Below are 144,179 nucleotides of genomic sequence, written 5' to 3' on the forward strand. Positions count from 1 at the left end.
TTATCAGTCTTTTCCTTTTTACATATCTATAAAAGTTCCTACTACTGATGTCAGTCTCACCAGCCTATATTTTCTGTCTTATTCTTAGAGCCTTTCTTAAACAACAGAACAACATTAGCCATCTTCCAATCCTCTAACACCTCACCCTTGGCAAAGGATGATTTATGTATCTCTGCTAGGGCCGCTATTTCTGCACTAGCCTGCCACAGAACACATTGTCAGTTCCTGGGGATTTATCCACCCTAATTTGCCTCAAGGCAGCAATCCCCTCCTCCTCTGTAACCTCACTATTATTTTACCTCACTCCTAATGGGAAAATGCAATGGCATTGTTCAGTCAGAACAGACTGAAGAGCTCATTTAGTGAAGCTTTATGGGTAGAACTGAAGAATAAGAAAGGTATGACTGCGTTAAAGTTGTTAGACCCTTGGGGTGTATGGAGTGTCAGGGAGGGGTAGCACCTCTGGTGGGAAACATGTTGCATCCTTTTCAAGGCAGTTTGTCCACCTTTGGAAACCCACCTGGCACTCAGCTCTCACCTGTGGCTCCCCGTAGCTGTCTGCATGCGACAGCGGCCACACCCTGGGCAACGGCTTCGACAAGCCGGCTAAACCAGGTGAGAGTGGTCGACGGGCCTCAAACGCTCGGTGAGATAGGGAGTTGTCTATCCCAGCATGTGAAGACAGACTCCAGCGGATTGAGCGGACGAGACCTATGGAAGGTCCAACGGTCAAGAAGGCGGTCTCTGCATGCGTCTGTCATGGGCCGGTCCGTGAAGTCTGCATTTCGGTTCACGGTCCGGTCCGTGACTCAGGACTCGTGTCTTCCAGCTGTCCTTTGTTTTGGTTGGATTAATCATAAGCACCTGATTCCCATCTTGCAGCTTGGAATATAAGTGGCCTTGGGGTCGTGTGTGGGCTGCTGGTTTGTCTTTTCAAGATCCCCTGGGAGCAACCTGCTGGTGGAAGGTTAGAGCGGCCACTTGCTATCTGTAGGCCAAGTTGGAATACCATCGCTTCATGGAGACTTGTTGTCGGTAGTCGGAGCTGTCTTTGCAGTATGGATTCGGCTGTTTCCCGAGCCAGCTGAGTGGCCGTCAGCCACTCCGAGCTAGGTAGGGATCTGGCTGTTTCTGTAGCCAGCTGAGGTTGCTGGCCGTAACTGTGACTCAGAGCAACCCCGATGCAGAGGTGGACCAGTCTATCGTTCTTCGGTGTTGGTCTCTTCTTGTCCTTGCCTCTGTGGGGTAAGTCAGGCCGTTCTACCATTACCCGACGGATGGTCCTGTCCCTCCTTGGTGTGGAGATGAAGTTGAGTCCTGGCTTGTCTAAGGATAAGTCCTGGCTCTAAGTCTATGTACTGTCCAGTCACATGTTAGTGTCGTGTTAAAGATGAGTCCTGGCTTTTCGAAGGATAAGTCCCGACTCTATGTTGATGTACAGTTCCCAGTCTGTCTCCAAGCTCCAGCCTCCAAGTTACCAGCCTGCAGCCTCAAGCCTCAAGACCCCAGCCTGTCTCCAAGCTCGAGCCTCAAGACCCCAGCCTGTCTCCAAGCTCAAGCCTCAAGACCCCAGCCTGTCTCCAAGCTCAAGCCTCAAGACCCCAGCCTCCAGTCCTGTAGTCATGTCATGTCCTTGCCTGGTTCTGGGGCCTGAGCCCAAGGCAAGACCCAGGTTCTGGGTCCTTGTCCAGTCTCTGGCCCGGAGCCCAAGCCCAGGCTCCTAGTTCATAGTTCCTTGTCTGGTTTCCCTGCTTCTTGACCTATCACAGGTCCTGCATCCTAGTCCTGTTCCTAGTAGTTCAGTGTCTGTGTCTTGCATTTGGGCCCACCACCAACGCCCCCATTATGACAGCGTCGTGGAACGTGTAGAGCAGGACAAGACACAGAAGACGTCCTGGTCATCCACTGCGCCTAGTCCCATGTCCAGCCATTTAGACTCTGTCTTGCCACTGGATCCAGATGGAAATTGGGAAGAGAGAGTGAGGCTGATGCTGCGCAACTCTCCCTCACTTTCATCCAAATCAAGCACTAGTCTCGAGACCATCATGATGGTGTGGAAGTCCTCATCGACATCAACGATGGATGAACAACAGACCTGGCTATGGTTAAAGTGCAGGTCGATGGGACTAGACAGATTAATAGTGTGGTAAGACTAGATAGGCTGGAGGGCATGTTCTATGACTCTATGACTTCTAAATCTTCTCTGCATATATTGTTATCAATGGACAATGCAGCTAAGAAATGGAAGTGGGCTAAAATGCTCTGAAGACACCAGAATTAATGGCACAGATGCAAGGAAAAGAAACATTTGAGGTGATCCTCTAACTGGATCAGGATAGGTAAGGATGAAAGCACACAACAGTGTTCCTGTCCAAAATGATAGCTGGCAGAAGTGTGTTTAATGTGGATGGCATGGCCAAAGGTTATAAACAGGCTCAGAGGATCTTTGTCACTGACAAATGCAATATCATTCATTAATTTTATCTGTGTCATGTTGGTGCTTTGCTGGGATTCAATCGAGATGTTCTGAGAAAGAAAAAAAAGTTAATTTAGAAGGTTTTTACACGTTCAAAGAGAAAAAAAGGAAATGGAATACAGGAAGACAATTTTCTACAACTGCAATTCAAATGTACGTTGGGTTTGTCATTGAGCAAACAAAATCTGAAGCCAAGAACAGACTTCCAGTTACAAGTATAGCTGCTTCCTAAGATCATTTGGCATTAATTATTTATGAGTAAAATTTAAGCTTAAAAACAACACTTAATTAATTCTAATAATCTAGTTGTCTAAATGAAGTTAGCACAGATAATACTCCAAGAAGTTAAATCACATTCAAATTCATTCACAGGGAAATATTTCTAAGCACAATCAATTTCTGCAAAAGCACATACAGGTGTCCCCCGCTTTTCAAATGTTCGCTTTACGAAACCTCACTGTTACGAAAGACCGACATTAGTACCCTGTTTTCGCTTTCAGAGGGTGTTTTCACTGTTACGAAAAAAAAGCAGCGTGCGGGGAAAATCAGCGCGCAAAAAATTAGTGTGCGATAAAAGGCAACGCGCCACATGCCCCGAGCAGCTGCTCTCCCCCAGATTCGGAACTGCATTCTCACCAGCGTTGCTTAAACATGTGCCTGTGAGCAGCTGTTTGCAAGATGAGTTCTAAGGTATTGGAAAAGCCTAAAAGAGCTCATAAGGGTGTTACACTTACTGTAAAACTAGACATAATTAAGCGTTTTGATCGTGGTGAACGAAGTAAGGACTAAGTGAGTTTGGCTTGTGGAAGCTGACGAACACGATATTGAAGAGGTTTTGGCATCCCAGACCAAGAACTGATAGATGAAGAGTTGATGCAGTTGGAAGGGGAAAGGATAACAATCGAAACCGAATGCAGTAGCGAACGGACTGAAAGTGACTGCGTGAGATTTTTGCTGCAATGATAAAGTACGACTTTAATTTTGAAAGGGTATGTAGGGGATATTTGCAGGATGATTTGAGTCTTTATAAAGAACTATATGATAGAAAAATGCGCGAGGCTCAGCAGTCAAGCAAGCCTTCCATATCAGCCACAGCAGACGACGAACCTCGATCTACGACATCGAGGCGGGCAGTCATAGGAGAAGATGAGCTGCCTGCCCTGATTGACGATGAGATGACACCCCCTTGTCCCACCACCCCACACCCGGGCCCCGGACAAATACTATACCGATTCGCGGAGAATGCAGCAGTAGCCGGGAGGCACACAGCACATCTTTAAGAAAAATGCCAAAATAAACATGCTAATTAATTAGGTGTCACCTGACACGTAATTAAATAGCATGTTTATTTCGGCTTTTTTCTTAAAGATGTGCTGGATGCCTCCGGGCTACCGCTGCACCCCTGCATGCTTCGCTGTTCGGTATCTGTTGGCGGCCTGGAGGGTGGGGGCCACTGCACCACCAAACCTGCAATGACACAGTCTAACACACCATCATCAGTGTGCTCGGCACTGAACCAATTCCGGTAAGTGATACTACACTGTACATACATTATTTCTGTTTTATATCGGTTGTGTATCTTTACATGTTATTTGGTATGATTTGGCAGCTTCATAGCTTAAAGGTCACTGGAGAGCGCCTGCCCCGTGTTTCTGCCAAGAGTGCTTGCGCGAGATTTTCTGCCAATGGCGCTTGCGCGAAATTTTCGCCACGGAGAACAGTTCAGTAATGATTGTGGAAAAGTATTTCTACTTTATATAGGCTGTGTATTTATCATATCATTCCTGCTTTTACTAAATGTTACTGTTATTTTAGGTTTTATGTGTTATTTGGCATGATTTGGTAGGTTATTTTTGGGTCTGCGAACGCTCACAAATTTTTCCCATATAAATAAATGGTAATTGCTTCTTCGCTTTACGACATTTCAGCTTACGAACCATTTCACAGGAACGCTCTACCTTCGGATGGCGGGGGAAACCTGTATATATATTTCAATTGCCTTATGACATTAAAAATGGTCAGCTCATGGTATAAATTGCCACAGCAGCTATTCAGTTCCATTGTCGAGCTTTTACTTGAAAGACATGCTTGACAGAGCATATCCCTACTCACCCTTTCACAAAGCTGCTCCTGAACTTTTAGACTGAAGCTAATCTAAGGATAATTTCTCAGGTATGTTCAAATAACATCCTCTAGTGACATAATATCTGCCCAGGCTTCAGTTGCCTTACTAACACTGTTTCTCAACTTTCTTACCATTGTTTTGCTGCAGAATCTTCCAGGGTAGGTACTATTAAAAGAAGAATCCTCGGTGGGAATCTTATAATACAGGCTGACAACATATTTCAGGAAAATATCCAAGATACAAAGATGCATTGAACGCATCAGGAGCCTTAAAAGAAAAGCTGAAGAAAACCCACAAAATACTTAACAAATTAAAATCAGAAGTCTTCATGTAACAGTACAAGAAGACTACTCAGACACTAGGCAAGCTTGAAGAACTAAGGTATTACGGAACTTTAAAAGAGATTACTAAATCTATCATGCTTTGCTTTTAAAGAACTTTCCAGGCAGTCTCTGCCTTCTTCCCAAAGAACATTAACTTTTCCTTTTCCCTTTGTAAACTCCTAATGTGCCTATAACTGGCTATACTAGCAGAATTCCGTCAAATAAATTAACACATTGGGCAAACAGAGAAACCTTTTGTCTGGCAGCTTCTTCATCCAATTAGCTCAATGATGTATCCTTAACTTCAGCAGTTGATTTGATCACTTCTTTCAAAAGAAACACTCAATAAATACCTAAGTAATTAAACTATTTTATGTCGCTGGCTTCAGATTGGGCCTAAACAAACAATACTTCATTACCACTTTCTGATCCATCTGTTCGGTAGTAACAGTCAAGCCACCTTTTAGTACACATGGAAGATGGTACCAGAGAACAACGCTACCAAGGATGACATCCTTAAGACAGAACATAAAGCAATTCCTTTTATTTCTTTTACATCTTTTTACTTCAGATGTGGTTCTGCTACTGTTAGAGCCTGCTATCTATCTTCTGGCAGTGTGATTCCGGGCCAATCAGGCGATCTGGCACTTTGCTGCCACCGGGAGTGTTCCACAAGGTTGTGACCAAAGCATGTAACATAGAGACCAGGAAGTCAGAAAGATGGGATCGAATCCATCTCTCGCCAATCTTGCCAAGGAAGACTGAAATCATCGAGGTGGTCAGCACCACCCATCAGCCAGAGAAGGTGCCTGCATGTGACAATCTCTTCCTCCCTCTCGCTCTCTGTTCCCAAGAGAAGGTCCTTGCATTCGAGTGATCTCTCTCTCTTTCTCTCTCTCTCTCTCTCTCCCTTGATGCTATTGGTGGATGGTACTGGAGCAAGGTCTAATTGGCAGAGATTGTAGATTTGACTCCAGTTCAGGTTTATCAAGTGTTCTTGTGCTGTTTGCTCTCTTTTGTTACTACTTTTGGGGCAATTTTTGAGTCGGGCAGCCTGCAGATAATGAACACTGAGCTGAACTGCTCTGAAATATGTCTTTTGATTTTGTGCATCATGTTCAGTGTTTTGGCTTGTATTTTTGTTGTCATTTGCATGACTTTTCTTGTGCATGGGGGGGAAGGTGCGGGTGGGTGGGGTTTGATGTGTAATGTTTTTCTTTGAACAGGTTGGTTCCATGGTTCTTTGTGTCATGACTGTCTGTGGGGAAAACAAATTTCAGGGTTGTATACTTTGATAATGTATTTTGAATCTTTGAATCTCTAAAAGGTGAAAGTTCTTCTAAAATTCTGAGAATGGATTGAGAGCTAAAATAAAGTTAACTATTCTGTAGTCATTAGCCATAGAGGAGAAAACTGAAAACAGATTCAGGCTTGGGCCATTGCTTCTACATATTTGTAGTTGACTTACAGCAGCATATTGAAAATAAACATCAAAACAGCTTTTCTTTGTAGCTGCTGTATAATTTAGTTTTTGAACCCATTCACCTCATGGACTATTGATATTTATATCCTGGAATCATGAGCCTCATGTGAATTCTGGAGCTTAACCATTGGATCAGATCCAATAATTGCCTTTCTTTGAGTTACAGCACAGCAAAAGGCCCTTCAGTCCCTCTAGTCCATTCTGAACCATTAATCTGCCGTCCCATCATCCAATACCTGAAGCATAGCCCTCCACAACTTTCCCATCCATGTACCTATGCAAATTTATCTTCAATGCTGAAATCGAACTTGTACTGGTGGCTCTTTCCACACTCTCATCACCCTCTGAGTGAAGAAGTTCCCCTTATGTTCCCCTTAACCCATGCTCTCCAGTTGTAGTTTTACCCAACCTCAGTGAAAAAAGCCTGCTTGCATTTACCTTATCTATACCCCTCATAATTTTGTATATCTCTATCACATCTCCCCTCGATCTTCTATACTCTAGGGAGTAAAGTCCAAACCTGTCAAACCTTTCCCTATAACTCAGTTCCCCAGTTCCTCAACAGTTTCTCTACACACTTTTAATCTTAATTTCACCTGTCCTGTAGGTAGGTGACCAAAACTGAAGACAATACTCCAAATTAAGCCTCATCAAAGTATTTTACAATTTCAGCATGGCATCTGAACTCCTATATTCAATACACTGATTTACAAAGGCCAGTGTTCCAAAAGCTTTCTTTATGACCATAAATAAAAAATTAAATTAAAATAGTTATCTACCTGTAGTGCCACTTTTAAGGAGTTATGGATCTGTATTCCCAGATCTCCCTGTTGTACTGCACTAGGCAGTGTCCTACTGTTCACTGTGTAAGACCAAAAATCTAACACTTACTTGCATTAAATTCCATCTGCTATTTTTCATCCTAATTTTCCGGCTGGTTTAAATACTGCTACAAGCTTTGATTGTCTTCCTCACTGCCTACTACACCCCCAATCTTGGTGTCATCTGCATTCAGCCAGAGACTCATTCCACCGAGATGCAACACTGAGCATCATAGGAAGTCATTCCTGCTTGTGGCCATCAAACTTTACAACTCCTCCCTTGGAGGGTCAGACACCCTGAGCCAATAGGCTGGTCCTGGACTTATTTCCATCTGGCATAATTTACATATTATTGTTTAATATTATGGTTTTATATTGCTATATTTATACTCTATTCTTGGTTGGTGCAACTGTAACTAAATCCAGTTTCCCTCGGGATCAATAAAGTATGTCTATCTATCTATCTAAAATTGCTGATCCAGTTTACCCCATTATCATCTAGATCATGGATATAGATGACAAGCAACAACACAACCATCACCAATCCCTGTGGCACACCACTAGTCACAGTTCTCTAGTCAGAGAGGTAACCTTTTACTACCACTCTCTGGCTTCTCCTGCAAAGCCAATGTCCAATCCATTTTACTACTGCATCTTGACTGCCAAGTGATTGACACTTCTTGATCAACCTCCTATGCAGGACCTTGTCAAAGGCCTTGCTAAAGTCCATGTACTTTAGACCACATCATCTGTCTTGCCTTCATCAACTTTCCTGACAACTTCCTCAAAAAACTCGATAAGATTGGTTAGACGCAACCTATCACACACAAAGCCTTATTCACTATTTTTAACCTGTCCCAATCTATCCAAATGCCTATATATCCAATGTTTAGAATAAATTCCAATAACTTTCCTGCTACTGGTGTCAGGCTCGCCAACCTATAATTTCCTGGCATTCTCAGAGACTTTCTTCACTAGCCAATCTCTCCAGTTTATCCTGTCTGACCACTGCCATGACATTTTCCCTGACTAGTAACACCACCTCTCCCCCTTTAACACTTTGTGCTCTATCATGTCCAAGGCAATGGAACCCCAAAATACTGAGCTGCTGGACCTGTTCCTCCTGAAACCAAGAATCATTCATGGTTATAATGTCATAATCCTACATGTTGATCCATGCCCTAAGCTCATCCTACAATTTTCTTTGCCTTGAAATATACACAGCTCAGAACATTAGGCTTACCATATTCAAAGTTTTGGTTGGTTTTAGAGACTATGGGAAATCAAGCCTTCTTGCAGTTTTTGACAGCAATAACTATGAGGACTTCTCTATCTGTTGTGCTTCTCTTCTGAGTACTGTTCCTTGGAGAGAGAGGGCAGCAGTTAGTGAGAAGGAGATTGGGTGCACATAGAATTTAGTATTTTGTTATGGAACATTAACTCTCTTTCTAGATTGTATCCAAGTGTTGGGGGCTGCAATTTAAATATGAACTTTTGACTCATCTTTTGGCAAACGTGCCTGAAGAGAGGCTTTATTGTTCTGGGAAAGGACCTTTCTACACAGATCTCCATCTGGAGGCATTGAGGGAGCTAGTAGTAGACCTTTGCAGTGAATCCTCCTCGCACTTACACTCAGAAGCCACTTCATTGGGTACTTCCTGTACCTAATAAAGTGAAGTGGCCAGTCAATATATGTTCATGGTCTTCTACTGCTGTGGCCTATCAGTTCAAGGTTCGACATTCAGAGATGCTTTTATGCACACCAATAATGTAACACATGGTTATTTAAGGTACTGTCACCTTCCTGTCAGCTTGGACCAGTCTGGCCATTCTCATCTGACCTCTTTCATTAACAAGGGATTTTCTTCCATAGAACTGCCACCCACTGGATGCTTTTTTTTGTTTTTTGCACCATTCTCGGTAATCTCTAGAGACTGTTGTATGTGAAAATCCCAGAAGATCAGCAGTTTCTAAGATATTCAAACAAACTTGTCTGGCACCAACGATCATTGCACGGTCAAAGTCAATATAGAACACATTTCTTCCCTATTCTGATCCTTGGTACCTGAACAGCAGCTGAACCTCTTGACCAAGTCGACATGCTTTTATACATTGTTGCTGCCACATGATTGGCTAATTAGATATTTGCATTAATGAGCAAGTATACGGGTGTACCTAATAAAGTGGCCACCGAGTGGAGACTCCTTTCTCCACCTCAGGTACAGCTAAATGAAGCATGGGAAAAAAGGCAAACAATATGGACGCATTTGTCCAGTTTTGAGGAACGATAGGAGAGTAGCCTTTCTAGCAAGCATAATGTAGAACAAAAGCTAATCAAGTAGAGGCTTTATGTAATGGAGTTTTGCAGTTATCTTATTTTCAGCTTGCATAAAATCAGTGCATATGATCCAACATTTTTTCTTATTTGATCACCAGACTTACAACATTTCTTTGTCCTGCCGATGAAAACTCCAGGGGACGAGGTTCGAAGTCATTAATTTAATCAAAAAATAATAATAAATCCTATGAATTTGCAATATCCCTTTACACAGTGAATAACACATTGGCTCTGATAACAGTGCAAATAGATGCAGAGTCTTTTTTTTTGCTGTGAGGTCAGCCTATCAGCCGTTCTGTTTTGTCTGCAAATGCAAATAAAACTGCTGAGCTATCAGTCAACTGAGTAATCCACATTCTGGGACATAACGGTTCTCTTTCTGAGCATGCTCGGAATGAGTCATATTGGCGAGGGGAGCAGATGATCAGAGAACCCTGTGAATGGAATCTGTCATTTCAGCACAACCAAAGTGCATGGCATGAAAAGTGCTAAGGTACATAGATGCACTGAAACTTGGTGTAGCCAACGCAAATGTTCTGTGGGGAAAGACCATAATCTCGAGTCCTTCCGCTACTGGAATTGCAGGGAGCTGCCTTGCATGGAGAAGATCTTTAAGTTATCAAAGAGTGTATCACCCTAGAGGGCCACTAGCATAACAACAGAATTTTAAAAAAGTTAAGTGTTAAAACTACTGAATGTATTGGCCACATAATAATAAGAATGTAAAAATTTTGCACTGTTTTTGTTTATATATGTTTATTGTGAATAAAGTTCATTTTCTGAAGGTCCACAGAGAAAGTCTATTAGGGATGGATCCCAAATCTTCTTTCACAAATAGCCATTGTGATTCAGTCAAAATTTCAAAACAGGCATTTTTTGATGTAGGTTATGGATCTGCAATCAGTGATTAGTCCTCTGTGATCCAGCTAAGAGGTCCTCTCACTCCTAAGTCAAAAAGTTGTAGATGCAAGGTCACCTTCAGGTATTTAAGCACCTAAATCAAGGCTGATTCTTTTTAGCATATAATTTTGGGGTCCTTCAATTTTCATTTATTCTATCACAAGACATGGATGCTTCTGACAATACCATCATTTATTGTCCAAGCACGATTTCCCTTGAACTGAGGACGCTGATAGGTACAAAGTCACATAAGGTTAGATCAATTTCAAGTTCAAGTTTAATTGTCAATCAGTTGTACACATATACACAGCTTTCAGGTCCAATTTGCAAAACAGTGCATAGTCACAAATAGCACATAGCACATATCGTTATGGTTACACACAGTCATAAACAGCACACAGCACATATCGTTACGGTTACACACACAGTCACAAACAGCACATATCATTACGGTTACACACAGTCATAAACAGCACACAGCACATATCGTTACGGTTACACACAGTCATAAACAGCACTCAGTACTTATCGTTACAGTTAAACACAGTCACAAACAGCACACAGCACATATCGTTACAGTTACACACAGTCACAAACAGCACACAGCACATGTTGTTACGATTACATACAGTCACAAACAGCACAGAACACATAACGTTACGATTATACACACAGTCAGAAACAGCATAGAGCACATATCATTACAATTACACAAGTCCCAAACAGCACACAGCACATATCGTTACGATTACACACACAGTCACAAAATAATATGAGCACAAATTCCTAAGTGACATGGCCTGCAGATTGATCCATGGTGTGCTGTCCTGAAGCCATGTTTCTGTAAGAACAAGCACGTAGCTGTTCCTCATTGTGTTGGGTCAGCTGCAGATGAAGGCAATCCGGCCTACATCCAAGGAATGAATACTGGAGAACAGCATGAAGAGGAGAACCGGCCTACAAAGGTCAGCCCCCAATCCAGCACAGATTCCAGTGCACCTGCCAGGCCTCTGTTCCTTCTCATACTGCCTCCAGCACCTCCCGCCCTCCCCCCCTCCAGACACGGCATTATGTGGGCCTGGTCCACACAACGACCTGGTCTTGCCATTCAACTAATGGAATGGCTCATGGAATTTTTGGATTACTAATGTCCGACAGAATCTTAAAGACACAAGAAATATATTTAAAACAAGTACTTGCACCATTTGTTGGACCCGAAAACGCTGCTGTGACTAAGTGCACTGCCATCTTACAGGAAGTCATGTTAAGGATAGCAGGTAGAAAAAAGCTGCAGGTGCTGGAAATCCGAAATAAAAACTGGAAGTGCTCAGCAGGTCAGGCAGCATCTTTAAACAGAGAAGCAGGGTTATTGAGGAAACTTTAACACAACTGGGAAAGGGATAGAAACATAGAAAATAGGTGCAGGAGTAGGCCATTCGGCCCTTTGAGCCTGCACCGCCATTCAGTATGATCATGGCTGATCATCCAACTCAGAACCCTGTACCAGCCTTCCCTCCATACCCCCGATCCCTTTAGCCACAAGGGCCATATCTAACTCCCTCTTAAATATAGCCAATGAACTGGCCTCAACTGTTTCCTGTGGCAGAGAATTCCACAGATTCACCACTCTTCGTGTGAAGAAGTTTTTCCTAATCTCGGTCCTGCCATCCCAGGAATCAATCTGGTGAACCTTCTTTGTACTCCCTCTATGGCAAGAATGTCTTTCCTCAGATTAGGGGACCAAAACTCCAGGTGTGGTCTCACCAAGGCCTTGTACAACTGCAGTAGTACCTCCCTGCTCCTGTACTCGAATCCTCTTGCTATAAATGCCAGCATACCATTCGCCTTTTTCACTGCCTGCTGTACCTGCATGCCCACTTTCAATGACTGGTGTATAATGACACCCAGGTCTCGTTGCACCTCCCCTTTTCCTAATCGGCCACCATTCAGATAATAATCTTTTTTCCTGTTTTTGCCACCAAAGTGGATGACCTCACCTTTAGCCACATTAAATTGCATCTGCCATGAATTTGGCCACTCACCTAACCTATCCAAGTCACCCTGCATCCTCTTAGCATCCTCCTCACAGCTAACACTGCCGCCCAGCTTCGTGTCATCCGCAAACTTGGAGATGCTGCATTTAATTCCTTCATCTAAGTCATTAATATATATTGTAAACAACTGGGGTCCCAGCACTGAGCCTTGCAGTACCCCACTAGTCACTGCCTGCCATTCTGAAAAGGTCCCGTTCATTCCCACTCTTTGCTTCCTGTCTGCCAACCAATTCTCTATCCACATCAATACCTTACCCCTAATACCATGTGTTCTAAGTTTTCACACTAATCTGTGTGGGACCTTGTCAAAAGCCTTTTGAAAATCCAAATATACCACATCCACTGGTTCTCCCCTATCCACTCTACTAGTTACATCTTCAAAAAATTCTATGAGATTCGTCAGACATGATTTTCCTTTCATAAATCCATGCTGACTTTGTCCGATAATTTCACCGCTTTCCAAATGTGCTGTTATCACATCTTTGATAACTGACTCTAGCATTTCCCCACCACTGATGTTAGGCTAACCGGTCTATAATTCCCCGGTTTCTCTCTCCCTCCTTTTTTAAAAAGTGGGGTTACATTAGCCACCCTCCAATCCTCAGGGACTAGTCCAGAATCTAAAGAGTTTTGAAAAATTATTACTAATGCATCCACTATTTCTTGGGCTACTTCCTTAAACACTCTGGGATGCAGACCATCTGGCCCTGGGGATTTATCTGCCTTTAATCCCTTCAATTCACCTAATACCACTTCCCTACTAATATGTATTTCCCTCAGTTCCTCCATCTCACTGGACCCTCTGTCCCCTACTATTTCCGGAAGATTATTTATGTCCTCCTTAGTGAAGACAGAACCAAAGTAGTTATTCAGTTCGTCTGCCATGTCCTTGTTCCCCATGATCAATTCACCTGTTTCTGACTGTAAGGGACCTACATTTGTCTTAACCAATCTTTTTCTTTTCACATATCTATAAAAGCTTTTACAGTCAGTTTTTATGTTCCCTGCCAGTTTTCTCTGATAATCTTTTTACCCCTTCCTAATTAAGCCCTTTGTCCTCCTCTGCTGAACTCTGAATTTCTCCCAGTCCTCAGGTGAGCCACTTTTTCTGGCTAATTTGTATGCTTCTTCTTTGGAATTGATACTATCCTTAATTTCTCTTGTCAGCCACGGGTGCACTACCTTCCTTGATTTATTCTTTTGCCAAACTGGGATGAACAATTGTTGTAGTTCTTCCATGCGATCTTTAAATGCTTGCCATTGCATATCCACCTTCAACCCTTTAAATGTCATTTGCCAGTCTATCTTAGCTAATTCACGTCTCATACCTTCAAAGTTACCCTTCTTTAAGTTCAGAACCTTTGTTTTGATCTGTGAAAATATCCAGATATTTTATTGTTGCCATTGCTGAGACATGATTTTATTTTCCTTAATTCGGATTTGCTTTTCATATTCCCCTTCTGCCATAGTGAGTGAGAAATCCAGTCTCTGGTTCATAGGTTCCGAACTCTACCAGACCAGTAGTTTAATCACTAAACTACCACACCTTGTGAGAGGTTCTAGCTTGTTAGATGACATGGTGAATCAGGTTGACAAAAGATCCCAATGCGATATTTTGAAAAATATCAGAGAATTTGTTCCTATTGCTCTGGCAGATTCTCTTCTTTCAGGCAACATTTTTGTAACTGATTACCAACTGTTTGTGGGAACTCACTATGGGAAAACTGGATGCTGCTTATCTATGTTTTAATGTTGGATTACACTTCCGAAGTATTTCATTATAAAATATCAGGGACCCATGAAAGATAGTACATGTCTTTCTTGGTTTTCTTTCTAATGTACATGAGTTCTCAACAAACCGCCTGGCAGTCAGGGCTTGAAGCCAAGTCCTATTAATGTGAAATATGACAAGTACACGGATCGGAAAGGTTTAGAGAGACGTGAATCGAGTACCGGCAAATAGGATTAGCTCAGACAGGCATCTAGGTTGGGACGGTCTTGTTGAAGGGCTTGTTTCCATGCTGTATTAGTTCCTGAGGATTGGAGGGTGGCTAATGTAACCCCACTTTTTAAAAAAGGAGGGAGAGAGAAACCGGGGAATTATAGGCCGGTTAGCCTAACGTCGGTGGTGGGGAAACTGCTGGAGTCAGTTATCAAGGATGTGATAACAGCACATTTGGAAAGCGGTGAAATGATTGGACAAAGTCAGCATGGATTTGTGAAAGGAAAATCATGTCTGACGAATCTCATAGAATTTTTTGAGGATGTAACTAGTAGAGTGGATAGGGGAGAACCAGTGGATGTGGTATATTTGGATTTTCAAAAGGCTTTTGACAAGGTCCCACACAGGAGATTAGTGTGCAAACTTAAAGCACACGGTATTGGGGGTAAGGTATTGGTGTGGGTGGAGAATTGGTTAGCAGACAGGAAGCAAAGAGTGGGAATAAACGGGACCTTTTCAGAATGGCAGGCGGTGACTAGTGGGGTACCGCAAGGCTCAGTGCTGGGACCCCAGTTGTTTACAATATATATTAATGACTTGGATGAGGGAATTAAATGCAGCATCTCCAAGTTTGCGGATGACACGAAGCTGGGTGGCAGTGTTAGCAGTGAGGAGGATGCTAAGAGGATGCAGGGTGACTTGGATAGGTTGAGTGAGTGGGCAAACTCATGGCAGATGCAATTTAATGTGGATAAATGTGAAGTTGTCCACTTTGGTGGCAAAAATAGGAAAACAGATTATTATCTGAATGGTGGCCGATTAGGAAAAGGGGAGGTGCAACGAGACCTGGGTGTCATTATACACCAGTCATTGAAAGTGGGCATGCAGGTACAGCAGGCGGTGAAAAAGGTGAACGGTATGCTGGCATTTATAGCGAGAAGATTCGAGTACAGGAGCAGGGAGGTACTACTGCAGTTGTACAAGGCCTTGGTGAGACCACACCTGGAGTATTGTGTGCAGTTTTGGTCCCCTAATCTGAGGAAAGACATCTTTGCCATAGAGGGAGTACAAAGAAGGTTCACCAGATTGATTCCTGGGATGGCAGGTCTTTCATATGAAGAAAGACTGGATGAACTGGGCTTGTACTCATTGGAATTTAGAAGATTGAGGGGGGATCTGATTGAAACGTATAAGATCCTAAAGGGATTGGACAGGCTAGATGCGGGAAGATTGTTCCCGATGTTGGGGAGGTCTAGAACGAGGGGTCACAGTTTGAGGATAGAGGGGAAGCCTTTTAGGACCGAGGTTAGGAAAAACTTCTTCACACAGAGAGTGGTGAATCTGTGGAATTCTCTGCCACAGCAAACTGTTGAGGCCAGTTCATTAGCTATGTTTAAAAGGAAGTTAGATATGGCCCTTGTGGCTACAGGGGTCAGGGGGTATGGAGGGAAGGCTGGGTTCTGAGTTGGATGATCAGCCATGATCATAATAAATGGCGGTGCAGGCTCGAAGGGCCGAATGGCCTACTCCTGCACCTATTTTCTATGTTTCTATGTTTCTATGTTTATCTTCCATTGCCTTTTAATACAGTATAGTGGCTATAGACAAGAAGCTCCATCTAATTCAACAGCCATTTCAGAAGTTTCTTTTCATTTAAGAAAATAATAGCCTAAAATTATTATGCTTTGATTGGCCAGTTTTTATTTATTCACTTTTGTGTTGTTAGCAGGGCTGGCAGCACTCCTGCCCTTATAACTCCTGAACATTGCAGCCTGGCAGGCTACTTCAGAGGATTTTTGTAACTCAATCACATTATTGTGGGTCTGAAATCGCATATAGGCAAACTGGCATGGTTTGCCTTATGCTAGTAGTATCATGGACTTCTAACTAAATCATCACAGGGAAATAGTGGGAGGGGAAGGTTCAAATCTCTAGTGGCAGTTTGCAGTACATCTGCTGAAATTACAAACACAGGAAATTCTGCAGATGCTGAAAATCCAGAGCAGCACAAAAAATTTTATTTTTTTCTAGTTTAATTCTAGTCACTCTCTGTAAGGAGTTTGCATGTTCTCCCCATGACTGTGTATGTTTTCTCCAAGACTCTGGTTTCCTCCCACCTTCCAAAGATGTACAGGTTAGTTGGTTAATTGGTCACATGGGTGTAATTGGGCAGCATGCGTTCACTGTGCTGTATCTCTAAATAAAACAAATTGTCACGGTCCCGAACGGTTATTCCCTGGTTCCCTTTAAATTTCCTTTGTGCCATGATCAGGGCCGTTGATTCCTTGTTTTCCTTTAATTCATTTTTTCCCTGTGTTTCTTGGGCTCTGTAATTAAAGGCACTTGATTCTCAGCTGAACAGTCAGTATATAGTATCGGGCTTATAGCTGCTCGGCGCTAGTTACCCTCACCTGACGTCACCGAAGCAAGTGCGAGCAAGTCACCTTGCTGGAGCCAACCTGTCACTTTACCGCGCCTGCTAGAGCCTGCTAAGCTACCCTGCTGGAGAGGGTCCTTCAAGTTAACCGGCCAGAATGAGTTTAGAGCCACTGCCTGTAGTTCCGGGGCCGAGTCGAGAGCTTGCCACGACTTGGAGCCCCTTTGCGCCAAGATAAAAGAACTGTCTATTGTTGTGTGGTTTTGCCTCTTCATGTCCTCGTCTCCGCTGGGTAGGTCTGGCCGTTTGCCACAACCTTGAGTTGGGAACTGCTTCTTTTGTGTCCTCGCCTCCGCTGGGTAGGTCCGGCTGTTTGCCGCTACCCTGAGTGGGGAACTGTTTCTTCGTGTTCTGTGTTCTGTGTCCTGTATCCAAGAAAGAGTCCCGGCTCTGTATCCTGTGTCCAAGGAAGAGTCCCGGCTCTGTGTCCTGCGTCCAAGAAGGGTCCCAGCTCTGTGTCCTGTATCCAAGGAAGAATCCCGGCTCTTTGTCCTGTATCCAAGAAAGAGTCCCAGCTCTGTGTCCTGTGTCCCCAAAGGGTCCCGGCTCTGTGTTTTAATGTTCCGAGTTCCAAGTCCAGTGTCCGAATTCCAAGTCCAGGCTCCAATGTTCTGAGTTTCGAATCCAGGCTCCAATGTTCTGAGTTCTAATTCCAAGTCCGGGTCCCAATTTCCAAGTCCCTGTCCAATTCCAAGTCTGGGTTTTGAGTCCCATGCCATGCCCAGGCCCTGAGTCACAGTCTAAGTCCAGGATCCGAGCCCAACCCCAGCCATGCATATTCCCACTTCTGCTTCATTCACTCCTTGATGTCTCTCTGTACAATCCTTGCTTCCCTGCTTTCCTAGTAACTATTAATAAACTTTGTAGTTGTTAACACTATAAAACATATTTGTGACCTGTATTTGGGTCCACCCATGCTCCGCACTTGTGACGGAATGATCTTGCCAAATATGGACACAGCAGACACAACCACTGTTTTCCAATCTCTTGTTAGCTGGAATCCCTTACTGGAAGCCTGCCCATAGTGCAACTTGTAGAATTCAAGAAAGTGACTCGAAGTTCCCAGGTATCACTTTAGAAAAAATTCTGCAATTACAACGACAGTTACAAAAGATTGATGTGTTGTTAGCCTGTTTTTCTCACTGTCCAAAACTCCCTCCACCTGCCCGGGTCATCGATAATGCGGGCAAATCTGTTAGCTCACCTGGAGGCTCCCATGGGGTGTGGGGTGTTGTCGGTACTGTCCCGGTCCCGATTGGTTATTCCCTGGTTCTCTTTAAATTTCCTTTGTGTTATGATCAGGACCATTGACTCCTTGTTTTCCTTTAATTCATTGTTTTCTCGTGTTTCTTGGGGACTGTAACTAAAGGCACTTGATTCTCAGCTGAACAGTCAGTATATAGTGTCAGGCTTACAGCTGCTTGGGGCTAGACCGTCACCTGACGTCACCAAAGCAAGTGCGAACAAGTCACCTTGCCGGAATGAACCAAGTCACATCGCCGGAGCGAGTCAAGTCACATCGCCGAAGCGAGTGCCAGTAAGTCCCCTCTCCTCACCGGAGCCAGTCTGTCAATTTACCGTGCCTGAGCGAGCCTGATAAGCTACCCCGCCAGAGAGGATCCGTCAAGTTAACCTGCTGGAGTGAGTTTAGAGCCGCTGTCTGTAGTTTCGGGGCCGAGTCGAGAGTTCGCCGCTACTTGGAGCCACTTTGCGTCAAGATAAAAGAGCTATCTATCATTGTGTGGTTTTGTCTCTTTGTGTCCTTGTCTCCACTGGGTAGGTCCGTCCGTTTGCCCCTACCTTGAGTTAGGATCTGTCTCTGTGTCCTTGCCTCTGCTGGGTATGTTGGGCCATTTGCCACTACCTTGAGTGGGGAACTGTCTCTTTGTGTTCTGTGTTCTGTGTCCTGTATCCAAGGAAGAATCCCGGCTCTGTGTCCTGTGTCCCCAAAGAGTCCCGGTTCTGTGTCATCTATCCAAGGAAGAATCCCCGCTCTGTGTCCTGTATCCAAGGAAGAGTCCCAGCTCTGCGTTTCAATGTTCTAAGTTCTAAGTCCAAGTCTGGGTCCCAAGTTCCAAGTCCCAGTCCAAGTCTAACTCTGGGTGCCGAGTTCCAAGTGCCTGTCCAAGTCCGGGTTTTGAGTCCCAGGCCAAGTCCAAGTCCACGACCTGAGTCGCAGTCTAAGTCCAGGATCCGAGCCCAGCTTCAGCCATGCATATTCCCACTTCCACTTCATTCATTCCTTGATATCCCTCTGTACAATCCTTGCTTCCCTGCTTTACTAGTAATTATCAATAAACTCTATTTTTATTAACGCTACAAAACATGTTTGTGTCCTGCATTTGGGTCCACCTGTGCTCCGCACTTGTGACACAAATAACAATAACTAAACACTTTCCTTGTGTATCATGGAAATTAAGTGATTTACATTTCCACTAAACATCCCTTTGTATTCCACATTTCACTCTAGCATCCTATTTCTAAAATGTCAGTTTTGCCAAATTGTTTCTTTCCATGACTTCTTTTTCTTAATCCCATCACCGCCACAGGGGCATAGGCTGCCAACAGCAGCTCACCAGAGACCTCTGTCTTGTGCCAGTCTTTCAAGTTTTGCCCATTTTCTTGGTGTATTCTCCCTTTCACAGGAATGAGGTCTTTGGAGCTCTGTTGCCATTTCTGTACCACTGGGATTTTATAGGATGGGGTTGCTAGCCCCATGCCCAACCCTCCTGCTTTCGCAGCTGGATTCGGACCATCCATGGCAAAGGGTTTCCGTGACAAGTCATGATTTTGATTCTGTCTCAACTATTTCACTTTCAGTATTCCCACAAGGATCTAAGCGCAATTATATATGTCAGAAACTCAGCAGAAATATAACCCATTGTTGGCTGTAGAATCTTCTTGCTGTTTAGAAGGAAATTGGTAATCAATGCCACATTGTGAAGCTTGAACACACTTGTAATTAATGTTTTTAGTGCTTATTTGGCAGTTCTTACGAATTTGAAAGCTATATTGTTTGATGTGGTGATATAAATGAGTGTTTATCATTATTTTATTTCATAAACAACTCCCTTAAAAAAGAATAAAATAGAAGACAGTTATACAAGACAATATCTTTTGATGAACCATGATATACAGATAAAAACTGGCCATCAGATCTTTATCAACTGCTCTGTTGAAGTAAAGGACCCATTGGCCCAAAATTTCATCTGTGCAATTCCAGAAAATAAAGCGTCATGCAAGAGAAGATCAAGTTAATTCAACATTAGGTGCTGGTATGCATGATTCTGATAGAATTAATAAGACAATTAGATGTAAGAGTAGAATTAGGCCATTCAGCCCATTGAGTCTTCTACACCATCCCACAATTTATTACCTCTCTCAACACTATTCTCTTGCTTATTTCCTTAACTTTCAATATCCTGATTAATCACGAACCTTTCAACCATTGTTTTAAATATTCCCAATAACTTGGCCTGTACAGTTGTCTGTGGCAATGAATTCCACAGATTCAACATCCTCTGGCTAAAGAAATTTTTCCTCAGCTCTGTTCTGGATGGATGACCCTCAATTCAGAGGCTGTACCCTCTGGTCATAGACTCCCTCAATATAGGAAACATCCTCTCCACATCCACCTTATCCGGACCTTTCAATACTCAATAGGATGGAATGAGATCCTCTCTCATTTTTCTAAACTACACCAAGTACAGGCCCAGAGCTATCAAAAACTTCTCATACATTAAATCTTTAATTCCTGGGATCATTCTCATAAACCTCCTCTGGAACTTCTCCAATTTCATCCTCTCTTGGATAAGGGGCCCAAAACTGCTCACAATACTCTGCGGTCTGACCAATGCCTTATAAAGCCTTAATATTTGACCCTTGCTTTTGTATTCTAGTCCTCTCAAAATGAATGCTAACATTGCATTTGTCTTCCTTACCACCGACTCAACCTACAAGTTAACCTTTAGAGAAACCTGTACAAGGACACCCAAGTCCATTTGTGTCTCTAATTTTTGAATTTTCTCTCCATTTAGAAAATAGTCCATGCCTTTATTTCTTCCGACAATGTATATGGCCATGTACTTCCCTACATTATATTCCATTTGCCACTTCTTTGCCTATTCCCCCAATCTTAAAAGTATTTCTGCAGACACTCTGCTTCCTCAACACTACCTTCCCCTCCAACTATCTTCATATTGTCTGCAAACTTGGCCACAAAGCCATCCATTCCTTAAGCAAAATCATTGGCATACAATGTCCCAACAATGACCCCTGCAGCACATCAATAGTCACCCAGCAGCCCACCATAAAAGACCCCCTTTATTCCCACTGTTTGCTTTCTGCCAGTCAGCCAATCTTCCGTCCATGCTAGTAATATCATAGGTTCTTATCATGTTCAGCAGCCTCATGTGCGCACCTTTTTAAAGTCCTTCTGAAAATCAAAATAAACAATATTCATTGATTCTCCTTTGTCTATCCCACCTGTTATTTCCTGAAAGAATTCGAACAGATTTGTCAGGCAAGACTTCCCTTTGTGACAACAATGCTCACTTTGGCCGTATCCCAATATCTCATCCTTAGTAATATTTCCCAACATCTTTCCAACCACTGAAGTCAGACTAACTGGCCTTTTATTTTCTTTCTGCTGCCTTCCACCCTTCTTAAAGCTTGGAGAAACATGTGCAGTATTTCATTCCTCCGGAAGCATTCCAGAATCTAATAATTCTTGAAAGATCATTGCTAATTATTCCACAATCATTTCAGCTACCACTGTTTCAGAACACAAGGTGTAGTCTATCCAATCCAGGAGATATCTACCTTCAGATTTTGCAGCTTCCCAAGCACCTTCTCCTTAGTAATAGCAAAAGGCACTCACTTCTGGCCCCTGACACTCCTGCATTTCTGACATTCTGCAGGTGTCTTTCACAGTTAAGACAGATGTAAAGTACATTATGCTCCTCCACAATTTTTTGTTCCCCCATTACTACCTCTCCATCGTCATTTTCCAACAGTCCAATATCCACCCTCATCTCTCTTTTACTCTTGATATATCTGAAAAAATGTTTTGTATCCTCTTTTATATTATTGGCTAGCTTACCTTCATATTTCATCTTTGCACTTTTCATGGCTTCTTTAGTTGCCTTCTGTTGATTTTTAAAAGCTTCCCAATCCCCTACATTCCCCCTCATTTTTGCTATCCTATATGCCCTCTCTTTTGCTTTTATACTGCGTTTGACTTCTCTTGTCAGTCATCCTCCTTTTTCATGCATCATCCTCCCTTTAGAATGTTTCTTCATCTTTGGGATATATCTTTCCTGAACCTTCCAAACATCCCCCATGAACGCCAGATGTCAGTTTTAAGAGAATTTGGACATCTTGGTGCTTGAATTTTTTATACCTTAACGCTGTTTTCCTAACATTCAGTTCAACTCAATGACATCAAATGATGCAATGTACAGAATTTATTTCTGGTGATATTTTTAACCACACTGGTCTGTATCACAAATGGCATGGTTGACATCCAGAAGAACCATTTTTTAGTAAAACTGAAAGATCGCACTGGATGTTACTTGAAAGGACAGCTACATTTCTGCAATCATCAGCAGAATGCTAAACAACCCTCTGCAAAACAAATCTCAACTCAACTGACCCAGTCTGGGATTCCAGTTATCACAGCATGGGTTGGTTTCACTAGACGATCCCACAAAATTAATTGATTGGAGATGCCAGAAGAAATCCTGAAAAATAAGATGGAGTTTGCTGTTAGGAGAAATATGAGTAAAAACCATTAACAAAATATGTGACAAAAGCTTCTCTGAATGGGTTTTATAGGATACAAGCCATTATCAGCACTTCCTGTGAGAGCAAGGTTTATGTGGGCCACTGGTCCTTAGACATATTTGTGACTTCAGAAAACCTTAATTACATTGAACTCAGACTCAAAGACGGGGGAAACTTCACGTGTATCAGAATCCTTGTAGGATGTCTCAGATAATGACACTTTGTGTTTTCAATAAAGGAGGAAGGTGGAATATGCTGAGAAGTTCAAAAGGGAGTCAATAAGATGCTACATCAAAAGATATTGTGAAAACTAAAAGAAAACTGATGGTGTAGAAAGTGGACTAAGGCTGTCTGGCTAACAGGACATAAAGTAGGAGTATTTGGATCTTTATATGGTGGGTAAGATAAATTGTGTGATATGCCACAGGGTTATGTGAGGGTGCCTACGTTTCTTTCAATTTATATGAAGGACTTGGAGGAAATTACTGAATATATAGTCATAGAATCATGGGATCACAGACTGGCAACAGCACTGTTGGATGGAATCATGTCTCTGCTATTTTAGCAGAGCAACTCACTCGTTCCATTCTCCATAGCCTGGCAAACTTTTCTTCAAACTTTGATCCAACTACACTTGATGCCCAAAGTTGAACCCTCCTCCCCTACATCTGCAGTTTATTGCAGCCAAATGCTTGTTGTAAAGTTTTTCCTCATGTTTCTTTTAATTTTATTCCTCTTGATATCACTCCTGTCATTTAAAGCACTGAACCCCTCCACCAAAAGAATAGCCTGCTACTGCCTACACAACATTTTATATTCAACAATCAAATCTCCACTAAGCCTTAGAGTCACAATCACAGGGTTGTGGAGCAATACAACATAGGAACAACTCCAAGGAATTCTTCATCCCATGATCCATTGCTGTACATTTCTGGACCTTTTGTAAAGCCTCCAAATCCTTCTTATAGTGTAGTGACACCATAAACCATAAGACCATAAGACCATAAGACAAAGGAGCAGAAGTCGGCCATTCGGCCCATCGAGTCTGCTCTGCCACTTTATCATGAGCTGATCCATTCTCCCATTTAGTCCCACTCCCCCGCCTTCTCACCATAACCTTTGATGCCCTAGCTACTCAGATACCTATCAATCAATGCCTTAAATACACCCAATGACTTGGTCTCCACTGCTGCCCGTGGCAACAAATTCCATAGATTCACCACCCTAAAAAAATGTCTTCGTATTTCTGTTCTGAATGGGCGCCCTTCAATCCTTAAGTGAGGTCCTCTTGTAATAGACTCCACCATCATGAGAAACAACTTTTCCACATCCACTCTGTCCATGACTTTCGACATTCAAAATGTTTCTGTGAGGTCTCCCCTCATTCTTCTAAACTCCAAGGAATACAGTCGAAGAGCGGACAAACGTTCCTCATATGTTAACCTTCTCATTCCCAGAATCATTCTAGTGAGTCTTCTCTGTACCCTCTCCAATGTCAGCACACCCTTTCTTAAATAAGGAGACCAAAACTGCCCACAGTACGCCAAGTGAGGTCTCACCAGCACCTTATAGAGCCTCAACATCACATCCCTGCTCCTATACTCTATTCCTCTAGAAATGAATGCCAACATTGCATTCGCCTTCTTCATTACCAACTCAACCTGGAGGTTAACCTTAAGAGTATCCTGTAGGAGGACTCCCAAGTCCCGCTGCATCTCAGAACTTTGAATTCTTTCCCCATTTAAATAATAGTCTGCCCATTTATTTCTTCTGCCAAAGTGCATAACCATACACTTTCCAACATTGTATTTCATTTGCCACTTCTTTGCCCATTCTGCCAATCTATCCAAGTCTCTCTGCAGACTCTCTATTTCCTCAGCACTACCGGCCCCTCCACCTATCTTCGTATCGTCAACAAACTTAGCCACAAAGCCATCTATTCCATAATCCAAATCGTTGATGTACAATGTAAAAAGAAGCGGCCCCAACACGGACCTCTGTGGAAGACCACTGGTAACCGCAGCCAACCAGAATAGGATCCCTTTATTCCCACTCTCTGTTTCCTGCCAATCAGCCAACGCTCTATCCACGTATGTAACTTTCCCATAATTCCATGGACTCTTATCTTGTTAAGTAGCTTCATATGTGGCACCTTGTCAAAGGCCTTCTGAAAATCCAAATATACAACATACACTGCATCTCCCTTGTCTAGCCTACTGGTAATTTCCTCAAAAAATTGTAATAGGTTTGTCAGACAGGATTTTCCTTTAAGGAATCCATGCTGAGTTCTGCCTATCTTGTCAAATGCCTCCAGGTACTCTGTAACCTCATCCTTGACAATCGACTCCAACAACTTCCCAACCACCAAAGTCAAGCTAACAGGTCTATCATTTCCTTTTTGCTTCCTTGCCCCCTTCTTAAATAGCGGACTGACATTTGCAATCTTCCAGTCCTCCGGAACCATGCCAGAATCTATCGACTTTTGAAAGATCATCGCTAATGCCTCCGCAATCTCCACAGCTACTTCCTTCAGAACACGAGGGTGCATTCCATCTGGTCCGGGTGATTTATCTACCTTTAGACTATTCAGCTTCCTGAGTACTTACTCTGTCGTAATTGTGACTGCGCACACTTCTCTTCCCTGCCACCCTTGAGTGCCCGGTATACTGCTGATGTCTTCCTCAGTGAAGACTGATGCAAAATAATCGTTCAGTTCCTCCACCATCTCCTTATTCTCACCTGTTTTTTACTCTTTATATACTTGAGAAAGCTTTTTGTATCCTCTTTGATATTATTTGCTAGCTTCCTTTCGTAGTTAATCTTTTCCATCTTAATGACCACCTTAGTTTCCTTTTGTAAGCTTTTAAAAACTTTCCAATCCTCTGTCTTCCCACTAAATTTTGCTTCCTTGCATGCCCTCTCCTTTGCTTTAACTTTGGCTTTGACTTCTCTTGTCAGCCACGGTTGCATCCTTTTTCCATTCGAAAATTTCTTCTTTTTTGGAATATACCTGTCTTGCACCTTCCTCACTTCTCGCATAAACTCCAGCCACTGCTGCCCTGCCGTCTTTCCCACCAGTGTTCCTTTCCAGTCAACTTTGGCCAGTTCCTCTCTCATGCCACTGTAATTTCCTTTACTCCACTGAAATACCGACACATCAGATTTCAGCTTCACATTTTCAAATTTCACAGTGAACTCAAACATGTTATGATCACTGCCTCCTAAGGGTTCCTTCACCTCAATCTCTCTAATCACCTCTGGTTCATTACACAATACCCAGTCCAGTACAGCCGATCCCCTAGTGGGCTCAAAAACAAGCTGTTCTAAAAAGCCATCTTGCAGACATTCTACAAATTCTCTCTCTTGAGATCCAGTGCCGACCTGATTTTCCCAATCCATTCACATGTTAAAATCCTCCACAATTATCATAACACTGCCCTTCTGACAAGCCTTTTCTATTGCACAGTAATCCAAATGGAACAGAGATTTATCTGGTAAGAGAGTACAGAACTTTGAGATGCAGAGGAGACTGTATATCTTTGTGCATTAGTTGCAAAAGACTAGAACTCAGAAGCAACATGTAAGTAGGAAAGTTAACATAGCGTTATGATTTAATGTTCAAAGGAGTCAAATATAAAAGTAGGGAGCTAAATTATCAGTTATTTAACATGATACTGAGACCACACCTGAATAGATTGTGTACAGATTAGTCTCCTTGTGTAAGTGAATACATCCTATCCAGAAGCATCACAGCTTGGTGTGACAACTGCCCCGGCCAAGTCCACAAGAAACTGCAGCAAACTGTGGAGATAACTTACCATGAAAACCAGCCCCTCCGCAGACTCTGTCTACACTTCTCATTCACATGGTAAAATGACTAGCGTAAACAAAATCTCTTCCCATGTCAGACGTTCTGTCTTCTCCCTCCTTCCCATTAGGCAGAGGATACAAAAAATATGCACCGCCAAGCTGAAGGAGGGCTTTTATCGCACTTTTATAAGATCCCCATTATTAAGGACCCTCACTGTCTGGGGTGTGCCCTCTTTTCATGAGGGAGAAGGTACAGTACACTGAAGAAACACACTCAATGTTTTAGGAACAGCTTCTTCTCTCTTACTACCAGATTTCTGAACGGTCCATGAATCCCTGAACATTATCTCGCTATTCCAGTTTTACACTATTTCTTTATCTATCTAAGCAATCATTCAATCATCCATTTATCAGTCTACCTGTTCATCTATCTATCTACAGTATCTATTTATCTCGTTATTTATTATTGTAACTTATAGTAATTATTTTATGTCTTGCACTATTCTGCTGCAATCAAACAACAAATTTCATGACAAATGTCAGTGATAATAAACCTAATTCTGATTTTTTAAATAGACCTGTCGTACATTGAAGATGCACACTTGATCTCACAATCTTATACTGTCCGCATTCACTGCACTTTCTCTGTAGCTGTGACACTATAGCTTGCAATGCACAGCCTGCCTGCTGGAAGAACTCAGCCAGTTGAATAGTACTTGTGGGAGGAAAGAAATTGTTGGTGTTGTGTGCTGAAACCCAACATGAGAACATGGAGTAGAGAGGCGAGATGGTTTGCATAGCGAGGAGAAGGAGATTGGCAAGAAAGAACTCTGACTGAGAAGGGGTGTAACATGACAGATCCAACTACTTCCCCTGCAAAAGATTCAACCAGTTCCTCTCCACCAATACTCTTCCACCAGGCTGAACTTGTTGTTCAGTTAAAATAACTTCTCTTTTGATTCCTCTCACTTTCAATAAATCAAAAGTGTAGTCATGGGCACCCACATGGACACAGCTATTCTTGCCTTTTTGTTAGCCATGTGGAACAGTCCCTGTTCCACACCTTCTCTGGTACCACTTCTCAAATCTTTCTTTATTACATTGGTGACTGGATTGGTGCTGCTCATTGAACCCATGCAGTACTAATCAATTTCATCATCTTCACCATCAACTTTCAAGTTCAAGTGGACCTCACTCTTCTAGATCTGATGGTCTCCATCTCAGGAGACAAACTATCCATTGACATTTGCTACAAACCCACTGACTCCCAGAGCTCATTAGACTACACATCTTCCTGTCATACTGTATGTTTTGTAAGGATGCCCTTCCTTTCTCCCAGTTTCTCTGTCTCCAATGCATTTGCTGGCGAGATGGGGCTTTCTGTTCCAGGACATCTGAAATACCCTTCTTTCAAGAAGTGCAGGATTCCTTCTGCTGTGGTTGATGGAGCCCAATCTCACATCTCCTCTACTCTGCTCTCTCCTTGTCTCTCTCAGTCAGAACAGAGATAGATTTCCTCTTGCCTTATCTTTCACCCCATGAGCCTCTGTATCCAACATACCATCCTTCATCATTTCACCAACTAGCCACAACCTCTGCACACCACCCCTTCCACTTTTTGCAGGGCTCCCTGCATCTGTGACTCTTTGGTCCACTCTTCCCTCCACACTCATACCTCCCTTGCCCCTCACACTATCCCCTGCCCTTGCAGTAAACACTTGGCCTTGTACCTCTCCCCTCTCCATCACCCAGAACACTTAGCGGTCCTTCCAAGCAATTCACATGCATCTCCTTCAATATTGCATTCAGTGCTCCCGACATAGCTTCCTCTACATCAGTGAAACTAAGCGCAGACTTGATTTCATAACACCCCCACACTCAGGATGCAATTGCCGTCTCAAGTTCCCATTTGTCAACTACTTCATCAGCCCTCCCCATTCCCACACTGACCTGCCTATCCTTCGCCTTCTCTACTCCCAGGATGAAGCCCAAGACAAACTCGAGAAACAACACCTTATATTCTGTCTGGGTAGTCTAAAACCAGTTTTCCTATTTTAGGTTCCCCACCCATTCTTCTTTTTTTTTTCTCCCTGTAATGAACCCTTTGCCTTGCTTCTTTTTCTGATCCTCCAGTGCTCTCATTCTTGTCTTCCTTCTCACCCTCCCCAAAGCCTCCACTCCTCCCATCTTTGTCACCTTCCCCCTCCTCCATCCTCCAGTTTCACACACAGGTTTCCCCTCCCGTCCACTTCCATCCGTTTCCAATTGTCATTCACAGCCCTTTTCTCCTCTACGGGTTCTCATTCTCGCCTCCTTTACTGATCCGAATCCAGCATTGGTGTTCCCGCTTAGCTCCCTCCTGAATTTGTCTCCTATCTTAATATTTCCTCCCTAGATTTACATACATTTTATCATTTACTTCTCCTTTTATCATTTGATTTTTACAGCCTTCCAAATCCAGACCCACTCACTTCCCTTTCCTGGCACTAAGCTGGCTGTTATCTTGCACCTCACCTCAGTCCACCAATTGTTTCTGTCATTTTCCACCATTCCCCTTATCTGCTCTGTGCTGGCCATCTCATCGCTCCACTCTCAGTCATGTCTCTAGGTTTCAGCCCAAAAAGTCGACAATTTCTTTCCTCCATCCAGTGCTGCTTGACCCTCTGAGATCTTCCAGCAGATTGTGTGTTGCTCCATATTCCAGCATCTGCAGGCTCTTGAGTCTGCACTATATTTTACATATTGTTATTGCCCTTCCAATGTACCTAGGTTATGCAATGATCTCTATGGATGGTTTCGGGCAGATGGGGTTCCTCAGCTGTGGTTGGCAGCTCATCTAGGAGAAGAAAAACTCTGATCTCAAACCTTCACTGCCTTGCAGCCATACCCACTGGAGCTGGAATCCACATGTTAAGTTCAACACTGACGGGCAACTCTTGCAACGCCACTGGTACCAAACTGCATCAGTCTCTGCTGTTCCTTTGGATAGATCAGATGCATGGAGAAGGGAAGCCTGCTGCATAGTCAGTAGCTTGCCCTCCATATCATGCTGCCCTGGCTTGCATACTGACTTCTGTATCTTGTAAACAGCTAGGACACAATACCATGGTGAACCCTGACCAACAGAGGGCCTCTATAGATGGTTTGCAAAACTAATTTCTTACTGCATCTCCATATATTTGACAATAATAAACAAATTTTAATTCCCAACATATTGGAAGCAGTTCAAAGACGACTTACTTTTGTAGAGTACCTAGTGATTTGTCTTTTGATGAAAGGTCCACTGGTGTTTAGAAGAGTGAGAAAGAAAAGGAGTGAAACATTTACGTCCCTAAGGAGTCTTCAGAGGATGGATGTAAAAAGAATGTTTTCCCTTGTGAGATAATCCAGATAACGAATTGTTAGTTTAAGACACAAATAACATGAAAGGTTTTTTCTTCCTCTCAGAGGGTCTTAAGTCTTTGGAATTATCTTCCCCTCAAAAAGTAGAAGCAGAATCTATGAATATATTTTTATAGAAAATTAAGAATGATAAGCAAAGCTTTGAAACTTCACTGTGAGTAGATCGATGGCAAAGTAGAGTTGAGGCTACAATTGAATCAACCAAAATCTCATCACGTGACAGAGCAGGCTTGAGATATTACAGGAGAGTCCCATTCTAAATTTGTATGATCATGCATATTCAGCTTATTAAATACAGATATAATTTCTCATGGTTAGCAAGTTGTTAAATTACTTTCAAAGTACAGTTACTATTATAGTCAAATGGGGAGGATAGCTTGTCCTATCTTAGCCATTAAGTCTAATGACAGGTTAGATTACCTGAATATTTGTACTTTGGGTGTGTCATTGTCAGGCCAAATATATAATGAAATACAAATGTGTGGATTTTCCCTTTGCTAGTACTGATTGCTCCTCTTTATATTCCTAAGTTCTTTGTAGTTGTTTCGATTTCATTTTTCAAAGAAATTTATGGAACAGAAGAGGGACAGACAACCCATTGTGTCCATCTTGTCCTAACAATAAACTATTTCGGCTGTTTCCATATGATAGCTTTCTGCTCTCCCATTTCCTAGATTTGTGGCTCATAGCTGTTCAAGTGCTCATTCAGGTAGCCAGTAAATGTAATAAGAGTTTAAAGCAGTGAGTTCTATGCTTCCACTACTGTCTGGGTGAATGCCATTTACTGTAGCTTTTAATTCTGCTATTTAACTTAAAGAACACCCACTCTAAAAAACTCTCTGCTGCAGTAAACAGAACTTATCCATTCATCTCCTGTACATCTCAATAAAATGTCCTGTCATTCTCCTTGGTTCAGAAAAAACAACCCTCACCCACCCAGATCACCTGACAATTATTTTCTCCACCCCTGCCAACATAATTGTAATTCTACTCTGCACCCCTCTTAAGTGCTATGTCATCCTTCTTGTAATCTGATGACCAGAAATACACAGAAGTCATTGTGAGTTAACTTACTGTAAGGCTTTCAGAGTTCCAGTATGAGCTTCCACAGTCAACAAAAGCAACTATCCCCTATACCTCATTAATTGCCATATTTATCAGCCTTAGCAACTTGTGGATATACACTCTAAGGTACCTCTTTATCTATAATACTTGTTTCATCGTATTTATTATACATATTTTTGTTTCTGTCCTCCAAATGAATTACCTCACATTTATTCAGATTCAAAGTTCAAAGTAAATTTATCCATGCTTGGTCAGACACCTGATGGCCAAAGAGTAACAACAGTTCCTTAGCCTGCTGGTGTGATACCTAAGGCCCTTGCATTTCCTTCCTGTTGGCAGCAGCAACAGGAGAGCATGGATGGAATGTGAGGACCGTTGATAGTGGAGGCTGCTCTCTTGTCACAGCAATACTGTACATGTGCTCAAGGGTTTTCTTGTTTTGTACTGGGCTGCATCTACCACTTTTTTGTAGGCTCTTCTGTTCCTGGGTACTTGCATTTCCATACCAGGCCATAATGCAATCAGTCAATATACTCTCCACTGTGCATCTATTGAATTTCATTTGCCACTTTGTGCTTTCTAAACCATTCCATTCTATATTTCTGCAGTCCAGAACTTCTTTCCTCACTATTAACCAAAGTGCCAACTTTGGTGTCATTGAGAAGTTGCTCAATCTTAATACCAATGCCGAAAGGGACCTAATATTGCAGAACCCCATTGCTAACATACCCTTGGATCTAATGCTACTGTTAATTATTACCCTTTACTTTCTGCCACTGAAACAATTTTAACTCAACATGATTTTCTTATGTATCCCATGAATTTGGCTTCCCTGATTAAAGGAACTTTATCAAATGCCTTCTTAAATCTATATAAAGTAGTCCATATTAAATATGATACCTTCACTATTGTTTGTCACAAGAGAATATCTTTAACAAATTCTAAGTGTTTAATCTTATCATAGAGCTGGAGTCAGAATTGTGCAGCACAGAAGTATTTACCCAAATGTCTTTTAAACATCATAATCATATCTGTCTCTTCCTCTGGCAGCTTGTTCCATATAACCACCACTACTTGTATTGAAAAAAAATGCCCTTCAGATCTGTTTGATGGAAGGGTGCTCATTAATGAAGCAGATGAATTAATTATCATTTAACCTCATTTGAGGTTAAAATAAGGAATGACAACAAGGCTTCCATTTTTCCCATGGGGTTTCAGTATAATACTTTGTTCCTAAATAAAATATGAAATTAAAATTTTGAAAGCACTTGCAAGATAACTAAATGTTTCCAACCACTGGTTAATTGATCATTAGTTTATTTGCTGTTTATAACACTGTGTTGTGTTCAAAATGGCTGAATACAAATGTTGGACAGCTGAATGCAAACAGAGTAATATAAATATCTTACTATTAGTTTCCAAATTTCCTCTATACACCTTCTGACTTAGGTTTTCCTTAGGTCTAAGTAAGTGTTATTCTTGAAAAGTGTAACGTATCATGAGAAACTGCAGTCCTGTGCTTGTTCAGTGATGGTTCTGAAAATTAGCCCAGGTTATTTATTCAAGATCTATTGTGGACTTAAACCAAGGCATTCTGATTTTCATGGAGTAAATACCCTTTGTGTAGTTCTCTTCTTATTCAGTGGAATGAATTTTGATGATATAATGCAGCATAACCTTCCTGCAGTGCAGCATCTTTAACAAATGTAATGGAGGTTGGTAGGTTAATGGGTCATTGTAAATTGTAGCATGATTAGGCTAGGATTAAACTGGGTGATTGGTTAGAAGTACGGCTCAAAGGGCCGTGCTGTATGTCAATAAAATAAATAAATAGATAAATAAATGTCTATATTTTTAAAGTTCAAAGTAAATTTATTATCAGGTACATGTACAGTATGTCATCATATACTGCCCTGAGATTTATTTTCTTGCAGGTTTTCAGAGTAGAACAAAGAAATGCAATAGATTGAACGAAAAACCATATACATTGACTGACAAGAAACCAATGTGCAAAAAAAGTCAAAAAGTGCAAATACTAAAAGAAAACAAACAAATAAATAAATAGGTAGCAATATAATAAAGTTGAGAACATGAGTTGTAGAGTTCTTGAAAGTGATTTCATAGGTTGTGTTTGGTGATCAGGTGAGCGATGTTATCCGTGCTGATTCAGGAACCTGATCGTTGATGTATGATGGTTAACTGTTCCTGAACCTGGTGAATCTGATCAGTAGAGTAAATACCCTCCAGAGTATTTATACTTATCCAACAAGGAAAATATTTTAGAGACAATCTCAAATTTGTTACCAACATTGAGAGTATATTTCCATCAACTTCAATGACTAAACCAAGCAAATTTTGTGGCAATTCTGATGAAAGGATCCAAAGTTCTCCTCCTGAAATGGAATATGCCTCCTTCCTATGTTAAGTGACAATCTAGTATACACACTTTTCTGTCTGCTCAAAAGAGTTGACACCCAAGCCTCCAGTAGTTTTTTTTTTGGAATGAAGTTCTTGAGATAATCTTGCAGAGAGTTTATTACACTTATGAAAGAAGAATATGACCTAATATATATCAGCTTAATAGAATTGTACGCAACCAGGTTCCTTGTAGTCTAAGTTAGGTTTTGCTATCTTACAAGTCTGACACTTGCAGATTAATGTAGAGATAAATATGAATCTACGGCTAAGGAATGTGGATTTACAATAAATTATCAGACCATAAAGGTAACTTTATTAGGCTTCAGTGAGCTTGCATTGGGTAAGTGCAGTGTCATAGAGTTAACACTGTGGAAGCAGGCTCTCCATTCTAAATAGTTCATGCTACTCAAAGTGACATCCTGAGCTGGTCCCATTTGCCTGCATTGGACCGATTTTCTTCTGAAACTTTCTTATCCATATACTGATCGAAATGTGTTTTAAACATTGTCAAGAGTCTGTGACCATCCATCTTATCTATACCCCTCTTGATTTAATATCCCTCAGTAAGATTAACCATCAATCTCTTTTTCTCCAGGGAAAACAGTCTCAGCCTTTCTGATCTCTCCCTATAAATCAAGCTCTCTAGTATTGGCAGCTTCCCTTTAATATGGTCAGGGCATGAGGGATATGGCGAGAAGGTAGAAGATTGGGGCTGAGAGGGAAATTGGATCAGCCATGATGAAATGGTAGGTCAAATGGCTTAATTCTGCTCCTATATCTTATGGTCTTATGAATATTTTCTTTATTCTCTCTATCTTATTCACATCATTCCCATAATTTAGTGAGAATAACTACACAATATATTCCAGGCCCAATCTCACCAATGCCGTGTACAACTGTGACATGACTCTGCAACTGTAGTATTCCATGCACCTTCTATTGTAGGTACCATTTTGCCTACATATGTTGCCACTTTCAGGGAACTACTGGAAATACTTGTACTTTTGGTCTCTGTCCTACAGCACTATCCAGGAGCCTACCATTCGCTGTGCTCATTTAACTTCCCTAAGTACATCACATCCTTCTTGTGTGAGTTAAATTCCATCTTCCATTCCTTTGCCCATTATCCCGGCTGTAAGCTTAGACAATCCCTTACACTGTCCAGCACAAAGTGGTGTCATCCATAAAGTTACTAATCATGCCAGAAACATTGTCCTCCATAATGTTAATGCGGATGACAAACAACAGTGGGCCCAGCTTCAATCCCTGCAGCACATCATTGGTCACAGGGATCCAAACTGAGAAATAAAAACAACTCTCTAGCACCTTCAGACTCCTTCCACCAAGTCAAGTTTGTATCCACTTGACACCTCCCCTGCATCTCCTTAAATACAAATTGAAAAACCATGCAAACCAATGTTTCTGTCTCTGACTCCATGTAACCCTGAAGGCAAGTGTATTTCTTAGGGCACAGAACAGGAATTGTATCATGTTCAACTACAGATATATCTTAAATATTGTACAGTCTGCTCTTTGGTGAGACTGTGAATCACGAAAATGGTAACTCAATTCTTCATAGCTCAGTAGATACATTAATTTTGAAGTTTAAAGGTACATATCTGGTTGCAGTCTCAACTTACAAGTTACCAATGACTCAACTCTGGCCATTTGTTAGGAATGCTGAACCCGGAGAGCACTGGCAAATGTCCTAGTTCTCAGCAGGAGACGTCACTTTCAATTACATTTTACTGATAGTTCAGGCACTGTGTGCCAGGGATTGACATTAGCATGTTGTTTGGCCAGCCAGTGGAGCAAGAGCCAGGCTGCCTGTTCCTGCAGCAAAAAGACTTCATTGTAATGGAAATAGTTATCTACTGAAACTCAGGAGCAGTATCATTTACAGAAAGGCAGAGCAGCTGAAATCCGGATGAATTGGGATTGAGGGAATTGCACTTGCACTGGTGTAATTTTGCATGGCTTGGACATGTACTTGCTCCTAATAATTAAGCCCTTATAATAGTGGCAGTAGCTGTTCATTGTCATTAGGGAGCAGTGAGTCCCCAATTCCATTCTGAGGCAGATGTTATTCTAATGCAATAGACTATAGCAGATTAAAATCAGATCTACATAGTCTACTCTTGCATGAATCATAGGTTATTAGGTCTTAAAGTCTCCAGAAAGCTTAAGAACAACTCTAAGTGCTGGCCTTTCTCAAATCTTGGACATTATCTCATGGCAGATAATGTAAGGATTCCTCACAAGTATATCTCAGACAAGGTTTGGAAAAAGAGACTGAGTTCCCTGGTGCCAGGGTCCGGGATATTTCTGATCGTGTCCAAGATATCCTGAAGTGGGAGGGTGAAGAGCCAGAGGTCCTGGTACATATAGGTACCAATGACATAGGTAGGAAAAGGGATGAGGTCCTGAAAGAAGAATATAGGGAGCTAGGAAGGGAGTTGAGAAAAAGGACCGCAAAGGTAGTAATCTCGGGATTACTGCCTGTGCCACGCGACAGTGAGAGTAGGAATGCGATGAGGTGGAGGATAAATGCGTGGCTGAGGGATTGGAGCAGGGGGCAGGGATTCAAGTTTTTGGATCATTGGGACCTCTTTTGGCGCAGGTGTGACCTGTACAAAAAGGACGGGTTACACTTAAATCCTAGGGGGACCAATATCCTGGCAGGGAGATTAGCGGGGGCTACTGAGGTGACTTTAAACTAGAATGGTTGGGGGGTGGGAATCAAATTAAAGCGGCTAGGTGTGAGGAGGTTAGTTCACAACAGAGGGATGGGAACCAGTGCAGAGAGACAGAGGGGTGTAAAGTGAGCGTAGAAGCAAAAAGTACAAAGGGGAAAAGTAAAAGTGGCAGGCCGACAAATCCAGGGCAAGCATTAAAAAGGGCTAAGAGAGTTGTAAAAGAGTGCCTGAAGGCTTTATGTGTCAATGCAAGGAGCATTCGTAATAAGGTGGATGAATTGAAAGTGCAGATTGTTATTAATGATTATGATATAGTTGGGATCACAGAGACATGGCTCCAGGGTGACCAGGGATGGGAGCTCAACGTTCAGGGATATTCAATATTCAGGAGGGATAGACACGAAGGAAGGGGAGGTGGGGTGGCGTTGCTGGTTAAAAAAGAGATTAACGCAATAGAAAGGAAGGACATAAGCCGGGAAGATGTGGAATCGATATGGGTAGAGCTGCGTAACACTAAGGGGCAGAAGACGCTGGTGGGAGTTGTGTACAGGCCACCTAACAGTAGTAGTGAGGTCGGAGATGGTATTAAACAGGAAATTAGAAATGTGTGCAATAAAGGAACAGCAGTTATAATGGGTGACTTCAATCTACATGTAGACTGGGTGAACCAAATTGGTAAAGGTGCTGAGGAAGAGGATTTCTTGGAATGTATGCGGGATGGTTTTTTGAACCAACATGTCGAGGAACCGACTAGAGAGCAGGCTATTCTGGACTGGGTTTTGAGCAATGAGGAAGGGTTAATTAGCGATCTTGTCGTGAGAGTCCCCTTGGGGAAGAGTGACCATAATATGGTGGAATTCTTCATTAACATGGAGAGTGACGTAGTTAATTCAGAAACAAAGGTTCTGAACTTAAAGAGGGGTAACTTTGAAGGTATGAGACATGAATTAGCTAAGATAGACTGGCAAATGACACTTCAAGGATTGACGGTGGATATGCAATGGCAGGCATTTAAAGGTTGCATGGATGAACTACAACAATTGTTCATCCCAGTTTGGCAAAAGAATAAATCAAGGAAGGTAGTGCACCCGTGGCTGACAAGAGAAATTAGGGATAGTATCAATTCCAAAGAAGTAGCATACAAATTAGCCAGAGAAAGTGGCTCACCTGAGGACTGGGAGAAATTCAGAGTTCAGCAGAGGAGGACAAAGGGCTTAATTAGGAAGGGGAAAAAAGATTATGAGAGAAAACTGGCAGAGAACATAAAAACGGACTGTAAAAGCTTTTATAGATATGTAAAAAGGAAAAGACTGATAAAGACAAATGTAGGTCCCCTGCAAACAGAAACAGGTGAATTGATTATGGGGAGCAAGGACATGGCAGACCAATTGAATAATTACTTTGGTTCTGTCTTCACTAAGGAGGACATAAATAATCTTCCAGAAATAGTAAGGGACAGAGGGTCCAGTGAGATGGAGGAACTGAGCGAAATACATGTTAGTAGGGAAGTGGTGTTAGGTAAATTGAAGGGATTGAAGGCAGATAAATCCCCAGGGCCAGATGGTCTGCATCCCAGAGTGCTTAAGGAAGTGGCCCAAGAAATAGTGGATGCATTAGTGATAATTTTTCAAAACTCGTTAGATTCTGGACTAGTTCCTGAGGATTGGAGGGTGGCTAATGTAACCCGAATTTTTTAAAAAGGAGGGAGAGAGAAACCGGGGAATTATAGGCCGGTTAGCCTAACGTCGGTGGTGGGGAAACTGCTGGAGTCAGTTATCAAGGATGTGATAACAGCACATTTGGAAAGCGGTGAAATGATCGGACAAAGTCAGCATGGATTTGTGAAAGGAAAATCATGTCTGACGAATCTCATAGAATTTTTTGAGGATGTAACTAGTAGAGTGGATAGGGGAGAACCAGTGGATGTGGTATATTTGGATTTTCAAAAGGCTTTTGACAAGGTCCCACATAGGAGATTAGTGTGCAAACTTAAAGCACACGGTATTGGGGGTAAGGTACTGGTGTGGGTGGAGAATTGGTTAGCAGACAGGAAGCAAAGAGTGGGAATAAACGGGACCTTTTCAGAATGGCAGGCGGTGACTAGTGGGGTACCGCAAGGCTCAGTGCTGGGACCCCAGTTGTTTACAATATATATTAATGACTTGGATGAGGGAATTAAATGCAGCATCTCCAAGTTTGTGGATGACACAAAGCTGGGTGGCAGTGTTAGCAGTGAGGAGGATGCTGAGAGGATGCAGGGTGACTTGGATAGGTTGGGTGAGTGGGCAAACTCATGGCAGATGCAATTTAATGTGGATAAATGTGAAGTTATCCACTTTGGTGGCAAAAATAGGAAAACAGATTATTATCTGAATGGTGGCCGATTAGGAAAAGGGGAGGTGCAACGAGACCTGGGTGTCATTATACACCAGTCATTGAAAGTGGGCATGCAGGTACAGCAGGCGGTGAAAAAGGCGAACGGTATGCTGGCATTTATAGCGAGAAGATTCGAGTACAGGAGCAGGGAGGTACTACTGCAGTTGTACAAGGCCTTGGTGAGACCACACCTGGAGTATTGTGTGCAGTTTTGGTCCCCTAATCTGAGGAAAGACATCTTTGCCATAGAGGGAGTACAAAGAAGGTTCACCAGATTGATTCCTGGGATGGCAGGTCTTTCATATGAAGAAAGACTGGATGAACTGGGCTTGTACTCGTTGGAATTTAGAAGATTGAGGGGGGATCTGATTGAAACGTATAAGATCCTAAAGGGATTGGACAGGCTAGATGCGGGAAGATTGTTCCCGATGTTGGGGAGGTCTAGAACGAGGGGTCACAGTTTGAGGATAGAGGGGAAGCCTTTTAGGACCGAGGTTAGGAAAAACTTCTTCACACAGAGAGTGGTGAATCTGTGGAATTCTCTGCCACAGCAAACTGTTGAGGCCAGTTCATTAGCTATGTTTAAAAGGAAGTTAGATATGGCCCTTGTGGCTACAGGGGTCAGGGGGTATGGAGGGAAGGCTGGGTTCTGAGTTGGATGATCAGCCATGATCATAATAAATGGCGGTGCAGGCTCGAAGGGCCGAATGGCCTACTCCTGCACCTATTTTCTATGTTTCTATGTTTCTATGTTCATTCCTAAGCATTCTACCACTGGCTTTGAAGCACAAGAAGATGAATTGTCCCCAGGGACCATTTCAAAGCATTATTAGAGATAAATTTAGGCAATTAAAACAGTGAAGTTTGTCCACACTTAGGCTGGATTATGTCATGACTGTGGCTCAGCTAAGCTAATACAAAGTCAAATGTGGATTATATCCAGGTTATGTAAAGAGTCCTTCAGCAAAGATTCTGGAACATAAAATATCCTAAGCTTTGTTACCATGGTACAATACCAACTCTTGTCCAGACCCAACAACAATGAACTATACACATAAAATGCTGGAGGAACTCAGCAAGTCAGGCAGCATTCTTGGAGGGGAAAGAACAGTTGACGTTTTTGGACGAATATGAAGGGTGAGAGTGTTGACTGCTTATTCCTCTCTGGCATCTACAGAATCTCTTGCAACAACATTGAAGCAATGCCAGTCAAGGAGAGGTTTACCACAAGGAAAAATCTCTAGCAATAAGAGAATGGCTGTGGGTGGAAGGGAGCAGCGTTACTGTTGTCAGAGTGGATAGCATAGACGTCATTATAATATTAAAAAATCGGAACTTCTTATTTACATTTTTATTTTTCAATTTTGTAATGAATATTCAACAACAGCAGTAGCAAAGACCGACCTCCACTCAAACTTTCTTGAAATACTGTAAGATGAATTTTCCACTATTCCACCAAGAGTCACTCATTAATGTAAGTGAGAGAATAGTCATGTATTGTAAAGCAGGTGACAGAATATGAAGGCTGCATAACATTCAGAGTGCATAATCTACAGGGTACAAGTCATTCTCTGTGTTGAGAGGTAATGTATACAGCTGCGAAGAATTATACTTCACAGAACTTGAGAATTTTCCTATATAACATTCGATTATTGAAACATTCATTTTTTTGATAATTAATTGGTATGTTACTGCCTATTTCCACATAATGTAGAATTGTCTGACACTAAGTACTTGTAATGCTGATTGCCTTCACGCTATTTGATATAGAGGAGAGAGAATTTAGTTTGGTGCTTGCAAAGCAAACTACCAGAGCTGAAGATTTCTGTGAGGAGAGTTTAAAGAAATGGTATGAATTCAGGGCTTGTTTGCCACATCTATCGACGGGCAGTCAGTGCATGCTAGGACAGGTATAGAGCCTGAAGCTGGGACCGAAGGATCTAAAAGAGGCGATAGCATTGCAAATCTAATCAAGTTGCAGTTGTGGTGATATCACGTGCAATGATGTGCCAGAACATTATTGGACAGAGCACTGAGCATGTGCGGGATTGCTAGAATGTTCCAGCACGTGGCTGGGTTAAGACGTGTTTGTTTATTACTGTAAATAAAAGTTCTCTGATTCTCCCAGAATATGATTCTTTACTGTTAACCCACGGTACTTTTAAACAGAAGTAACATAACATGGTGTCAGAAGTGGTTCTGGAAGAATAATACGGGAGAATCGAGAATCAAAGATAACCGAATAAAAGAGAAGAAGAAAAAAAGTTCGAACTGTAAACGGTAAAATGTAAAGTTTACAACCCCCATTAAAACTTCAGTTGACTGGCAATGTAGCTGAGAATTGGAGGATATTCAAGCAACAGTTTGAACTGTATTTATCAGTGATCAATTATGAAGAAAAATCAGAAAAAACCAAAGCTGCGCTTTTGCTCCATGTAATCGGGATGACGCAGTAGAGGTATATAATAATTTTGTCTTTGAAGATGGAGATAATTTCAATTTAAAGTCGATAATAGACAGATTTGAAGTATTTTGTATACCTAAGCGTAATTTAATGTATGAGCGATATAAATTCTTCACATGTGCACAGATAGCTGCTGAAATAATTGATCAGTATGTGACTGAGTTAAGAAAGCGTGGTAGAACATGCAAGTTTGGCTTGCTCATGGACTCTCTCATTAAAGATAGGCTTGTTTGTGGCATTCGAGATAATGCTCTGAGAGAAAGGCTGTTGAGAGAGCAAGATCTAAATTTTGAAAAAGCTTTGGCGCTCTGCAAAGCTTCTGAGACCATGACATTGCAGGCTGAAGAGCTTTTTGTCGAAAACTGCAATGTAAGTGCTGTAAAAAAGTGCGAATACATCAAGAAATATAATAATACATCGAGGAAACCGACAGAGAGCAAGACGGCAAAAGTCATGTGATCACTGTGCGCGGGAACATCATCCAAATCAGTGTCCCGCATATGGCAAAATTTGCAATGGCTGTGATAAGATTAATCATTTTTCATGCTGTTATAAAAGTAGAAAGAAGAAAAATAAAATGAAACAAGTAAATGCTGTGCTTGAAGATGAACGTGATGAATTTTATCTCGATGTGCTTTGTGAAAATAAACAAAGTAAGAATGACTGGACTATTCCGTTGCAAGTGAATCAAAACAATATTCTATTTAAACTTGATACTGGAACGCAAGTAATTGTTCTTGCAGAATCGAAGTTTAATGCTTTGAAGCCAAGACCGAAGTTACATCAGACAAATATAGAAGTGACTGGGTATTCAGGTGCAGACATTCCAGTTAAAGAAACATGTGCGGCAAAGGTATCACACAAAAATATTGTGCATACGCTTTCATTTGCGGTCATGCCAAAAAATGTACAGTCAATTCTGGGTTTACCTGCTTGTGTAAGACTTAATCTGGTGAAAAGAATTTTTGTCTTGGATGGTGACACAGAGCTGAAGCAACAGAATGTGACATTCGGCAGAAGGTGATGTAACTCGACTGCAGGTCCAGCTCATGGAGACAAATGCTGACATGGAGAATATAAAAGCAGTAGCTGCAGTGTCTGAGACGACCAAACAGGAGGCAATTGATGATGTGAAAAAGCAATAGCAGGAAGAGGTTGCTTCAGTGCAAGTGATAATGAAAGAGACGCTGAGAGAATATGAGATTCTGTTTCATCACCGTCTAGAGCAAGAACGCTCACAGTAGGCACAGTATAAGCAAGAAGTGAAAGCACAAGTGAAGGAATTGAGAAGTATTATTGAAATGATAAAGTCTCAGCATAAAAAAGAGATTACACAGTTAATGAATGAATTAGATGAAAAAAAGAAGATTCGTATTTCATTACAAATGGAAGTGGAACGTGAATTGACTGATCTAAGGAGATGTTTGTCTGAAGGACAAGGAGACAAAGTGAGGATACAAGATAAAAGGAACACATGGACACAGACCAGATCATATATGGTCCAAACAAAGGAGGGAGCAGTGTTAAGAAAGAATCACACAGGCTTTAAGAAAAAGCCAAATTCAGAATTTCAGTTATCTGATATAGATGTGTTTTGATTAACATTGTTAATTGTTTTTCTTTTTAAGGAAAGGATGATGTGGTGATATCACATGCAATGATGTACCAGTACATGATTGGACAGAGCACTGAGCATGGACGGGATTGCCAGAATGTTCCAGCACGTGGCTGGGTTAAGACGTGTTTGTTTATTACTGTAAATAAAAGTTCTCTAATTCTTCCAGAATATGATTCTTTAATGTTAACCCATGGTACATTTAACCAGGAATAACATAACATGGTGTCAGAAGTGGTTCTGGAAGAATAATAGGGGAGAATCAAGAATCAAGAATCGAAGATAATCGGGAAAAAAAGAGAAGAAGAAAAAAGTTCAAACCGTAAACGGTAAAATGGAAGGTTTGCAACCCCCACCAAAACCTCAGCTTGTAGATGAACGTGATGAATTTTATATAGATGTGCTTTGTGAAAATAAACAAAGTAAGAATGACTGGACTATTTCGTTGCAAGTGAATCAAAACAATATTCTGTTTAAACTTGATACTGGAGCGCAAGTAAAAGTTCTTGCAGAATCTGAGTTTAATGCTTTAAAGCCAAGACTGAAGTTACATCAGACAAATATAGAAGTGACTGGGTATTCAGGTGCAGACATTCCAGTTAAAGGAACATGCGCGGCAAAGGTATCACACAAAAATATTGTGCATACACTTTCATTTGCGGTCATGCCAAAAAATGTACAGTCAATTCTGGGTTTACCTGCCTGTGAAAGACTTAAATTGGTGAAAAGAATTTTAGTCCTGGATATCGACACAGAGTCAGAATACAGTGACTTGATGAAAGAGTATGAAGGCTTGATTAAAGGGCTTGGTTGTCTTCCAGGAGAGCAATCGATTAAAATTGACAATACAGTGCAACCCGTAATACATCCATATAGAAAAGTACCTTTTGAAATAGTGAGAGTCTAGGACCAACACGCTACCCCTTCAATTGACCTTTGAATTCTATTGAATCACATCTGTTTTAGACTCTTAGGGATTCAAAGATGGTTCCTATTTCAATACGGTTGTTTACAGAGTTATCAGAAGAGAATTATGTCTCTAAAAATTTGTGTTTTCCTGTACCAGAATCTCCATGGTGTCCCAGTTAAGGTGGTATCCTTTTGGTCTTCATGTCCCAAGACAAGTGACAGTGGATATTTTTTCCTTACCATCAGTTTGCATTCCTGTAAACAAGTTGAGAGTTTACGTCCTGTCTGGCCGACAGAGTTCTTGTTGCAATCCCTGCAGGCGATCCTGTACACTATATTGCTTTTGTCAATTGTCTATACTAGTACCTAGGCTCTTGAGACAAGCTTTCTTAAAGTCATTGTTGGCTTGTGAGAGATTGTGATGCCATGAGGTTTGTGCAGTTGAGCTGTCATTTCTGACACATTTTTGATGTATCAGAAATGATCTCGGTTAAAGGTATCCTCTATATAATTTTGTTTGAGTTTGACAAAGATATCATCTATGTATCATATCCAGGGTTTGGATTTGAGGACTGGAAGCGCTATCTTTTCTAGCTTTTGCATAACGGCCTCGGCATTGAAGCCAGATATCGGTGATCCCCTTTGCATTCCTTTGAGTTGTTTATAAATTTGCCTTTCAAACTTCAAGTTAACCAAATCAACCAAATTAATAGCATTCAGTGGTCAACTGAAGGGATTGCCAATCAGGACCAAGGCCTACATAAATGCGAGCATTCCCTGAGAAAAAAACAACAACCGTGCACCTTGACTGGTGATGAAACATCTGCAAGCTATTTGCCAAGCTTGGTGAACAGCACAACATCAAACACCTCAATCTAAGCTACCAATACTCAGCACCATCCTAAATACAGACTCAATGTTTTAAGAACTGCTTTTCCCTCTTAACCATCAGATTTCTGAATAGATAAAGAAACTATGAACACTATTTCACTGTTGTGCTCTCCTTTGTTTTGCAAGAAACAATATGTATAACACATATAACAAATTTAAAGGTGCATTTATGTCACAAGTTAAAAAGTAAGCAATATAATGCTACTGGTGCTTCATACATGGTGAGACCTGGATAGTGGCAGGAAAGATCTAGGTAGTGGCAGAGAATTGAATAGTGTCACAGCCTGGGGGATAAAGCTGTTTCCCATGCCAAAAGTTCTTGTCCTAATGCTATGTAGCTCCTGTTGAATGGTAGGGGGTCAAAGAAATTGTTGGGTTGATGGGAGCGATGAGAGGCATCGTTGACAAATCTGAAGTTCTGAACAAGATAGCCGAAGAGAATGTGGAGGCATTAGTAGTTATCTTCCAAGAATCACTGGAAACAAAATGTTTCTGGAGGACTGGAAAATTGCAAATGTCACTCCACTCTTTAAGAAGGAAGGGAGACAATTATAGGCTAGTTAGCCTGAGATTAGTGGTCAGGAAGATGTTGCAGTCGACTGCTAAGAATGAGGTCTCAGGGTACTTGGTGGCACATGATAAAATAAGGCATAAAGTCAGCATAGTTTCCCAAAGGGGAAATCTTGCCTGACAAATCTGTTGGAATGCTTTGAGGAAATAGCAGGCAGGAGAGACAAAGGAAAGTCTGTGGATGTTCCCTACTTGGATTTTCAAAAGGGCATTGACAAGGTATTGCACATGAAACTGCTTAATAAGGTAAATGCATAAATGCCTGTGTTCTGAGATACGAACATGGATGAAAGATTGGCTGACTGGCACGAGTCAAATTGTGGGAATAAAAGTGCCGTTTCTGTTTGGCTGCCAGTGACTAGTGGTACTTCACAGGTGTGGATGTTGAGACCACTTTTTCCTGGAGATATGATTTACTTATGTGTGATGGAAGGAGGATATTTGCAAATTTGTAAAGAAGCTTCAGTAGTTCCCATTGGAAAGCACCATAATAGAGGAAACAGTTTGTAAGTAGTTTGAGAAATAAATAGAACACATTTACTCAATGGGTCAAATGACTTATTGCTTTCCGTTTATCTTTTCTTGTGAAAACATTTCCCGTCAGTATACATTCAAGACAATGTACAATAATAGATCAAAATGAAAACATTTTTGTGCAATACAGTGTGGTAAATCATATTAATGTGATTCACTGCAAATATGAGTCACCTTTGTTCGATCTACTCTCTTTATATATTTCAAAATTTTGTAAAAATAACAGGGAAATGTTTGGGGACAAAATTTCACAATTTGAAAACTTCAATTGAAATACAAATGTAAGTGTATTGAAATCATACAAAGGTGGAAAATAAAACAAATTTATAAGTAACAGTTCAGACATCTGCAGCTCAGTTAATAGCATTCATAATTCTGATTTGGACAGGTCGTGGATGCACATTACATTCCAGAAAGCAGAGAATTTCTAGGTTGAGAAAGCATTTTCAGTGTTACACTGAAAGGTGGATTGCCTTTTGTTTAAGATTGTTAATGATTGTGTTTCTGGTTGAAATTAAACAATGACCAGATGTAGGGCTTTGAGCCAAATAATTGACAATCTCCTTGATTCCATACATATTGTTTAAACTGGTTAGTTCTTCCAGCAGTTGGTTTCTTTCTTGCTAAAAATACGTAAAGTGCACTTTGAGAGATCAGAGGAGTGGTGAATGTCCAGACTGGTTGCATCACGGCCTGGTATGGAAACACCAATGCTCAAAAATGGAAAAACCCACAAAAAGTAGTGAATGCAGCCCAGTTTATTACAAGAACAGCCCTCCCCTCCATTGAGCATATCTTCAAGGAGCTCTGCCAAAAGAAAACAGCATCCATCATCAAGAATCCCCCACCATCTAGGCTATGCTTTCTTCTAGCTGCAGCCATTGGGAAGGAGGTACAGGAGCCTTAGGTCCCACACTATCATTAGGCTCCTGAACCAGTATAGATAACTTCACTCAGCTCAGCACTGAACTGATTTACAACATATGGACTTACTTTCAAGGATACCACAACTCATGTATTCGGTATTATTTATTTACTATTCATTTATTATTATTATTGTTTGTTATTTTTTGTATTTGCACTGTTTGTCAGTCTTTGTGTGTAGCCTTTCATTGATTCTATTGTATTTCTTTGTTTTACTGTGCATGTCCACCAGAAAATAATATCAGGGTAGTATATGCTGATGTACTGCATATGTATTTTTGATTAAAACTTTACAATTGTACTTTGAAACTTTGAGCTTTGACCTGTATCTGCTTACCTGCTTAATGCTTATTCCTCTGATAAGGCAACTGAAGCAGGCCATTTACTCATTATCAGTAATGATCATAGTAGCTGGCCCTGTGACAAATAGCTGTTGTGTTTTCTATATCAAAACCATGGATACATCTTAAGAATGTTTGCAGTGAACCTAAGGAGTTTTTTTAAAGTCCTTATATTGAAATAGTAGTTTTGTGATTAAATTAATAGTCAAATAATTCAGAATACAATCAGATTAAATAGGTGAAGATATTTCTTATATAGCAATGGGAATTTTATTAAGTAATCTGGAAGTAACAAAGACAGAGTAAGTACTCTTGAAAATGACTCTGCTAGATTATCACAAAAATTTAATTGGTACACCAATATCCTTTAGAAAATTAATTCTGGAAATCAAAACAAAACCAGCAGATGCTGGAAATCTGAAGTGAAACCTTCAAGAAGTTAGGCAATATCTGTGGAAAGAGAAACAAAGTCAATATTAACTCTGAGATTTACATGCAGTACTACACAGAATCAAGCCATTCAGTCCCCCAGGTCCACACCAGCCATCAAACACCTATCCACACTAATTTCATTTTATTCTCTGCACATGTCCATCAACTCCTCCCATTAACTCTCCCCTCCCCCCCCCCAAAGTTCTCCTATTCAGCCACTAGGTTTGATTTACAGTGGCCACTCAACTGAAAGTGTTTCCAACAATTCCTGTTTTTAATCTGGACTACCTGATTTGGCCTATGTCTGAAATCATGTTATTGACTCCTGTCTGTCCCCGGAATATGTTTGAGATTGATAATAAATGTTAGCTTTATTAATGATATCAATAACCCATAAAAGAGAAAGATATGCAAGTATTTCTTTAATTACACTGTCACTGCATTGGACATCTATATATTTAAATTAGCTCTGCTAGTTGGCACCCTTTGAATTGTAACCAACTATTTTATGATAAACAAATGTCATAGACCGTGGAGACAAAGTGGTCCACATCTGCTGTTAATAATAGCAGCCAGTTAATGATTCGTGGAGAAATGGGCAAATTGTTTTGTTAGTTTGAGTAAGTTATTTAACTTTCAATTTGCTTAATTGGCTGTTTAAATGGTCAAAGTGACAATCATCTTTGTTAATGTTGTTCAAGCCATTGGTATTTCTAACTTGACCTGTCTACCTCACTTATACATTTTGTATTATCTTTCCAAGTGTGCACCCCATTTCCAGCTCTCACTTTTCTTCAGTTTAACACAACTACTCACTTTTCCCTTTTGCAGTTAGCATGATGGGACAATCATAACAGAAAGCTGGCAATGCATTCATAGAAGAAGCAATAACTTGTTTAAACTAATTGCCCTAATTAAATTTTCACTGGAGCTCAAATGTAAAATGCTCTCATGATTTCACAGAGCTTTGAAAGTTCTTTGCGATAAGTATGTGAAAGGCTTGCCAAGACATTTGATCCCTGGATCAGGAGTTCTAGAAACTGTGGATCAAAATAATTAGTTCCAAAATCTTTATACAGCAAGCTATTAATGATTTGCTCAGCTATCCAGTCTAAATAAAACAAACTATATATAACCATATAACAATTACAGCACGAAAACAGGCTATCCCAGCCCTCCTAGTCCTTGCCAAACTCTTACCCTCATCTAGTCTCACCGATCTGCATTCAGCTCATAACCTTCTATTCCTTTCCTGTCCATATAACTATCCAATTTAACTTTAAACGACAACATCGAACCTGCCTCAACCACTTCTGCTGGAAACTCGTTCCACACAGCTACCACTCGCTGAGTAAAGAAGTTCCCCCTCATGTTGCCCCTAAACTTTTGCCCTTTAACTCTCAACTCAATGCACATGACAAGGAAAATACTTTAAATAAAAGTCATTTGTATGGTACATTTTATTGTCTCTGGTAAACTTTGACAGCAGATAGACAGATGTTTTCATCGGTTAAATAGTCAAGACATGTAATTAGCAAAAGTGAATGCCTAGATTAGGATTTTATATTTTAGTGTTAGGTTTGGATCGGTACAATAGCAAATGTGGGTGCTATGGAATTTTGTGCTTGAAACTTGGGTTGAAATGAAGATTGCGGCCAAAAGCCATTTACCTAGAATTGATAATATCAGTGTTTTAACTACTAATGAGATAATGTACAGCGAAACAAAATTAGAAGTTAGTTTAGAATTGAGAAAACACACATAATAATGTCAATTATTCCATCAGTTCTAATCCTTTATTGATGAGATCAAAGGAAGATATGTCCCAATCATATGTAATAGGACAAGTGAGCTTGGTTCTGATGAGTAGCTGGCAAGGGCACATTGAGCTGTACCTATTTCCAAGCACCTTAAAACTGTGCCCTCTCATGTTAGCCATTTCAACCCTGGGAAAAAGCCTCTGACTATCCACACGATCAATGCATCTCATCATCTTATATACCTCTATCAAGTCACCTCTCATCCTCAGTCACTCCAAGGAGAAAAGGCCAAGTTCACTCAACCTATTCTCATAAGGCATGCTCCCCAATCCAGGCAACATCCTTGTAAATCTCCTCTGCACCCTTTCTATGATTTCCACATCCTTCCTGTAGTGAGGTGACCAGAACTGAGCACAGTACTCCAAGTGGGGTCTGACCAGGGTCTTATACCCCTGCAACATTACCTCTCGGCTCCTAAACTCAATACCATGATTAATGAAGGCCAATGCACTGTTTGTCTTCTTAACCACAGAGTCAACCTGCACAGCAGCTTTGAGTGTCCTATGGACTCGGACCCCAAGATCCCTCTGATCCTTCACTCTGCCAAGAGTCTTACCATTAATACTATATTCTGCCATTATATTTGACCTACCAGAATGAACCACCTCACACTTATCCGGTTTGAAATCCATCAGCCACTTCTCAGCCCAGTTTTGCATCCTATCAATGCCCCGCTTTAACCTCTGACAGCCCTCCAGACTATCCACAACTCCAACCTTTGTGTCATCAGCAAATTTACTAACCTATCCCTCCACTTCCTCATCTAAGTCATTTATAAAAAATCATGAAGAGGAGAGGTCCCAGAACAGACCACTGAGGTACACCATTGGTCATTGACCTCCATGGTCCACAACCATTATTTGCCTTCTGTGGGCAAGCCAGTTCTGGATCTACAAAGCAATGTCCCCTTGAATCCCATGCCTCCTTACTTTCTCAATAAGCCGTACATGGGGTATCTTATCAAATGCCTTGCTAAAATCCATATACAGAACATCTACTGCTCTACTTTCATCGATGTGTTTAGCCACATCCTCAATAAGTTGTAAGGCATGACATGCCTTTGACAAAGCCATGCTGACTATTTCTTATCACATTATGCCTCTCCAAATCATCATAAATCCTGCTTCTCAGGATCTTCTCCATCAACTTACCAACCACTGAAGTAAGACTCACTGGTCTATAATTTCCTGGGCTATCTCTACTCCCTTTCTTGAATAAGGGAACAACATCTGCAAACCCCCAGTCATCTGAAACCTCTCCTGTCCCCATTGATAATGCAAAGATCATCGCCAGAGGCTCAGCAATCTCCTCCCTCGCCTTCCACAGTAGCCTAGGTTACATCCCATCTGGTCCCAGTGACTTATCAAACTTGATGCTTTCTAAAAGCTCCAGCACATCCTCTTTCTTATTAGCTACATGCTCAAGTTTTAAATCCACGGTAAGTCATCCCTACAATTGCCAAGTTCCTTTTCCATAGTGAATACTGAAGCAAAGTATTCATTAAGTATCTCTGCTATGTCCTCCAGTTCCATACACACTTTTCCACTGTCACACTTGATTGGTCCTATTCTCTCACGTCTTATCCTTTTGCTCTTCACATAATTGTTGAATACCTTGGGGTTTTCCTTAATCCTGTCCGCCAAGGCCTTCTCATGGCCCCTTCTGGCTCTCCTAATTTCATTCTTAAAATCCTTCCTGCTAGCCTTATAATCTTCTAGATCTCTATCATTACCGATTTTTTTGAACCTTTCATAAGCTTTTCTTTTCTTCTTGACTAGATTTACAACAGCCTTTGTACACCACGGTTCCTGTACCCCACCATCTGCACCTGTCTCATTGTAATGTACCTATGCAGAACTCCACGCAAATATGCCCTGAACATCTGGCACATTTCTTCTGTACATTTCCCTGAGAACATCTGTTCCCAATTTATACTTCCAAGTTCCTGTCTGATAGCCTCATAATTCCCCTTACTCCAATTAAACGCTCTCCTAACTTGTCTGTTCCTATCTCTCTCCAATGCTATGGTAAAGGAGATAGAATTGTGATCACTATCTCCAAAGTGCTCTCCGACTGAAAGACCTAACACTTGACCAGGTTCATTTCCCAATACCAGATCAAGTACAGCCTCTTTTCTTGTACGATTACCTACATATTGTGTCAAGAAACCTTCCTGAACACACCTAACAAACTCCACCCAGTCTAAACCCCTTGCTCTAGGGAGATGCCAATCAATATTTGGGAAATTAAAATCTCCCACCACGACAACCCTGTTACTAATACTCCTTTCCAAAAACTGTCTCCCTATCTGATCCTCGATGTCCTAGTTACTATTGGGTGATCTATAATAAACACCCGGTATAGAGTTATTGACCTCTTCGTGTTCCAAACTTCCACCCAGAGTCTCCGTAGACAATCCCTTCACATCTTCCCCCTTTTCCTTTTCTGCAGCAGTGACACTATCTCTGATCAGCAGTGCCACATCCTCACCTCTTTTGCCTCCCTCCCTGTTCTTTCTGAAACATCTAAAGCCTGGTGGTCTATGTAACCATTCCAGCCCTTGAGCCATCCAAGTCTCTGTAATGGCCACAACATCATTGTTCCAAGTACTGATCCACACTCTAAGCTCAACCGCTTTGTTCATAATACTCCTCGCATTAAAATAGACACATCTCAAACCATCAGTCTGAGCACGTCCCTTCTCTGTCACCTGCCTATTCTCAAGAAATTTGCAAATTCAGAGACTCACACATGAAACTAGAAGAAGAAAAAGGAAGGCAAGGAAAAAAAAAGACAAGAAGTTGAAATGAAGAGGGGAGATAGAGAGAAAGAACATGAACAAGAACGAGGAAGGAGCCAGGACTGGGAGAGAGTCATAGAATGGTGCACAAAACTGAGAAAAGGAGAAGAAAGGTGTCCAGAGCTATCAGAACTATTTCCTGCAGAATCAGAGTCAACTCCTACAACCACCACAGAGGAGGCCCCGGAACCTGAAATTATTTCACATGCCCTCGAACCTGAGATTGCTTCACAGCCACATGTCTCACCTGCCAAGCAGAGTGATTCCCCTTGTCAGGAAAGACATTATCCCACAAGAGTAAGAAAGCCTCCACAGCAATTTGCTTTTTATGTTTTGGAGTTACAAAATTTAACACGACTCCTCAGAATGCCATGCTAGCTTTCCCAAATTAGACTATGCTTTTCCAAATGCTTGTAAATCCTGATTCCAAGAACCTTCTTCAACAATTTGTCCTCAACTGAAGTAAAACTCACTGGTCTATAATTCCCAGGGTTATCCTTACTCCCTTTCTTGAACAAAGGAATAACATTTGCCACCCTGAAATCATCTGGTACTACTCCTATGGCCAGTGAGGATGCAAGGATCATCAGCAAAAGTGCAGCAATCTTTTCCATCACTTCTCATAGCAGCCTGAGGTATATCCATGCCTGGGCATGTCTAGTCCTATGGTATTTATACCCCTGCATTCCACCCCTCCTGATTGGTTAGTCCTCATCCAATCAGATTGCTGCTCTCCCACCTTATTTACAATTGAGTTCCAGTTCTTACTTAGAGCGAGACCTTCATCTTTGTTAAAATTCTTTTCCTCCTTTACCAGGCGGTCCCAAAAGCCATTGGCATGGCACAGTAGTTTTGTGCTGTCGAAGTCAATCCTATGTCCATTGCAAATGCAATGTTCTGCTACCACCAATTTCTCCAGCTAATCCAAACAGATACATCTCCTGTGCTCCTTGATGCGGGTTTCCACTGTGTCTGGCCGATATACGCTCCTCCGCATTCACAGGGTATCCTGTAAACACCAGCCAACCTGAGTCCCAGGTCATTTTGACCTGCATAAACTGTGACTTGAGCTTCCTTATGGGTTTGTGGATGGTATTAATCTGGTGTTTCTTCAGAATCCTGTCGATCCTTCCATTACCACAGAAATATAGGTTTCATGGTTTTTCTGTCAGCCCTTTTAAGGGCCCGATTGACTTCCTTCACCTTGTAGCCATTCTGTAGGAACATCATGCATAATTGCCTTATTTCCTTGGGGAAACTCTCCAGGTCTGTAATAGTTTTCACACGGTTAATCAAAGTAGAAAGAATCGCTCTACATTGGGAGCTGACAGTGGCTGTCATTGTTGAGGTATAGGTATATTGATGCAGGTCAAAGATGACCTGATTGGATGAGGACTAACCAATCAGGAGGGACAGAATACAGGGGTATAAATACCACCAAACAAGACATACCTCTTCTAACTCCAATCACATGGTTCTTCTTCTACCCCTGATCGGTCCAACCCTCACTCTTGTCATCTTCTTGTTCTTCACAAATTTGTAGAAAGCCTTGGGGTTTTCCTTAATCCTACTCACCAGAGCCTTATCATGGCCCCTTCTATCTTTACTAAGTCCATTTTTCAGCTCTTTCCTAGCTACCTTGTAAATTTCTAGAGCCCTGTATCTAAACTTCAAGAAGGCTTCCTTCTTCCTCTTGACTAGATATTCCACATCTCTTGTCAACCAAGGTCATTCATTATACTATCCTTTTCCTGCCTTTATGAAACAAACCAATCCAGAAGCTCATGCAAATACTCCCTAAACAACCTCCACATTTCCATTGTACATTTCCCTAAGTATACCTTTTTCAAATTTCTGCCCTTCATAATTTCCCTTCCTCCAGCTTTCTCATTCCATCTGCTCCTATCCCTGTCCAAGCTTAAGGTAAATGACAGGGAGTTGTGGTCACTGTCTCATTTCTAGTGGACGTCAGAATCAATCTCACCCACTTTACACAACCTGCTAAAGTCAAAATAATCGCAAACATGAGGAAATCTGCAGATGCTGGAAATTCAAGCAACACACACAAAATGCTGGTGGAACATAGCAGGCCAGGCAGCATCTATAAGAAGAAGCGCAGTCGATGTTTCAGGCCAAGACCCTTCGTCAGGACAAAATCAAAATAATTCTAACTTTGTCATCTGTATCATTATTTAGGCTAATTGTTATTTCTTTAGAACAGTATGAATCTCAGCATCACAGAATAAAGACCATTCAGCCATTAATTCTGTACCAGTTTTGTGAAGAATATCTTCTTCAGAAGGTAGTGCTAAAGTTGTGTTCATCTTCTTGTTTTAACTGTTAAAACTAACTTGTCAGAAATGTCTGGAATAATACTGAAAGCAATTCAAGTATACTGAATATTTTAACAAAATTTATAATCTTCTTGCCATTGTTTATCAGTTTGCTGTCCAATAGAAACTTTTGTTTTGGTAGAAGTTTCAGTATAATAGTAGTTTATATTTAAGTTTTTTTCAGCTAAACACAATAAAGGGATTTTTGTTTGGAGTCATCATTGGTCACCAAGGCAACATATGATAATGAAAATACTTTTTTAGCTATAGTAGTATATCATCCATCTTGTTGACCATACTTGTCTGTAGAATCAGAAAGCTAACTGAAAATAATATTACCTCCTGACCACATGGCACCTTTAACCGAAACTCACAGTGCACTGGAATGTAGAGGATATGGGCTCTCTTTAAGCATGATGCCAGATACATTATATTCTTTGTAACTTTAGAGGAATCCTCCTATTTGCTCGATATTCTGGCAAAGGAAACCATAAATGTTCCTCTGGCTATGATCCGTATTCAAGAGGCCCTGTCTAATTTGAAGAAAAGAAGCTTTGTTTAATCTTCAGCCTATATAAGTAATGCACTCCTAGATAAGTGCACTATCTTTGTGCAACGGTGTAGCACATGGATGGTGACATGAAAATCTGAATTATAACATTCTCTACGTTTGAGCCCAACTAATTGGTCGGCCTAACATGAGAAAAACTGCAGATGCTGGAGATCCAAGCAACATTCACACACAAGGAAATCAGCAGGCCTGGCAGCATCTATGGAAAAGAATAAATAATCAACGTTTCAGGCTGAGACTCTTCATCAAGACTGGGAAAAAAAGATGAGAAGTCAAAGCAAGAAGGTGGGGGGAGGGGAGGAAGAGGTACAAGGTGGTAAATGATAGGTGAAACCAGGAGAGGGGGAGCTGTGAAGTAAAGAGCTGGGAAGCTGATTGGTGAAAGAGATACGGGGCTGGAGAAGAGGGAATCTGATAGGAGAGGGTAGAAGACCATGGAAGAAAGGGAAGGGGGGAAGAGCACCAGAAGGAGGTGATGGGCAAGTAAGGAAATAAGGTGAGAGAGGTAAAAGGGAATGGGGCAATGATGAAGGAGGGGTTGAATTACCAGAAGTTCAAGAAATCGTTGTTCACACCATCAGGTTGGAGGCTAGCCAGACAGAATATAAGGCGTTGCTCTTCCAACCTGAGTGTGGCCTCATCATGGCAGTAGAGGAGGCCATGGACTGACATGTCAGAATGGGAATGAGAATAGAATTGAAATGGGTGGCCGCTGGGAGATCCCACTTTTTCTGGTGGACAGAGTGTAGGTGCTCAGCAAAGCATCTCCCGATCTACGTAGGGTCTCATCGATATACAGGAGGCCACACCAGGAGCATCGGACACAGTATGACCCCCAACAGCCTCACAGGTGTAGTGTCACCTCAACTGGAAGGACTGTTCGAGGCCCTGAATGGTAGTGACGGGTGAGGTGTAGGGGCAGGTATGGCACTTTTCCTGCTTGCAAGAATAAGTACCAGGAGGGAAATCAGTAGGAAAGGAAGAATGGACAAAGGAGTTCAGTGGTTAGCAATACCTGCGGAAAGTGGAAAGTGGGAGGAGGGGAGAGAAAGATGAGATTGGTGGTGGGGTCCCTTTGGAGATGCAGAAGTTACAGAGAATTATGTATGATGCGAAAGCTAGTGGGATGGTAGAAGAGGACAAAGGGAACCCTATCTCTGACGTGGTGGCGGGAGGATGGGGTGAGGGCAGATATGCATGTAATGGAAGAGATGCTGGTGAAGGCAGCATTGATGATAGATGAAGGAACGTTGTTGTCTTTGAAGAAGGATCAGTAATGGAATGAAGAGCCTCAACCTGAGAGCAGATCTGGTTGAGGTGGAGGTGTGGAAGTAGGGCTTATTGAATTGCTGAATTGGAAATGGTATGGATCTGATGGATTGAATTGACTCCTCCTCAACTAAAATGATATAAACAACTTATAAAATCATTACTGACTACCAAGCATTAAAACTGCATTTACTTTTAAACATGTTTTTCCTAAAGAGATTTAAATAAAAGTAAAATATGTATTACAGTAATAAAGTTTCCTAAATCTCAGTATTTTATTTCTTCTTCGGCTGTCCGTTGATTTTCAATGTTGACTGAGGCCTGGGCAAGGATATATGGAAGACCTGCAGTTGCCAATGCTACAAGTCTCCCCTCTCCACACCACCGATGTTGTCCAAAGGAAGGGCACTAGGACCCATACAGCTTGGCACTGGTGTTGTCGCAGAGCAATGTGTGGTTAAGTGCCTTGCTCAAGGACACAACACGTTGCCTCAGCTGAGGCTTGAACTAGCAACTTTCAGATCACTAGTGGGGAATGTCGACTCAGACCATGAGAGGCTTGCGTCAGGCATTTTCATGCCTTACAAGGCGCAGATTGGAAGTCTGTGTGGGGCGCCACTCGCACAGACACTAGAGCAATGTGTGATTAAGTGCCTTGCTCAAGGACAAAAACACACGGCCACATCTGAGGCTCGAACTAGCGACCTTCAGGTCACTAGTCCGATGCCTTAACCACTTGTCCACGCTTTTTTGGCAATACTTTTTTTTTAAAAAGTATTTTATTTATGACATGTTAAGAATGACAACTTAGAGACAATATTGGCTTCCCTGAAGCTACTAGCAGTTTAAAGTTTAATCATTCCTGCCGAGATTCACAACAAAACTATTCTTTATTTAGTTATTACAAATTGTTGTGATGAATAAAGATCATGTTTACTATCATTAAATCTTATTCAATCTCTTTAGTATTTCATTCTTTATTAATGTTCCAGGCATACAGGAGCAAGGGATATCAGCTAGTTGAGTAGTGTTCCAGCAACTGTGTTGCATCCCACATCAGTAAGACCAAAGAACTGATTGTGGACTTCAGAAAGAATAAGGCAAGGTATCATAAGTGGAAAGAGTGAGAAATTTCAAGTTCCTGAATGTCAACATCTTTAAGGATCTATCCTGGGCCTAACATATTGATGCAATTACAAAGAAGGTAAAACAGAGGCTATATTTCATTGGGAGCTTCAGGAAAATGTGTATGTCAGGAAAGACCCTTGCAATTTTTTACATATACACCATGGAGACCATTCTAACTGGCTTTATAACCATCTGTTGTGGGGTGGGGTACTGCACAGTATCAAAATAAGCCATAGAAAGTTGTGAACTCAGTCAGCTCCCCAGCATCCAGAACATCTTCAAGGAGCGATGCCTCAAAAAGGCCTCCACCACCCAGGAGATGCCCTTTCTCATTGCTATCATCAGAGAGGAGGAACCGGAGCCTGAAGGCACACACTCAATGATTCAGGAACAGCTCCAGTAATTCACCGTTTTTTATTATTAGGTGTTGCAGTGGACTGCTACCGCATAACAACAATTTTCAGAACATATGCTGCTGATATTAAACCTGATTCTGATCCTGAATCTGAATTTTTTTGGTACTCTGGTCAAAGTAACAAAGAAACCCTAGTAGATTTCCCCACAATGTCAGAAAAACGAAAGGGCTGGTTGTTGACTTAGGGAAGAAAAGCAATGTATGTGTTCCTGTGTATATCAATAATGCTGAGGTGGAGATGCTTGAGAGCTTCAAATAATAGGTACTAATCTTAGACATCACAGAAAGCCTAACCTTGTCCAACCACATTGAAGCCATGGCCAAGAAGGCTCACTAGCATCCACAACTCTCTTTCACATGTTCTGCCAGCCTGTTGTCACCAGTACAATCTTCTATTTGGTGGTGTGCTGGCACAATGACGTCAACACGGGTGATGCCAACAGGTTCAATAAGCTGATTAGAAAGGCTGGCTCTGTTGTAGTAGTCAGACTGTACTGTGGTAGATCAAGGACCATCCAAAACATCCTGGCAATTCTAGACAATGTTTCTCACCCTCCACATGCCACTTTAGCTGAACAGAGGAGCACTTTTATTAATAGACTAAGACAACTGCACTGATCCAAAGAGTGCTATATGAGGTCGTTCTTATCCTCAGCCATTAGGCTCTTTAATGAGTCGGTCTCTAGCAGGGGAAGTGATGACCCCCTCCTATTAGACTGTTAGGGGTAACTTATTTTTTTAATCTTTCTTTATTCATTCTAATATTTGTATATCTGTACACTTGTAATACTACCGTGACGTAATTTTCTTTGGGATCAATGAAGTATCTATCTAACTTCCTCAGGAGGCTAAAGAAATTTGGCATTTCCCTATCAACCATTAATTTTTATTGATGCACCATACCATAATGCTATTATAACACCAGCGATTTCAAATAGTTGTTTAATGCCCACCATTGACTGTAAGGAGTTTGTATGTTCCCCCCATGAGCATGTGGGTTTTGTTGGGGTGCTTTGATTTCCCGTCACATTCAAAAGATGTACAGTTAGAGTTAGTGAGTTGTGGGCATGCTATGTTGGCATCAGAAGCATGGTGACAGTTATGGACTGCCCAGCACAATCTCACTGATCTGGTTTTCTGCAAATGATGCATATCACTGTATGCTTCCATGAACATGTGACAAATAAAGATAATCTTTAATCTTTAATATTTTGAAAGCATCCTATCAAGATAAACCATAGCTTGGTATGACAAATGCATTGCCCGTGTCTGCAAGAAACTACCATAAGTTGTGGAGAAACTACAGAAACCAGTCTCCTCTCCATGGACACTGTCTGCCATTCATGATGCCTCGGCAAAGCAGCCATCATAATCAAAGCCTCACCCACCAAATACATTCCCTTTTATTCCCTCTCCCACTGAGCAGAAAATACAGAAGCCTGAAAGCACTTGCCATCAGGCTCAAGGGGAGCCTCTGTTCTGCTATTATAAGACAATTATACAGTTCCATTGTATGATAAGAATGGTACACTTAACCTCACAGTCCACCCCATCATGACCTTGCATCTCACAGTCTACCTGCACTGACTTTCTCTGTAACTGTAACATTTTATTCTACACTCTGTTACTGCTTTACCATCAATGCACTATGGTAATGATTTAATCTACACGAACCGTATGCAAGGAAAGTTTTCACTATACTATGGTACATGTGATAATAATGAACCAATTTACAAATTTATCAATTTACCAATTTACTAATACCTTATAAATGGAACTATTTTGCTATCCTAAAGATTTATTTGAGTTAAATCTTATATAGTAAGGTAGGTGCAATACAGTCATACATAGTGAGGACAGAAAGATTCATTAATTAAAAATGCATGGAGTAGAATTTCCCTTTTGGGTGCAAATGGAAAATGATAAGAGAGATGGAGGTTTAGCATTACCTAACTTTAGATTTTATTATTGGGCTATTAATATTCGACATATGAAATTTTGGTTACTTGACCGGGACACACTATCTATTCCTAAATGGGTAGCATTGGAATTACAATCTGTTCAGGGTTATACACTTGGTTCTATTTTAGGTTCCTCTCTTCCTTTTGATTCGAAACGCCTTAAGCAGGTTTCTAACCCGATAGTTAAATATGCTTTGCGCATTTGGTTTCAATTCAGAAAATTTTTTGATCTTAATCAATTCGGGTTAGCGATTCCTATTTTAGGTAACATATTTTTTCCTCCCTCTTTTACGGATCGCGCTTTTCAAACTTGGAAGACTAAGGGTATTTTACGGTTTTTGGATTTATTTTTAGATGGTTCCCTTATGTCTTTTGAACAATTATCTAATAAATATAACTTATCAAGAATACATTTTTTTAGATATTTACAAGTTAGAAATTTCCTAAGTACTATACTTTCTTCCTTTCCAATGCTTCCTCCTATATATATTTTAGATTCGATAATTAACCTTAATCCATGTCAGAAAGGTGCATCGGCTATGATTTATAATATTATTATGAAACTTAGGAAAGCTCCATTTGATAAGATTAGGGTAGATTGGGAACAGGAATTGGGGCTTACCATTTCTGTGGATGATTGGGGGCAGATTTTACAATTAGTTAATACTTCCTCTATTTGTGCTAAACATTCCCTAATTCAATTTAAAGTGGTTCATAGAGCACATATGTCCAAAGATAAGTTAGCGCGCTTTTACTCGCATATTAATCCTTTCTGTGATAGATGTTCGGGGCAGATAGCCTCTTTAACTCATATGTTTTGGTCTTGCCCTACTTTGGAAACTTTTTGGAGAGATATTTTCAATATTATTTCTAAGGTATTAAATATAGATATCTCTCCTCACCCTATTACTGCTATCTTTGGACTACCTAAAATTTCTAGTAATCTTTCCCCTTCAGCCCGTAGAATGATTGCATTTCTTACTTTAATGGCGAAAAGATGTATTTTACAACATTGGAAAGAGCTTAATGCTCCAACTACCTTTTTTTGGTTTTCTCAGACGATTTTATGTTTGAATTTGGAGAAAATTAGAAGTAACCTTTATGATTCTTCATTTAAATTTGAACAGATTTGGGGACCTTTTATTCGATATTTTCATTTAATGTAATATTTACCCTTCTTGTTTTTTTTTCACTGTTTTAATGGAGGTCGGGATTGAGGACGTGATTTTAAGTTTAACTCTGTTTGGTTTCAAGTTAGCCCATTGCTTTGCCTTGCTTTTAGTTAGCTGCACGGTGGGTTTTTTTGGGGGTTTTTTTTTTCTTTTTTTTCCATTGATATATATAAAATTTAGTATACTATTATGTTATCTTGGTTTCTTATGCTTAAATTACATTGTTTGTAGTATTTTCTTTTTGGTATTGTTATCTTTTGGAATTTTATTATACTTTAACATTGTATTAATGTTTATATGGCTTACCTTTTTTGTATACTTACTCAATAAAAAGATTTAAAAAGAAAGTAAAAAAAAGAAAATGTGCTCAAAATGCACTGCAAGTAGCACTGCCTTAATGAAACAAAGGTCCGTACATTTTTTGACCTAGCAGCACAAGGAGGGAACAGTCATGCTCATTTGATATACTGTATGCTCACAATGATGTTGCGTCCCATTCGCACAAGTTATTTCAACATCATACATGAATACACCTTATTACTTTCCTTTGAAAATGTGTGTGTGAACACCATTTACATGTGTACACAGTTAATACAGATTTATTCTGTTCACTTCCATCCTCAGTTTGCTTAAACTTTCCAGCTGATTTTTAGTATTATACTAGTTCCTTGAACTACAGAATTTGCAATTTCTTGGTTTATTCATTGTGATTCTGTGACTGTTCATTAGTAATTAATTCCTAGTCGAGATCCATAGTAAATCTGTCATTAAAATACATCTCTTGAGGTATCATTTGATTGGCATGAACCCTACTGACCTTGTCTCCAAAACATGCCAAATATTGTTGACAGGCTTGGACTCTTTCCAATGCTGACTCTTGCAGCTCACTGTGACTCTGATTCTGTCACCTTGCCCAAATTGACTCTACATTTTATCATTATTCAATTGCTGTCACTCTATTCTCTCCCAGACTTTATTTATCTTGCCAGGACTATCCTCAGAGTGTGCTTGTGGGCTCATTCCCAATGCACATCTCGCTGAGTTGATGCAATACTTGGGAATGTGTTGGACGAAGTCTCACCTACACATTACAGAATAAAATGGTGCTCTCACTGACTCATGACGCAATCTGGACAGACTACAGAATGCTGCACACTGTGACAGCAAAACTACCTCCTCTGTATACTTTTTGGTGTTGATGTCAATTAGAACAGAGGTTTTCAGCAAGAACCAAAAGTCATAGGCTAAGGAGCTCCATGACTACAAAATTAATCATGAGCTCTTCCTTCATAATGTGTACATAGTTCTGTTCACCCTTGCTAAGGATATGAAAAATCCTAGGTGGATTCAAGATCAGGAGGGTAGGGAGGCTGTGCAAATTGATCAAATGTTTTCTGTTGAGTGTTGGTTAACTTCCATTCCTTGTCTTCTTAGAAAGTTGGTGCAAGGGTATAATCACCATTGTTGGGCTGGGAGAGATCCTGGAATAATGCTGAATTATTCACAGAGAATATCTTTATTTTGTGACATTCATTGGCTTATTGTCTTTCCTATTAGCATTAACCTTGCCTTTAATAGGTATCGGCCCGTCAGCAGACACCTTCAGTTTGAAATACATCATTTCCAGCTGTAATATTGTGCCCTTGGAAATTTTCAATTTTCTGTGCAATAATGGAAATACTGTAATATTTTCTCCAAAGTACCTGAATTTTCTGCTACACTTGCTGTAGTGATAAGGAAATTGCTTTGGTTAATGCCCTGCAAAACATTGTCCAAGGTGATTGAAAGATTGGCTCCTTACAGCAAATCGTGCAGATGTGGTCTGATTTGTGTAATGATAATGAAGGACCTTTCCCTATCCTCACCCTCATTCACATCCATCTGCACTTGCTTGCAACAAATCACATTTTATAAAACTGTCCCCACCAAGTTTCTCTCAAAGTTTCCCTCATCTGCATTATGTATGTCTACTATCAGTATTATCACTTGCTATGAACTCCTTTGACTAAGACTAGATTTGTTTTTTTTTCTGTAGCTTTGCAAGCTCTTCTTCCACTTGGTTCTTTTAAGAGTAGGCTATTAGCCTTTGTATTTTGTAGTAGAATGAAATGCCCTGTATCTGATGCAGACATCCTTAAAGATGCTCTGTGTTTGGACAATGTTGTCTCCAGCTCTGAGTCTGGATTATATGTGTGAGAATCAAATACGTTCTTCAAATGAGTTTCATATTTTTCAGACTAATTCTTGCCCAATAAATGTTAAACCTTATGCATTGTTAGACATAACTACTGGTAAATAGAAACCATGAATGTTGTAACAAACTCATTTGTCCCAAGTTCTTCAAACTTCTGATTAAGTCTGAAAACTTGACTCTGCTTCGGAACAATGATTGATGTCTTAACTCCATCAGGATCATCAATGCACACTGAAGCAATTCAAACCCAAAATGCTGAGGCCTAGTTTCTAATTATTTAAAGGACCAGACTTTACCTGGGTCTTTAACAGAAAGTCAGGACATCTTCTGTAGGATTTTGCCCCTTCTACCCCCATACCTATCTTCTCACTGCTAATGTCTTCAGTTCTCCCTTCATCTTCTAGTTGTCTCATTACACCATCCCAGTTAATCCAATTGATCTCTTCAGAATGCCTCTCACAGTTCTCATAAGTATTCCCCTTGCACTCTGCAACCCTGCTCTCTTCACCCACAATCACTTCTCCCAACCTTATTTTTCAGCTCTTCAATCTATCCCTGCTCTTAATCTCTTCAACAGAGAAGTCAGAGGAAAGGCCTTTGTAATCCCACATCCAAGCAAATCTGGATAATGGTGGATGGTGATCCTTACCTCACTCCTGGAGATTCAACTGGTACACTCTGGTTTCCTCAGCTGCGTATGTCTAGGGAAGACAATCTCCGGCCCCGGCAAACGTGTGAGATTGAGACACAAGTCCCACCCTGTTTGTGTGGATGCTGTTTGATTTGCTACCCTGTTACAAATTAATGTCACAAACTAACAAACAATACACTGCATATGACTAAAGGAATTATATTTATAAATCTTAACTAAAAGGTTAGTAAAGAATAACACACAGAAAAGGACCCATTCTAGTTGAACAGTCAAATGTGCACAAGTTGGAGCTCATCTTGAACTTCTCTGTCACTCATGCACTGGGCACTCAATCAGTGTGAAAGCACACACCACCTTCCGAACTTCGCTCGCAATCCATCTTGAACAAATGGGTCTCCCACCGGGTCGTATGCTACAACTGGTTCTCCCAGCGTCTTGTCTCTTCATCTCCTCTCAAACCAAAAGCCCAAGACCAACCTTATTGTCCCTCACCAAGAAAAACCTCCCACTAATCGGATGTCACACATTCCACAGCATCCCTTATCTTCAACAATAACCCAAACAGGCTGAAAGCAGAACAAACAGCTCTTGCAGAGCTGTTGAATGAAAAGCATAACAGTTAAGATGTGAACCAGGGCACTACACAACTCTTTTGTCAAGGGATGTAACAATGTGTGGACCTGAATAAGATTGGAGGAACCCAAAATGAAATCATTGAGCAGTTGATTGTTAAGCACAAACTGTTATCTTTGCCAAAGTCACCATTCATCAAATTAGTTTTTATTAAATTCAGACTGATTGGCTTGAAGTTGTGCTATCTGTATGGAGTTTCTGCATTCCTCCTGTGATGGAAAGGTACCGCCACCCTATCTGCCAGTCTCTGGTTTCCTCCTACATTCAAAGGTATGCAGATTGGTGCATTAATTGGCCACTGTAAATCTCCCCTATTCAGCAGGTGACTGATAGAGTCTGGAAGAGAGGGGGAACTGATGGGAATGGGGAAAGAAATACATGGATTTAGATAGCATTAGGTTAACTGGATATTTGGTGGTGACTATGGATGGAAGGGAGAAGAGGCAGTATCTCTGTTGTGCCATTCTATAAATAAATATCTTCAGAGCTTTTCAAGCCTATCATCCATAAAGTGACTGCAGCATTTGCCACTGTAGAATTACTATATTCAACTGTATTTCAAAATAATACATTGTGTTATATCCCATGGTACAATTATACCTTATCGGAGAGAAAACTGAAAATCTGAGGTTGTCCAGACAAGCTGAATTGAAAATAGCATATGTGATCTTGCTGGATATATTATCTGACATATACAGCGTGTATTCAATAACAACAATAAAATTCTTGAAAGCACAGATTGAAATCTGTGATATGTGATGGTCAGATTTGCAGAAGGATGATTTATTTACATGTGTACACAAGAATATTAACCTTTATATTGGAAAGGAAAGTGCATCACAGCAAATGCTGGATGTGTGAAATCAGCACACATGATACATATGATCACTGTTACCATATTTTCTGCAAGCTTCTATCCAAAAATTATTGAGTTTATTATGAAAGAAAGATATCACACTATAAGATGTAGGAGCAGAATTAAGCCATTTGGCTAATTGAGTCTGCTCCACCATTTCATCATGGCTGATCCATTTTCCCTCTTAGCCCCAATCTCCTGCCTTCTCCCCAAATCCTTTCATGCCCTGACAAATCAAGAATCTATGATTAGCTATCTTAAATATTACCTATGACTCGGCCTCCACAGATGCCTGTAGCAACAAGTTCCAAAGATTCACCACTTTCTGGATAAAAAAAACTCCTCCTCATCTCTGTACTAAAAGGACAACCTTCTATTCTAAGGCTGTCCCTTTTGGACTTTGGCTCCCTTACCACAGGAAGCATCCTCTCCACATCCACTCTATCAAGGCCTTTCAAGATATGATAGGATTCAATGAGGTCACCCCTCATTCTTCTGAATTCCAATGAGTAGAGGTCCAATCCCAGAATCATTAAAGTAAACCTCCTCTGTACACCCTCCAATGTCAGCACGTCCTTTCTTAGCTGCTCACAATATTCCAAGTGAGGCCTTGCTAGTGCTTTATAAAGCCTCAGTATTACATCCTTGTTTTGTATTCTAGTCCTCTCAAAATAAATCCTAATATTGCATTTCCCTTCCTTACTTCAAACTCAGTCTGCAAATTAACCTTTAGGGAATCCTGCACAAGGACTCCCAAGTCACTTTGCACCTCAGATTTTTGAAAATAGTTTACACTTTTATTTTCTCTACCAAAATGCATGACCATACAACTCCTCACACTGCATTCCATTTGGCTGTTCTTTGTCTATTCTTTAATCTGTCTAAGTCCTTCTGTAGCCTCTCTATATCCTCAAATCTACTTGCCCCTTCACCTACCTTTGCATTTTTCACAAACTTGGCCACAAAGCCATCAAATCCATCATCTAAATAGTGGACATTAAATGTAAAAAGAAGCAGTCTGAACACAGGCCCCCGTGGAAAACCACGAGTCACCAACAGCCATCCAGAAAAGGCTTCCTTCATTCCCACTCTTTGCCTCCTGCCAATCAGTCACAGCTTTATCCATGCTAGAATCTTTCCCGTAAATCCATTGGCTCTTAATTTGTTAAGCAGCCTTATCTGCAGCACCTTGTCAAAAGCCTTCTGAAAATCTAAGTGCACAACATCCAGTGATTCTCTTTTGTCTATCCTGTTTGTTATTTCTTCAAAGAATTCCAGAAGATTTGTCAGGTAATTTTTTTTCCTTAGGGAAACCATGTTAACTACAACTGATTTTATTGTGCAGCTCCAAGTACTTAGAAACCACATCTTAACAATTGACTCCATCATCTTCACAACTACTGAAGTGAGACTAATTGGCCTATAATTTTGTTTCTTCTGCCTTCTTGAAAATCAGAGTGACAAGTGTAATTTTCCATTCTTCCAGAACAATGCCAGAATCAATTGATTTTTGAATGATCATTATTAATATTGCGAATGTCTTCCACAGTGAAGACTGATGCAAAGTACTTATTCAGTTCATCTGCTATTTCATTGCCCCCCATTATTACCTTGCCAGCATCAGTTTCCTACGGTCCAATATCTCATCTCAACTCTCTTTTACACATCACATATCTGAAGAAACTTCTGGTACCTCCTTTAATATTATTGGCTAGTTTACCTTTATATTCCATTTTTTCTTCTTTATGACTTTTTTAGTTGCATTATGCTGGTTTTTAAAAGCTTTCCAATCCTCTGACTGCACACTAATTGTTGCTGCATTATATGCCCTCTCTTTGGCTTTTATGTTGGCATTGACTTCTCTTGTCAGCCAGGGTTGTGTCATCCTGCCTTTAGAATACTTCTTCCTTTTTGGGATATATATATCCTGCACATTCAGAGTTGATCCCAGAAATTCCAACCATTGCTGCTCTGCTGTAATCCCTGCCAGTGTTCTTTTCCAATCAATATTGGCCAGCTCCTCTCTCATGCATCTGTAATTCTCTTTACTTCACTGTAACACTGATACATCTGACTTTAGCTTTTTCTTCTCAAATTGCAGGGTGAATTCTATTATAATATAATCACAGGCCCCTAAGTAATCTTTTACCTTAAGCTCTCTAATCAATTCCGGTTCATTGCACAACACCCAATTCCCAAGTGGGCTCACCACGAGCTGCTCTAAAAAGGCATTTTGTAGGCATTCTGGAAATCTCCCCTCGAGATCCAGCACCAACCTGATTTTCTCAATCTATGTGCATATTGAAATCCCTCATGACTACTGTTACATTGCATTTTTGACATGCATTTTCATTCTCCCATTGTAATTTGTAGATCACATCTTTACTACTGTTTGAGGGTCTGTATTTAACACCCATTAGGGTTTTTTAACCCTTGCCGTCCTTAGCTCTACAAAACAATGATTTATCTTCTCCCGATCTTATGTCCCCCTTTTCTAATGATTTGATTTATATTTAACCAACACAGTCACGCCATCCCTTCTGCCTTCCTGGTTGTCCTTTCGATACAATGTGTATCCTTGGACATTAAGTTCCTAGCTATGATCTTCTTTCAGCCATGATTTAGTTATGTCCTCGACATCATACCTGCCAATCTGTAACTGTGGTACAAGTTCATCTACCTTATTCTGTATACTGTGGTATTCAAGTATAACACCTTCAGTCCTGTATTCACCTTTTTTGATTTTGTCTGCCTTTCACTTTGCAATTCATCTTATTGACTGCAATTTTGCCCTATAATCAGCATCTCCTTGCTAGCAATCTCACTATTCACTGCCTCTGTTTGTAAATCAACTGCCTCATCCTCAGAACTTTCACTCCGGTTCCTATCTCCCTGCCAAAATAGTTTAAACCCTCCCAAACAACTCTAGCAAACCTGTCTCCAAGGATATTAGATTAAGGTGTAACCCATCCCTTTTGTACACATTGTAACTTCCCCGGAAAAGTTCCCAATGAGTCCGAAATCTGAAACTCTACCCCCTCTACCAGTTCCTCAGCCACACATTCATCTGCCAAATCATCCTGTTCTTATCCTCACTGGTGCATGACACGCTTAGCAATCCAACGATTACTACCCTGGAGGTCCTGTTTTTTCAGTTTTCTACCTAGCTACTTAAAATCTCTCTTCAGGGCCTCCTCACCTTTCCTACCTATACTATCGGTGCCAATATGTACCAAAACTTCTGACTGCTTACCCTCTCTCTTTAAGGTGCCATGGACTTGATCCAAGACATCCCTGACCCTGGCACTTGCGAGGCAATATACCATACAGGCCTCTCTATCACTCCCACAGAACCTCGTCTCTGTTCCTCTGACTATGGAATCTCCTATCACCACTGCAGTCCTCTTCACCTCTCTTCTCCTCTGAGCCACAACACCAGATTCAGTGCCAGGGACCTGGTCACTTGCGGCTCCTCCCAGGCAGATTCTCACATTCAATAGCATCCAAAATGGCGAACTTATTATTGAGGGGAATGACCACGAGGTAATCTGCACTGGCTGCCTATTTCCCCTCCTGCAACCTAGGGGTGACATCCTCCTTGTAGCTCCTATCTCCCATATAAGCTGAAAGTCATCAAGCTGCAGGTCCAGTTCCTTAACACGCTCTCTGAGGAGCTGCAGCTCGGTGCACTTGGTGCAGGTGTGGTTACCTGGTGGTCTGGAGGTCTCCCAGAATTTCCGCATCTCGCACATTGCAAAAAAAAACACTGCCCTTGGAGCCATTCTCACCGCACTAACTGTGCCCTAACCGATGAGGAAAGAAGAATAAAAAAGAAAGAAAGAAACTTACCAGAAACATACAGTATGTTGACTTAATCTGCGCTTCTTGTGAAGGTGGTGGTTAATTGATTTGGTTGTTACATTTCTGGTGTCTTTTTGACTATTCCATGTTACTGTCTGAAGCTACATTGGTAAATTAGGAAACTGATTTATATTGCCAAATGTACCGTGACACAGTGAAAAACTTTGTTTTGCAATGCTATCCATACATATCATTGGTATACTGAGGTAGTGTAAGGTAAAGAATAACAGAATGTAGAAAAAAATTTTAATTACAGAGAAGATGCAGTGTAGGCAGACAGTAAAGTGCAAGGCCATAACAAGGTAAAATGTGAGATCAGAATTCTATCTTATCATACTTGGAGATCTTTTAATAGTCTGATAACAGTGTGGAAAAGCTGATCTTGAGCCTGGCTTTCAGGCTTTTGTATCTTCTGCCCAGTGAGAGGGGGGAAGAGGAGAGAATGACCAGGGTGGTGGGGTCTTTGATTAAGCTAACTGCTTTACTGAGACAATGAGAAGTGTAGGCACAGTCTATGGAAAGAGATTGGTTTCCGTGATGTGCTGAGCTGGGTCCACAACCCTCTGCAGTTTCTTGAGGTCATGGTCAGAGCAGTGTTATCCCAAACCATGATACATCCGGATCAGGTATTTTCAATGGCACATGGATAAAAATTGGTACAGATCAAAAGGAAGATACCAAATGTCTTTAGCCTCCTGAGGAAGTAGCAGTCCTAAAGAGCTTTATTCGCCATGGCGTTAATGTGGTTGAACTGAGACAAGTTATTGGGGGTGTTCTCTTTGAGGAACTTGAAGCCATCACTCAGCACAATTGATGTAAATAGGCACTCTGCCCACTTCCTGAAGTCAATGACCAGATCTTTTGTTTTGCTGACATAGAGGGAAATGGTGCTGTCATGACACCATGTCACTAAGTTCTCTATCTCTTTGTGTACACTGAGACACCATTTTTTGAGATTATTTATAAATTAGCAAAGTAGCAGACTGAGAATGCAGCCTTGTGGGGGACCAGTGTTGAGGATTACCATGGCTTCAACTGCAACGATTGGCTGATTTCTGCTCTATTGAGTTCAAAATAAACTATATTTTCAGATACTCTCTGATGACAATGTACCTAGGAACTTCTTAGAAGCCATCAACTTAATAACTTGATCGCAACAGAATTCTAAAATTGTTCAATGCTGGTGTTCTTTCAGATATGCAAGTGTGTCAGTATGCATTTAGAAAACATTTGCTTAGATAATTACATCAATCAATGACATACAGGTAACTTCAAGAAAAGTGGTTTATACAGGACATTTAAAGGGACAACATTGCAATGAAAACTATTTATCGTATTTCACCTTTGTGGTTTGGAGCAAAACCAAATGTAACTTTTACTGTAGTCTTATTCGCAAGATTTGGCATTATGTTCTGTGGTTACAGAAGAAATATGCCAAATAATTTTTTTGTGAAGGTGGTGACCTTGAGCATGTGCCAATTTGATTGTAATAATTGCCTTTCCAGTTGAAATTTTGAAAGGGTCGGTAAATAAGACAATATTTTATATACTGCAAAACAAATTTATTTTAGTATTTAGCAGTTTCTACAAACTTCTAATTAAAGCTGTACTTCTGGACTTCATTACTTTATGAATGTTAAACAAAAAATGTAACAGTATGAAAGGAAAATTGATAAATATGTTGAACTAACAGACTGGAAGAATGGAAGTTACTTTCATATTAATTTGCATTACATCTGTGCTCTTGGTAGTGCACTATCATCTGCCCATGAGCAAAATTTCATGTTCAATAAGATAACTAGAAAATACTGCATAAGTATATTTACTAAATTAATAATATTGCGGCATTCAAGTAAAACTTCCCAGAAAATTTTATACTGTAAAGCAGCCTTTGAATTAAAGTTCCCCATGCAAAGGATTTGAAATACAACTTCAATGGTGAAATGCTGAATTGAAATATATGCAGAAGCTTGTTCCAATCTGGGGGGAGGGAGTAAGAAAACATTAATCTTTAACCATATATATCTACAATCTAATCCATCCTGACCTTTCATTATAACTTGTTTATCATCAGCATAACCTCAACCTTTGGATATTGCTAAGATTCTGGCAATTGCTCCTTTGCCATTTATCAATAGAAACTTAAATAACTTTCATTTCAGAGGATAGGAACTAGGAGCTCGGAAAATATCTTTCTGGCAAGTCCTCAAACCACAGTAAGCCATAATTCAGAATAAATAATGTTTCACTCTAACAGTGTCTGCTAGGTTATTTTATAGGACACTTTCCTGCTACTATAGAGTAATTTGCTGGCTGCTCATCCCAGTCAAAATCAACACTGAGCTTTCTGGTATGAACATTCTTGGTTACTTAGGCTTCTGGCAAAGAGGGGGGGCATTAAAATCAAGCAACTTCGAAACAAAACAATTTAGAGCAATACTTTCTTCCAGTATATGAAACATGCACTGTATCTGCCTAATTTCTTTCATAATGACAGAACCAGTGGGAAAGCACAATATGAAGACCATTCAAGATTCAAGATTGCTTAGTGTAAATTTAAGTACACAAGTGTAATGGAGAACAAAATAATTGTTACTCCTTCTCCAAGGCAGCACAAAAAAAACAGGATAAAGAACACAATAATAGAAAACACACTATGAATGTAAATACATAAGATAGCTTATTTAAGTAGATTGATTGCATTCAATAAAATGCCACTAGGTACAAAAGTGCCTGTTCATAAGGTGTCTGACAGGAAATGGTAAAGTAGTGTTGGTTCAATCAATCAGATTTTGTTTATTATTCCCATTTCAACTTGTTCTCTTGCAACTTTATTTCATCTGCTCCATGACTATACTCCATGATTGTGGATCTTGTTTCTATTGAATTGCAAAATATCCACATTTTGGAGTGTTAACTCAGCCTCATATTGAAATATTTAAATAAAGTACTGATGATTCTGTGGTTGCTGGATATGATTAACAGTCATGTTGCTAACAAAGCAGCTTGTTTGGAAACGAGCCTGACTAGCTAGTGTTTAATTAACCTGAGAATAGATAGTAATGGGTGTTTTTATGAGTTGGGAAGTCATAAATGACGCCATAGTGTTTACTCACACAGACAGTCCCAGGTTAAAGCAGGGTTCCATTCCCAACCTGAACTGCTTGTGAATCGAAAATGAACAAAAAGATGGTTGGGTGAGGATCACAGAAAGAGCTGCAATGGGAGAGCCAGCAGGCACAGGAAGAGTGGCTGCCAGCTGGTCTCATTGACTCAGCGAATGAGCAAAAAAGTCTGCTCAGTACTCCCATCTCTACTCAGCTTGACACAGCCCCTGATTGTTGTGGCTCAGGGATGCGGGCATCTAAGAGAAATGTTCCATTCCCATCCAGAAGAAGATGGCCACAGCACTGCCTCAGACTGTCTATTCATCCAGCTGGTCTCCCAAGTGCTCACTCATATGTGCAGGGTGTCCATCAGTCAGGCATTCACAACCTGGAGAGAACTTGTACTGAATCCAAATCAGTCTGATTAACTTAGCACTGTTCACATAACATTTATGCCAATTGGTGGAACTCTGATCAAATTGTCAAATTTCAAGGACAGAAGAAAGAATAGTAGTTACCCTGTTGAATCAAATCAAGTATTTATCTAACGTTTCAAGATTAACCCAAGTGACACCATTGGGAATTCCACTCTTGACACAATTAAGCAATATAAATCAACCCTTACAGCAATAAAGCATTGGCACAATGAGGAGGAATCTGAATTGGTATTGCACCTTCTAGATGTAATGCTGAGATTTTATCAAGCATTGGTCAGACTGCGCTTGGAGGGTCCAGAGGAAATGCACAAAAATGATTCCAGGAATGAAAGAGCTAATGTATGAGGAACGTTTGATGGCTCTGGATCTGTAATCACTGGAGTTTAGAAGAGTGAATATCATTGATACCTACCAAATATTGAAAGGCCTAGACAGAGTGGAGTTGGAGATGATGTTTCCTAAGGTGGGGGAGTCTAAGACCAGAGGGCACAGTCTCAGAATAGAGGGAAGTCTATTTAAAACAAAGATGAAGAGAAACTTCTTTAGTCAAAGGGCAGTGAGTCTGTGGAATTGATTGCCACAGACAGCTATGGAGGCCAAATAATTGGGTATATTTAAAGTGGAAGTTGATAGGTGCTTGATTAATCGTGGTGTCAAAGGTAACACGGAGAAGACAGGAGAACGGAGTTGAGATGGAGAATAAATGGTGGAACAGGCTCGATGGGCCAAATGGTCTAATTCTGCTCCTCTGTCTAGTGCTCTTATGGCCATTCGCAGCCAATACAAAAGTTGCTCCTGTTATAGGGAAATCTGATAGTCACTATATGTTCAGCAAGGGTAACATTACCTAACATTGGCGGAATGAAAAGGATGGAAGGAGTCTCCCAGGGAGACAAAATTAGGGGCCTGTTGTAATGAAATCCTTACGGCTCTTCTACACATTCTGTGCAATTATATGGTTCAAATGCCAAGAGTTGCAAAATTGAATTTACCTTCAAAATAATTTAGGGGTCCCCAACCTTTCTCGCACCGCGGACTGGTTTAATATTGACAATATTCTTGTGGACCAGCCGACCGGGGGAGAGGGGTTTGTTCAAGTAGGGTGAAAATCACCTCAACATGTCTTTTACAGTTAGTGTTGCCAACTTTCTCACTCCCAAATAAGGGACAAAAGTAGCAGTCAACTCCCAGGACACTTGTGTTTACCCCGAGAAAGACTACCATGACCATGAAGCCTTGCGCGGGCACCTGTGTGCGCATACGTGACGTGCGCAAGGGCGCACATGCCAAATTTTTTTTCCACAAATCGGTTTTGCCTTCATCTTCCCGACTATACTGTACATACATTATTTCTTCTTTGTATAGGCTGTGTATTTATCATATCATTCCTGCTTTTACTATATATTAGTGTTATTTATTTTCGGTTTTATGTGTTATTTGGTATGATTTGGTAGGTTATTTTTTGGGTCTGGGAATGCTCAAAATTTTTTCCCATATAAATTAATGGTATTTGCTTCTTCACTTTACGCCATTTCGGCACAAAAGGTTTCATAGGAACGCTCTACTTTAGCGGGGGAAATACGGGACAAGGGCGGTCCCATATGGGACAAACCAATTTAGCCCGATATACGGGAAGTCCCGGCAAATATGGGACAGTTGGCAACCCTATGTTCAAGTTCAACAGTGTGTGACAGGGAATGAGGAAAGGTGCAGCTGACTCATATCGTTTCCTCGCAGACCGGTAGCACATGCTTTGCGGCCCGGTGGTTGGGGACCGCTGATATAATTCACCAGGAAAAAAAAACGGTGTGTCATTAATTCTTATGTTTCTCTTGCTACAGCACTGTAATACCCAACTTACTGCAAGACAGCAGTGCCTTACATTTATTTGCTTTTCTAATCAGATTCACTCTGTGTAGCTTAGTTAAAGAACTTCTTTCCTCTGAGTCAGTTAGCTCAAGGACTACTCCAGAGATCAGAGCATGTAATCTAGATTGTTGCCTCAATATAGTATGACCAAAGTGTTGCCTTGTTCGACTTCTTTCTGATGACGTCTTATATTGGGTCACTTTTGCTCCTTCAAACAGATGAGATCCAGTGGGCTATATCCAGGCTTGGAAAATCACTGTAATATAGTGGCAGGCCTTACAAGGTTTAAAAGCCTCGCAGTGCTTCGCTATGTAACTGCAATAAATATAAAATGGAACTATTAATAACTCTGCAAATGGAAGAAATATTTATCCTTCCTTTTGGTGAATGTCCTGTCCAATACCTTAGCTAATTCTGTTGGATGTGACATTTATCAAATGGAAGGATGAATATGAATTAGATATGGAGTCATGAAGTCATCAAACACTACAGCACAGAAATAGGCCCTTCAGCCCATCTAGACCATGCTAAGCTATTATCCAACCGTCCCTTTGACCTGCACCCAGATCATAGCTGTCCAGAACTCTCCCATCCATGTACTTCTCCAAATTTCTCTTAAGTGTTGAAATTGAACTTCTTCACTCAGGGGGTGGTGAGAGTGTGGAATGAGCTACTACCAGAAGTGGTGAATGAAATAGTGAGCTGCTACCAAAAATGTTGAAATGTTCAATTTCAATTCCACACTCTCACCACCCCCTGAGTGAAGAAGTTCTCCCTCATGTTCCCCTTTAAGATTTTACATTTTACTCTTAATTCATGACCACTAATTCTAGTCTCATACAACCTCAGTGAAAAATGACTGGTTGCATTTACTCCATCTCTTACCCTCAAAATTTTGTAATCTGTAGTAAGTATATAAGTAATTCATTGCTTCACACTTGCATTCATTTCCTTTAAATTCAAAATTCCCTTATTGTTTCCTCAGTTAATATCATCCCCTCGATAAACTGCTTTGAGAATCAGCTTTAATACTTAACTTTAATGAAACTAAAATTAGAAAATTGCCTGCAGCCAGTTAGTACAGATTGCCAACAACCTCTCCTCCACAATCACCATCATCACAGGTGCTTAGCCCCCTACTCTTCTCACTTTATACTTACGATTATGTGGCTAAGTACAATTGCAATGCCAAATTTAAGTTTTCTGATGACACCACTGTTGTCGGCTGAATTAAACAAGGTAACAAATCGGCAAATACTGTAGCAAGGAGACTGAAATCTGGTTGAGTGGTGCCACAACAGCTTCTCACACAATGTCAGCAAAAACGAAGTGCTGATTATTGACTACAGGAGGAATAAGCTGGAGGTCCATGAGCCAGTCCTCAATAGAGGAACAGAAGTAGCTTTGAATTCCTTTTTATAAGTATATCAGAGGATCTTTCCCGGGCCAGCACAGAAGTGTCATGACATGGAAGGCATGAAGGTCCCTCTATATTTCTGAAGTTTACATAGATTCAGCCCGTTATCGAAAAGTTTGACAAACTTTTATAGATAGACTGTGGAAGACTATCCTAACTGGTTACATCACAACCTGATATGGAAACACCAATGCCAATGAATGGCAAAGGCTACAGAAAGTGGTGGATACAGCCCAGTCCATCACAGGCAAAGTCTTCCCCAAAGGAAGCGCATCCATCATCAAAGACTCCCAATGTCCAGACCACGCACTGTTTTCGCTCGTCGGGTAGGAGTGTAGAAGCCTCAGGACCCACAGTACCAGGTTTAGACACAGTTATTACCATATAACTATTAGGCTCCTGAACCAGCTGGATAACTTCATCACCAGAACTCTGAACTGATTCTCAAACATGAAAAAGTCTGCAGATGCTGGAAATCCGAGCAGCACGTACAAAATGCTGGAGGAACTCAGTAAGCCAGGCTGTATCCACAAAAAAGAGCAAACAGTCAATTTCACAGGCAGAGATCCTTCATCAGGACTGGAAAAACCTTGAGAAGTCACTGCTTCTACAGATTCACTTTCAAGGAACATTTCAATGAGAAGTCACAGTATGAACTATTTCTACAGACTCACTTTCAAGGGCAGTTTGCAATTCATGTTCTCAGTATTACTTTTATTTGCAGACTTTGTCTTCTTGTGAACATTGGTTACTTGTCAGTTTTTGTTTATATGAGGGGTGATTGATAAGGTTGTGGCCTAAGGTAGACAGAGTCACTTTTAGAAAACCTAGCACATCTATTTTTCAAAATAGTCCCCTCGTACATTTTAAACGCAAACAACAGGAATTCTGCAGATGCTGGAAATTCAAGCAACATACATCAAAGTTGCTGGTGAACGCAGCAGGCCAAGCAGCATCTATAGGAAGAGGCGCAGTCGACGTTTCAGGCCGAGACCCTTCATCAGGACTAACTGAAGGAAGAGTGAGTAAGGGATTTGAAAGCTGGAGGGGGAGGGGGAGATGCAAAATGATAGGAGAAGACAGGAGGGGGAGGGATAGAGCCGAGAGCTGGACAGGTGATAGGCAAAAGGGGATACGAGAGGATCATGGGACAGGAGGTCCGGGAAGAAAGACAAGGGGGGGGGTTGACCCAGAGGATGGGCAAGAGGTATATTCAGAGGGACAGAGGGAGAAAAAGGAGAGTGAGAGAAAGAATGTGTGCATAAAAATGAGTAACAGATGGGGTACGAGGGGGAGATGGGGCCTTAGCAGAAGTTAGAGAAGTCGATGTTCATGCCATCAGGTTGGAGGCTACCCAGATGGAATATAAGGTGTTGTTCCTCCAACCTGAGTGTGGCTTCATCTTTACAGTAGAGGAGGCCGTGGATAGACATGTCAGAATGGGAATGGGATGTGGAATTAAAATGTGTGGCCACTGGGAGATCCTGCTTTCTCTGGCGGACAGAGCGTAGATGATCAGCAAAGCGGTCTCCCAGTCTGCGTCGGGTCTCACCAATATATAAAAGGCCACATCGGGAGCACCGGACGCAGTATATCACCCCAGTCGACTCACAGGTGAAGTGATGCCTCACCTGGAAAGACTGTTTGGGGCCCTGAATGGTGGTAAGGGAGGAAGTGTAAGGGCATGTGTAGCACTTGTTCCGCTTACACGGATAAGTGCCAGGAGGGAGATCAGTGGGGAGGGATGGGGGGTACGAATGGACAAGGGAGTTGTGTAGGGAGCGATCCCTGCGGAATGCAGAGAGAGTGGGGGAGGGAAAGATGTGCTTAGTGGTGGGATCCCGTTGGAGGTGGAGGAAGTTACGGAGAATAATATGTTGGACCCGGAGGCTGGTGGGGTGGTAGGTGAGGACCAGGGGAACCCTATTCCTAGTGGGGTGGTGGGAGGATGGAGTGAGAGCAGATGTACGTGAAATGGGGGAGATGCGTTTAAGAGCAGAGTTGATAGTGGAGGAAGGGAAGCCCCTTTCTTTAAAAAATGAAGACATCTCCCTCGTCCTAGAATGAAAAGCCTCATCCTGAGAGCAGATGCGGCGGAGACGGAGGAATTGCGAGAAGGGGATGGCGTTTTTGCAAGAGACAGGGTGAGAAGAGGAATAGTCCAGATAGCTGTGAGAGTCAGTAGGCTTATAGTAGACATCAGTGGATAAGCTGTCTCCAGAGACATAGACAGAAAGATCTAGAAAGGGGAGGGAGGTGTCGGAAATGGACCAGGTAAACTTGAGGGCAGGGTGAAAGTTGGAGGCAAAGTTAATAAAGTCAACGAGTTCTGCATGCGTGCAGGAAGCAGCGCCAATGCAGTCGTCAATGTAGCGAAGGAAAAGTGGGGGACAGATACCAGAATAGGCACGGAACATAGATTGTTCCACAAACCCAACAAAAAGGCAGGCATAGCTAGGACCCATACGGGTGCCCATAGCTACACCTTTAGTTTGGAGGAAATGGGAGGAGCAAAAGGAGAAATTATTAAGAGTAAGGACTAATTCCGCTAGACGGAGCAGAGTGGTGGTAGAGGGGAACTGATTGGGTCTGGAATCCAAAAAGAAGCGTAGAGCTTTGAGACCTTCCTGATGGGGGATGGAAGTATATAAGGACTGGACATCCATGGTGAAAATAAAGCGGTGGGGGCCAGGGAACTTAAAATCATCGAAAAGTTTAAGAGCGTGAGAAGTGTCACGAACATAGGTCGGAAGGGATTGAACAAGGGGTGATAAAACAGTGTCGAGGTATGCAGAAACGAGTTCGGTGGGGCAGGAGCAAGCTGAGACAATAAGTCGGCCAGGACAGGCAGGTTTGTGGATCTTGGGTAGGAGGTAGAAACGGGAAGTGCGGGGTGTGGGAACTATAAGGTTGGTAGCAGTGGATGGGAGATCCCCTGAGCGGATAAAGTCGGTGATAGTGTGGGAGACAATGGCCTGGTGCTCCTTAGTGGGGTCATGATCGAGGGGTAAATAAGAGGAGGTATCCGCGAGTTGTCGCTGTGCCTCGGCAAGGTAGAGGTCAGTACGCCAGACTACAACAGCACCCCCCTTATCAGCGGGTTTAATAACGCCATCCCCTTCTCGCAATTCCTCCGTCTCCGCCGCATCTGCTCTCAGGATGAGGCTTTTCATTCTAGGACGAGGGAGATGTCTTCATTTTTTAAAGAAAGGGGCTTCCCTTCCTCCACTATCAACTCTGCTCTTAAACGCATCTCCCCCATTTCACGTACATCTGCTCTCACTCCATCCTCCCACCACCCCACTAGGAATAGGGTTCCCCTGGTCCTCACCTACCACCCCACCAGCCTCCGGGTCCAACATATTATTCTCCGTAACTTCCGCCACCTCCAACGGGATCCCACCACTAAGCACATCTTTCCCTCCCCCACTCTCTCTGCATTCCACAGGGATCGCTCCCTACACAACTCCCTTGTCCATTCGTACCCCCCATCCCTCCCCACTGATCTCCCTCCTGGCACTTATCCGTGTAAGTGGAACAAGTGCTACACATGCCCTTACACTTCCTCCCTTACCACCATTCAGGGCCCCAAACAGTCCTTCCAGGTGAGGCATCACTTCACCTGTGAGTCGACTGGGGTGATATACTGCGTCCGGTGCTCCCGATGTGGCCTTTTATATATTGGTGAGACCCGACGCAGACTGGAAGACCGCTTTGCTGAACATCTACACTCTGTCCGCCAGAGAAAGCAGGATCTCCCAGTGGCCACACATTTTAATTCCACATCCCATTCCCATTCTGACATGTCTATCCACGGCCTCCTCTACTGTAAAGATGAAGCCACACTCAGGTTGGAGGAACAACACCTTATATTCCGTCTGGGTAGCCTCCAACCTGATGGCATGAACATCGACTTCTCTAACTTCCGCTAAGGCCCCACCTCCCCATCGTACCCCATCTGTTACTCATTTTTATGCACACATTCTTTCTCTCACTCTCCTTTTACTCCCTCTGTCCCTCCTAATATACCTCTTGCCCATCCTCTGGGTCAACCCCCCCCCTTGTCTTTCTTCCCGGACCTCCTGTCCCATGATCCTCTCGTATCCCCTTTTGCCTATCACCTGTCCAGCTCTCGGCTCTATCCCTCCCCCTCCTGTCTTCTCCTATCATTTTGCATCTCCCCCTCCCCCTCCAGCTTTCAAATCCCTTACTCACTCTTCCTTCAGTTAGTCCTGATGAAGGGTCTCGGCCTGAAACGTCAACTGCGCCTCTTCCTATAGATGCTGCTTGGCCTGCTGCGTTCACCGGCAACTTTGATGTATGTTCCCTCGTACATTTACACACTTAGTCCAGTGGTCGTGGAGCATACGGATCTTGGAGCTCCAGAAAGTGCCCACAACAGGGGTGATAGATAAGTTTGTGGCCTAAGGTAGAAGGAGATGAGTTATTAACCTCAAACCTTCTGCATAACCACTCGAAGAGTTGAACTGCGTGTGCATGTAACAAGAGCTGTATAACCTATTTCCTTCTAACTTAGGCCACAAACTTATCAATCACCCCTGGAGGTCCAAGATCCGTATGCTCCACCACCGCTGGACTAAGTGTGTACATGTAGGTTTTCTAAAATTGACTCCTTCTACCTTAGGCCACAAACTTATCAATCACCCCTCGTATATAATTTCTGTTAAAATTCTATTATATTCCAGTCAAGATGGTGCCAACATGCAATGCTCCCTTGGTCAACGTCTTCCAGATAGTTCATGAAAATATCTTTTTTACTCCTTTTACATCTGCTTTCACCTTAAATGTGTTTTTGGGACTGTTAGAACCTGCGATTTACAGTTTGGAGATCATTTGAGTGATATCTTATTTTGCAGTCTCCGAGAAGATTCCGGGAAGCAAGCACGTACTCGGACGGCCTTCATACAAATAAACTTCGAGTTAGGGCGCAAGCTAATGTTTGACTCCAGCTTTTAAAAACTCCTATCATTTTGGATCTCCCCCTCCCCCTCCCACTTTCAAATCTCTTACTAACTTTTCCTTCAGTTAGCCCTGACGAAGGGTCTCGGCCTGAAACATCGACTGTACCTCTTCCTCGAGATGCTGCCTGGCCTGCTGCGTTCACCAGCAACTTTGATGTGTGTTGTTTGACTCTATTTTACTGGTTGAAGCTTCCATTAATTGCTGATTAAAACGTCAAGGAAGATTGAGCCATCAAAGCGAATGTGGAAGGCGAGTGAGAGTTCAGTGTCGACTGTCTTCCTTTTGCTCACTGCCAGAGAAGGAGCCTGTGAGTGGCCTATCATTGTGTGGATCGCTGTGGCAGATGGTAGGCCTATCAGACTCATGTGGTGACGCTCTCTTTTGTTGAATGTCAGTGATATTTAGGATAGTGTCATGGTTCTGCATTTATGCGTTTATGGTCTGTGGAATTTTTCAGATTTATGGGGTTTATATTCTGTGTTTTTTGTCACCCATTCCTACTCCGTTGTGTTATGCGAGGGGAGGGTGTTTTGATTTGATGCGCTGCTCATTATTTTGTGTGGGGGAGGGGTTGTTTTTAGGGGTCAATGATCCTGTTCCGTTTTGTGCAGGGGAAGGCGTGTTTTGGAGGTTGATGATCAGGACGCCATACATTTTTGTACAGGGAAATGGGTTTGATGTTTCACTCTGAAGGACTTTAATGTTTTTTCTTTGTTTTGTGGCTATCTGGAGAAGACTAATTTCAGAGTTGTATATGGACACAGGCTTTGATAATAAACGTACCTTTGAACCTTTGTATTTCTTTTTTCTTGTACATTCCTGAAAGAAAATGAATCTTATGGTAGTACATTATTGGGTAACAAATGCATATTTTGATAATAAATTTACTTTGAACTTTGAATAATGAAAAGAAACATAGGATAAACTTAGGATAAATCTTGGAATAATTGGAATATACAGTATTTGGCTTTTATGAATTGTGGCTGGGAAGCTGACTGAAAATCAAGAGAGTGCATCACAACAGTTATATGAAACACTTAAACAGATTATCTGGTGATTATCACATTGTTGTTTGTGAAAGCTTGCTGTGAAAAATTGTTCATTTTATTTCCCTTGTTACAATAGCTTTTACAACTCATAGGGTCCAAATCACTTTAGGATACCCACAAAGAGGCATATGCATTGATGTATATAAATCCAAACATTTCCTCATTGTGTTATCTATATAAATAAGTGGCCTGTAAGAATAAGAAACAGAAGCAGAGATAAACTGCATAGCCCCTTTAAGATGAGCTATCTTTCTGTAGGGTCTTGGTTAATCCTATAAATCAAGTTGCAGCTCTCCTTGACATTTGCTTACTTTAATTTCCTTAGAACTAAAGCAAAACTGAGCACATCATGAAATACACAATTAATGTGTCCATTACACTCTGAGGCGTAGAAAAACAAAAAAATTACAAACCCCCGTTTAAAGAAAATTCTCCTCATCTTAGTTCTAAATGATTAGCTCTGAGCTTGGTAGTTAATAATTGGTTTATTATTGTTGCATATACCAAAATGTAGTTTTGTATCATCCTTACAGATTGTTTGAGAATGGATCACTGGTTGAAGACTTTCCATTTGATGGAAATAGAATCTTAGCTACTACTCAAAGTCAAAGTCAAGTTTATTGTCATACACACAAGTAGATGTAAGCACAGTACATTTTAAATCTTACTTGCAGCATCATCACAGGCATATATATATTATCAACATTAATATAAGAAAAGCATAAATTAGGCATAAAGAAAATACAATTTTTACAAGAAAGAGCACAATTAGAACAAAAAAAGTCAATTTCAGCGCAGAGTGTTTCTGAGCACTAGAGTTTCCGGTTGTGCCGACTGGTTAAAGAATGGAGTGGTTGAAATCAATTACCTGGTGCTGTGGACTTCAGATCTCTGTAGCTCCTACCTGATGGTAGCTGCATGAAGGTGGCAAGGTCCAGGTGGTGGAAATCTTTGATAATGGATGTTGCGTTCTTGAGGCAGTGCCTCTTATTACTACTGCTGTAGCTGGGGAGTGGAGTCTCCATCATACATTGGCCTGCAGTTTCTTACGTTCCTGTACATTTGAATCTCTGTGCTAGATCATGATGCAAACGCTCAGTATGCTTGCAACAGTACATTGTTTTAAGTCTGTAAGGGTAGTCAGTAACAAGCTGAACTTCCTTAGCCTGCCAAGAAAGTGAAGATGCTGCCGTGCTTTCCTTGAGATTGCATATATGTGCAGGGCCCAAACGCCGAGGAATTTAAAGCTGCTGACACTCTACTCTCTCATATTTCCATTCAGAATCTTGCATGTTTCAATGGAAGTTCCTCTCCCCATTCTAAACCTCAGTGAACACAGACCAGATCTTATTCAGTCTCTTCTCATAGTACCATTCCTCTCATAACTTTACATAAATTAGCCCATTTCATTTGTTTGCAGAAGGATTATATACTCTGGTGTGCATGAAAAAGATTGGAGGATATAGATAAGGCTATTCCTTAAGAGCTTACCAATGTGACAAATATCACTTTTGTGTAGAAAACAATATTCTTTTTTAGTGGAGAAACACTTCCATTTGCACAACAAATTCACGCCACAATTTTCCACTTTGCTTAATTCAGCACTGAGCCCCACCAAATGAAACAAATTTTAGAAGGTTGAACACAGGCTGCCCATGATTTTCAGACTGTTTCAAATGAATGGTCATAAAACTGTGCACACGAAATGTTCTTAAAGTTCCACCATGTGGTTTCTCATAACAGGCAACTTTTGGGAAAATTACCTCTCTGGTGTTTTGCTTTACTGGCTAATTAATGTCTGTTTTTATACAAATGTATTAGATTCCCACTCCTTTTAAAATTGCTTGACACTTACAAAATGTTTTATGAGCTGACAGTCAATAAATCATTCATTCAAAATGCTGTTCTGTGCTGTGTTAAAAATAGCCCACGTGTGTCTCTAACACACTTATTTGATTGACTGTTAGACAGCAATGGGCAGTAAATAAATCCGCATTCTACAGAAAACCTCTGTCTCAAGTTGAAAAACTATAAACTTTTATACTTTAATCAGAGAGATTTACAATTCAGATTCTGTTCTAGCTGTTGATAGAATGTAACATTTCAGAAATATTCAATTTGTATTTTTATTGGTAATCTATCAACAGAGATGGATGCACAAAGAGTGCAATTACATTGATGTAAAGTGATTTCAATTGCACATTCATGCAAACCTGGCAGCAGAAACTCAGAGCTGGATCTTGTTCTGATTCCAGCCTTCATTAATGCTGGGGGATGCACAATCATTTGACAAAGTGGCTCACAATGCTTTGTGTTTGTGCTGGCTGCTATACAGCTACAAGCTGATGTGTTTGAAGTATGTCCAGCTCTTTTAAGGGCTGCCATGAAGCTGGCACTTTCTCAGAAAATCCTGTGTGTGCTCTCTACATCTTTCCACCAACTTAACACAATGCTTGGAAATTTGGAACAGTGCACTGAAAAGGTTCTCCCACATGCTACTGCCTTCCTGATGGGAAAAGAATACCTTGCAAGAGAGTTAACAATATTACGTTTGAGTTTTTTAACAAGGAAATGAGGGTGATTGATGAGGGTAGGGCAGTGGAAGTTGTCTACATGGATTTTAGTAAGGCGTTTGACAAAGTCTCTCATTGGAGGCTCATCCATTAGATTAGGATGCATGGGGTCCAAGGTGAAGTGGCTGCTTGGATTCAGAAATCGCTTGCACATAGATGACAGAGGGTGTGGTCGAAGGGACATTTGAGCTGGAGGTCTGTAACTAGTGGTGTTCCGCAGGGATCTATGCTGGGACCTCTGCTGTTTGTGATGTATGTAAATGACCTGGATGAGAATGTAGATGGGTGGGTTAGTAAGGTTGTGGATGATGCCAAGATTGGTGGAGATGTGGATAATGTAGAAGACTGGCAAAGAATATAGCACAATATAGATCAGTTACAGATATGGCAGAGAAATGGTAGATAGATTTTAATCCCGATAAATGTGAGATGTTGCACCTTGGTAGGGTAAATGCAAGGAGTCAGGGCAAGACCATTAGCAGTGTTGCTGAGCAGAGAGATCTTGGATCCAAGTTCATAGCTCCATGAAAGTGATTACACAGGTCAATAAGGCTTAAGGAATTCTTGTTTTTATTAGTTGAGGCATTGAGTTTGAAAGACAAGAAGTTATGTTGCAACTTCATAGAACTCTGGTTAGGCCGCATTTGGATTATTGCATACGGTACTGGTTGCCCCACCAAAGGAAGGATGTTGAGGATTTGGAAAGGGTGCAGAAAAGGGTTTACTGTACCAGGATGCTGCCTGATTTAGAGGGCACATGTATTGAAGGTGAGAGGGAATAGACCATAAGACCATAAGACATAGGAGCAGAATTAGGCCATTCAGCCCATTGAGTCAGCTCTGCCATTCCATCATGGTTGATCTCAGATCTTACTCAAGCCCATACACCTGCCTCTCGTCAAATCCTTTGATGCCCTGACTGATCAGGAAACAATCAACTTCCGCCTTAATTATAAGCACAGACGTGGCCTCCACCGCAGTCTGTAGCAGAGCATTCCGCAAATTTAATACGCTCTGGCTAAAGAATTTCCTCCTGACCTCTTTTCTAAAGGGGTATCCCTCAATTTTGAGCTTGTGCCCTTTAGTTCTGGATACCCCACTACAGGAAACATCCTCTCCACATCCAATCTATCTAGGTGACCTTTGAGTTTGCCTCGGACATTTTCCTTTGTAATAACAAAGGCACTCACTCCTGCACTCTGACATTCACAGACCTCTTGCACACTGCTAGCGTCTTCTATTGTGAAGACAGATACAAAGTTCCCATTAAGTTCATCTGTTATTTCTTTGTCCTCTATTACTACCTCACCAGCATCATTTTCCAGTGCTCCAATACCAACCCTCCTATCAACATCCTGGGGGTTACCATTGACAGGAAACTGAACTGGTCTAACCATTTAAACACCATGGGTACCAGAGTAGGTCAAAGGCTAGGAATCCTGCAGCATGTAACTCACCTCCTGACTCCCCAGAGCCTGTCCACCATCTACAAGGCTCAGGTCAGGAGTGTAATGGATTACTCGCCACTCGCCTGGATGAGTGCAGCTCCATTAACACTCAAGAAGTTTGACACCATCCAGTACGAGGCAGCCCACTTGATTGGTACCCATTCCACATGCATCCAATCCCTTCACCATTGATGAACAGTTGCAGCAGTGTGTACTACCTACAAGATGCACTGCAACAACCCTCCAAAGTTCCTAAGGCAGCACATTCCAGACTCACAACCATTACCATCCACAGCAGAAGGACGAGAACAGCAGATACCTGGGAACACCACCACCTGGAAATCCCCCTCCAAGTCACTCACCATCCTGACTTGGAAACATATCACTGTTCCTTCACTGTCGCTGGGTCAAAACCATGAAATTCCCTCCCTAACAGCACTATGAGTGTTCCGACACCTCAGGGACTGCAGCGGTTCAAGAAGACAATTTATCATCACCTTCTCAAATGCAACTAGGGATAGGCAATAAATGCTGGCTTAGCTGGCGACACCCACATCCCATAAATGAATAAATAGTGAAATAGACCCTTACCTCCTTTTACTCTTTATATAACTGAAGAAAATTTTGGAATCATGTTTACTATTATTGGCTAGTCTGCCCTCATATTTCATCTTTTTTCCTTTTTATAGGTTTTTTAGTTGCCTTTTATTGAATTTTAAAAGCCTCCCACTCATCCGACTTCCCACTCACTTTTGCTACCTTATATGCCCTTTCCTTGGCTTTTATGCAGACCTTAGCTTCCTTTGTCAGCCATGGTTGCCTAGCCCTGCCATTTGAAAACATTTTCCTCTCTGGGACACATCCATCCTGCGCCTTGTGGGTTAGTTTGAAAGAGGCTGTGAGGGGTGAATTTTCACTCAAGAGAGTGGTGGATGCCAGAATTGCACTGTCTGATATGGTGGTAGTGGAACCTCTATCCTTTAAGGGTGTACAACAAATCCCTTTTGATGTAGAGCATTGACTTTAACAAACTGATATCAAAAGATTATTTTTTTAGTTGAGAGGACACATATCTATGTTCATTTGACACTGGGTATCAAAGGGTAATCTAATCAAGCTCAGATTTTAGATTTAAAACAAAGAAGGAGCTTCCTGGGGAGTCAAAACTTAACAGCATGAATTCTTGGGTTTTCCAGTTTTAGGTAACACTCCCTTACGGTATCTTACTACCAACCCCCTTTCTCTCTCCTTCCAGTGCCCTCTAGTCCTCTCTTTTTTGTCCATTTTCCTACTCCTCCCTCTTTCATCCACTCTCCCATCAGCTGACTTTGTCACCACCCACACCTCTCCCATCCGGTTCTGGTTCCATTTCAACTTATTTGTTCCCATTATTACCTCCCTTGCTGAGCAGCTTCCAGCACTGGTGGCCTGTGTGATGGAGCCATAGAGCAACATTGAACAGATATGGGGCCTTTGACACATGCCAGGCACACTGTCCACACAGATAGTTCCAATTTCCTGCATCTGGTCCATATCCCTCCAGCTAGTTAAATAATACTATTCCAGTGGAACACACACAAAATGCTGGAGGAACTCAGCAGGCCAGGCAGCACCTATGGAAAAGAGTACAGCTGACGTTTCAAGTGATGTGTGTGTTGCTTGAATTTCCAGCATCTGCAGATTTTCTCTTGTTTGCTATTTGACTGGAAGCTTATTTCCTATTTTTCCTCCCCCGGGTGAAGAAGTTGCCCCGCAGGTTCCTTTTAAATCTTTTCCTTCTTCGCCTAAGACAATGTTCTCTAGTTTTGGACACTGCGGCCCTGGGGAAAATATTGTTACTGGCTACTTTCTCTGTGCCTCTCATAATTTTAAACACTTCCCTCGCTTTGCTGCATTGGAAGGAATGAAGAGCTAACCTAGACACACTCTCCCTGTATGTTATTCCCTCAAGTCCTGATAACACCTTCGGTAACCCTTTCTGTATTTTTTACGGTTTACCCATGTCTTTCCTTTAACAGGGTGACCAAAACTGTACACATATTGCAAGTGCAGCCTAACCAACAACTTATACAACTGAATCATAATGCCTCAACTCCTATATTCTTTGCCCTGACTGATGAAGGCCAAGGTGCTAAATGCCTTTCTCATCACTGTACACTTTCAATGGACTATGCACTTGCATTCCTTCATCTCCCTGTTCCACTACATTTCCTAGTGCCCTACCATTCTCACTCTGGTTTTCCTCTCCAAAATACATTCCCTCACACTTATCTGTATTGAAATCTCTGGAAACGCCAATGCCAATGCTCCTGAATGAAAAAAGCCTACAAAAAGTGGTAGATATAGACCAGTCCATCAGGGGTAAAGCCCTCCCTTGCACTGTAGACATCTACAAGGAGAACTGTCGCAGGAAAGCAGCATCCATCACCAGGTACCCCACCACCCAGGTCATGCTCCCTTCTCACTGTTGCCTTTAGAAACGAGATACAGGAGCCTCAGGTCCCACAACACTAGTTTCAGGAACAGTTATTACCCCTTAACCATCAGGTTCTTGAACCAGCATGGATAACTTCACTCAACTTCACTCATTCCAACACTGAATTTATGGATTTACTTTGAAGGGTTCCACAACTCACCTTCTTGATATTCATTGCTTACTTCTTTATTATAATTATTTTGCAATTTTTTTCTATTTTTGTATTTGCACAATTTGTTGTCTTTTGCACACTGGTTGTTTGCCTGCCAATGTGTGCATTTTGTCATTGATTCTATTATATTGTGAAAGACCGCAAGAAAAATGAATCTCAGGTTTGTAGGTAGTGACATATATGTACTTAGATAATAAATTTTCTTTGACCTTTTGCGCCTTTGCCTCTTTTCAGTCCACTTCCCTAAAAGGTGAAGATCCCCTGTAAGTTACAGTACAATAACTTTCTTCACTGTCAGCAACACTTCCTGATGGAGAGTGTCATTCACAAACTTGCTGATCAAGCCTGGTGCACTCGCAACCAGATCATTTGTAGAAATAATGACTAGCAATAGTTATTACACTGATCCCTGAGGCACATCACTAGTCATTGGTCTCCATTATAAGAAACAAGCTTCAAATACGAACTTCTGCGTTTTACCTCCCAGCAAATTTTGAATCCACTTATCCAGCTTTCCTGGATTCCAAAAGATCCAATCTTCCAGATTAACCTACAACGTTGGACCCTGTTGAAGACCGTGTTGAAGTCCAAGTAAACAACTTCCACTACCCTAGTCTCATCTACACTTTTGTCTACCTCTTTGAAAGTCTCTAAAAGGTTCATCAAACTGGATTTCCCACACACAATGCTATGCTGATTCCTCCTAATCAGATTCAGTCCATCTAAATGGATATACCCTTCAGAGTTCTCTCCAGTATCTTCCCCACTACTGATATTCAGGTGACCAGCTTGTAGTTCTCATCCTTGTACATGCTGATCTTCCCGAACAATGGAACAACATTGGACGCTTTTCAGTCCTCTGGAATTTCACCAGTTGCTAACGATAATCAAATATCTCCTCAAGGATCTCCACAATTACTGCAATTTCATCTCTGGCCTATGTTCTTTTAATCACTCTCCAATTCTACCCACCTCATTCCTCTGCTTTTCTTTCCTTTCGTCTGCCTCCATACACCTTTCAACTGTGTCCTAAATGTATCACCAACGCCCCACACTCCACCACTACCTGGCTTGACCTACCATTATCCTTCTCTCATGCTTAGTCTGTCAGTCACCTGGGGCTCCTGTCTCACCACTTCCCCAGTCCTGTTTATACTAATTATCTGTCCTTTCTATTCTCAGTCCTGATGGAGGGTATCAATTCGCAAAGTTGGTAATTTCTTTGCACCACAGATACTGCTTTAAGGAATCAGTTCCTCCTGCAGACCCAAATTCCAACATCCACAATCTCTTGTCTCCAAAGAAAGATTTAATGGGATAATTACAAATAAATTATTTCCTTTGTTGGATTGTTGTTGTTGTTGTTGTGAGTGCCACTGAGTCGTCGTCAACTCATGGCAATCCCAGCGATAGTGTAGCTGTCCATAGGGATTTCATGGCAAGTAGATCTTCTGCCAGATACTACTGCTGCCCAGGTTGGGACCTGGCCGGATTCAAACTCAGGACCATCTGCCTCGCAGTCCATTGTTGATGCAACTACACCACCGGCCAGCCCTTTGATGGATTATGATCCATTAAAATTAAGATTATGGGTAAAATTTGGTTTCGGACATGCATAAGGGAAAGTAACTAGTACTTTTCATACAAGTTGAAGTTATTTTTAAAGATTAAATTTATTTGTCGCACGTGCACCAAAATGTGCAGTGAAATGTGTTGTTGATGACAAATCAAATCAGTGAGGAATGTGCTGGACAGCCCACAAATGTCACCATGTTTCCGGCACCAACATTAAACCTAACCATAAACACAGAATATTCTGCAGATGCTGGGGTCAAAGCAACACTCACAATAAGCCGGAGGAACTCAGCATCCGTGGGAACGATGCCGTACCTAACGTAACTGTACTTCTTTAGAATAGGGAGGATACTGGAGCACCCAGAGGAAACCCACACGGTCACGAGGAGAATGCACAAACTCCTTACAGACAGCGCAGGAGCTGAACCCTAAACTTACAGCTGGCACTGCAATATACTTACGCTAACCACTATGCTACTCTGCTGTACTGTGCGACAGTAGAAATTTAGAATCCCTTCTTCCATTAGGTTGAAGAAAGCTGGGCCATTTGAATTTGAATCACTAATGGCAGATATTTGTCCTTGCTCGCCTGTACTGAACCTAAGTGCATCAAACTTTGCTTCTGAAATTCTGCTTTTAAGTTTAATGGCACTGAATTTCAAAAATGAAGTTGACTGTGCCTAAGATACTACAGTACATTGTGACATTAGTTCATGAAACTAAAGAAAAATTTAGGCTGTGTGTTTCTTAGATAAGGGCATTATAGGATACAGGTATGTGCCAAAGATAGGTAGGTGATCATTATTTATTTGGTTGACATTGTGTGTTTCCTCTGCTGGACTTGGATCATTACCCGTAATATTAATGGTTAAAGAATGAGGAATGTTGTACACTGCATATGATGTAAAATGAGAAGGCCGGAGATACTGACAGGGAGAAAAAGCACAAATCTATTGATGGCTATGACCAGCAGTGATATATGGTAAACTTCACCTATCTGGTCAAAGAGACAGCGCAAAGTATCTACAGACAGCAATACGCTGTGCTAACTCTAGGCAGAGTCAACGGAAAGTGGCCCTAACCTACGAGTGCTGAGGTCACAAGTAGAAGTACAAGCACAAGGATATAAATCTGAAACTTTCCAATGCATTAACTCCCTGTCTTAACTAAGAAAAAGGGTGAGAGAACAAGTGGTCTATTTACAGTAGCTTCCACTACCTTGCTTAACAATTATTCTCCCTATCTCGGGTTGAAAACTATCCAGAAATTCTGGTTCCACTACTATTTGAAGAAAAAAAGTTCTAAGTAATCACGACCTTTCGAGAGAAAATAAATTTACCTCATCTCTGTCTGGTGGAGCAGGTTCGATGGGCCAAATGGCCTAATTCGTCCTATGTCTTATGGTCTTAAACGGGCAAAATCGTCTTTAAAAACAGTAATAAAAAGTTCTAGATTCTCCCACAAGATGAAGAAACCTTCTCCACATCCACCTTGCCAAGTCCCTTCAGAATCTTAATCTCTTAATGCCAGCAAATACAAGGCTAGCTTGTCCGAACTTTCCTCATAAGGCAACCTAGCCGTATTCATTCTAATAAACCTTTGATGCATTAACACCCTGCCTTAAATAAAGAGAGTAATAACTCTATAGATGGTGCTCCAGATGTAGGCTGATTAAAACATCCCAACTTGCATATTTAATTCATGGAGCAATATCAATAACTTTAGTTGACTTTTATAATTACAGTACCTGGAAACAAGGCTTCTGCAGATTATGCAGGAGAGAACCCAGATCCCATTGAATTAAGAGTTCTATAGTCTCTCGCCATTTACTTCTTTGCTTTCTTTTATTATTTCTGTCAAAATGCACACAATTACACTCTCCTGCTCAATCTCTCTCCATCATCCCCCCCATTATTCTTTTCATACCCTGTCATAGAATAGTTAGTTCTCTTTATTATCGTCAGTATGAGACCTCCATCAATTTTGACATTATCATTGATGAGTTAGGTTTAGATCTTGCTTCAGGTTCATGTCAAATAATTGGTATTGGGTATTCAGCTATTTAAAACTCAAACTACACAAAAGCAAAATGCACAGTCAAACTCAGCTTTATTAACCTATCTATCTCCAAACCACAGAAGCTCACTATGAACTCTTTGCATGTTAAGTTCCTATCAGTATTCACTAAAGTACAATTAACTAGTCAATGAATAGTCTGTCCCATTTGCTGAAATTGTAAAATAATAAACTAGAGAACTTTCAGTTCCAGGTAAAACATACGGCTGCAATATAAACTCTGTCCTGAGGCAATTTAAAGGCTAAATCTTCAAAATCCCAGACTATTCAAAGGGAATTGAATATATATTTAACAAAGAGAATCTCCAATGCAGAGTTTCGACCCTAAACATTGTCAATTTTTTTTCCTTCCCAAGAGGCCACTCCACCCGCTGAGTTCCTCCAGCAGATTTTTTGTTACAACAAAAGTAATAAGCAGTTGCTAATTTGGGGAAAAGAGCAAGGGACTTGACATACTGGAAGTCTCTTGCAAATAGCTGGCAACAGTGCAATACACATTTCCAAACCTTGAGATTCCACCAACATGTTTACAACAATCTTTCACATAAAATTAGAATTACACTCAGTGGCCACTTTATTAAGTACAGTATAGGATGGATTCCAGTGTGATTTTCTGCTGCTGTAGCCCATACATTTCAAGCTTTGATATGTTGTGCATTCAGAGGTGCTCCTCTGCATACCACTGCTGTAATATGTGATTATTTGAGTTACTGTCGCATTCCTGTTTGCTTGAACCAGCCTGGCCATTCTCCTCTGATCTCACTCATTTTTGCCTCAGATCTGCTGCTCACTGGATGTATTCTGTTTTTTGCACCATTTTCTGTAAACTCTAGAGACTGTTGTGCGTGAAAATCCCAGGAGTTCAACAGTTTTCGAGACAATCAAATCACTCCCTCTGGTACAAACAATAATCTCACTGTCAAAATCACATAGATCACATTGCTTCACCATTCTGATGTCTGGTCAGAACAACAACTGTACCTCCTGACCATGTCTGCATGCTTTAATGCATTGTGTTGCTTCCACATAATTGGCTGATTAGATATTTATATTAATGAGCAGTTGTACAAGTATGCCTAATAAAGTGAACACCGAGTGTTAATTTCTTTATAGGAATCAGGCTAATTAATTAATAAATAACTTAAATATATAAATTCATACTTTAAGCAGGCCAGTTCATAATGTGCAAACATCCTGCTTGAATATTTAATACTGGTATTAAGGATGGTTTGCACAGACAAACTCCTTGTCCTTGTTTCAAGATATTTGCAGTCTCAGTCCGATTATACCTGAAATTTACTTTTGTAAACAGGTTCATCTGCACTTGGAAGACTATATACTTCATATATTTTTGTCTAGCGATACAGAGTTCTTAGCACGGACAGACTGGATGCCTTAGTGCAAATGGGTGAAAACTGATTTCAGTCACAGTAATGTAGGAGAGGATTTGGATAGATGACCGGTGGTTGTGAGTTCAAATTCTATTTTGACAAATTGTCAAGCCAAATTCAATAGCTTTGATATTAGAGGGCTGCCACTTGAAAATTGAAAGATTGGTTGTTTAAAATTAGTTCCACTCTTTCTAATCTTTCTGAAGGAGTTAGGATGGCATTTTTAATGATATATATAAACAATTTAAAAATATTTTAAACTAAATTTGTTCTAAATTTTTACTCACTCCTTACATTGTCTTCGCTTATTGAACCCCAAACCTTTCTTCAACTGTTGTTGAGTTTCTAACATCACTTCCCCAAATCTGCTTATACTGAGTATGAAAATAAAACTCATTTATATAGATCTATTTATGTATCCGTCAATATGACCAAAAAGCATTTTTCAGCCAATAACATAATGTTAATACCATTGTTGTGATGCAGAAAATGTAGCTGCAAATTTACAAATGGCACGGTTCAACTAACAGCTATAGGGTATCTGACTTGATCAGTTGTGTTTGAAGATAGTGATTGAGGGGTAAATGTTGAAAGTTATGTTAACTTCCCTGCTCTTGTTCAAAACAGTACCTCAGGATTTTTAATGTCTGTCTGAGTCAGAAAAATACTTGACTAGAAGTTTCATCCCAAAGGCAACACCATGAGATTGTCGAATCCTCTATGGTCTTCAGTGGGATGTACCCTAAATTTTGGTACCCATGCTTCTGGGATGGACTTGAACCTGCAAAGTTCTGACTCAAAGGAATGCAACCCACTGAGATACAGTAAAATGTTGGGCAAGATCTTGAGATCGCAAAGAGATAAAATCTTTCCATTTGGAAATGGGTTGTTCTTTGAATACTGTTCTATAACCATTGCAAATTCAAATGACTGTAGAATGTCCTTTTATAAAATGTACAAGGACCTTATTAAGTATTTCTTTATAAACAACTGATGATCTTTCATAAAAGGAAATAATTTGTAATTTTACTGTAAGATTTTATTTGAATTCTCTCTACCTTTATTATTGAATTTAAATGTAAATGGTAAAAGTCTCATAAAGGATCGACATGACTCCCTCCCCACTGATCACTGGCACTTATTCCTGCAAGCAGAATAAGTGCTACACGTGTCATCCCTCACTATCATTCAGAGCCCCAAATAGTCCTTTCAGGTGAGGTGACTCTTCACCTGTGAGCCTATGGGGATCATGTACTGTGTCCAGTGCTCCCGGTGCAACACTTGTTTATCGATGAGACCCGACATTCATTGGGAGACCGTTTCATCGAGCAACTATGCTCTGTCCGGCAGAAAAAGCAGGATCTCCCAGACACCACCCATTTTAATTCCACTTCCCATTCCCATTCCGATATGTCTATCCATGGCTTCCGTTTGCAATGAGGCCACACTTACGTTGGAGAAACAACATCTTATATTCCATCTGGGTAGCCTCCAACCTGATGGTATGAACATCGATTTCTCAAACTTCCAGTAATGGCTGGGGGGCGGGTGGTGGGATGCAATCCTCATTCCCCATCCTCTTTTCCCTCTCTCATCTTATCACGTCGCCTGCCCACCTCTGGTGTTCCTCCCCCTTTTCTTTCTGCCAGGGACTTCTGTCCTCTCCTATTAGATCCCCCCTTCCCCAGCCCTGTATCTCTTTCACCAATCATCTTCCCATCTCTTTACTTCACCCCTCCCCTTCTTGGTTTCACCTATCACCCGCTGTTTCTCTCGCCCCTCCAACCACATTTTAACTCTACTCCTCATCTTTTTTTCTTCAGCCCTGCTGAAGGGTCTCGGTCCAAAACGTCGACTGTACTCTTTTCCATAGATGCTGCGAGGCCTGATGAGTTCCTCCAGCATTTTGTGCGTGTTTCTTGAAAATGAATATGGTTTGAATTAGAATATAGCAATCACATTGAATGAAGTCAATGCTGGGAGATTTGCTGGCACCAGGAAGCAAAATGCTCACATCTGTGACTGTTTCTTGTCCTGATACACTGATTTGTCATTTCCACTTGTCACAAAGATGCATTCAGAACTGTGCAGTCAGGTGTCCAAGGATTTGCAAAAAAAGCTCTGCTACACCAGGATGGCAGTGCCAGTATTGGCCCTTCTATCTCACCACCATAACCTAATTCTCACTACCAAATCATCATCCCGCTTCTCCCACCTCTGATCAACCCAGCGCACAAGCTCAATATTTGTGATCTCTAGCATTTTACCACCCAATAGCGCATCAGATTAGCAAAGCCTGTGCAGAACTAAGCACTGGTAGGAAGGTAGAGCTGGAAAAATTGATTCCATACTCAATGGATCGTTAGAGATGCCAGTTTACCAAGTAAGCCACTAGCTGCAATGCTGTGGGCTAAATAAACATACTTAAACATGCTTGCCTTCCAGCACATCAAAATGCATCTAAGAACTATCAGAAATGACACATCATGCAGGACAAACTCAATAGTGTGATTTGGCAATGAAGTTGCCTACTAACTCAGAGGTCACTGTTACTTCTACATCCCTGGTTAATAAGTCCTTTGTAATGGCCGTAGACAGTGAAACACTGCACCTCTACAAATACGAGCCTTCTATCATGAAGTACCATTTTGGATGCTTTGGCAAATCAGGCAAGACTAAGAAGGTTCAAAGTTCAAAATAAATTTATCATCAAAGTACATATATGTTACCATATCCAATCCTAAGATTCATTTTCTTAAGGGCATTTATAGTAAATGCAAAGAAGCACAATAGAATCAATGAAAAACCACACACAACAAAGAATGACAAATAATCAATGTGCATAAGACAAGAAACTGTGCAATTACAAAAAGAAAATAATAACAATAAATATATAAATATTGAGAACATGAGATGAAGAGTCTATGAAAGTGAGTCCAGATGTTGTTGGATCTATTCAGTGTTGTGATGAAGGAAGTTGAATGAAGGTTCAGGAAGCTGACATTTGAGGGGTAATAACTGTTCCTGAACCTGGTAGTGAGGGTCCTGAGTCTCCCGTACCTCCTTCTTGATGGCAACAGCAAAAAGAGCGCATGCCCTGGACGGTGGGGCCCCTGATAATGAATGCTGCTTTCCTGCAGGAGTGCTCCTTATCAATGTGCACAATGGTGTGGAGGGGTTTATCCGTGATGGACTGGGCTGCATCTACTACTCTTGTAGGTGCTTCCATTCGAAGGCATTGGTGTTTCCATACCAAACAATGACGCAATCAGTCAGTATACTCTCCACTGCACATGTACAGAAGTTTATCAAAGTTCTTTCATTGCATGCAATTCTTTGCAACCTTCTAAAGAGTAGCTTTATCTGATCCTAGCTATCACACGACTTCACCCTCACAGAAAAATTACCTTTGATCCACCAATTACCCTCCCCTACCTTCATTGCTGCAAGGCAAATAGGTTGTTTCTTTTTCAGGTCGAAAGAATGTTGTTTTCCATTTGAAACATTAACTGCTTCATTTTCCACAGATACTGCCTGAACTGCTGAGTTTTTCCAATCCATTTTCTATTTTTATATCATGTTGACTCAGGTTTTTCTTAGCCTATGGGTACTGAGCAGGTCCCACATCCTTACACATTACTCAGACCAAGCAGCTTAATGTGCTGGGCACAACTGCTTTTGTTAAGTCAGTTCAGCTCCCTTTATTAGTGTATTCTCTTTCTTCTATGCACCAGCTCTCACCTTTCTTTTTTATCAAAAGCCAACATGCATCACTCTCTTTCCCATTTCTAATGCAGATCCCTAACCCTCTTCGCACAGATGCTCCCTGATCTGCTGAACTTTTCCAACATTTTCTATTTTCATTTCAGCCCAAGTGTGTCTTCAGAATCTTAACTGGTGCACAATTTCATTACACAAAAAAAAGCCTCAACTTTGCAGGTTTGTGAGGAAGCCCAGTCCTCAGTTGAGGCCAGCAAAGTCATCAGTCAGAACTTTTAAGAGACATATCTTAAGCAAGGAAAATATTTAGGGCATGGGAAAAGATCAGGACAAAGGAACAACTCTAGTTTGGCAACAACAGCAAATGACCTGCTTCATTACTGAAGGTTTTAGGATTTTAATGAGATTACTTTCAAAATAAATCCATTTGAAGTGGTTTATTAATTAATATCTGAATTCTTAACTTCACAAGTAAATACACAGTTAATAAGATATTTAGCACATTATACTGCACACTGGCAGAGCCACAATAAACAACTACACATTAAACCACAGAAACAGCATGATGTTGAAACAGTGAATGAATCTTATGATCAATGGATCAATGGATCAAATCAAAGCTCCCACAGTCTGTCACGAATGCTGCTGGACAAATTAAACAGCTAGGAAGAAGAATACACACAAAATGCTGGAAGAACTCAATAAGTCAGGCAGCATCTATGGAAGGGGAATAATCAGTCGACGATTTGGACCAGGACTCACTGTTGAAGGAAGATCTTGACCTGAAATGTCAACTGTTTATTCCTTTCCATCAATGCTGCCTTTCATCCTATCTATGGAAGAGCAAAGGTCCTAGACTAAATAAAGCTCACTTTCAAAAACCTAAAAGGGTAGGTGGTATGGCTTTGCCCAATTTTCGTTTATATTATTGGGCAGCCGACATACGTTGTCTTATCTTTTGGTCTTACTTTTATATTCAGTCTAACTGCCCGATATGGGTGGCAATGGAGTTGAACTCTTAAAAGGATCTTTCCATTCCAGCACTTCTTGGATCCACATTTCCTTGCCATCTGCCTAAATCAGTTGTTAATCCTGTTATCAGACACACTCTGAGAATATGGGCTCAGTTCAGAAAATATAATGGCCTTTACAGTTTCTCTCTCTCGAGTCCTATTCAACATAATCATCTTTTTCATCCTTTATGCAGGATTTCACATTTCAAGATTGGCACAGAAAGGGCATTAGGTGCTTTGAAGATCTTTTCATAGACAATCGCTTTGCAACTTTTGAACAACTGTCTGTAAAGTTCAATCTACCCAACACTCATTTCTTCAGATACCTCCAAATTAGACGTTTTATCAACCCTTTAATACCAAACTTTCCTGAGGTACCTGATAAAAATGTTGTGGACTTGTTTCTTCGTATGAACCCATTGGGTAAAGGTTTAATATCCACTATTCGAGATAGGTTAGTGATTTTGAGGCGAGCCCCCTTTGACAAAATTAAAACTGCCTGGGAGCATGATTTAAATCTTTCTTTGTCTGATGAGGTTTGGGATTCAATTCTCAAGTCGGCTAATTCAACTTCTTTATGTGCTCGCCACTGCCTTTTACAGTTCAAGGTTGTATACAGGGCTCATATGTCTAAAACTAAATTATCGTGGTTCTATCCTGATATTGGTCCCTGTTGCGACAAGCGTAAAGGGGGCGAGGCTTCCGTTATTCATATGTACTGGGCTTGTCCTAGCTTGGAGAAATTTTGGAGAGATGTCTTTCTAACTTTATCCCATATACTTAATTGCTACTTGGATCCTAACCCTCAGGTTGCTCTTTTCGGCACCTTGAGAGAAGTTGATACACATCTGAGTCCGGCTAAATGTTGTACATTGTCTTTTGCCTCTCTTTTGGTCAGACGTGCAGTCCTTCTTAGGTGGAGAGATGTTGCCCCACCCGCTCATGCTCAATGACTCAGAGACATTATGTCCTGCTTAGACCTTGAAAAGATTCATTATTCACTTCTTAATTTGGATATAAAGTTCCAAAATATTTTCTTGAATATTTTCATAATTCCCGTTTAGATTAAGGGTTTACCCCTCCTTTCTTTTCTTTTGCTTTTAAATCCCTTACTTCCAACTTTTTTCAGTTAAGACTTACAGTTTTTTTTTGATATGTAAACATATTACAGCTCAGGTAGTAGGCAATATTCCTTCTTTTTATAGATACAGCTTTGTGGTGATAAAAGTTCTGATTAACTTCTCTATATATTGTAAGGTTGGCTTGGAGTTGGGTAGTGGGAGGGTGGGGTGGTAACTAACTTTATACGACTCTATTATGGGTGTTTTTCCTTATCTGTTACAAACTGTACATTTGATATGTCTGTTTTGCACTGTATAAACCTCTTTCTTACTGTTTTTTGCTGCATTGTAGAAACTTCGAAAAAAATTAATTTAAAAAAATGCTGCCTGACTTGCTGAGTTCCTCCAGTTTATGTGTGTTGTGCGGAATATCTAACAAGAATAACAGCCTCTAAGAACAGCTTAATTACAGAGTTCAGAGTGTGAGGACAAACATCGAGGTGTAGCATTTTGGAATCATCCTCAGCTGGAAATACCAAGTGGGTAGTTAATCACAGCCTGCACCTATATTCCCCAATGGCACAAATCTGAGTCTTCAGGCTAATTAGGTTCAATCCATGTGTTATCACAAAACAGCTGACAGCACAAATTATTGCAAAGGCTTTGGGTCCCAACTATCTTGCAGTTGTATTTCTGAAAGCTTATTTCTAAAGCAAGTCTAACCTCAAGCCAAAATATTCTACTAATATTGAAGTAGTGAAATGGATTCAGCAGTGGCTGGATGGGAGATGCCAGAGAGTAGTGGTGGATAACTGTGTGTCAGATTGGAGGTCGGTGTCTAGTGGTGTGCCCCAGTGATCTGTACTGGGTCCAATTTTGTTTTTCATATATATTAATGATCTGGATGATGAGGTGGTAAATTGGATTAGTAAGTATGCAGATGATACTAAGATAGGTGGAGTTGTGGACAATGAAGTAGGTTTTCAAAGCTTGCAGAGAGATTTAGACCACTTAGAAGAGTGGACTGAAAGATGGCAGATGGAGTTTAATGCTGATAAATGTGAGGTGTTACATTTTGGTAGGACTAATCAAAACAGGACATACATGGTAAATAGTAGGGCATTGAAGAATGCAGTAGAACAGAGGCTATCTAGGAATAATGGTGTATAGTTCCCTGAAGGTGGAATCTCATGTGGATAGGGTGGAATCTTTTGGTATGCTGGCCTTTATGAATCAGAGCATTGAGTATAGGAGTTGGGATATAATGTTGAAATTGTATAAGGTATTGGTAAGGCAAAATTTGGAGTATTGTGTACAGTTCTGGTCACCGAATTATAAGAAAGATGTCAATAAAATTGAGAGAGTACAGAGGAGATTTACTAAAATGTTGCCTGGGTTTCATCTCCTAAATTACAGAGAAAGTTTGAACAAGTTGGGTCTTTATTCTTTGGAGCATAGAAGGTTGAGGGGGGACTTGATAGAGGTATTTAAAATTATGAGGGGGATAGATAGAGTTGACGTGGATAGGCTTTTTCCATTGAGAGTGGGGGAGATTCAAACAAGAGGACATGAGTTGAGAGTTAAAGGGCAAAAGTTTAGGGGTAACATGAAGGGGAACTTCTTTACTCAGAGAGTGGTAGCCGTGTGGAACAAGCTTCCAGCAGAGTGGTTGAGGCAGGTTTGATGTTGTCATTTAAAGTTAAATTGGACAGCTATATGGACAGGAAAGGAATGGAGGGTTATGGGCTGAGTGCAGGTCTGTGGGACTAGGTGAGAGTAAGAGTTCGGCACGGACTAGAAGTACCGAGATGGCCTGTTTCCGTGCTGTAATTGTTATATGGTTATATGGTTATTTACATAGAAACATAGAAAATAGGTGCAGGAGTAGGCCATTCGGCCCTTCGAGCCTGCACCACCATTTATTATGATCATGGCTGATCATCCAACTCAGAACCCTGCCCCAGCCTTCCCTCCATACCCCCTGATCCCCGTAGCCACAAGGGCCACATCTAACTCCCTCTTAAATATAGCCAATGAACTGGCAGAGAATTCCACAGATTCACCACTCTCTGTGTGAAGAAGTTTTTCCTAATCTCGGTCCTAAAAGGCTTCCCCTTTATCCTCAAACTGTGACCCCTCGTTCTGGACTTCCCCAACATCGGGAACAATCTTCCTGCATCTAGCCTGTCCAATCCCTTTAGGATTTTATACGTTTCAATCAGATCCCCCCTCAATCTTCTAAATTCCAATGAGTACAAGCCCAGTTCATCCAGTCTTTCTTCATATGAAAGTCCTGCCATCCCAGGAATCAATCTGGTGAACCTTCTTTGTACTCCCTCTATGGCAAGGTTGTCTTTCCTCAGATTAGGGGACCAAAACTGCACACAATACTCCAGGTGTGGTCTCACCAAGGCCTTGTACAACTGCAGTAGTACCTCCCTGCTCCTGTACTCGAATCCTCTCTCTATAAATGCCAGCATACCATTCGCCTTTTTCACCGCCTGCTGTACCTGCATGCCCACTTTCAATGACTGGTGTATAATGACACCCAGGTCTCGTTGCACCTCCCCTTTTCCTAATCGGCCACCATTCAGATAATAATCTGTTTTCCTATTTTTCCCACCAAAGTGGATAACTTCACATTTATCCACATTAAATTGCATCTGCCATGAATTTGCCCACTCACCCAACCTATCCAAGTCACCCTGCATCCTCTTAGCATCCTCCTCACAGCTACCACTGCCACCCAGCTTCGTGTCATCCACAAACTTGGAGATGCTGCATTTAATTCCCTCATCCAAGTCATTAATATATATTGTAAACAACTGGGGTCCCAGCACTGAGCCTTGCGGTACCCCACTAGTCACCGCCTGCCATTCTGAAAAGGTCCCATTTATTCCCACTCTTTGCTTCCTGTCTGCTAACCAATTCTCTATCCACATCAATACCCTACCCCCAATACCGTGTGCTTTAAGTTTGCACACTAATCTCCCGTGTGGGATCTTGTCAAAAGCCTTTTGAAAATCCAAATATACCACATCCACTGGTTCTCCCCTATCCACTGTACTAGATTAATTACACCACTAGATTCTACATTGGTAATACATTGTCCAAATAAATCATGTCCTCAAAAAGCAAATACTATTGAATAAATTTTCATTAGTCCGCTGTCAAAATGCCATTGACGGTATTGAAAAGAATCAATGACAGTATGAATAAGCAATACACACTCATTAATAATCTCAGTTTGGATCTCATCAGGCCAGCTCACGTCAAAACTTCTTCACAGTCTAGGTCCAAATATGAATCTAAAACTGACAATTCTTTGGCCATTCTCCTAACCCGTCCAAGTTCTTCTTCAGACTCCTTATTTCCTCAACCTACCTGCCCCTCCACCTACTTTTGTATTATCTACAAACTTGTATCATCTGCAGACAAAGCCATCAGCTTCAAGTTCAAGTTTAATTCAAGTTTATTGCCATCTGACAGTACAAATATACAACCGAATGAAACAATGATCCTCTGGACCACAATGCATCCACAAAACATATCACAAACAGCACGTAAAACAAGATACTACCACAAATAAGTTAATTAGACATGCATGTAGTGGCCAGCACAAAGTAAACAGTAAACAGTAAAAGGGCTCGCTATTAACGAAGCTGTTATACAGTCTGGCGGTCCTAGTTCCGATGCTCCTGTACCTCCTTCCTGACAATAGTGCCATGGACTTGGCTGATGCTGCCCCCCTCTGATGAGCCATCTCCCCCGATCAATATCCAACAAGATATACCTGCCAGAGAAGGAATGGCTATGTTGGATACCAACACTCTCTACTTTTTTCTACTATGCCTGGCTGTCATCCAATACCCAAATGTTTATGCACTCTTCACCACCAGTATGTGTTCCATCCATATGTATATCATCAGAGTTTTTACTACAAAGTGAATATATCTGTAGTTCTCCATCCGTAATGTAGGTAGCAACTGGATACAATCTGTGCACACATGACCAACTTGTATAGTGGAATTGCCTCCTGGTCTACACATAGATATATCATTGATAGATCTCTCCTGTCAGGATTTACCCTTTAATTACCTTTTCTTAAAGCTCAACAACAAGGGATCTATCCTTACAGTCCCCCTAATTACACATACATACTATTCCTATTCAACACTTTAATACCACAGCACCAGTTTCGAGACTCAGCTCTAAAAACCAAATTCAGGTTTATTGTCATCTGACAGTGCATATATACAACCAAATGAAGAAACATCCGTCTGGACCATGGTACAACACATGTATCTCACACAGCGCATAAGACAAAATAGACCACAAATAAATTAATAAAAATCATTCAAAGTGCATGTAGTGGGCAACATTGTTAAATAGTAAACAGTAAACAACTTGCTGTCCTCATTGCAAAACTTCGGTGTGGCAGAGTATTCATTAGTTTTACAGCCTGGGGGAAGAAGCTGTTACCCAGACCGGCAGTCCAAATCCTGATGCTCCTCTACCTGCTTACTGATGGTAGTGGGTCAAAGAGATTGTGGGATGTGTGGTTGGGATCCTCAAAAAAAATTCAGACTCTTTGAATACCACACTCCCCGTAAGTGGGGGAGGGAGACCCCAGTGATCTTCTTGGCAGTTTTTACTATGCTCTATAGAGACTTGCGGTCTGATACCTCACAGCTTCCGTATCTCACAATGATGAAGCTAGGCAAGACGCTCTCAGTGGTGCTGAGAATGTGTGCATGGAGCCTTGTATGCCTGAATCTCCTCAGAAAGTGTAGAAGTTGCTTATCTTCTTGACTAATGAGGAGGTGTTGTGGGTCCAGATTTGAGCACCAAGGAACGTTGTGCTTTTCACTCTCTCCACGGGAAAGCCATTAATGTGCAATGGAGAATGATCGACCTGTGCCTTCCTGAAGTCCACAATTATCTCTTCTGTCTTGTCCATGTTGAGAATTGGGTTGTTATTCTCACATCGTTTGACCAGCCTCTCTTTTCCTCTCTGTATGCTGACTCATCATTTGTTGCTCATGAGGCCAACCACTGTAGTATTAATGAACACGGTAATGCGACTGGAGCTGAATATAGCAGGGCAGTTGTGAGTCAGCGGTGAGTTGAGCACACTGCCCCAGGGGGCACCAATCCTCAGTGTGATGAAGCTTGAGATGTTTCCTTTTATTTTTATTTAGAGCTGCTGTAATGACGTCTTTGGGCCTGTGTGGAAAGCCAGAGAGCATAGGGCTCCAAAGTTTTCAGAGCACCTGAATTAGTTAATTGCTGTTTAATGAAATACATTAATTGTTTAGAGCGCCTTGTGTTTTTCTCAAGCGACTCTCTCTTTGTAATGCGGTGTCCTGATGCTTTCTGTTTAAGCTTGTTCAGTTTGGGGGTTCCATGCTACTTGCATCATTTAAGTAGATACCCTGTTAGCACTAATCGCGTGGTCCTGGTTTCATGTTACGTCTCGCGGTGTCGCTGGGATGAGCCACAGTTGTTCTGTTGGAATTCTTATAAATAAACTTTGGTTGCCATCTCTACATTGGAGTCTGTCTTGCATCTGTACTTGGGTTACAATCTTGCCAGCGCACCAGGTGACAGATACAGTGTGGAATGGGTCCTTCTGGGCCAACCAGCTGCACCGCGTAGTAATCCCACTTATTTAACCTTAGCCCATTCACAGGACAATTCACAGTTACCAATTAAGCTACTAATCATTATGCCTTTGGACTGTGGGAGGAAACAAGAGCTCCCGGAGGAAACCCATGCACTCACAGGAAGAAGCTGCACATTTTCTCACAGATGATGCTGGAACTGAACTTGGAACTCTGACACTGCTAGCTGTAACAGTGTCATTCTAACCACTATGCTATCACAGAACAAGCTAACACTCAAACAGGGACTTGAACCTTACATCCTCAGATTAAAAGTCTGTTGCTTGAGCAAATGAGCTGCCCAGGACCTCAATTCAGACTGGCTGGGATCTTTCCGTAAAGAAGTCCAAGATGCAGTTTCAGGGAAGAGTGCTGTGTCCCAACAAGGACAGTTTACCAACCAGCCTCTGAGAAATGATAATGTTAAGTGCCAAGCTGAAGTCAATGAACAACAACCTGGCGTATGAGGCATCGTTTTCCAGGTGGGACAGGGCCAAGTGGAGATCCAAGGTTATAGTGACATCAGTGCACCACTTTGAGCAAACTAGAAAGGGCCCAATATGCCTGCAAGGAGGGATTTTATATGATCCATTACCAGCTGCTCAAAAGCACTTCATGCTCTTTGAAGTCAGTGCCATGGGGCAGTGATCATTTTGGCCAGTTACTGTCGCTCTTTTGAGCACTGGAATAAAGTTGGCTGCCCTGAAGCTGGTACGGACAGTGGACAGTAGCAATGAGATATTAAAGATGTCTGAAAAGACCTCTGTTAACTAGACCACACAATCTCTCAGCCCCTGACCAGGTATGTTGTCTGGCCCCGCAGATTTCTGAGGGTTTACCCTGCCTAGGATCCTCCTCACCTCAGCTGCAGCCTGTTCCTCAGTGGGAGAGAGAGGTTTCCTCAATGTCACATCGTCCATTGCATCAAATCGAACGCAAAAGATAATCAGCCTATCAGGAAGGGAGGCATTGCTGTCATTGATGTGCAGGGTGGGATGTTCATGGCTTGTATATTTAGCCAAATGTGTCGTGTGTCTCTGGTGTCACAAAGGTGCCTGTGAATTTTCTGTGAGAACTCACTCTTTGCCTTCCTGATGGCACGTGAGAGCACTGCTCTTGCTGACCATAAACTCATCCTGTCCCCCGATCTGAAGGCAGCACCCCAATCCCTAAGCAGTGCACCAACCTCACAGTCAGCCACGGTTTCTGGTTTGCCCTGACAGTGTAGTGTTTAGTCACGGTAACGTCTTCAATGCACAGTCACTGATCCCGCATATTCATCAATGTTGAGGTGATAATCGCAGGTAGTCGCCTCCTGAATATGTGCAATCCTGTCCATGCTTTCCAAACAGCACTGCAGCACTGCATGACTGAGGTGGCAACCTCTGGCCACATCCTGATCCCAGTGAAGTGGTTTGACTTGTTTAACCAGTGGCCTGTATGTACAGATTAGCAAAATGGAAATGGAGTCTGTATCCGAGGTGAGGATGGGGTGGGGAGGGGGGCCAGCCTTGAAGGCTCCACAAACATTGGTATAGACCAGGTCAAATGTATTCTGATTGCAAAGTTGACAAGCAGGTAGAACTTTGCCAGGACTGTTTTTAAATTGGCATGGTTGGAGTCACTGGCAACAATGAAGAAACCATCGAAGTGAGTGGCTTCGAGGACATAGATGGAGCTGTACAGCTCCTGCAGTGCTTCCCCAGCACTGGCACAGGGGGATGTAACCAGCACAATCACAATGGCAGTGAGCTCCCTCAGTAAGAAGAAGAATTTGCACTTCCCCATTAAAATCTGTGGTGAGCAATGGGCTTTTACTACTGAAACATTCACACGCAAGTTGTTATTGATGTAATCAAGAGGAACTCCTCCGTGGGTCCTAGCTGAGACTACAGTATGTCTGTCTGCCCGAAAGGAGATTAGGCGTTCTAGCTGAACGGCCGAGTCCAGAGTGGTGTCCTGGAGTGACATTTCTGTCAAGACAAGTGTACAGCAGTCCCTCATCTCTCATTAGTCTGGTTCAGACACAGAGGCAGGTAATCCAAGTTATTTTCCAGGGCCGGGATGTTAGCAAGTAAAATTGCTGGGAGCATGGGCACACAGGGAGCTGCTTTAAGTCTCACTCAAATACTGGCGTGCCTACCGCACTTCCGCGTCTTTGGGCAACGCTTCTGATATCCACTTTCCGAAGTAGCCGCAGTAGGCTGGGTGAGGGGCCCTTTCCATGCATTAAGCGGTACCTGGGCAGCACCTTTATTATTCCACTCATGACAAGGTAGACTTGCAGATTTCAGAGAAGATTCTGACCAGCAGTGTTTCTCAATCATAGAAAAGATGAACAGGACAAGATATTTCACTGTTGGTTGGAGCCAGAGAGGTTGCTGCAACCACGCGTGCTGCTATCTTGTGACAAGAGATTCTATGGTCCAAATTATTGACATATAACATGAAAAGAAGCAGATCAAAGACCAATCCCTATGGAACACCACTAGTCACTGGCAGCCAACCAGAAAAAGCCTCTTTATACCCACTCTTTACCTTCTGTCAGTCAGCCAATCTTCTATCCATGCTGGTATTGTTTCTGTAATACCATGGACTCTTATCTTGTTCAGCAGCCTTGTGTGTAGCACCTTGTCAAAGGCCTTCTGAAAAATACAAGTAAATATTCACTGACTCTCCCCTGTATATCTTCTTTGTTATTTCCTCTGAGAATTCCAACAGATTTGACCAGCAAGATTTCCCCTTAATGCTGACTTATTGTGTGCCTCCAAGGCACTCCAAAACCTCATCCTTACCAATGGGCTCTAACACCTTATCAACTTGTCTTTTTGACTCGATCCCTATTTCGCCGGGCTGCAGTCACTACAAGAGATCATTCAGTGATGAGGCTGCACGAGGTTTAATAAATGCTTGGGGCATTTCAGAACTTTTTGGCTGGGTGCAATCATCGTGAGAGGTCGACTGTTGGTTAGCCTGTGCGAGGTTTAAAAAGAGCTTGGGGCCTTTTGGAACTCTTCAAAGGAGGCTGAAAATCTCATAGGTGAGATTTTCACTGAGGTGGTCACATCCAGAGTGCAGGCTTCAGATAAAAGATGGGTCACTACCAGGAGAAGTAAAGGGAGTAGCAGACAGAGCAAGGTTCTCCTGTGACCGTTCCCCTCAGCAACAAGTATACCCCCTTGGATATTACTGGGGAGGGATGACCTATCGGGGCACAGCAGCAGCAGCCAGGCCAGCGGCACTGGTGTTGGCTCTGAGGCTCAGCAGGGAAGGTCAACATTAGGCAGAGCAACTGTGATAAGAAACTCAAAGAAAGGAAGCTTTTTTCTTTGAAGAAGGAAGATATCCCAGTTGTTCTGGATTGAAAAGCCTCATCCTGAGAGCAGATGCAGTGGAAACGGTGGAACTAAGAAGAGGGGATAGCACTTTTACAAGTGACAGGATGGGAAGAGGTATAAACCAGATAAATGTGAGAATCAGTAGGTTAATAAAATATATCAGTAGATAAGCTATCTCCAGAGATAGAGACAGAGATCAAGAAAGAGGAAAGAGGTGTCGGAAATGGACCAAGCAAATTTGAAAGCAGGATGGAAGTTGGAGGCAACGTTGATGAAATTGAGGAGATCTGCATGGGTTCAGGAAGCAGCACCAATGCAGTCATCAATGTAGTAGAGAAAAGGCTGAAGAGTGATGCCAGTGTAGACTTGGACCATGGATTGTTCCATATAACCATCAAAAAGGCAGGCATAGCTGAGACCCATGCGAGTGCCATGGCTACACCTTTGGTTTGAAGGAAGTGGCAGGAGCTGGAGAAATTATTGAGGGTGAGTACCAGTTCCGCCAGACAGCTGGAGGGAACTGGTTGGGTCTGTTGTCCAGAAAGAAGTGGAGAGCCTTAAGGCCCTCCTGATAGGGGATGGAGGTCTATAGGGAGTAGACATCCATACTGAAAATGGGATGATCGAGGTCCTGGAACTTAAAGTCACTGAAAAGACCAAGAGTGTGTAAAGTTTCACAGATGTAGGTAGGAAGGGACTGAACCGGGGGGATAAAACAGAGACAAGGTATGCAAACACAGTTCAGTGGGGTAGGAGCAGGCAGAAACAATGGGTCTACCTGGACAGGCAGGTTTATGGATCTTGGGTAGGAGGTAGAAACAGGAGGTGTGGGGTAAGGGAGCTGTGCCATTGGTGGCAGTGGATGGGAGATCCCTAGAGTCAGTAAGTTCAGTGATGGTGTGGAAGACAATGGCCTGGTGCTCCTTGGTGGAGTCCTGATCAAGGGGTATGTAAGAGGAGGTGTCTGAGAGTTGCTGCCTTGCCTCAGCAAGGTAGAGCTGCCTACTATTATTAAGGATGAGGTTTTGGGGTACTTGGAGGCACATAATAAAATAGGCCAATGTTAGCATGGTTTCCTTAAGGGAAAATCTTGCCTGACAAATTTGATGGAATTTATTGAGGAAATAACAAGCAGAATAGACAAAGAAGAGTCAGTAGATGTTGCTTACGTGGATTTTTTAGAAGACCTTTGACAAGGTGCTGCACATGAGGCTGCTTAACAAGATAAAACCCCATGGTATTAAAGGAAAGATGCTAGCAAGGATAGAAGATTGGCTGACTGACAGGAGGCAAAGACTGAGAATAAAGAGGGTTTTTTTGGTTGGCTGCCAGTGACTAGTGGTGTTCCACAGAGGGCAGCAATGGGAATGTTTCTTTTCACGTTGTGTATCAATGATTTGGTTGACAGAATTGATGGCTTTGTGATGATACAGGTGGAGGGGCAATAGTGTTGAGGAAGCAGGGAGTCTGCAGAAGGATGGACAGATTGGGAGAATGGCCAAAGAAGTGGCAGATGGAATATAGTGTAGTCAAGAAGTGTGTGGTCATGAGGTTTGGTAGAAAGAATAAGGAATAGACTATTTTCTAAATGGGGAGAATATTCAAAAATCACAGGTGCTAAGAGACTTGGGAGTCCTTGTGCAGGATTATTTAAAGGTTAACTTGCAGCTCAAGTTGGTAGCAAGGAAGACAGATGCAATTAGTATTCACTTCAAGAAGACTGAAATATACGAGTAGGGATGTGATGTTGAGCCTTCGTAAGGCATTAGTCAGACTGCACTTGGAGTATTGTGAGCAGCTTTGGGCTCCTTATCAAAGAAAAGATGTGCTGGCATTGGAGAGAGTCTAGGAGAGGTCCACGAGAATGACTGCAGGAATTCATTGGTTAATGTATGAGAAGTGTTTGATGGCTCTAGGTTTGAACACACTAGATTTTAGAGGAATGAGTGGGGATCTCATTGAAACTTATCAAATATTGAAAGGCTTAGATAAAGTGGTTGTGGGAAGGATGTTTCCTATAGTGGTTTAGTCTAAGACCAGAAGGCACAGCCTCAGAATAGAGGGACATCCATTTAGGACAGAGATGAGGAAGAGGTGGTGAATCTGTGGAATTCATTTCCACGTGCAGCTGAGGAAGCCAAGTCATTGAGGATACTTAAAGTGGAGGTTGATAGGTTTTTCGTTTGTCAGAGTGTCAAAGGTTATAAATGGAGAAGGCAGGAGAATGGAGTTGAGAAGGGTAAAAATCAGTCATGATGGAATGACAAAGCTGACTCAATAGACTGATTGGCCTAATTCTGCTCTATGTCTTATAGAATGGAGGGACATTTGTGATTTTCCTGTCCGCTGTAACCATTCCAGAATCTGTTGATTCTTGAAAGATCACTACTAATTCCTTCAGAATCTCTTCACCCATCTACTGACTGCTCTAGTAAAATGGAAGTGAATGGAAATCAAAGTGAAAGATTTCTACTTGCTGAATTCTGTGTTCTAAGTAAAATATATTATTAATAAGTGCTGATTAAAACGCCATATACAACCCTGAGATTCATTGTCTTAGCCTGCACCTTGGAAGATGAATAGGGTAACCAGAATCCAATTATTTTACTCCTAGAATATCACTGCATGAGTTCCTCAGGGGCAGGGGTATCCTGGATCCAGCTGTCCTCATCAATGGCTTTAACGAGATTAGAAGCATGAATGTTTGCTGATGATTGTACAATGTTTGATTCTGTTCACAACTCCTCAGCAAATGAAGCAGCCCATCATCTGGAGCAGAAAGACCATGTACAATCAGGCAAGGCTAATAAGTACCTTCAACAAGAGATACCCTCATCAGTTCCCTTTAACTTTCAATAGCTTTTCCATTTAGTTTCAATTGCAAGAAGCCCTGGGAATCACAAATGACTTAAATCGAGCAAAGATCTCACAAACAAAATCACCCATGAGAAAACACCTCCAGCACACTTAATTTAGTAAAACACCCTCAGAGACATACTATTGTAGAAACTATAAACCAGAGAGAGCCTCTTGGCCTATTGGGTCCATACTATGTTTCCAAATCATATAAGAGGCCGCACAGTTCATCAAATCTCTGCTGCCTCACAAAGCAACTCCACTGATACCTTCTGTAAGCAATGCTCCCGTTTCCACCACTCGCCTGCACACCAAGAGCAATTCATAGCAGCCAATTCATCACAGCACCTACCATCCTTGGGATGAAGGAAGAAAGCGGTGCACCCAGAGTAAACTCATTGGCCACAGGGAGAACATGCAAAATGCACATGGGTTCAGGATTGAACCTGTGTCACTGGGACTGTGAGGCTCGGGCTTTACCAGGTGTGCCACTCTGCCATCCTACCGCAGGGCAAATCTATCATCATATGAGGGTTGTTAACTCAGCCAACTCTATCATGGACACTAGCTCCCTACTATGGAAAACACCTTCAAAAGGCAATGCCTCAAAACAGGGCGTCATCCACATTAAGGACTTTCACCACCCAGGACAGGTCCTCTTCTCATTACTATCAACAGGGATGAGGTACAGGAGACTGAAGGCAGGCACTGAACATTTTAGGAACAGCTTTTTCCCCTTCACCATCAGATTTCTAAATGGTCAATAAATCCATGAACACTACTTCACTAATTTCACTCTCTATTTTCACTACGTATTTATTTCTTCCTCCATGAGGACCACAACATTGTTGTGGTCTGAAAACTTGTGTGCCTCAATGTCCCAAAGAACTATGCTGGCTGGAGTCAGAACTTTATGGTTTGGCTCTTGGTAGGGACACTCATGCCAATCAGGCCAAAGGGTAGAGGCAAGACTAGGAGAGGTCCACTAGACCTCCAGGTTCCAGAGTGCAGCTCAGGGCTAACAATCCTGACTGGTAAAAGCAGTTATGAAAAACAGCAAAGAAGAATCTTTCTGCATCTGATTGCAACAGCATTCCTGAGTCTCCACTTGGGACTTGCATGGCTGAGAGGAGTGAAAACTGAGAGGAAGCCCTTACCATCACCAGAGATGCAGGACCTTCATTGCTGCCCTAAAAACCATCTGCGTAATAGGTAGTAAGCAAGTAGTTATTTAATTTTTATATATATTTCTTACTGTAATTAATAATATGTTAAGTATTGCACCGTACTGTTACCTCAAAACAATACATTTTACCCCATATATCAGTGATGATAAACTTAATTCTGATTCATCATTCTCCCCCTCACCATTTCCCTGTAACCCTGCAATCCGTTCTCTCTTACATGCTCAGCAAACCCCCCTTGATTCTTTTTGTCATTAAACTTCACTGGGGGGTCATATCCTGCAGCAAATTAAGCTGAGAACTTTGGGGTTTGGGAAGGAAGCAAAGCCCTCAATAAAAATGCACATGGCCATGGGAGTTCATGCAGATTCCACACCTGTACAAGTGTGAGCAACTCACACAAAACACTGGAGGAACTCAGCAGGTCAAGGCAGCATCTATGGAGGGATATAAATAGTCAATTTTGCAAGCTGAGACCCTTCATCAGGAATAGAAAGGAAGGGGGGAAGAAGCCAGAATAAGAAAGTGGAGGGAGAGGGAAGAGTATAAACTGGCAGGTGATAAATGAGACCAGGAGAGGAGAAAGTGTGAGGGTAGAAGTAATGTGAGAGGCTGGGAGGTGATAGTAGGAAGAGCTAAAGAGCTGAAGAAGAAGGAATCGGACAGGGGACAAGAGTAGAATAAAGAAATGGAAGTGAGGAACTGGAGAAGGGTTATGGACAGGTGGTGAAGGCAGTAGGGGAGAAGAGAAGGAGTTTGCAGAATGGGGGAAGGAAACAGAAAAGGTGGTGGGGTGGAGCAGAAAAAAGGGGTGTGGTTACTGGCAGTTAGAGACATCAATGTCCACATCAATCATATCCCGACGGATTATGAGGTACGGCTCCTCCAGCCTGTGTTTGACCTCATCAAGCCCATGGAAAGACATGTCGGCATGGGAATGGGCAGTCAGGTTGAAATGGGTGGCCATCCGGAACTCCTGCCTTTTCCAATGGACAGAGCAAAAGTGCTTGACTTAAAATGTGAATGAAAGCTGTTTCGCTGGAATAGTAACAAAACAGCAACTCTATACCACTCCTATCACACCATAGGAGTTATAAAGATTCATTTAACATGTTTGAAAGAGCATTTTAAAGAAGGAAAAAGAGGCAGGAAGGTGGAGAGGTTGAGGAAGAGAATGAAAGAGATAGAAGCCTTGGTAGTGAAAACTTAGTGAAGTGAATGGATTGGAGAATTGGAGGCCAGCATGGGGGACTCACAACTCTTGTTCTAGCTGGCATAGGCCTGTTTGCTTATTATGTGGGAGTAAATGTCACATTACCATCCTAAGGGTTGTGTGTCTGTACCTGATGTTGTAACTTTCCTGTTGCGAAAGCTGATTTAATCCAATTGCTCCTTCAGACTCACAGCTTTTACCCTTCTATTCCTTTCTGATGAGTGAGCAGGAGTGAACAGGAATTTCTATGACCTGTTTATTTTTAATTAAACATTTAACTCTACCTCATCACTCAATTGATCTATTATAGATAAATGCTGCATTTGTGTTACTGGAATCTCAAGAAAAGTTCCTACAGTTTTGCATTTCTCCTGCATTCCCTGCGGGCATTATGTATCAGTCACATCACCTGGATCCCGACCTGGCCTCCCAGTCTCTCAATGTCTGTCAGTAAATTGCTGCTCATTAGAATTCAGGTATTAAGTTATTTGCCTGACATGTAGGAACATGGGAAATGGAAACAGGAATAGGTCATTCATCCCCACAATCTTTCTCCACCATTCAATGAAGCTGCAGCTGACCTCTTCCCTCCGTGCTGACCCAATGCTCCTAGATCCTCTCAATGCACTGTATGTTTTGCACATGGTGTTTGAACCAGTTCTTTTCACCAGTTAGATCCTAGTCTCTAGCTGTAGTTTACTTAAGGATAAGAAGTGACAGCTTTTATTGAAAAAAAGTCTTAGATTAACTCTTCCCACCCTTTACAAAGTGGGCAGGAATGTGTTAAAACGCTAGTAGATTGATCCCTGCTTCGTCTGCCATGACCTGCCATATAGTTGGGTTACACATCATGTGAGTGAGTCAGACCACAATCAGAATAAGAATTAAAATCAAATTTATTAACACTGATTTAATTATGTGAAAGTTGTTTTTTTAAGACCATAAGACACAGAAATATAATTAGGCCAGTCAGCCCATCAAATCTGCTCCGTCATTTCATCATAGCTGATTCATTTCCTTCTCAACCATCCTGTCTTCTCCCTGTAACCTTTCAAGCTCTGACTAATCAAGAACCTATTAACCTCCGCCTTAAAAAAAAACACTCAATGACCTGGCCTCTGCAGCGGACTGTGCAACGAATTCCAATGATTCTCTGCCCTCTGGCTAAAGAAATTCCGCATCATCTCCGTGCTAAATGAACGTCCCACTATTCTGAGACTGTACCCTCCTTTGCAGCAGTAGTAAAAGAGGGCAAGGACACAAGATTAACATAAATTACAAAAATAAATAAAGAATACGAAAAAAAGAATTAATGAGGTATTGCCTATGGCTTCATGGATAGTTCAGAAATCCGAAGGCAAAGAGGAAGTTGCCTGTATGTGCGTCGTCAGGTTCCTGTACTCCTCCCTAATGATAGTATTGAGAATAAGGAATGTCACAGATGGGAGGGCCATTGGTGATATATGTCACCTTCTTGATCGCTGCCTCTTGAAAATGTCCTTGATAGTGGGGAGAGCTGTGCCATGAGAGTTGGCTGATCTTGATGAAGGGTATTGGCCCAAAATATTGAGTGCTTATTGCATCCTGTGGATGCTGTCTGACCTGCTGAGTTCCGCCAGCATGTTGGCTGAGTCTACAAGCTTCTGTAGCCTCTTAATACCCTGTACACCAGAGCCTCCACAACAAGTTGTAATGCAACCAGTCAGAATGCTCTGCATCACACAATATATCTATAGAAATTTGTAAGAGTCTTTAGTGACATGCCTAATCTCCTCACACTCCTAAGAAATTGGAGTCACTAGCATACATTCTTTGCGTTTGGATGAATGTCACATAGAAGAGGATCAGATGGAGAGAGCCCGGATACCCAAGATCGTGCTCAACAGAGGCTCAGGGATGGGTTGATAGGAATGTTTTTCCAGATCCTCCAAGGATTTCTTCACTACCTCGGACAGTCAGTTTCTCTTATGTGGTCCAGTGTTGCTTCCTGTTCAAATCAGAATCAGAAACAGGTTTATTATCACTGGCATGTGACATGAAATTTGTTAACTTACCAGCAGCATAACAATGCAACACATAATATAGAAGAAAAAAAACACAAAATAAAATAATAATAATAATAATAATAATAATAATAATAATAATAAATAGATAGATAAATTACAGTATACACATATGGAACAGATTAAAATTGTGCAAAAAACAGAAATACTGTATATTAAAAAATGTGAGGTAGTGTCCAAGGGTTCAATGTCCATTTAGGAATCGGATAGCAGAGGGGAGGAAGCTGTTCCTGAATCGCTGAGTGTGTGCCTTCAGGCTTCTGTACCTCCTACCCAATGGCAAGAGGGAGAAAAGGGCACGCCCTGGGTGCTGGAGGTCCTTAATAATGGACACTGCTCTTTGAAGATGTCCTGGGTACTTTGTAGACTAGTACCCGAGATAGAGTCGACTAAATTTACAATCCTCCGTAGTTTCTTTCAGTCCTGAGAAGTAGTCCAAGACCCCACACCAGACAGTGATGCAGCCCGTCAGAATGCTCTCCACAGTACATCTATAGACTCTTTGAGTGCATTTGTTGACATACCAAGTCTCTTTAAACTCCTAATGAAGTATAGCTGCTGTCTTGCCTTCATTATAACTGCATGGATATGTTGGGACCAGGTTAGATCCTCAGAGATCTTGACACCCAGGAACTTGAAGCTGCTCACTCTCTCCACTTCTGATCCCTCTATGAGGATTGGTATGTGTTCCTTCATCTTACCCTTCCTGAAGTCCACAATCAGCTCTTTCATCTTACTGACGTTGAGTGCCAGGTTGTTGCTGTGGCACCACTCCACTAGTTGGCATATCTCACTCCTGTACGCCCTTTCATCACCACCTGAGGTTCTACCAACAATGGTTGTATCGTCAGCATATTTATAGATGGTATTCGAGTTATGCCGAGTCACACAGTCATGTGTATATAGAGAGTAGAGCAGTGGCCTAAGCCCACATCCCTGAGGTGCACCAGTGTTGGTCGTCAGCGAGGAGGAGATGATATCACTAATCCGCACAGACTACATCTGCCATTGACCTATTGTGGCGAGAGGCAAACTGCAATTGGTCCAGGTCCTTGCTGATGCAGGAGTTCCTTCTAGTCACGACCAATTTCTCAAAGCATTTCATCACTGTAGATGTGAGTGCTACCGGGTGATAATCATTAAAGCAGCTCACGTTATTCTTCTTAGGTACTGGTGTAATTGTTGCCTTTTTGAGGCGCGTGGGAACTTACGCCGTTGCAGTGAGAGGTTGAAAATGTCCTTGAATACTCCCATCAGTTGGTTGGCACAGGTTTTCAGAGCCTTACCAGGTACTCCATTGGCATCTTCCGCCTTGCGAGGGTTCACTCTCTTTAAAGACAGCCTAACATCGGCCTCTGAGACAGAGATCACAGGGTCATCAGGTGCAGCAGGGATCTTCACAGCTGTAGTTGTGTTCTCTCTTTCAAAGCGTGCATAAAAGGCGTTGAGTTCATCAGGTAGTGAAGTATCGCTGCCGTTCATGCTATTGTGTTTCGTTTTGTAGGAAGTAACGTCTTGCAAATCCTGTCAGAGTTGTCATGCATCCGATGTCGCCTCCAGCCTCATTTGAAATTGTCTCTTTCCCCTTGAAATGGGCATTAACCTCCCTCCATATAACTAAAGAGACCTGTAAATTAAAGTAGCATGGATGTATTTCATTCATTCTGGTGTAAGTTAAAGTAAGGAGTAATTCAATCTTTCTGGGAACTTCAAACATCACCAAATATGAAATAGGTAACTCATAATTGTTTTTAAGGAATCACTTTCTGCTGTGTCTTCCTCACGGAAAAATAAAGAAAGGGAGACTGACACACTTTTGTTTTAATGCCCCTGTTCCAAAACTGTATAAGAAAAATACTAATTTTTTTGAAGACTTAATGCCATTCAGTTGCAAAGTTTGCCTCAAACTTCAAGCAGTGGCTTAAGCATAAATAGATGAAATCTTGCAGACCAGACTTTGTTTCCAGTTATATTAGTAATGACTGCTGTTTCTGCTTGTTGCAGAGGGAACTTATAACATCCGCAAGATGTCTTCACTAGAAGTAAAAAGCACTTTTACTGAAGTTTCACCAACCAGTGCTTAAAGTAAGCAATTATGAAGCATTCCAAAGGCTTGTAGAGAAAATCAACAGTAGTCTTATCTCAGTGCAAAGTATCATTACTTCCTTCCTCCAAGATATAAACTGCACATACTGTGTATCAGGGTATTAAGCAATTGCTTCTTGAAGACTGCAAGGTAATGTTTCTGAAACACTAAAATAAATTGTCACTTACTTCATTTTCAATTTTTTATGTAAACCTCATTTATTTGTAATTTATTGTAGAGAAAACAAATTATAAAGAAGTCAATTACACATTCCATTGCATGCAGTGATGCATCCTAAGATACACTCAGTCGCCACTTTATTAGGTACAGGAGGTTTTGTTCTGTTCCAGTTAAATCCTAGAATTAGTTGATGTGATGGTGAAGTGATGAACCAGTGAGACATGGGGCATGAATGATATCTGTTCAAGTCCACATTTCTTGGATTACAGAAAGCAGATGAGAGACTTATCAGCTGGTAGAATAGTGGTAGAGGATGGATGTGGAAAATAATTAGATACAGAGAGTAACAGTTTCAAGACAGTTTGTATGTGAGATGGAAATAACGCATGACAGAAAGACAGTGAACTCTGGAAGTGTTGCTTCATGAAACACAGGTTAGCATGCAGATGCAGCAAGCAGCTAAAAAACCAAATGACAGTTTGGCTTTCACTGCAAGGGGACTGGAGTAAAGATCAATAAAGTATTGCTTTGAATGCAAAGGATGTTTGCAGGAGTGTTGTGTGAAATTTTATATTCAAGAAAGTACATACTTGAAGTTAGTGCAATGTACAACACCAGAAATGAGGATGTTGTAGAAAGAGGAGAGTTTGATGAGACTGAATTAGATTTAGTGGAATTTAGAGGGAAGAGGGATCATTTCATTGAAGCATTGGGATTGACAAAATAAACTCTCAGGAGCTGATTCCTTTCCCTAGAATGTCTGGAAAAAAGAGAAATAGTCTGAGGTCTGCCATTTATGACATAGAAAAGCAGAAAATTATTTACTCCTGATGAAAGATATAGCTCAGCTTTTAACACCATCATTCCTACAGTCGTGATTGAAAAGCTACTGAACCTGAGCCTCTGTACCTCCCTCTGCAACTGGATCTTTGACTTCCTAACAGGAAGACCACAACGGACTGGTAATAGTATCTCCACCTGGCTAACAATCAACACTGACACACCTCAGGAATGTGTGCTTACCCCATTGTTCTACTCTGTGGCTAGGCATAGCTCAAATGCCATCTATAAATTTGCTGATGATGCAACCATTGTTGGCAGAATCTTAGATGGTGACAAGAGGGGGGACAGGAGAGAGATATACCAGCTAGTTGAGTGATGTCACAATAACAGCCTTGCACTTAATGCCAGTAGGACCAAAGACCTGACTGTGGGTAAGATGAGAGAAGATAAACCAATCCCAATAGAGGGACCAGAAGTTGAGAGAATGAGCATTTTCAGGCTCCTGTGTGTCAATACCTTTGAGGATCTAACATACTGATGAAGCTGTAAAGAAGGCAAGCCAGTGGCTATATTTCATGAGGAGTTTGAGATTTGATTTGTCACCTAAAACACTCAAAAACTTCTACAGATGTACTGTGAAGAGCTTTCTGACTGGCTGCTCCTGGGTTTGGGAACTGCTGCACAGGAACATAGTAACTTAATCAGCTTCATCATAGCCTCCATAGCACCCAAGACATTTAGAAGGAGCAGTGCCTCAGGAAAGCGTCTTCCATCATCAAGGACCCCCACCTCCCAGGATATGCCCTCTTTTCACTATTGCTAAAGGCACACACTCAGTTATCCTGGAACAGCTTATACCCTCTGCTGTACGATTTCTAAATGGACATTGAACCCATGAACACCACCTCACTACTGTGTTTTATTTCTGTTTTTTTGCACCACTTGTCTTAATTTAACTATCTAATATGCATATACATACTTAACCGTAATCCTGTTTTTTTGTTTATTTATCATGTCTTGCATTGCCCTGCTGCCGCAAAGTTAATACATTTCACAACATATGCCAGTAATATTAAACCTGATTCTGATTCTGATCTTGGCCCAATGCATCAACTGTTTCAAATTAAGTCAAATTTATTGTCATTTAACGATATACATGCATATAATATATATAGAAATGCGACAATGTTTCTTTGAGTCAGGGTGTAAAGCACAGTATTACACATAACGTGTCAGACGAGGGTCTTTTACACAGAGAGCGGTAAGTGCTGAGAATGTACTGCTAGAGGTTCTAAAGGCTGAAACATTAGGAGGAGAGTGTTAGATTGATAGAAACAAAGAAACATAGAAAACCTACAGCACAATACAGGCCCTTCGGCCCACAATGCTGTGCTGAACATGTACTTACTTTAGAAATTATCTCAGGTTACCCATAGCCCTCTATTTTTCTAAGCTCCAGGTACCTATCCAGAAGCCTCTTAAAAGACTCTATCGTATCTGCCTCCACCACCGTTGCCGGCAGCCCATAAGCACCTTAAAACTGTGCCCTTTCATGTTAGCCATTTCAGCCCTGGGAGAAAGCTTCTGACTATCCACACGATTGATGCCTCTCATCATCTTATACACCATCTCTCATCCTCTGCCACACCAAGGAGAAAAGGTCAAGTTCACTCAACCTATTCTCATAAGGCATGCTCCCCAATTCTTGTAGATCTCCTCTGAACCATTTCTATAGTTTCCACATCCTTCCTGTGGTGAGATGACCAGAACTGAGCACAGTACTCCAAGTGGGAACTCACCAGGCTTCTTTAAGCTGTAATATTACCTCTCAGCCCTTGAACTCAATCCCATGGTTGATGAAGGCCAATGCACTGTATGCCTTCTTAACCACAGGGTCAACCTGCACAGTAGCTTTGAGTGTCCTATGGACTTGGACCCTACGATCCCTCTGATCCTCCACACTGCCAAGAGTCTTGCCATTAATACTATATTCTGCCGTCATATTTGACCTACAAAAATGAACTAGTTCACACTTATCTGGGTTGAACTCTATCTGCCACTTCTCAGCCCAGTTTTGCATCATATCAACGTCCCACTGTAACCTCTGACAGCCCTCCACACTATCTACAACACCTCCAACCTTTGTGTCATCAGCAAACTTACTAACCCATCCTTCTCTTCCTCCTCCAGGTCATTTATAAAAATCACAAAGAGAAAGAGTCCCAGAACAGATCCCTGAGGCACACCACTGGTCACTGACCTCCATGCAGAATATGACCTATCTACAACCACTCTTTGCCTTCTGTGGGCAAGCCAATTCTGGATCCACAAAGCAATGTCCCCTTGGACCCCATGCCTCCTTACTTTCTCAATTAGCCTTGCATGGGATACCTTATCAAATGCCTTGCTGAAATCAAAATACACTACGCCCAGTGCTCTACCTTCATCAATGTGTTTAGTCACATCCTCAAAAAATTTAATCAGGCTCATAAGGCATGATCTGCCTTTGACAAAGCCATGCTGACTATTCCTAATCATATTGTGCCTCTCCAAATGTTCACAAATCCTGCCTCTCAGGGTCTTCTCCATCAACTTACCAACCACTGAAGTAAGACTCCTTCTTCTACTACCCATTGTTTTCAGGGCTATGACGTCATTGCTTCCCCTCTCCCACCCCTTTGTCTTTCAAATTACTGGTCTTTCAACTGACATTACAAGCATTCTTCAATTCCTTCCCCATCTTTCATTCTTCAGTCCTGACGAAGGGTTCCGGCCCGAAACGTCAACTCATCATTTCTGACTGATGCTGCCCGACCTGCTGAGTTCAGCCAGCGTACTGAGAGCGTTGCTTTGATCTTTTACAGCATCTGCAGATTATTTTGTGTTTACTATTCATTAAGTACCTCTGCTATCTCCCCCGGTTCCATACACACTTTTCCACTGTCACTCTCACGTCTTATCCTCTTGCTCTTCACATACTTGTAGAATGCCTTGGGATTTTTCTTAATCCTGTCTGCCAAGACCTTTTCATGGCCCCTTCTGGCTCTCCTAATTTCATTCTTAAACTCTTTCCTGTTAGCCTTATAATCTTCTAGATCTCTGTCATTACCTAGTTTTTTGAACCTTTTCTAAGCTTTTCTTTTCTTCGTGACTAGATTTTCAACAGCCTTTGTACACCACGCTTCCTGTACCCTACTATCCTTCCCCTGTCTCATTCGAATGTACCTATGCAGAATGCCACACAAATATTCCCTGAACATTTGCTACATTTCTGCCATACATTTCCCTGAGAGCATCTGTTCCCAATTTATGCTTCCAAGTTCCTGCCTGATAGCTTCATATTTCCCCTTAATCCTATTAAACGCCTTCCTAACTTGTCTGTTCCTATCCCTCTCTAATCCTATGGTAAAGGAGATAGAACTGTGATCACTGTCTCCAAAATGCTCTCCCACTGAGAGACCTGACACCTGACCAGGTTCATTTCCTAATACAGATCAAATACAGGCTTTCCTCTTGTGGGCTTATCTACATAGTATGGCAGGAAACCTTCCTGAACACAGCTAACAAACTCCACCCCATCTAACTCCCTTGCTCTAGGGAGATACCAATCAATATTTCGAAAATTAAAATCTCCCACCACAACAACCTGGTTATTATTACACCTTTGCAGATTCTGTCTCCCTATCTGCTCCTTAATGTCCCCGTTACTATTGGGTGGTCTATAAAAAACATCCAGTAGAGTTATTAACCCCTTCCCTTTTCTAACTTCCACCCACAGAGACTCAGTAGACAATCCCTCCGTGACTTCCTCCTGTTTTGCAGCCATGATACTATCTCTGATCAGCAGTGCCATGTCCTCACCTCTTGAATCGTGGAGTATATTATTGCTAGCCCAACATCATGGGACAAAGGGCCTGTAATGGGCTGCATGTCCTAACTGAGCCTCAACATTCCTCTCTAGAGAATTCCAAAATTCACTACCCTTTTACCCTTTGAGATATTCATTCCACTCTGATCTCTCTGTCTTCAACAAAGTTCTGACAATACTCAACATAAGCTTGAAGGTCAACAGCATATCTTCCATCTGGGTCTGTTCAAGTTTTCTGGAGTTAATATTGATTTTTGTAATTTATTGATGTCAGGTAATTAATCTTTTGCACCACACACAAAATGCTAGGGAAACTCAGCAGGTCAGACTATGGAAATGAACAAACTGTTATCGTTTTGACCCGAGACCCTTCTTCAGGACATACTGCTGGCTCAACAGATATGACTCTGCTTTATTATTTCAGTTTTGATGTGCACTCTATCAGAGGCAAACCATCTACTCTCTCCACAAGCGTTCCCTCTCTACAACTTAAGGTGCCTGTTCTCTCACAGTCCCATTAGCTTTGAAGGGTCTTTGACCTGAAATGTAACTCTTTTTTTCCCAGTGATACTGTCTGTCTAGGTGAGCACTTACATTTATCTGTTGTTTTGTTTTAGATTTTCAGCATCTGTCATTTTCTTTTGCTTCAATCGGCATGAAAATTCTGGGTTCCAGTGCAGGGGTGGGACTAAATCAGTAATGGCACCTGGCTCCTGAACTTTTGCTAAAGGGTTCTAGGCAACTTCTGCTGGATTCCAACAGGGCATTCTTATTTTCCACAGGTTTCAGAAGTCTCAGACTAGGATAGCTGCTCCCAAGCATATGCCTGATAAAACCTGATATGAAGGAGAAACTTTGGTTCCCAGAAGGGTAATTTGTTGATACTTCTTAATTTTTTATTTAAATTTGTATAATGTATATTTCTTTTTTAATTTTACAATACAAATTACTTGGTTTTACAATATTTTCATACTTCCCAGCCTGGAATGTTCCTGGCGTATTGTGGAAATTAGAGACATTCACAAACATTCAATAGGTCTAATCACACTTATGGCTTTGACACCATTTAGTGCTGGGTTAGGAGGGGCCTCACCAGATGTCCATTTTTCTGAGATTCCAGCTGTCTGCCTGTGCTGAAACAGTCCCTCTGCTGTGTTGGGCAGCATCCAAGGACTGGGAGCCAGACACCCAGAGGGAAACTTCTTGTTGGGAAGTACTGAAATTTTATCTCATGGTCAGGGGTGCAATAGTTTCCAAGATTAATAAAATCTTTGGAAGAAGTTAATCAGCTCCTCAAGCTGACATCTTTATTTGGTGGCACAGGAGAATGGATGCTGGAATGTAGAGCAATAAATAATTTGCTGGTGGAAATCAAAGGATCAAGCAGAGTAAGTGTGGGGAGAGGAATTATTGATATTTCAGGTCAAAATTGTAACTGAGGCAGTGTTACAACCTAAAACATCAGTTACTCCTTCCTCCCCCGACACCTCAGACACTGCTCGACCTGCTGAGTTCCTCCAGCAAATTATTTGGTGATTCACTTTCATCATGGCAGATCTGTGGTTCAAATCCTGTCACGCTCTTTGACCCTGACCAAGTGTAAATTTATTCCACTTGACTGAAATGTTGCTGTTCCTTGACAAAAGGGAACTTTGAGTAAAAGTTACATGACTTTATTCAGCTGGGAGAAATTCCTCCCCAGCTTCCCAAATGCTGTATATTTTAAAAGGAAGGCACTAAAAGATCAGGGTCAAGAACAGAACACGGGAGAATGAATGAGGTTAGGGATCTGAATCTGATGGTGAAGTTAGTCAGTTGCATGTTACCCGCTGCAGAAAAGAAATGATAAAACATGAGCAAAACCTTCTGTAAGACATGGAGGTAAATCAGCTCCATACTTCAATGGGATTTGACAGTTCTGGAACATTTAGATATTTAGGAAACAATATTTTTTGGGAGAAAACAGTCAGAAGACAATCTAAATAAGAAATAATTCAACCCTCTTGATTGTCACTTTGTGACTGAAGAAAATCTTTGTGAATTGTATCAAGTACTGTTCTGTGAATCTACGATATACCCATGAAATACAAGCAATCATTATTCAGCACTTACCACATGCTTACATGACATTTTGTAAGGTTTTTTTTTGATAGTCAGAGATGCCAGCATGAGTACACACTGGGAATCAATAAAATCTTGCAATTATTCAGTGTTTAATTCACCTTTTGCTTCTGGGTCACGAGTTGACACCAAGCCAAACTGCTGAGATCTCGGTTATCATCTCTTGATCCTAAGCCAGACGCTCTTGGACATTAGCCCCATTCCAGTAACTTGAATCTATTAATCATGCTGGTACTCCAAAGCTGCATAGTGCAGAAGGTGCAGTCTATCAGGTGAAATATTAAACAGAGGCTTCATTGTTCTGTCAAATGGGTCTATTTGAGAGTAATGAATTCATCTTTTGTTGCTAATGCATTTATGTCAATGGGACTGAATTTCGGAGGCTTAGGACAATGCCCTGTGCTTTTCTCCAGTAGCTTTTGCACTAACAGATTTCCTGGCACACATAATTGCATCGAAAAAATCTGGCAGATTCATCTAGTTACTGGTAAATGTGGTTAATGAAGTATAATAGCAGAGTACAAAACTCCCCTATGAGTAAAGTAATGAAAAGTAGGGCTAGATTGTCCTCAAACAAACCCAGATCCTGCGTTTGCCTCCTGCAGATTCCTTCCCCATAGTCACATGCACCTTATAAAGTATGCACTCCTGACATTACACAGCGGTGCAGCTGTTTTGCAAAGTGGAGCTGTTAGCATATGGTAGCTAGGACAGGGGTGGAAGAAGTGGAGGCCCTATCTATGCACACTGGAGGTCTTGCACATCTTCTAGATCTCCCTGATGACCAGAGACATTTGGTGAATGTCAAAGCACATTTTAAAAAATTGTAAAAGTAAGAAAAAAGTTTATCTTATATTGAACATTGGAAACACTTTTCAAATAAAGCAATATATCTATGAAGGTTCGCAGTCACTCAGGTCATTGTATATCAAGCAGTAGTAAATCAAGGCAACTGGATTTTCTATGTTGTCTAGAAGGCATTCTGCCACTCATCCAACAGACTTCTTCAGATCTAATCCATGGAGGGTGGTTTTCTGGCTCATCTGCCCCAAGGATCCTGCACCCAAACATAAACAGAGCAATATTGTGTATGCTATCCAATGCAATGAGAACTGCACAGATCTGGATATCAGTGAGACAAAACAACCACTTATAGAACGTATAACATAGAATAGTACAGCACAGTACAGGCCCTTCGGCTCACAATGTTGTGCCGACCCTTAAACCCTACCTCCCATATAACCCCCACATTAAATTCCTCCATATACTTGTCCAGTAGACTTTTAAATTTCACTAGTGTATCTGCCTCCACCACTGACTCAGGCAGTGTATTCCACGCACCAACCACTCTCTGAGTAAAAAACCTTCCTCTAATATCCCCCTTGAACTTCCCACCCCTTACCTTAAAGCCATGTCCTCTTGTATTGAGCAGTGGTGCCCTGGGGAAGAAGTGCTGGCTATCCACTCTATCTATTCCTCTTAATATCTTGTATACCTCTATCATGTCTCCTCTCATCCTCCTTTTCTCCAAAGAGTAAAGCCCTAGCTCTCTTAATCTCTGATCGTAATGCATACTCTCTAAACCAGGCAGCATCCTGGTAAATCTCCTCTGTACCACTTCACAAACAGATGGCCCAACATGCGAGGGCTAACACCTCAGGTCAAGACTCGGCTGTATATCTACACCTAAAGGACAAAGGAGACTCCTTTGATGATAACAATGTGGACATTTTGAGCAGGGAGGACAGGTGGTTTGAAAGAGGAGTTATAGAAGCCATCTTGTCAAACTGGAAAACCGATCCCTGAACAGAGGGTGTGGATACAACACCACCTATCAACCATTTACAATGTAGTTGGAACATCTTTTAATCTAGCATCTCCATGACAATTCACACCTCCATTCATGCAAAGCTAAGATTAGTGACCCTCTCACTACCTCTATGACTCTTAACAACCCTGATGTGATTGCTATACCTTTGAACAACTCGCAGACTTTATAAGACAGAAAACTACCCACCATGGTTTAGAACTGAAGCCTCTTGGATGAGTGGTGACATGTCTTCTAGACAACACAGCAAGTCCAGTTGCCTAGATTTACTACTGCCTGATTTTCAAACGAAGGTTGTCACTTCTTCTACAGCTAGTGTAAAGGTTGGAGGCTAAATAGGAAGTGTTTCCCTACCCTCTGCTCAGTATGATTAGGAACTTGTCCCTGGACATCGTGCTGAATCAAAGCACACAGAGGGAGGAGAGATCAGGCCAACCACTGACTTTCCATGGATATGATACCTGCTGCAGTGAGCAAGTATGAAAGTCCGAAACAAATGGACATGCAGAGTGTAGCTGGATAGCATTTCTCGACAGTGCCACAGCTCTATTTGAAGTAGGAATTAATTAGGGGATGACATATAATCATGTTGTTACTGAAATGAAGTAAATCATGGTTTTTCAGAAAAAAAAATCAGGTAGAAAGTATTAAAAGTTTCAGGAAATGGATGAGCAAAATGGAGAATACACGTACTGTACATATTAAAGGTTAATAAACCTATTGAATGGAAATATCCTCATTAGTGCCATACTAGTGCCATAGAATTTGCACAGAAATCATTTTGCTTTGTTGGTGTAAGAAAAGGAATTTATATTTGGATGCCATTTCGCATTCCCTGTAAAGTCATTATTCTCATCTCTGCTGAGGACCCAGTATTACCCTGGACAGGAATATCTTCTCTGATACAGCAAAGGTGGAAATTCTCAATTCCACAGAAGAAAAATCCTTAATGTGAAAACAGCCACGCAGATACTGAAGAAAGCAATATTGTGGGGATTGCTGTAATTTTTTTTAAGCTACATCAAGTATTCAATAGATAATAATGACTTTACTACAATTGGCAGCTTGGAATCTGTCTCATTAAGGTAAAGCGTATTTTTATTGATGAAACATTAATCACGTAGAGTATTACAAATAGGTATGATAATTGAGAAAGATACAGTAATTGAAAACAGATATTGGCTTATAATTCACCTAAAGAACATCAATTGTGTGATTAAAATATATAGGTCATTTTTTTGAGAGCCCTTATCAATCTTTTTCATTAATAGCAATGGATGAAAGGTTGTAGGAATATGTAGAAGACACACAGCCAAGATTCTGCTAGATGTTCAAAAGTTACAAAATCAATTGATTCCCTTTTGTTTCATATCTTATACTGGTAATATGACTGTGCTCTTTATTAAGATTTATGGCATCATATTGCACCACCTTCCAATCAATAATGTATATTTAAGTGGTTTGTAAATGTACATCATACCATGATTCTGATACAAAAAAACAGAAGCATCTCTCTTTAGGCTGACGGTAAAACAATAAAGTTCTTATGAATCTGTTTTTGCAGAGCACTTGTGTGTCATGATCCACAACATTCCTATTACAGTCTCGAGTGAATAACCAAAATAATTCTAGAGTCAAACTATTCACAGACATTATTGTTCTTGCTTTGGATCGGATGTCTATTGACAAAAAAAGATTAGGTACAGAGATGTGTCTCTGGCAATAGTTGTGTTTACCTCTGTTCTTGAATTCTGAAGATGAAGGGGACGTCCTATTGTTTTCGGAAATCGAGGATGTCAAAGTATGTATCTTGGGACTATGCCTTTATCTTACAAGTAACAAAATCTAAAGAACATGTGACTGATGAACAAAGGTCTTTTACAAAGTTCCTTCAAGGGGAATGAACATTTAATCCAGAGTGCCAACAACAGTTACTTGCATATTTTTGTAAAGGAAGCAAGTTCATGTGACACAAGAGAAGAAATAGAACAAGGAAGAAGATGACTGAGTGAGATGCAAGTGTCATTTTTAGTTATCTAATGATATACAGTTTACACTATGATGACTGATAAATTTGTAAAAAAATGTTTACTCAATTCAGAAGAAGGCAAATGTAGACTCAATGAGAAGCTTTTGAAACTATGCAAGTGTATTAGCAGCTAAAGCAATGAAAATAATCTTTTGAAGAAATGTGGATATATTTACTGTTAGGGTAGTCAGCTTTACAGGTTCTAGCTCTTTATGAAATGATGCCCTATAAATAAGTGCTAATGTGATAAAGTAATTAACTGGCTCTGGTTAGACATGAAAGCTGTGATAATGTGGTATTTTAAATGTAACCTAATGATTAGAAACATAGAAACATAGAAATAGGTGCAGGAGTAGGCCATTCGGCCCTTCGAGCCTGCACCACCATTTATTATGATCATGGCTGATCATCCAACTCAGAACCCCGCCCCAGCTTTCCCTCCATACCCCCTGACCCCCGTAGCCACAAGGGCCATATCTAACTCCCTCTTAAATATAGCCAATGAACTGGCCTCAACTGTTTCCTGTGGCAGAGAATTCCACAGATTCACCACTCTCTGTGTGAAGAAGTTTTTCCTAATCTCGGTCCTAAAAGGCTTCCCCTCTATCCTCAGACTGTGGCCCCTCGTTCTGGACTTCCCCAACATCGGGAACAATCTTCCTGCATCTAGCCTGTCCAATCCCTTTAGGATCTTATACGTTTCAATCAGATCCCCCCTCAATCTTCTAAATTCCAACGAGTACAAGCCCAGTTCATCCAGTTTTTCTTCATATGAAAGTCCTGCCATCCCAGGAATCAATCTGGTGAACCTTCTTTGTACTCCCTCTATGGCAAAGATGTCTTTCCTCAGATTAGGGGACCAAAACTGCACACAATACTCCAGGTGTGGTCTCACGAAGGCCTTGTACAACTGCAGTAGTACCTCCCTGCTCCTGTACTCGAATCCTCTCGCTATATATGCCAGCATGCCATTCGCCTTTTTCGCTGCCTGCTGTACCTGCATGCCCACTTTCAATGACTGGTGTATAATGACACCCAGGTCTCGTTGCACCTCCCCTTTTCCTAATCGGCCACCATTCAGATAATAATCTGTTTTCCTATTTTTCCCACCAAAGTGGATAACTTCACATTTATCCACATTAAATTGCATCTGCCACTCACCCAACCTATCCAAGTCACCCTGCATCCTCTTAGCATCCTCCTCACAGCTACCACTGCCACCCAGCTTCGTGTCATCCACAAACTTGGAGATGCTGCATTTAATTCCCTCATCCAAGTCATTAATATATATTGTAAACAACTGGGGTCCCAGCACTGAGCCTTGCGGTACCCCACTAGTCACCGCCTGCCATTCTGAAAAGGTCCCGTTTATTCCCACTCTTTGCTTCCTGTCTGCTAACCAATTCTCCACCCACACCAATACCTTACCACCAATACCGTGTGCTTTAAGTTTGCACACTAATCTCCTGTGTGGGATCTTGTCAAAAGCCTTTTGAAAATCCAAATATACCACATCCACTGGTTCTCCCCTATCCACTCTACTAGTTACATCCTCAAAAATTCTATGAGATTCGTCAGACATGATTTTCCTTTCACAAATCCATGCTGACTTTGTCCGATCATTTCACCGCTTTCCAAATGTGCTGTTATCACATCCTTGATAACTGACTCCAGCAGTTTCCCCACCACCGACGTTAGGCTAACCGGCCTATAATTCCCCGGTTTCTCTCTCCCTCCTTTTTTAAAAAGTGGAGTTACATTAGCTACCCTCCAATCCTCAGGAACTAGTCCAGAATCTAACGAGTTTTGAAAAATTATCACTAATGCATCCTAATGCACTAGTTTAACCTTATGCAATTTGGTTAAATAGGCTGCAAGGGTTTTGAGACTGGAATGAACAGGGGTTGAATCCTATCAGCCGGGTGCAGACTGGGAAGTGTTAATGGAAGCAGTCCTGACATACAGAAGCATGGCAGAAGATGATCGTCAAGTTTTCAGTCACTATGCTGGACACTTTGGCCAGTAGAACGTAGAATTCTTTATACCCAGCAAGCCCTTAAAATCCATCATCATTTGTAAAGGAAGGAGCAACTAATTGCATTGATGCTCTGGGCATGAATGCAAAGCTAGAATCAGTTTAATAAACTTGCTTACATGGCTGAGTTTGGTGAAGGTATCCACAAATTCTATTTCCTAACAGTTATTCCAGTAGAGTCACACAAGTTGTTCCGTACTGTAGCAACATCTCTCATTCAATCACAAATTTAATCTGTCACAACTATTATGTAAAATGTAAGCATAAGAATGAGAATAGCTACAGGGAAATAAGAGGGGGAGGGAGAATGGGACTGACGTGAACACTGGCAGAGCCAGCATAAACTCTAAGGGCTAAATGGACTTCCTACTTTGTAACCAATAATCATCAAGAAAAAAAATGAGGAAAATATATATTCTCCATTTCAGCTGTTAACACTTAACTATTACTACAGGCCTCAAACCCACACATCACCAACTATTCGGCATCTTCTGCAGAGATATTGCAATACTCTCACTTCCACACTTCCTTCTCTTTTCAGGACACAGTGGAATACAAACACCACCAGCAGTAGCAGACAGACTGTGGTAATGCAGTCTCCGATTATGATATGACCAGATGCCCACCAGCACGAACACCACTGAAGATAATGTTATGTTCATACATGCTGTGCTATTTTATATACCATTTCCCTTCATTAGAGCATAAACAAAACAGGAGCAGAGGTAAGTCAACTGGCCCCTTCAGCCTGCTCTGGCATTTAATACGATCATGGCTAATACAATCTTAGGCTCAATACTGCTTTCTGTTCTCTCTTAAAATGGACTCCCTTGTAGTTAAATGCATGTATGTCTCTAATGTATTCAATGACTCAATTTCCATTACTCTCTGAAGTGGAGAATTCCAAAACATCATGTCCATCTGAGGAAAGAAATTCTCCACACCTGTCTGAAATTCTCAAGTTATTTTGTGCTGATTTCTTGTAGACATTGTCATTCAAAGTTGTATGCAAAACAAACAAACATATATATATATACACACACACATGTATATATATGTGTGTGTGTGTGTGTGTGTGTGTGTGATTACCACTCATTTTTCTATATTTCAATGGGCTTAAGCCCAACCATACACCAACCTTTCACCCTAAGAATTAACCTAATAAACTTTCTCAACACTCCCTCCAGTGCATCCTCCCTGAAGATAGTTCTTCAAGTGTGGTCCCATTAGCATCCTGTACAGTAGTATCACAAACTCCCTACATTAGTTGATATTCTTCTATGTTAAGATTTTATGTTCTATGTACTAGGATGTCCACATCATAACACTTTATTTTTATTATTCGTCCTTCGCTACATTTTCCAACATTGTACTCCAACTTGCTGCTTACTCATCTAACTTGCCCATATCTCTCTTCAGGTCTTTGCATCCTCCTCACAAATTTCTTAATCAGCTATTTTTGTGTCATCATCAAATCTGGCTGAGGCAAAGAAATCACTTCACTAAATTGGTAATACAGGTTATAGATAGTTGAGGCTTGGTTACCAATCTAAAATGTCCTAATTTATCCCAGTCTTCTGCAGTTAGTTAGCCAATCCTCTATACATGCCAACATATTATATACTATGCTGGTTCCTCTTTATCATCTTTGGTTGTCAAACTTTGACATATTTGCTCGATTGACTTCTGATTTTCTAAGTGCTCTTCCATTGCCTCCTTAGTAATGAAGTTCAACATTTTCCAGAGATAGATCTTAGGCTAACCAGCCCATAAATTATATATTCCAACTTACTCATTTTGTGGAAGTATTACTGATATATTCATGGCTTTCCAGTCATCTAGGCTCTCTTCTTAAGCTAGAGAATTTCATAAACAGAAATGATTCTTCAAATGCTGAAAATTCTCTAGCAATGCACACAAATTGCTGGAGGAACTCAGCAAGTCAGGCAGCTTCTATGGAGAGGAAGAAACTGTCGATGTTTCAGGCAGAGACCCTTCATCAAGACTGGAAAGGAAGGGGGAGAAGCTGGAATAAAAAGGTGGGAGTTACTCCTTCTCCTCACCCTACCTTCTTATTCTGGCTTCTTTCCACTTCCTTTCTAGTCCTGATGAAGGGTCTTGACCCAAAGCATTCACTGTTTCATTCTTTCTGCTTCTGTGTGGTACTGCACAAGCACTGCCGGACAGCTGTTATAACACGCAGTTGGTGTGAACGGTGTGGGAGTTAAATTGTAAAGTAAGCTTTTTTGACTAGATCCCCCAAATTAATTTGATTGAGTCTATCTTTAAAAATATTAATGTCAGAAATACTGCACAGGTCTGGCAGCAGAAGATTCCACTCTCTTGTTGATCTTGTGTAGAGGGAGTACTGGTAGCAAATCTTATTGAATGAAGGAGTTTCCAATATGTGAGGTCCAGTTTGCTGTCGAGTTGAACTGACCCTGTGACGAATTTGAATGTTTGATGGAGTGATGTTGTGAATTTCTTTGAAAATGAAAATTAACCATAGTTTAATGTCGGTTTTCAAGTGGTTCCCATTGAAGGTCAGAGAGCACTTTGGTGACACTGGATTTCCTGCTGTAATCGTTTAACACAAATCGAGCAGCACAGCGTTGGATTTTTTTGATGGACTTATTATTAGCTTGATGGGGATTGCATATGGCCATGCAATACTCAAGCTTTGGACGGACGAGTGTCTTGTATGCCATGTCCTTCACGGATTTACTACACGAGCTGAGGTTTCTTCTCAGGATACCCAGCATTATATTTGTTTTGGCTGTAATCTGATTGATGTGGCATGCCCAGTTAAGATCCTTGCTAATTTCAACACCAAGATATGGGTGGTGGGTGACTGTTTCAAGAATCTGTTCATTCATGTTATATGTTGTGTTGATTGGTTTAACTTTGTGACTGACATGCATAGCATAACATTTAGATGAGTTAAAGGACATTTGCCATTGAGACTCCCATTGACATAATGAATCAAGCATCTTGGTCATTTCACAGCATCTTGGTCATTTTTTATCTCATGGTAGATTATGCAGTCATCTGCAAAAGGTCTGACTTTGGACTTGATTATATTTGGCAAGTCGTTGATGTAAATGAGAAAAAGTAAGGGTCCCAACACGGTCCCCTGGGGCATTTTGGATGTTACTGGAGATTCAGGGGACTCTGCCCCCTCAAGAAGCACACGTTGCTGTCTGTTGTATGGAACATGTTTAACCAATGTAGAAGGCTGTTGTTAATGCCCACATGTTCAAGCTTACATAGCAGTCACTGGTGGGGGACCATGTCAATTGCCTTACTGAAGTTGAGTATGATTAAGTCTGCTTGGCTTCTATTGTCAAGGATCTTTGCTAAGTCGTTGATTAACCCTGCAAGTTGCGTGTCACAAGATCTGCCTGGACGGGATCCATGTTGATGGTGAGTAAGAGCATTGTGTCTGTCTAGATGGTCCATAATGTGACAGTGGATAATATATTCAAGAATTTTACAAGGAAGGAAGTGAGTGAAACCGGTTTGTAATTTCTTGGGTATATACGCTGGCCCTTGTTATAAATTGGAACGACATTTGGTTTCAACCAATCACCCAGTAATGTCCCAGTATCAACAGGCTTTTGGAATATCTTTTGCAAAACGGGAGCTAGACTGGAAGCACAACTCTTTAGAATCATAGCTGGTATTTGATCAGGTCCTGGTGCTTTCTTGGGCTGTAATTTCTCGAGAGGCTTCTTAACGTCTGTTACAGTTATAATGAGATCTGGCAAGTCTGGGGTATTGCGGGTGTCTAAAGTGGGAGTTCATTTAAATCTTCCCTTGTAAACACAGAGCAAAACTCCTGGGTAAGTGCTTGTGCTTTGTCTGCAGCAAGAGATACAACATGGTCCCCGGATGAGAGGAAGGAAATCCAAAATCTTGTTGCCTTATAGATTTAATGAAGCTCCAGAAGTTGTCACTCTTTAAGCTCTCACCTATTACCTCATTAACATACTGATGGTAAGCTTTCCTGATGTTTCTATCAGTAAGTCGGTGCAAGGATTTGAATTTTTGTCAGTCTTCACTATGACCAGATTTCCGAGCTTTATGATAGAGTCTTTGCTTTCTACGTATCGCATGCCAGGTGGACTGGTTTACCCATGGTAAGTTGAACCTGGAGGAGCTCATTTTAGAGGGGACATACTTGTCAATTGCTGCTTGAAGGACCTCTTGGAAGTTAGACCAAAGAGTATTAATACTGACTGACGCTAAATATTCCTTATTTAGTGACTGGTCAAAATTACTAACAAGTTTTGCAATTCCACTAAAATCTGCTTTCCTATACAGAAATATTTTCCTCTTGGGGTGTTTAATTAATTTCCCAGTAAGCTTTGCATTCACAACAACAACATCATGGTTGCTAATCCCTGCGGTGACATAGTGATTCACAACTGAAACTGAATTTGACACAAAACATAAGTCCAGTATGTTACTTTCTCTAGTTGGATGTCTAACAATTTTTGTCAAATTAAAATCAGCTACAATATCAAGCATTCGTTTACTGACCGCTACATAGCTGCCCCCTTGGCGGACAATACTGCGGTTCCAATCCACACTAGGCAAATTAAAATTTTCAAGAAGCCAAACAGATGCTGATTGAGGGATTTTTGAAAGAAGCAAATCCAGTTCCTTTAAATAATCAACATCAGATGATTGAGGACGATAAAATGTTCCAACATTAACTTGTAGCCCCCTGGTAAGCCTCAGGCTCGTTCAACTCGCTGTCTAGGAGGAGCAGTCTTTGGCCCCGCCAGACTGGGTAATTAAGTTTGTGTGGATGCTGTGTGATGTACCCCACCCTGCCAAATAACAGACAAAGCACCATATACGATTAATTGATTACAATTTATAGACATTACTAGAAATATATAATTAATAGAGATAAAATATAAAAGGAAAATAAATGGCGCCAAACTTATCAAAGTTCAATCTCTTCATGCACAAACAGTTGGAGCTGTAGTAATGATCCTCTCTTCACCATTCAATCCCCTCTGACCACTTCGACCCACCGCCTGGGACCAACTATGGTGATCGACCAGATGCTCCACACGAGTCTGTTTCCGTCTCCTCTCCTCGCCGAAGACCCTGGACCTCGGACTCCTGCTCGGGGTCTGACCCCATTAACCAGCTCACAGCACCCCGTCCACTCTCTCTCTCTCCCCATCGTGCCTTCTGCCCCAAAAACCCACGCATCACAATAGCTTACAGGCACACAAGAGAGAATAACATCTATCCCAATTGGTTTGTTTTTCGTCTCCATCAATAATATAACACAAACAATCTGTTAGTGAGAGAACTTTCTCAGCAGTTAACATTACAAAGAAGCCATTTTAATTATAACATAACAAAGAAACCATTTTAATTAGCCTATGCAGTAACATAAAAGAAGAAACCCCTTACACACTGGTTTTAGACCCCTAACATGAATACTAATCCACGTTATTTCACAAATTGAATCTAGGGTATTTTCTTCAGTAACTATGTGAGCTAGATTTCCTGTCTTTCCTAAACACCTGGGTGTAGGGGGGAAAGATTTCTCCCAAAACAATGTCGTTGTTGAGCCATGACTCAGTACCAACTACTATGTTGGGGTTTTCATTGTCAATCAAGGCTTGAAAATTAGCTTTCTTTGCTCTCAAGCTCTGACAATTCATGTTTATAATTTTTAAAGTCTTAAACTTCTGCTGGTTGCACATCTTTGTAGATCTATGACTCTTCCCTTTAATATTAAAGTATGGTGTGGATGCCTTGGTAGGGGATCCAATATCTGGGGGGACACTTAAGTCCGACTCTGACTCTGAGGGATCCGAGGACTGAGATGCAAGTAAATTGAATCTATTATAAGTTTCAATATTATCAACAGTGAAGAGGGAAGAAACGAAGTTGGTGAGACCACAGTTACAACAGGTCCAGGAGTAAGATGGATGCTCTACTAAAATCTTATAAATCCGGACATTCATTTCAATGAATGCACGATGAATCCAAAAATTACAAATTTCACACTCAATTGCTTGTTGCCCATCCTTAGCAGCTTTGTTACAAACCATACAAGGGAATTTAGGCTGATACAGCCCTGGATTTAAATTAATGTCATTTGCGAGAATGAGTATAAAAAGCGTATAAGTTTTTGGTCTAGAATTCAGAAGCGTGCTATTCATCTATTAATGCAATTAGCATTAATAGTAAAATGGAACAAACTCACCCGATCCACTGGGTTGGTGATTGTGGCCAATAGTGGTGTGGTCCAATCTTCGGCAAAATACTAATGTGGCATTGACAGTGATGTGTAGTTTAAAGTTCCATCTAGAAGCAAAATTCCGATCCCGGTAAGCAAAGAAAGTAGAAATCCTCCATGGCCACAGTTTCCCATTGCACTATCCAAATTTTCCACTGCACGCGCTGAGTCCATGCATCCACGATAATACACACGAGGCACCGTATCCAAGATGGCCTCCAGTGGCGCGAAAAATGCATAATCAAGTCCAACAGTTTCTATCAAAAATACAGCTAGAAGTGTGAAAATGCACTACTCAGCTAATGCTAGAGTTAATAAAAAAACATCTAAACGACTAAAAATCATAATAAAATCACGAGTTAAAGTTAGAGTTAAAAGGGAGTAATCCTTCAAATCCTTTACATAGATGCTGTCTGATTTGCTGAGTTCCTCCAATATTTTGTGTGCATTGCTCGAGAATTTCAGTCATTTGCAACCTACTCATCCACTATGTCTGCAATAGGCTGTGATTTTAGAGGACATGGCAAACAGCAACAGGGCAAGAAGCCTTTCTAGAGTGCATTGGAGTGAGCATAAATATTTCTACAGACATTAATGTCTGCTCTAAAGCACCTAATTGCTGATGCCTACAATATTCCTCATGCAATACAAGTACTGTTTCCACTAGGTGTCACTGCATCCCAAAACCAGGGGTTCAGGGTATAGACCCCATCCCCCTAAGAACCAACCTCAGTGTCAAATGCACCTGATTTACTCTCTGTGAAAAAATTCATACAGCATAACTCTCTTAAACCTACTGGCCTCTTGCTAGGAGGAGTATTCACTGCTGTTGTATATGTGCCAGGTTTCCTGAATGAGGTTAGCACTTTGTATTGATGGGGTCCAGGTTGACAGTTTTGGTTTCAAATCAGTATTTCACAGTTACTGATGTCATCATCTGCCTTTGCATGTCTGGGTGTGTTGCACAATTCACATAGTACTTCAAGATTTAATCTGATGAATAGTGTGCATTGTGTTAGAATTTCTATAATATATGAACAAAACTTTGAGAAAATTGCATCCACAGCACCAAACAAGCTAATGCCACCATGGCCAGATTTGTCGTAGTATCTGTAAACAGCCCCGAGTAAGGAAAAGTACAAGTAGCCAATTTGACCTGTTTGACAACAAGAAGAGGATAGACAACATCATCTTTTATGGAAGTCTGTAAAAGGTCAGTTGTTTTGAGCCAGATGTTGTTTAATGCTGGAATGGACTCAGGAAAGACTTATTCCTGGTTACAGACTTTAGTGCAAGAAACAGTGCTCTGAAAGAATATGATTCATTGAGGATAGGCAACGTTTAAACCTTAAATCAATTTCTACCCAACAGTACCTTCTCTACAGAATGCCATGCATTAAGTTCAAAGTAAATGTATTATCAAACTATGTATGTGTCACAATGTACTATGAGAGTCATTTTCTTGTGGGCATTTATGGTAGATACAACGAAACAGAATAGAGTCAATTAAAAATTGCACAATGAAGGAGAAATGTATTATGTAAATTGCTCAAGGCAGTCTCTATATCCAGTCATTACAATTCAATTAGAACCATAAACTGGATGATAAGGAAGAGTAGGTAGAAGTGAACGAATTTCAGAAGTTACAATGTCAATATACGCATGTGTAATAAGTTATAATGGTGTCAATATACTTCCTCATTCCCTCTGGGATAAGGAAGAAGGTGTTGGAAAATGTGCCTCAATTTCAATAATCCTTTTTTTCTAATACAATTAGTAACCTCTGCTTACCTATGAAGTCAATAAACCTCTTATTTGCCATAAAAGGGATTTGTGATTATTAATATGCCACTCATTCTCTCATTTTTCTGAAGTTGGCCAATATTTGTCCTTCCACACATGTCACTAAAACAAATGATCTGTCTGTTATCAGAAAATAGCTTGTGGGACTGTGTGGAATAGTGGGCAACACTGATTGCAGTTCAAAAGTATCTTATAGCATTTAATATAATACCACAGGGCAAAGGTTCCTAAGGTTGTCATAGCTAGGGGTGGTAGTGGGGATAAGCTCTTACTACCTATAAAGTGCTCCAAATGGCGTGCAAATCTAACAGCCTTTGACAACCAAGTCAAATTCTTGGCCTTCACGTGTGGCTTGGCTACTAGGCCCAGCAGAACTGTTTCTACTGACAAGAGAAGGGGCAAAGGTGGACCACTGGCACCTCAAAACCAGTTGCTTCGGGCAGGTGGGGCTTGTCAGCCTTGGATAGCAGGCTGCCTAGGAGAAGGAAAACTCTGATTTTAGACCTTCACTGCCTTGCAGCCATACCCACCCCTGGGAAAGACTTTGAGAGCAAACCCCGAGAAAGAAATCCTGAGCAGGGGTCCCTAAGGCAGTTTGATGTTGTTTACAACTTCACTCTGGCAACACTGTGACAACATTGGTGCCAAGCTGTATCAGTGCTTGCCCTTCCCTTGGACTACAACAGTGATATGGAGAAGGGGAACCCACTGCAGGGCAACAGCCAGTTCTTCAAATTTTCCCGCCCAGTCTTGCACCCTGGAGAAGCCACAGTCCACCAGGGGCACAAACCCATGATCTCCTGGGATCAATGGATGCCTACTGCTACAGGGCATAATTTTAAGGTGATTTTAATGTGGTTGGAAGAAAGTATAGAAGCGATACAAGAGGTAAGATTTTTACACAGAGTGGTGAGTGTCTGGAATGCCCTGCTGTGGGTGGTGGTAGAGGCAAATGCATTAAGGTCATATAAGAAAATGTTTGATAGATACATGAATGAAAGAAAAATGGAGGGCTATGTAGGAGGGAAGGCTGGGATTGATCTTAGCGTAGGTTAAAAGGTCAGTACAACATCGTGGGTCATGGAGCCTGTACTGCTCTGAAGTGTTCTATGTTCTATGATCTATGCATCTGAAGTTGGTAGCTTCTTCAGAGCTTTTTTCCAACAATGATATCTTCCTTAATGCCTTGTTTTTGACGGGAACACTTCAGCTACAGTCTCGGAAGAACCAGATGCTTATCCTACAGCACATTTTGTGGCTGCCACTGTGCTAATCTCTTGGCAGCAGTTTAAATGAAATAAATCTTGTAACATCATGGCTTTGCTCTGCGCTATTTAAAGGATATGATCTGGGACTTCTAACAGATTGATTGACTCTGGAATTCAGCAACCAGAAACCCCATCTCCACTGTGCTTCATCCTGAGAATGAGGAATCAGACAAACATCCTTTAAAGAAAGATTAAATCAGACCAGTACCCTGGTGACTCTTTTGAGGCTGTAATCTGTTGGTTTTTCTCTGTCTCCACTGCAAGGAGCAGCTGAGGGGACAAATAAGATGGAATTTGATAGATCTGATAACTTGCGATCTGTCTGTGCAAGCAAAGTGCCTGTTGTAAGAATATCATAGGGTCTTGAATAATCTGTACTTTAACTTCTAACTTTATATCGATATAATTCTTTATTCATTATAATTGCTGAATGTTGTTTTTTGTTACATGTTTTACCCCAACCAATACACCACAGCAAATTCCTAATACATATAAATGTGTATGGTGAATAAAGTCAATTGGGTTGTATCTAGGGAAAAATTAAAATGCCAAGATTGCTTAACTTTCTCATGCAATTGAGAGCAGTAACCAGGGCAGTTACCAGCCTGCAATGCTACATTCCTTGTCCAAAATCCAATATTTAGTTACTACTACAAACATTATGCCATCTCTATCACTGACTCTATGTTGGCATTCCAGACATCCCACCCTGCAAAAACTGATTTCAGGGAGGTAGCACCATCAGTTTGCAGGAGATTTCCGGGAGAAGTGAGATGTCTGCAATGGAGTAGCTCCTTAGTAGCTGGCCAGCTAGTTTAAATAACGTTAGCCTTCACCTGTTAAACTCACCTCAACATGCCTTTTACAGTCTTAACCCACCATGGGCAGTAGAAAAGTCACTGTTGCAAACAGTGCAGCGAGCAACACTGTCATTATTTTGACCCCTATCAGGCAGGGGTACACTTTAGTGTAGTCTGGGGTGACGTACGCTTTATATTTTTTTTGGAACTCTCTGCAGTAGCGCACTCTTGCTCACACTCTCTCTCTCTCTCTCTCTCTCCCTCTCTCGCTTGCTTCCTCCCTTGCTCACTCTCTCTCCCTCTCTCGCTTGCTTTCTCGCTCACTCACTCTCTCTCCCTCTCTCGCTTGCTTTCTCGCTCGCTCACTCTCTCTCCCTCTCTCACTTGCTTTCTCCCTTGCTTGCTCTCTCCCTCTCTCACTTGCTTCCTCCCCTGCTCGCTCTCCCTCTCTCACTTGCTTCCTCCCTTGCTCACTCTCTCTCCCTCTCTCGCTTGCTTTCGCTCTCGCTCACGCGCTCTCGCTCACTTGCCTTTGATCTTGCTCGCGCACTCTCACTTGCTTTCTCTCTCGCTCTCTCTCGCGTGCGTGCTCTCTCTCGTGGTCGATCTCGCGCTCTCTCTTGCTTTTCTCTCGCTCGCTCTCAAAAAAATTGATTTCTGTGATATTGTATATAATTTGCGGGCATCAGGGAGCCACTATTAAATGCGGGAGACTCCCGGAAGTTCCGGGAGAGGTGGGATGTCTGGCATTCTTTGAGTAGAAGAGATCACTTGGTGTCAAGTTACATGAATGAAGGCTGGCAGTTGCATTAGAAACTGCTTGGCTTGGTTCTGCCAGAACAATAAGAGGTCATGTTGAAACACTTGGCAGTCCAGGTAGCAACAGTGGAATAAATTGAGGATTAAGCATTTCCAATGTAGGCTTCGTAACTAATGACCAAGCACCCCTGCAACTGAGATGTCTTTTATTCCATGGTCTACATTCCAGAGTAACATACTGTTCAATACCAGCCGTACTAGAAATAAAAAAAAACACCCCGACTTCTCTTTGGATTAAAATTTAGTTTGAGCTTTTCTTAATAAGTAGATAGACTCTAACCTGGTGGCATGAATATCAAATTCTCTTTCTGGTAATTTTTTCCCTCCACTCTCCCACTCTCCCCTCTTCCTCGATTCCCCAGTCCGGCTTTTTGCCCGTTCTCACCTGCCTATCACCTCCCCCAGGGTCCCCTCGTCCTTTCCTTTCTCCTATGGTCCACTCTCCTGTCCTATCAGATCCTTCCTTCTCCCACTCTTGACCTTTTTCACCCATCTGGCTCCATCTATCACCTTCCAACTAGCCTCTTGCCCCTCTCCCCACTTTTTTATTCTGTCATCTTCCCCTTTCCTTCCTTTAAAGTGCTGAAGAAGGGTCCCAGCCCAAAATGTCAATTATTTATTCATTTCCATTGATGCTGCCTGACCTGCTAATTTCCTCCAGCATTTTGTGTGCATTGCTTTGGATTTCCAGTCACTCCAGACTTCCTTGTGTTTCTAATAAACAAATAAAAGTTCCTTCAATTCAAAAACTACTTGCTATGATTTATGGTTTTGATTTTAATGATGCATGCTTTCAACATGTATTTCTGTTCATTAAGAATACTAATTTCCCCTAAAATGTCACAAAAATTCGTTGAAAAGCTGGTTGTCAAACATGTACATTCTTTGATACCAGGACTTGAACCAATATTTAATCTGATAAAAGAAAATGTTATATCTCCCCTTTTCCCATTTCGTTTTCCTTTGCATCAGAACTCATGATGAGGCCAACTGTGATATGTACAAAATTTGAACCTATCTTAGTGGCTATCTATCCTATGGTGCCAAGTGGTGAATCTGCCACGTTAAAAAGAATGCTAATAACAATTTATCCTCATAGTTAATAGTTCATCAACAATGAAATATTAATTCTCATCACAGGAGTCTGAAAGTGCAGAAGTCATTCACCTGGCCTAATGAAGGGTTTTAGCCGAAAATATCAAATGTTCACTCCCCTCCATAAATGCTGTCTGGCCTACTGAGTTCCTCCAGAATTTTGTGTGTGTTGCTCGATTTCCAGCATCTGCACAATCTCTTGAGTCAAATAATAGAACTGTATTTTCTTAAATGCCAAGGAAACAATGTTGATTATGTTCAGCTAGTAAAGCAATAGAAGAAATCTTACTTGAATTGACTTTGTACAGTCCTGTTTCAGTGCAATATACTTAGCTGAGTGCACTGTATCACAGCCACTAGTTACAATGTTGTTGAAAGAGATAAAATTACATTGCTTCCACTTTGTAGCAGTTATATGGCAGAGTTTTCAAAACTTTACTGAATACCTTGAAAATCTTGGAAGATTTATCTCTAATTCTTTTAAAATAACCATAATTCCCATTTAAGCCACTTTAAACAGCCAAGATGCTTCTCAGGAGCATGAGCAAATTAAAAGAAAATGACGTACAGCTGCATCAAGAAATAATAGGACAGAAAAAAAAAGCAAATATTTGATTAAAGGGGTAAATCATAAAGAGCATAAAACTGTGGAATCCTTACAACACAGAAGGAAGACATTTAGTGGTGGTCCATGCTGGCTCATGGTAAAGCAAACCAGCTAGTCCATTCCCTTGCTGTCCCTATAGCCCTGGTAAGTCACTTTCAAAAACAGAACAACACAGGAAAATAGGAGCAGGAGTAGGCCATTCAGCCCTGCAATTATTCACTATTATGATGGCTGACCCACACTGTTCTCAATGCCCCTTTTGTGCCAGTTCCCGTAATGCATCATTCTTTGATTTTCAATTATTTATTGATCTCCACCTAAAGCAAACTGAATGATCTTCAGCGACACAGAATTCCAGAGATTTACTAAACTCTGAAAGAAGTTTCCATGCACCTAATTTTTTTAATGACTGGCCCCTTCCTTTGTAGCTTTGCCTTTTTGATTATAACTTGTTTATTTACGTCTCTCCAAATTCCTTCATAATGGCTGGATGAACTCTTTTAGGCAGTGCATCCTGGATACCATCCCGTTATATTTCTTGCATGTCCCCTGTATCCTTTGGTTCTTGTGTTGTTTACTTTTGGGAACAGCTTCTGGATCCATCATGACCTTGGACACCTCTATCAAATGAACTCCGAATCCTTTCTAGTTCAAGAAGCACACCTCCAGTTTCTGTAGCCTAACCTTGTGCCTGACATCACCCATCAGAAGCCACAGAATCTACAGAGCTGAGATCTGTGGCAATTGAAGACATAGTCACCTACGGTAGAACATTTAAAATCCAGGATGATCAAAACACAAGAGTTAATGAAGCCCGGATACATCAAATAGATTGGTAATAGTTATTATTGTCACAGGTATCAAGTGAAAAGCTTGTCTTGCAAATGATCAAATCATTACACAGTGCTTTGAAGCAGAATAAGTTAAAACAATATCAGTGCAGTATAAAAGCTATCAAAAATGTGCAGTGCAGGTAAGCAATAAAATGTACTTTCATAATGAGGTAAATTGTGAGGCCAAGAATCCATCTGATCATACAAGAGCCGCAGAATTTACCTTGTTATAATCTTGCATTTTTGGTAGCATTTTAACTGCTAGCAGTGGGAT

The sequence above is a fragment of the Mobula hypostoma genome, chromosome 2 (genome assembly GCF_963921235.1).
Source record: "Mobula hypostoma chromosome 2, sMobHyp1.1, whole genome shotgun sequence".
In the NCBI taxonomy this organism is placed as follows: Eukaryota; Metazoa; Chordata; class Chondrichthyes; order Myliobatiformes; family Myliobatidae; genus Mobula; species Mobula hypostoma.